The following is a 111,409-nucleotide window of genomic DNA, read 5'->3' on the forward strand; positions in this document are numbered from 1 at the left end:
ACCCTCTTACCTGGTGTCCCTGAGATGTCCTCCAGCTGCGGCCACCCTTGGGCCACCCTTGAGCCACCCTTGGGCCACCCTGGGCCACCTCTGGGACACCCCCAGATGTGCCACCCCAAAGCCATCCCCGGGCCGGCCCCCCCAGTGCCACCCCGGGCCGCCCCCCCCCCCGTGCCCCCGCCCCCGTGCCATCCCCCGGCGTGCCATCCTGCCTGTGCTGTGCCAGGCTCTGCCCGTGTCTCTGACCGCTCATGGCCGCTGCTGTCCCTGCCCTTGTCACCTGCCTGTCCCTGGCACCCACCCTGCAGCCTGCCTGGCCCTGCACCCTGCCTGGGGCACCCCCCGCATCCCTGTCACCACCCTCCCCTTGGCCGCCCACGCCATGTCTGCTCCTCCATCCGTCTGTCCTCCCGCCATCCGTCCGCCCGTCCATCCCTCGGTGCTTCCAGCCACCTGTTCTGTCCCCACCCGTCCCCACCCCTCCAGCCAGCCGTTCATCTGCTCAGCCAGCCACCCATCTGTCTGTCCATCACCCACCCATCTGTCCATCAGCCATCCACCCATCTGTCCATCAGCCATCCCTCTGCCCATCATCCACCCGTCTGTCTGTCACCCATCCATCTGTCCCCCTAAAACCGCAACTCCATCCATCCTTGCGCCCATTCGGCTGGCCGTCTGTCCCGCCACCCATCCAGCTGCCCATCACCTGCCCTGCCCGCAACCTGCCAGCCCTCCTGCCCTCACCTGCCTTTCCCTCCACCATCCGGCTGTCTGCCTGTCCTCCTCTCCGGCTGCCCTCCACCCATCCGGTTGTCTGTCTGTCCTCCTCTCTAGCTGTCTTCCACACATCCAGCTGTCCATCCGGCTGTCCGCCTCCTCAGCTGTCCTCCACCCAGCTGTCCATTGGCTGTCCTCCCTTCCAGCTGTCCTCCAGCTGTCTGTCCTCCTCTCCAGCTGTTCTCCATCCAGCTGGCTGGCTGGCTGGCCTCTCTAGCTGTCCTCCACCCAACTGTCCATCCATCTGTCCTCCTCTCCAGCTGTCCTCCACCCAGCTGTCTGTCCGGCTGTCCATTTCCCCAGCTGTCCTCCACCTGGCTGTCCAGCAGCTGTCTGTCCTCCTCTCTAGCTGTTCTCCTCTCCAACTGTCCTCCATCCACCTGTCCATCTGGCTGCCCTCTCTATCTGTTCTCCACCTGGCTGTCCAGCTGTCTATCCTCTCCAGGTGTCCTCCACCTGGCTGTCCATCCATCTGTCCTTCTCTCTAGCTGCCCTCCACCCGGCTGTCCGTCCAGCTGTCCTCCTCTCCAGCTGTCTGTCCGGCTGTCCTCTCCAGCTGTCCTCCACCCGTCTGGCTGGCTGGCTGTCCTCCTCTCCAACTGTCTGTCTGGCTGTCCTCTCCAGCTGTCCTCCACCCGTCTGGCTGGCTGGCTGTCCTCCTCTCCAGCTGTCCTCCACTCGGCTGTCCGTCCGTCTGTCCTCCCTTCTAGCTGTCCTCCACCTGGCTATCTGTCCGGCTGTTCTCCTCTCCAGCGGTCCTCTCCAGCTGTTCTCCACCCGGCTGTCTGTCCGGCTGTTCTCTCTAGCTGTCCTCCACCCGGCTGTCCAGCCATCTGTCCTCCTCTCTAGCTGTCCTCCCCCCAACTGTCCATCCAGCTGTCTTCCACCCAACTGTCTGTCCAGCTGTCCATCTCTCCAGCTGTCCTCCATCCCGCTGTCCGGCTGTCTGTCCTCTGCAGCTGCCCTTCACTTGGCCCTCCTTCCACCCATCCTTCATGGACCCCCACCACCCATCTCTGCCAGCCCCGGGCCTGGCCAGTGGCATCAGGACGTGTCCCTCTGCCCGCCCTGTCCCCAGGTGCCCCCAGGCGGGTGGGCGCCAGCACCCACTGGTGGGTGCATCCCTCTAGGACACCCTGCAGATCCTACGGGCTGGGCCGCACCCCCCTCCCCCGGCATGGCTGTCGGGGGAGTGCCCCTGTCGGGGTGCCCGCGGGCAGCGGCGGGGGGGGGGGAGCGGACGGCGGCCCCCTGAGTCAGCCCCGCGCCTCCCACGCCCCCACCCACGGGTGCCCGCCGCGCCTGCCGCGCCAGCTTGTGGTATTTCGCTCGCCGGGAGCCGCGCCGGAGACGGCGCCGCAAACGCGCCGCCGGTGCCAGCTTGTGCCGCCGCAGCCCGGCGCGGCCACGCGTGTGCCTCCCTCCCGCCCCAGGCGGGCAACGGCGGGGGGGGGGGGGCCGCTGCCAGGACCCGCCGGCGCGGCCCCACGCGGGGGGAGTTCGCCGCGGCCCCGGGTGGGAGCGGCGCGCTCGGCCCCATGGACAGCGCCGCGGTCCCGCGTGGGCGCGGGGCGAGCGCCGCGGCCCACCCTCCCTCACCCTCCCACGCCCCCCCGCTCGGCGCCCTCCCGGCGGCCCCGCGGCCCCCCACCCGCCGGCGGCCCCCCACCCGCCGGCAGCCCCCGCCGGGGTCCCGGGGGTCCGTGCGGGCGCCGCGGCCCGGCGCGAGCCGCGAGACCGTGGGAGCGGAGCAGGGAGGGGCGGGCGGCACGCGCCCCGTCCCGCGCTGGCGGCCCCCCCGCGGACGCCCCCCCCCCCGCGAGTCCCGCCTCCCCGGTGGGGGCACCCGCCGCCGAGCCCCCTCCCGGCGGGGCTCCCCTCTGTGGGTCCGGCAGCGCGTCCCCCCTCTCCCCGCCGCGCCGCCGGGGGTCCCCCGTGGACTGTCCCCCCCTCCCCGCGTGGAGAGGGGCGGGCCGGCCCGGGAAGGGTTAAGCGGCGGGGCCGGCGGCGGGGGGCGGAGCGCGGCCGCCCCGGGATAAGGCGCGGCGCGGGGCAGGGCTCAGCCCCACCGGAGCCGCGGGCAGAGCCGTGCCGAGCCCAGCCCGAGCCCACCCGTGCCCGCAGCCCACCCGTGCCATGCCCCGGGGCGGCGGCGGCTGCTGCTGCTGCTCCTCCCGGCGGCGCGGCGGGGGTGAAGGGGGCGAGCGAGCCCCCCCGGCACCGGCCATGAGCCCCCGGGCAGCGGGCAGCGCCTGAGCGGCGGCCCCGCCATGCGGTCCCCCACGGCTGGGGACCTGCCCCAAGGTAGGCGTGGGGACGGGCGGGGGGACCCACGGGTGTCGGGAGAGCCCCGGGGAGGGGGGGGGGAGGAGCCCCGGGGTGCCACCCTGGAGAGCACGGTCCCGCCTCGGGGTGCCCCGGGGGCTCTTGGGGTGCCCGCGGCAGCGCGGGCCGTGGGTGCCCCGGGGTGCGTGGGGAACCCGGGGCCGCCCGAGGGCGCCCGGCCCGGCGTGGGGGCACGGACCCGGGGCACCTCAGGGTGCGCCCCCGCCCCCCCCCCCCGCCGCCCGCGGGCTGCCCGGTGCAGCTCCGGCGGCACGCAGCCTGGCGTGGGGGTGCCGCGCGACCCACGGGGGACTCCGTGCAGCTCTAGGACTCGCTGCCCGCTGTGGGGGTGCCCCGGGACCCACGGGGAGCCCCGGCGTCAGCCCGGGGTGCGGGTGCCCCCCCCCGGCGCACCCTGTGCGGCACTGGGGTGCATAACCCGACGTGGGGGTGCCCCGCGACCCACGGGGTAGCCGGTGCCACCCCAGGACCCCCAGTCCGTGCAGTACCCACGAGCAGCGCGCCGGTTCCGTACCAGGACCTGGGGGGGGGGGTGGGTTGGCACAGGGGGGGGAAACGATGCCCAGGAACCGGTGACTTCAGCTCCCAACTGAGTCAGCCCGCGGCGAGGGGGAGTGACAGATGGGACGCGGGTGGGGGGCGCACGCCGGCACGGGGCGCCGGGGGAGGGGGGCGGCGCTGAGCAGCTGCGCCGGACGCCTCCGTGGGTGGGTGGGGGGTGTCCCCCCCCCCCACCGAGGCGCACCGGGGGAGGGGAGGGGAGCGGGTGTGTGGCCCCCCCGGTGCACCGGAGGTGCACCGGGGGGGGCACCCCCCCTTCCCCTCCCCTCCCCCGGTACCGGCGGCTGGAGCATCCACGCATCCCCGGGCGTGGGGCCAGGCGGCCGGGTTGAATTATGGATGAAGCTCTCGGGTTGCAGGCACGGGGGGGTGGGGTGGGAGGGGGGGGGATGGACACGGGTGGGGGTGGGGGGGGAAGCGGCGGCGCTGAACACCCGGAGCGGCGGCGGCGCGTGTCACCGGCGAGAGCGTCAGCCCGCGCGCCCACGCGCGCCCCGCCCCGCACGTGGCCGCGGCACGCGCGCACGTGGCACCGCCCCGTTGGCGGGGGGCGCGCCGGGGGGGGCCGGGGGGGAGGAGGCATACCCCCCTCCCCCGAGTGTGTGGGGGGCGTGGGGTGGCCTGGGACCCCGGGGGACCGTGGGGCCCGGGTGGGTCAAGGCACGGCCCCTGGGGTCCCAGAGGAGGACGGTGCAAGGAGGTGGTCGGTTTTTGGGGTGCCCAGCCCTGTGGGGTGGGCATGGTCCTATGGGCCAGCACGGCCCTGGGGGGGGTGTCTTTGGGGAGCACAGCCCTATGGGGCTGACACAGGCCTGGGAGGCAACGGGCCTGAAGGATGGGCATTGCCCCGCAGGGTGGGCACGGCCCCGGGGGGCTCCTGGGGCACTGTGGCCCTATGGGGTGGTCGCGGTCCCGGGGGGCTCTGAGGGGCGCCCAGCCCCGACGGGGTGGGCATGGCCTCGGGGTTCTCCTGGGGGACCGCAGCCGTAGGTGCGGGCACGGCCCCAGGGGGGTTCCTGGGCCGCCATGGCCGCGTGGGAGGCTCCGTGGGGTGCAGATCCCAGGGCGCCCCGTGCCCGGGGGGGGGAGGGGGGGGCTGCCTCGGGAGGACCCTGCAGGGGCGGTGGGTGCGCGGGGCCGGGCCGGGGCAGCGCCCCAGACGGTGCCCCGTGCTGATGCCCCGCTGTGCCCGCAGGCGGGCGCCTGGCGGCCCTGCTGCTGGCGGCGCTGGCGTGGGTGCCCGGCGGGGCGCCCGCCTGCCCCGCGCTCTGCACCTGCTACGTCTCGCCGCCCACCGTCAGCTGCCAGGCCAACAACTTCTCCTCGGTGCCCGCGGGGCTCCCGCCCGGCGCCCGCCGCCTCTTCCTGCAGAACAACGTCATCGGGGCGCTGCGGGCGGGCACCTTCGGGCCCAGCACCGTCACCCTCTGGCTCTACTCCAACAACATCTCCTCCATCCAGCCGGGCACCTTCCGCCACCTGCCCGCCCTGGAGGAGCTCGACCTGGGTGACAACCCCCACCTCCGCGTCCTGGCCCCCGACACCTTCCACGGCCTCCGGCGCCTCCAGGCCCTGCACCTCTACCGGTGCCAGCTGGCCAGCCTGCCCAGCGCCATCTTCCGCGGCCTCCACAGCCTCCAGTACCTCTACCTGCAGGAGAACGGGCTGCTCTACCTGCAGGTCCGCCACAGCCCCGGGGCTGCCCCAGCGCAGCTGTGGGGTGCCCGTGAGGCAGGGCTCTGGGGGTGCCCGAGGGGCAGGGGGGTGGCGGGTGATGCCCACGGGGCAGGGGATGGGGGAGGCGGTTGAAGCAGGGTGGTGGGTGATGCCTTCAGGGCATGGGCAGGGGACCAGGCTCTGCAGGAGACCCACAGGGCAAGGTGAGGGGTGACACCCATGGAGCAGGGACATGGGGCGGGGTGACGGGTGACATCCGTGGAGCCAGGGCGTGGGACAAGGCGATGCTCACGGAGCCAGCACGTGGGGCAGAGTGACAGGGGATGCTCATGGAGCGGGGACAGAGCGATGGCCACGGGGCAGTGTCATGGGTGACGCCAGCAGGGCCCGGACACAGGAGGGGGCTCTTGGTGATATGCACGGAACGAGGCGCTGGGCGATGCCCACGGAGCGGGGACACGGGGAAGGTTGATGGGGGATGCCTGCAGGACAAGGACACGGGGCAAGGCTCCGGGTGCAGCCCACAGAGCAGGGCTCTGCGGGACAGTCACAGGCAGCTCTCCGGGTGATGCCCACCATGCAGGGACGTGGGGCAGTGCTGGGGGCTCCCCGGTGCTGCTGCACACCCTGCGCTCACCCCTTCTCTCCTCCCTTCCACTGCAGGACGACCTCTTTGCTGACCTGGCCAACCTGAGCCACCTCTTCCTACACGGGAACCGGGTGCGGGCGCTATCGGAGGGCGTCTTCCGAGGGTTGCCCAGCCTGGACCGCCTGCTGCTGCACGCCAACCGCCTGGTCACCATCCACCGCCGCGCCTTCCGGGGCCTGGCCCGCCTCACCATCCTCTACCTGTTCAACAACAGCCTGGCGGCGCTGCCCGGGGACCCGCTGGCCGCCCTGCCCGCCCTCCAGTTCCTGCGCCTCAACGCCAACCCCTGGGCCTGCGACTGCCGCGCTCGCCCGCTCTGGGCTTGGTTCCGGCGCACCCGCGTCTCCAGCTCCCCCGTGCCCTGTGCCAGCCCCCCGCACCGCCGCGGCACCGACCTGCGCCACCTCCGCCCCCGCGACTTCGACGCCTGCCCCGAGGAGGAGGAGGAGGAGGAGGAGGATGAGGAGGAGGGAGATGGCGGCGGTGGGGTGGCGGTGATGGGCACCCCTGGACGGGCGCTGGGTCGCCCCGGCACCCTCCCGGCCGCGCCGCCCTCCGCTTTCTACCGCGACGGCCTGCCCCCCCACGACCTGCGGGGACCCCAGCCCCGGCCGCCCCCTCCTTCCCGCGACTCCCGCGGCCCCCCCGGGGATGCCCGCTGCCCCCAGGCGCCCTGCGCCCCCATGGCCGCCGCCGCCCCCCGCCAGCCCCACGTCCTCCTGCCCCTCCTGGGTCTGCTCCTGCCCCAGCTCTGAGCACCCCCCCCCCCCCGCGGCACCCCAGGGGGGTCCTGGCTCCTCGGGGTGCCTGTGCCCCCCTTCTTCCCAGGGGAGGCCCCTAGAACTGTGGGGGGTGGCCGGGGGAGGGGGCCACAGGATGCAGGGGTGTCCCCCTGATCCTGAGCGGGAAAAACCCCCAACAGGAACCAAAAGGTGGGAAATTATTTATTAAAAATGGTCTTATTTTGGGAGAGCAGGGCCTGGCTGCTGCGGGGGGGTGGGGGTGGGGGGGGCACTGCTTTTCCAGGTCACCGCCTGCTCCTCCTGAAATATTGATGGCACCGCCGCCACTGTGCCCGGGCAGCTGGAGAGCAGTGAGGCATGCACGGCTCGCTGCGGGGAGGGACCGGGAAGGATGGACAGACACCCCCCCCCCACGCATTGCCGCACCCTGAGCCGCAGGGTATGCGCGCACAAGCACCCGCCGCCGTGCACTGCACCCCCCTCGCTGTGCACTGCACACCCGCTGCCATGCAGCACCCGCCACCGCAATGCCCGGTGACATGACTGCCGTCGCCCTGGCTGGCAACACCCGTGCCACTGGCACCCCGCACCCTTCACAGGGTGCTGGCAGCGCAGGCGGCCGGCGGGTGTAACGGGAGCCACGGGGCACAGAGACACCGCCCACGCTGTCACCCGCACCCTGCACAGCCTGACCCACTTGCCGGCAGGCACCGATGCGCAGGCAGTGCCACACCGCTGGGCTGCGGACAGGCAGATGGACACGTGGATGCTGCCCAGCCGTGGCCTGGGTCCCTTTGGTGGGTGTCACCCCAGGGGTGCCCCTCTGCAGGTGTCCTTCACCCAGGGTCAGGGTGTTCCTGCAGGGAACATCTGCAGGAGAGCTGGTGCAGCTCTGTGGGTGTCCCTTGTCCTCTCCAACTGTCCCTGTGGGTGCATGGTTATGCCTGTGCGTGTCCTGATTGTCCCTCCCCCAGTGTCTCTGGATGTCCCCGTGTGGTCCTTGTCCTTGTCCAGGCGTGGGTGTCTGGGCTGCCCCTGTGCAGGTGTCCCTGGGGTATCCCTGCGTGGTCCCTGTCTGTGCGTCCCCGACCAGGGCTGGGGGGCTCGGGGGTGTCCCTGCACGGGTGTCCCTGTGTGCCTGTCCCTCTCCGGCTGCTCCAGGGCTGTGTGACTCTGGGGGGGGGGGGGTTCCCCCAGCTGTCCCCCCGGGTGTCCCCTGGCCGACAGGCAGACAGGGAGGGGCAGAGCCCCATCCCCACCCCGCGGAGGATTACAAGGGGCTCAGCCCGGCTCTGCCTAATCCCAGGATTACATGGGCTGGGCCTGGCCAGGAGACCGGGGGGGCACCCAGGGGTGCCCCCCTCAAGGACATTGCACGTGGCAGCTGGGGACAGCAAGGGGGGGCTCCCCAGCAGCATCCACCGGCAGCGCTGGGTTCAACGTGTACCCCCACACATAGCCACGGGGTGGCTTTGGGGGGGGCAAGGGAAGCAAACCAGCTGGCCCAAAGCCTCCAGTTTATTGGGGTGACGGGGGGCGGGGGGGTTCAGGCGGTGCCAGTGCCCTGCTGCATGCGCTTGAGGAGCTCCTCGTCCTGCAGCGACAGCTCCGTCAGCTTCTTGCCCATCCTCTCGTGGACCTCCAGGTACTTGGCCACGCAGCGGTCCAGGCACACACTCTCCCCCTTCGACAGCTCCGCGTCCTTGTAGTGGGGGGGGACGCACTTTCGGTGGCACGCCTGCGTCATCCTGCACGACACCGGCACCGTCAGCCCCTCGCCGGCCCTGCCACGCGCAACCCCGGGCACCCCCGAGCCCCAGCACCCCAACACCTCCTAACCCCCCGGGTCACCGCCGCCCCCAGAAGCCCCCGGTGTCCCCCACCCTCGGGCATCCCCGGCACCGCCCCTCACCCCCAGGGCCCCCCAGCGCCTCCGATACGCCCCAGTGCCTCCCCCATCCCCAGGCACTCCCAGCACCCTCAGTGCCCCCCGCCCCGGACCCCCCTCCAGGTGCCGCCGCTCTCCCCGGCCGGCCGCACCGGTTGTACATGTCGGCCATCATGTCAACCTCCAGCTCGGCCGCCAGCTGCTGGGCCCGTAGCGGGTCCATGGCGGCCCGGCCCGGACCCGCTCGGCTCCGCCCGGCTCGGCACGGTCTGGTTCGGTTCGGTTCGGTTCGGGCCGGGGATCCCGCGGCGCCTCCCGGCAGGAACCACGTGGGCGTCCCGCTTCCGCCCAGACGCAGACCCGCCCCGCCCCGCCTCCGGCTTCGGCCAATAGAAGCCAGGAGGGTGGGAGAAGAGGAGGGCGGCCCCAACGCTGATAGGGCGCCGCGGGAGGGGTGGGGGGGGCCAACAGTCAAGGAGAGGAGGGGAGGCGGTGGGCGGGGAAGGCGCGCGCTTTGCCAGCCCTTTGCCCCGCAGGAGGCGGGACCAGCGCCGCAGGGGGGCGGGGCCGGCACCGGGCACCGCCCCCGGGCCAGTCCTGGGGGGGCACCGCGGGCTCCGTGACCCCCCGTGTCCCCCCCCTCGTGTCCCCTGCCCGGCCTGCCCCCCTGTGTCCCATGTCGCCCTGTGTGTCTGTGTCCCCCATGTCTCCCCGTGACTCTGTGACCCCCCTGTTCCCCGTGTCCCCCACGTGTCTGTCGCCCCCATGCCCCCTCGTGTGCCTGTGCCCCCCCGAGTCCCCTGATGTCCCCCAAGTCTCCCCTGATGCCCCCCCGCGTGCCTGTGCCCCCCCGTGTCCCCTGATGCCCCCTCGTGTGCCTGTGCCCCCCGTGACCCCTGATGTCCCCCAAGTCTCCCCTGATGCCCCCCCGCGTCCCTGTGCCCCCAAGTCTCCCTGTCGCTGTCGGGGGGAGGTGTCCGCGTCCCCTTGTGCCCCCCCGGGGCCCCGCGGACTCCCGTGGGGTGTCCCTGGTGTCCGGGGGGAGCGTCGCCGTGTGCCCCTGCCCAGCGGGGTCCCCGTCCGCGCCCCCACGCTTGCCCCACGGGTGGGCGGTGAGTGAAGGCGGCACCTGCCCCCGCCGGGTAAAAATAGCCGCGGGGGGGGCGGGGCGGGGCGGCGGGAGCGGGGAGCGGCCGGGAGGGTGCGGGAGCCAGGGGGCCGGGAGGGGAGTAACGGGGGTCGGCACGGGGTGGGGGGACGACCGGGAGGGGGGCCGGGAGGTCGGGAGGGGGAATAACGGGGGTCGGGGGGGGGGTCGGGGGCGGCACGATGGGACAAGGGGGGCCGGGAGGGGACGTGGGAGAGTCGGAATGGGATACGGGGGGTCGGGAGTGGATAGAGGGGGCGGAATGGGATATGGGGGGGTCAGGAGGGGACACGGGGGGGGGTCGGGATGGGACATGGGGGGTCCGAGAAGGGATATGGGGGGTCAAGAGGGGACATGGGGGGGCCGGAATGGGATATGGGGGTCGGGAGGGGACGTGGGGGGGTTGGAATGGGATATGGGGGGGCGGGAGAGGACGGGGGGGGTTGGAATGGGATATGGGGGGGGCGGGAGGCGGAATAATGGGGGCCGGGAGGGGGTGGAGGTGCAGTGGACGGGATGGGGGGGGTGAGAGGCAGAAGGGGGGGGTCGGGATGGCGGTTGGGGGTGGGACGGAGGAATTGAGGGGGTCGGGATGGGACATGGGGGGGCCGGGATGGGAGAGGGGGGTGGGAGGGTGAATGGGGTGTCAGGAGGGGGGCATGGGAGGTCGGGAGGGGGTATGAGGGGGGCGGGAAGGATACACAGGGGCCTCAATAGGGGTAAGGGGGGGACTGGGATGGGAGGGCAGGAGAGGAATGGGGAGGGTTGGTGTAGGGCATGGGGGAGCTGGAGGACGTGGGGGGGCAGGCTGGGGTATTGGGGTGTCACGGCGGGGCATGGGGGAGCCTGGGTGGGGAATGTGGGCTGGGCAGGGGCAACAGGGGTGCCCAGGGTGGGGGAATGGGGGTCCCAGGGCTGGGGGGGGCATGGGGACAGGGTCAAGATGGGGGGTAGTGGGGCTGGGAGGGGCACAGGCAAGCTGTGGGGGGCACCAGGGGGCACCCCAGCGACAGCCCTCTGCCCCTGCAGCAGTGACCGCAGCAGCATGGAGCCCCAGGCAGACGCCGACACCCCCACCCCGGACACCCCCACCCCGGACACCCCCACCCCGGACAGCCCCACCCCCAGCACCCCCGGCCCAGGCACCCCCCCTCGCCCCCCCGCGGGGCCAGGGGATGGGGGGTCGGGGGAGGGCAGCAGGGAAGCGGGGGCTGACGGGGGCGATGGCCAGGGGACAGGGGCAGCAGGGGACGCGGGGGGGGACACCGAGGCGGCTCAGGATGTGGGGTGTGATGCCGGGGCAGAGGCAGCCGGGGGGGCCGGTGGGGGGGCCGGGGCCAAAGCACCGGAGGATGCCGGGAGCAATGCCAAGGCAGCGGCAGACAGGGGTGCCGAGGAGGGCGCCGGGGGGGGTGCCGAGGAGGGCGCCGAGGAGGGCGCCGGGGGGGGTGCCGAGGAGGGCGCCGAGGAGGGTGCCGGGGGGGGTGCCGAGGAGGGCGCCGAGGAGGGTGCCGGGGGGGGTGCCGAGGAGGGCGCCGAGGAGGGCGCCGGGGGGGGTGCCGAGGAGGGCGCCGAGGAGGGTGCCGGGGGGGGTGCTGTGAAGGGGCCCCAGGAGGAGGCCGGGACGGGGCCAGCAGCAGCAGTCAGCACCCAGGGCCAGCAGGTGAGAGGGGGCACGGGGGTGGCACAGCCGGGGCAGGTGTGGTAGGGCTGGGGACAGGGGTGACGGTGCCAGGGCAGGGTGACGGTGCCCAGTGCCCATGCTGGCAGTGCCAGGAGGAGGGTGACGGTGCCAGGGCAGGGTGACGGTGCCCAGTGCCCATGCTGGCAGTGCCAGGAGCAGGGTGACGGTGCCAGGGCAGGGTGACGGTGCCCAGTGCCCATGCTGGCAGTGCCAGGAGCAGGGTGACGGTGCCAGGGCAGGGTGACGGTGCCCAGTGCCCATGCTGGCAGTGCCAGGAGCAGGGTGACGGTGCCAGGGCAGGGTGACGGTGCCCAGGCTGGCAGTGCCACCCCGGCTGTGCCTGCAGGAGCCCACCTGGCTGCAGGACGAGGAGGACGAGCCGTGGCCCGAGTTCCCCTCCTGCTCATCCCCAGGAGGGGCCACCAGCCCCACGTCTCCCACGTCCCCCACATCCCCCATGTCCCCCACGTCCCCAGCATCCCCCACGTCTCCCACCTCCCCTGCAGGTAAGCGCAGCCTGCGGGTCACCGTTGCCCCACGCAGTGCCCGTCCCCCTCATGGGGTCCCCTGCAGGTGCCCCATGTCCCCTCCCCGGGGGGGGAGGGACACGACCTCCAGCCCCGTGCCCCTGATGGTGCCCTGGGGATGCCCTCCCCCATTTGGGACCCCACCAGTGCCCGGAGGGGACGTGGGTGCCCCCACCCCGGGGTGCCCCCTCCCACCCCGCTGACTCTTCCTCTCTCCCTTGCAGCTGGCACCACCGGGGGCTCAGGGGGCGGCGAGAGGTGAGTGGGGGGGGGGGGGGGCACGGCCCCACGGGTGCCCCGTGGCCGGCCCCAGGGCTGCCCCATAGCCCTGCCCCACCGCAGGCACCCCACAGCCCTGTGCCCCGACGGGCAGCACCCCACAGCCCCGGGCTGGTCCACCCATTTGTGCCCATGAGTGGCACCCACAGCGGTGCCCTGACCCCCACCCACGAGGCCACCCTGGTGCCCGCAGCGGTGCGCCGGCGGAGGGGCTGCAGGGCCGGGCACCCCCCGGGACAACGGGGCTAAGGCCAAGGCCGAGGCCAGAGAGGGCTGGGGGGCGGCCGCATGCGAGTGCCCGGGCACAGGGGCGCAGCGCCATCCTGGAGAAGTTTGGAGGGTGAGAGGGGCCTGGCCCCACGGGGGGGGGGGGGCACGGGGGGGCCATGGGGCAATGGGACAATGCGGGGGGCATGGGGCAGTGGGGGTATGGGGGGGCCATGGGGCCGTGGGGGGCCATGGGGCAATAGGGGACACGGAGGGACTGGGGGGCCTGGTCCCATGGGGGGCACGGGGAGGTGGGGGCCATGGGACAATGGGGGGGGCATGGGGCAACCAAGGACATGGAGGGACTGGGGGGCCTGGTCCCACAGAGGGCACGGAGGGATGGAGGCCATGGGGCAAGGGGGGGCACGGGCCATGAGGGTTATTGGGGGGACATGGGGCAATGTGGGGCTCTGGGGGGGTCGGGGCCACTGGCCAATGGGGAGCCCCTGGGGCAGATGCTATGGGGGAAATGGGCCAGTGGGGCAAGGATGGGCCAATGGGGGGTGCCCCCGGGGGCAGGGACTGGTCAACGGGGGGGGTCCTGTTGGGGCAGACAGTGGCCAACGGGGAGCCACCGGGAGGGGGAGGCCAAGGGGGGGGGCCACATGGGGCGCAGCGAAGGGCCAGGGCGGGGTTGTGGGGCGTGTGGGGTGCCCCACGGTACCCGGCATCGCCCGCAGGGCAGCCACGGGGCCGGCCCCACACCTGAAGCGGACAGGGGGCACCGCCGCGGTGAAGGCCATGCTGCTGGAGTGGTGCCGCGCCAGGACTCGCGGCTACCAGGTGAGAAGGTGGGGGCGGCTGCAGCGGGGCAGACAGCCGCCGTGGGGCAGCCGCCGTGGAGCAGCCTGACCCCCCTCCCTCCGCGGCAGCACGTGGACGTGCAGAACTTCTCGGGGAGCTGGGGCAGCGGCCTGGCCTTCTGCGCCCTCCTGCACAGCTTCTTCCCCGACGCCTTCGACTACGGCAGCCTGGAGCCTGGTGCCCGCCGGCACAACTTTGCCTTGGCCTTTGCCACCGCCGAGTGAGAGCCCCCCCCGGCCCTCCCTCCCCTGGGACCCTGTCCCCGGGCGGGCGGGCGGCCCCAGGTGACGGTGGTGTCCCCGCAGGGAGCGGGCAGGCTGCGCCCCGCTGCTGGAGGTAGAGGACATGGTGCGGCTGCCGGTGCCAGACGCCAAGTGCATCTACACCTACCTGCAGGAGCTGTACCGCTGCCTGGTGGCCAAGGGCCTGGTGAAGACCAGGAAGCGCTGAGGGGGGGTCCCCCACGGACCCCCCCCGTGCCATCCCCCCAGGCTTCATCCCCCAGCAGTAAAGGCTTGCGGTGCCAGGCTGCAGCGGCCTCGTCTCTCGGTGGAGGGGACACACACGATGCGTGGGCGCAGGGACGCTGGCACCGAGCAGGTGTCTGAGGGATTGGCGTGAGCTGGCAGCGGGGTGGGCGCAGCCCTGGCACTGTCCCACCGCCACTGCAGAGGGGACGGGCAGGCGTGGTGGCACCCCCCCAGGGCTGCACCTCCCTGCTGCCCCCCCCCCATCCCAGTGAGGCGTCACGGGGCCAAAGCAGGAGTGGGAGTTGGTTTATTTAACTCGGTTCAGGGTGGGGTGACCCCTGTAGGGTGCCAGGACCCCCATGCCCAGGCTCCAGCACCGTGGCGGGGGCGATGCCAGGGCCAGCCCTGGCTGGCACAGAGAGGCACGGGGGAAGCCGGGGTGCCCCTGGGACCCCCCAGGTGCCCCCAGGTGCAGGGGGCTCAGGGGCCAGGGGGGTCGGGCCGCCGCTCAGCGTGGCGTCGGGTGTGTTCCTCTGCCCGGCGCCAGAAAACCTGGGGCTGGTGCTGGAGCTCACAGGCCAGATCCTGCCGCAGCACCCGCTGGGGGTCTGGGCTGTCCAGCAGCAGCAGCAGGTCCTGCAGCACTGCAGGCACCAGGAGAAGGAGGGTGTCAGGGCAGGCACCCCCTTCTGCCGTGTGCCCCCCTGCCGAGATGCCCACCTTGGACAGCACGGGTGGTGGGCACCCAGTGCTGGGTGGAGGTGAGGGGCTGGCAGACGCGGCCGTCAGGGTCCACGCCGGGGTGGTAGATGCTGGTGCGGAGGGTGGCGCGGGGGGGGGCCAGCGGGTGGTGGGGGGAGAAGGTCAGCTCGAAGCGGAAGGCGCCTGCGTTGTATGGGGGGTTGTTCTGCCGTGGTAAGGGGGGGCACTTCAGACACTCCCTGCCGCAGCGTCCATTGTAGGGGGGGACACACCCCTGTCCCAGCCTTGATCCCCAGTGCCCCCCGTGGAGTCCGCCCCCCAGCCTGAGCCCCCCCAAGAGGGGAATCCCCACCCAGTGCCCCCACCCCAGGACCCCAAGGTCCCCACACCATGTCCCCAGCGGGACCCTCCCCCATGTTGCTCTGATAGGGGCACCCACTCAGTGCCCCCCAGGTGACTCCCCAGGGCCCCCCCCCGTGCCCCCAGGGGCCCATTTCCCCTCCAGGTCCCCTGTGCCCCCGTAGCCCCCAGGGCCCCCCCCTCGCCCCCGGGTCCCCCGCCCCCCGTGCCCAGGGGACCTCCCTACATCCCCAGCCCCCGGCTCCCCAGGGCCCCTTCCGCTCCCGGGGACCCCCCAGATCCCCCGCTCCCGGGGACCCGCCCGTGCCCCCCGCTCCCGGGACTCCTCCCAGCCTCCCTGTTCCCGGGACCCCCCCGCTCCTGGGACAGCCTCCCAGCCCCCCCGCTCCCAGGACCCGCCCGCTCCCGGGGACCCCCCCTAGACCCCCAGCGCCCCCCGCCCCACGCACGGGCAGCAGCAGCCCCCCCCCACCGCCGCAGGTCCCCCTCCAGCGGCCGCAGCTCGCGCGCCCCGTCCCACTGCCGCGCCTCCTCCAGCTCCTGCACAGGGGCGGGTCAGGGGGCGGGGCCGGGACACGCCCCACGGGCGGGGCCGCCTCCCAGCCACGCCCCGTGGCGGAGCCGTCCCCGCCGGGGAAACGAAACCGGAGTGCGGCCCCGGCAACCCCCCGCACCCCGGCAGCGGACACCCTCCGCACCGGTACCGCCGACCCCCGCCACGGCACCGCCCCCCCCCTCCCCGCACACCCCCACCGGCAACCCCCCGCACCCCAGTACCGGGACCCCTCGGCCGCCGCCCCCACCCGCACCTCGGGGCTGGCACCGCTCGGTGCTGACACCAGGACCCCCCCCCGGTACCGCCACTGCCCCGCGCTCCCGGTCCAGACCCCCGGTGCCGGTGCCGATACGGGCGTACGGCCCCGACCCCCCCACCAGAGCCCCCAGTGCCCCCGGTGCCCCCGCCCACCTTGGCGATCCTGGCGGCCATGGCCCCCAATGCCCGCTGCCGCTGGGCGGGGCTCTACCAGGCCACGCCCGGGGGTGGGGCAAGCTGCTCTAGCCCCGCCCCAAGGGCGGGGTTCGGGGGTGGGGCCAGACAGGCCTTGGGCGGCCTGGGGCCATAGAGATGGGGGGGGATGGGGGGATGAGGGGCCAGGCAGGCTTTGGGCGGCCTGGGGCCATGGAGATGGGGGGGGATGAGGGGCCAGACAGGCCTTGGGCGGCCTGGTGCCACAGAAGTTGGCAGTGAGTGGCCAGACGTGCCCCATGCAGCCCTGGGCAGGGCAGCTCTGCTAGGGTGGGAGGCCCAGAGCTGTCCCTGCGCCGGGGCTTGCTGAGAGGAGGGGCGAGGGCAGCCTGCCCCACAGGTGGCTGCCCAGAAGCAGTAGGTTGGGCCTTCCTACTTCTGGGGTGGGAGGGCTCCTTGGGGACTCCACACACCCAAATCTCAAGCCTGGCACCAGGCAGAGGAGATCATGGAGTTGATGTAAGAGGGGCTAGACTCTCCTGGAGCAGCCCAAGGGGCTGGAAAGGTGTGGGGCAGGCAGGCTCCCAGGTCATCCCCATGCTGTCGGGGCGGGGGTGTACCGAGGACCTCCCTTGGCCGGCGCTGGAGGGCCGAGGGACTGGGTGGTCCCTACCCCGCCTCAGGCAGCAGGGAAATGTGGAGGGAGGGACCTGGGGGGGGTCACCCCACCTGGGCCTCCCCGCAGGTCACCAGGGGATCAGAGGAACAAGGACCAGGCACGTGAGCTGGAGCCTGAGTGGTGAGACTGCCCCTTGTCACCACAGGGGCCATAGAGGGAGGGCGGTTGAGTGGCTAGAGCACCCCACCCCACCTCCCCAAGGGTCCCTGTCCCAGCGGGTTGGTCCTCCAGTGCCAGGAGCAGAGCGGGACGCCGGGCTGGAGGGGGCGGGGGGGCCCCATCCTGCCGCGGGCGCCAGCGCCCAGCCCGCCCCTCCCGGCTGCCCTGGGCCCCCCCGGCCGCCAGCCCGGCTGATTTACGGGAAGCCTCAGCAGCCGCCCGCCGCCCTCCTTAATCTTTAACCAGGCAGGGCCGGATCCGGCCAGATTCCCCCTGCACCCGGCTGGACACGCAGGCACCTGACCCGCCGGGCACCCAGGTGGGCCCGGGGTGCTGCCTCCTCCTGCCCCCAGCTCCCCGGGGGGGGGTGTCAGACCAGGGGCACCCCTGGGTGGGGGTGCACAGGGCAGGGGGGTACAGGTGATGTAGGGAATGGGGGTGCAGGGTGCCAGGGTGGGGTGGGAGGGTGTTGGGTGCCAAGGTGGGGTGCTGGGAGCTGGGGTGGGGCTGCTGGGTGCCTGTCAAGCCCTTGACCCGTGCTTGCCCACCAGAATGCCCACCATGACGCTCTGGCTGCCCCTGGTGTGGCTGGTGGCCGCAGCCACAGCCACTGTCACCCCGGTAAGTGTGGCCCAGGGACGTGGGCTTCCTGCACCCGGATGCCCCCATGCCCACCCTCACCTGAATCCCCCACCTGGGCACCCCTGTGCCCCCCCTCACCCAGGTCCCCGTGCCCAGGTGCCCACGGCAGAGGCCTCTTCCAGGTTCCTGCAGCTGCACAAACAGCACCTGATGCTGCTGGTGTCCCCCCATCCTGCCCCAGGCTCGCTGGGGGATGTGGGGTCACCTGTCCTGCCTGCGCCCACCACCCATGCCCACCCTGAGGAGCTGCGCAGTTTGGATGCCCCCCTCAAGGCTGCAGAGCCCCCCAGCCCCAACACGCCTGAGGGAGCACCCAAGGAGCCGGGCACCTTGACCAACAGGAGCACGGCAGCACCCACACGCAGCACCACCCAGGGCCCCCCTAGCACCCCGGGCACCAGCGCCCCACCGTGCCCTGGGGATGAGGAGCCAGCTGAGGTCTGTGGGGTGCCCACGGGGGAGCAGCAGGCAGCCGTGGCAGAGGCGCTGGGCACCTTCGCCCTCCGCTTCTACCAGCACATGGCGGAGGCTGCCCAGCCCGATGCCAACCTGCTCTTCTCTCCCATCAACATCGCCATGGGGCTCTCACACCTCCTGCTGGGTGAGAGGCTGCCTGCGGGCATCGGCACCAACACTGCTGTGGGCATTGCTGTGGGCTCTGCCATGGGCTCTGCTATTGGCATTGCTATTGGCACTGCTGTGGGCACTACCATGGGCTCGGCTGTGGGCACAACCATGGGCTCTGCTATCGGCACTGCTATCTGCACTACTATTGGCACTGACATGGGCTCTGCCACGGGCTCTGCTATCGGCACTGCTATTGGCACTGCTGTGGGCCCCACCATGGGTTCTGCTATCGGCACTGCCGTGGGTACTGCACTTGTCATCGCTACAGGCACCGCCGTGGGCACCGCCTGTGCCCCCAGGTTGTCCCAGCCTGGAGCAGCAGGTGCACCCATGGGCACCTCGCTGAGCTTCCCCTCTGCCCACAGGCACCCGCGGTGAGACCCGTGAGCGCCTGGGCGCCATCCTGGCATACCCACCGGAGCTGGCCTGCGTGCACGGCGCCCTGCAGCAGCTCGCCGACGCACCCGGCCTCTTCTCCGCCGTGCAGATCTTCCATGACCCAGGTGAGGCGGGTGCCCGGGCACTGGCAGGGCCACCGACACCAGGCAGGCACAGGGCTGACACCAGCCGTGCTGCCGGACAGAGCTGCGCCTCCAGCCACGCTTCCTCAATGAGTCGTGGCACTTCTACCGCGTCCGCCCACGGACACTGAGTGGCAACGAGAGCCTGGACCTGCTGCACATCAACGAGTGGGTGCGCAAGGCCAGCCGGGGGCTGCTGCCCAGCATCCTGCCCACACTGCCCCCCCAGCCCCGCCTGCTGCTGCTCAGCGCCGTCCACCTCCAGGGTACGGCCCCAGCGACAGGATCTGCCCCAGGGCTTGGCTTGGGGACCTGCCCCGGGATCTGCCTGGGATCTGGCATGGGGCCGAGCCCGAGGTCGCCCCGCGTGGCCCCCCGGGTCCCGCCTGTCCTCTGCAGCCCCGGTGCCATGTCCCCACAGCTGCCTGGCGCACGCCGCTGGAGGTCAAACAGACGGTGCCGCTGCCCTTCCTGCGCCCTGGGCGCCCCCCCCGCCTGGTGCCCACCATGACCAGCAAGAAGTACCCGGTGGCCTCCTTCATCGACCCCCACCTGCAGGTCCAGGTATCCCCCCCCACCAGCCCAGGCCTCGCTGCCTGGCACTGGGAGGATGGGCTGTGACATCACTCCCTTGGCACATGGCGGGAGTGGTATAACAGGGTGTGATGTCACTCAGGTGGCACTGGAAGGGATGCCAGTCTGTGATAGCACTCCCCTAGCACTGGGTGGGGGGAGGCTGTAATATCAGTCCCATGGCACCTGGGGATGATGCCAGGCTATGATGTCACTCCCCTGGCACTGAGGGGGGCGCAGGCTGTGACCTCAGTCCCCTGGGAATGGGAGGGATACCAGGCTGTGATGTCACTCTGGTGGCACCAGGAGGGATGCCAGGCTGTGAGGTCACTGCCGTGCCACTGGGGGGGTTGCCGGGCTCTGACATCACTGTGGCAGCACTGGGGTGGTGCTGGGCTCTGATGTCACTGCGGTGGCACTGAGCGCTGGGGACCATCCCGCAGGTGGGGCGGCTGGAGCTGAGCGAGGGCCTGAGCCTGGTGGTGCTGGTGCCACGGGGGCCCCCGGGGGCGCTGGGGACCCTGGAGCGGGCGCTGGACGCCCCCACCTTCCTGGGGCTGCTGCGGCGGGCGGCCCGCACCCCACTTCAGGCCACTGCCCTAGCCCTGCCCCGCCTGCGCCTCAACCTCGCCCTGGACGTGGTGGCCATGGTCCACGACATGGGTAAGGCCACCGACACCCTCCCCACCCGTGACATCACTGCTTGGGCTGGGTGGGCTTGGCATGCTGTCACTTCCTGCGCGGGAGGTGATGTGCAATGGCATCACTCCCTGCAGGACGTCACTGGCCCCTCCCCAGTCCCTATGCGGGTCCCTTTCCCCAGGGGCCCTAACATCCCCAGGGTCCCCCAGTACCCCTGTGTCCCTGGTGTCCCCCACGCCCCCAGGGTCTCCATATTACCCCTGCTGTCTCTGGTGTCCCCGATATCCCCCATCTCCCCGGTGTCCCCTGTGTCCCTTCATGTTCCCCAGTACCCCCCGCTGCCCCCTTGCCCCTGATGCCCCTGGTGTGCCCCTGGCATCCCCCACATCCCGCGTGTCACCGAAGCCCCCCAGTTTCCCCTGTGCACCCCTCGGTGTCCCCGTGCCCCCGGCATCCCCTGTGTCCCCGCGGGGCTGACGCTGAGGATGGATGCCGCAGACTACGGGCTGTTCCTGGACGCGGAGCTGTGCGGGCTGGCACGGGGCCCAGCGGTGGCGGTGGACGCAGCGAGGCACCGGGCGGTGCTGGTGCTGGACGAGGCCGGCGTGGAGGCGGCGGGCGCCATGGCCACCTCGGTGGCGCGCACGGTCCTGCTGCTGGATGCCCTGCGCCCCTTCCTCTTCGTCCTCTGGCACGATGCTGGCGCCGTCCCTCTCTTCATGGGCCGCCTCAGCGACCCCCAGCCCTGATCCCTGCCCGCACCCCGGCCCCTGCCTGCCTGCCTGCCGCCCCCCACTGTCCCCCCGCTTCCTCTTCTCCCTCCTTCCCTCCAGCCCTTCTTCCCTCTTTCCCTGGTCTCTCCCACCCTCCTGCCTCCCATCCCTCCTTCCCTTGGCCCTCCATCCCTCTTTCTTTTCCCTCCCTCCTTCCGTTGTCCCTCCCTCCTTCCTCTCCTCCTTCCCTTCTTACCCACCCTTCCAACCACCCTCCGGCCCCCATCCTTCCCCCTCTTTTCCCTCCCTCCATCCTCCCTCGTCCCTCCCTGCTTCCCTTTCTGCCTCCCCTCCCATCCCTCCCTCCAGTTCTCCCTCTCTCCCTTCCTCCTTCCCCACCTCCTCCCCATCTCCCCACCCCTTCCTCCCCCACCTGCCCCCCTTTCCCTCCCCCATCTCCCCACCTTTCACTCCCCACCCCACCCCACGGGGCAGGATGGGGTCCCTGACCCCCGCCCCCATGCCTCAGTTTCCCCATCAGCTTGAGGCCTGAGGCCCCAATAAATGCACTGACCACTGCACGGCTCCTGCATGCAGGGAGGGTACGGGACAGCCCAGGCGCTGGGGGGGCAAGTTGGGGACTATTGGGGACGCCCCTATCCACATCAGGGTGCCCACAGGGGCCCCGGCTGCATGCCAGGCGTCACCCCAGGGTGCTAGGGCTGAGCCAGGGGAGGTGGCAGCGCTGGGGGCAGGTGACACCCAGCACCTTCCTAAAAAAAAAAAAAGCCTTTATTGCCCTAGAAAAGCCCCTGCAGCCCCCGCGTGCTGGTGACGGGCACCGTGCCCCCCCAGGGGGGCACCGGCTGGCACCAGGTGCCCTCAGGGCACTGGGGGAGGCGCGAAGGTGGGGGGGCACCCACCGCCAGCACCCCAGCACAGGTGCCTGCCGGGGCAGGGGTGCTGCTGGGTGGGGGTGCCCCCGCCGTGCCCCTCAGTCCCAGCCGTTCTCCTTCACCATGTGTGACATCTCGATGATGAACTTCCCCTCCTTGTACTTCTGGCTGCTCTCGAAGGCCTGCTCCTGGGGGGAGGCAGCGTGAGACACCCCCCCCCGCCCCGATGGGGTGCCACGCCGCTGCCCAGGCCGTGGGGTTGGGGTGCCCAGGGGTCCTGGCTTCACCATGGCTTTGGGGTGCCCGGGCTGGTGCCCACATCAAAGGTTTGGGGAGCCCAGGGTGGTGCCCACATTACAGGTTTGGGGTGCCCAGACCAGGGATTTGGGGTGCCTGGGGCAGCGCCCACAGGGTGGGCTCAGGGTGCCCCGGGTGGTGCCCACAGTAGGGGTTAGGGTGCCCGAGGCAGCGCCCGCAGCGGGGTAGGGGTGCACTCACGTATTTCCAGCCCAGGGTGGTCTTGCAGCTCTGGCAGAAGATGTCGGCCACCGAGTGCAGCCCCGTCAGCAGCAGCCGCTGCTCCGCCGGGCCACAGCCCACGTTCACCCTGCACCCGCAGAGCGGGGAGGGGGGGGTCTGCCACCGGCATGGCGCAGCCCGGCACGGCGCAGCCCGGCACGGCACAGCCCGGCACCGCCAGGACAGCAGCCCTGGGTGATTCCCTGGTGCCCACAGCCCAGGACCCCCCCCCCATCCCCCCACCCTGGGCCCGTGGCCACCGTCCCCGGGGTGCCCGGTGGTACTCACACGGAGTTGAACAGGTAGGCACGGCCATGGCTGCCCTGGAAGGACTGTGGGGACACGGCACGAGTCACCGGCTCGGCCCCGCGTCCCCTGGGCCACCCGCGTCCCCCCGCCCCGCTGCATTGCCACCGTGCAACACACCGGCCCGGGGACACTGTGGGGGGATGCTCACCACCCTGGGGACACCACGGGGGGACACTTGCCACGCCAGGGGCACCACGGGGGAGATGCTGGCTGTCCCAGTGCCACCGTGGGAAGAAGCTCACAGCCTCTGGGACATCATGGGGGGGGACACGACACGCGGTCACTGTCCCAGGGCCACCTTGGGAGGAAGCTGACTGCCCTGGGGACACCACAGGGTGATGGTCGCTGACCCGGGGCCACCCCGGGGCGGACACACGGACGCTGGCTGTCCCAGCCGCCCCGTGGGGGACAGCCGGTGGGCTGGGGGGGTGGGCACCTTGGAGATGAGCTCCTCGTGCCTGGCCAGGTGGGCCCGGCAGTGGACGCAGCTGTAGGTGCGGTGGGAGCGGGGCAGGTAGCTGTGGAAGGTCCTGGGGGGCAGGTGGGCGGCGGGGGGCAGGCGGCGCCGGGGGGGGGGCATGGCGGGTGGCAGGGCCCCGGGAGGGCGCGGGGGGGCAGGGGGCACCGTGCACCCCCCGCAGAGCCGCTCGCAGGGGAAGCAGCGCAGCAGAGTGCCGAGAGCCGTCGTTCCTCCCGCGCAGAGGTCGGGGGGGCACCGCTGCCCCGGGCCCCCCCAGGTGAGAAGGAGGTGGAAAAGGGGGGCGGCCTGCAAAGGGTTAAAGGGGGCAGTGAGGGGGGGGCACTGCCTAGGCCCCCCTCCCCAATACCCCCAGCTCTCCGCCCCGCCCCCCCCTACCCCGCTGCCAGCTGAGACCGGGCCAGCTCATCACAGGAGTGAGGGGCAGCACGGGGGTGGCACCACCCCGTCCCTGCTGTCCCCAGGGAGACCCGGGGGGGGCCCCTCAGAGAAAGGGGGGGCAGAGGGGGCCCGAGGGTCTGGGGAGAGGATGAGGGGGGGTGTCCTCCTAAGCGGGATCTGGGGCTCCTCCTAAAAGGGTCTGGGAGTCCGGGGAGGGTCCCAGGGAGGGAAAATGGGGGTCCCGGGGGGGGCGCGGAGGTCCCGGGGGGACAACGGGGGTCCCGGGGGAGATATTGGGGGTCCCGGGGGGGACAATGGGGGTCCCGGGGGCGTGGCGGTCCCGGGGGGACAACGGGGGTCCCGGGGGGCGATGTTGGGGGTCCCGGGAAGAGAGGACGGGGCGCCGGTGGGGGGCACTGTTAGGAGTGCCGGCAGGCACGATGGGGTCCCGAGGCGGGGTACCGGGTGCCGGGGGGTGCCGGGGGGCTCCGGGAGCCGCTCACCGCCTGCCGCTGTCCCCGCTGCCGCCGCCGCTGCCGCTGTCCCCGGGGCGGGCGCCGGGCGGGGGCACCGGGCGGCCGCGGCGGGGGGCGGGGGCGGGGGGGGGGCCCTGCGTGCCCGGGGACTGCATCACGGCACCGTGACTCATCCCGCGCCGCCGCGACGTCACCGCCCGCACCCCGCTGCCGTGACGTCACCGCCCGGCACCCACGACGTCAGCCGTGCCGCCGGGGACGCGCTGCGGGCGCCGGCGCCCCTCGGCACCCCCGCCCCGCAGTCACCCCCGGGACGCACGCAAATGAGATGCAAGTCAGGCGGGGGGAGGGAGTGGGGGATGCAAATGAGATTCAAATGACCCCGACACCCCTGCCGACGGATCCGGTGGGGGGCCCGGTCTAATGAGATGCAAACGAGACGAAGGGATGCGGGGCGCGGTCCCAGGGCGGTATGCAGATGAGATGTAAATGAGCCCCGGGGAGCCGCGGCAGGCCCGCACTCCGCCCCCCGTACGTCACACGTCACCCCGGCGGCCCCGCGCGGCTGCCATGGCAACCGCCGCCGCAGCTCCCCCCGCCCAACGGGCCGGGCGCGCCTCTTGACCTCACTTCCGGCGCAGCCTCGCCGGCCCGGAAGCGCGGCGGCCCCGGTAAGTAGGTGGGTAAGGGCTGGGCGGGGGGGGAGGGGGGGAGTTACCGGCGGGTGCCATGGCAACGGCTTGAGGGCGGGGCGGAGTGGGGGCGCAAAGCGGGGGCGCAAAGCGGGGGCAGAGCCCGGCGGCCTCGGGGGACGGGCCCGGCCCCGCCGCACACCCGCCGCCCTCCCCGCAGCGGGCGGGCGAGGCCCGGTGGCGCGTCATGGCGGACGACGGCGGGGAGGAGAAGAAGCAGGTGGCCAAGTTCGAGCTGGAGCGGGAGACGGAGCTGCGCTTCGAGGTGGAGGCCTCGCAGATGGTACAGCTGGAGCTGCTCACTGGCATGGCCGAGGTCTTCGGCACCGAGCTCACCCGCAACAAGAAGTTCACCTTCGACGCCGGCGCTAAGGTGGCCGTCTTCACCTGGCACGGCTGCACCGTCCAGCTCAGTGGCCGCACTGAGGTGGCCTACATCTCCAAGGACACCCCCATGCTGCTCTACCTCAACACCCACACAGCCCTGGAGCAGATGCGGCGGCAGGCGGAGCGGGAGGACGAGAGGGGGCCCCGCGTCATGGTGGTGGGACCCACCGACGTGGGTAAGTCGACCGTGTGCCGCTTGCTGCTGAACTACGCCGTGCGCCTGGGGCGCCGGCCCACCTTCGTGGAGCTGGACGTGGGCCAGGGCTCTGTCTCCATCCCCGGCACCATGGGCGCTCTCTACATTGAGCGGCCGGCCGACGTGGAGGAGGGCTTCTCCCTCCAGGCCCCGCTCGTCTACCACTTCGGCTCCACCACGCCCGGCACCAACATCAAGCTCTACAACAAGGTGAGCGCAGGGAGCCCCTGGTGGAGGGGGGGGTCTCACCCCGGGGACGGGCCCAGTTTAGAGCTGGGCTCCAGAGCTCCTGGCCTGCCTGGGATCGTCCCACTGCTTTTGCCACCGTAGAAGACCGGGGCGCATCCCTGCCCCGAGCGCTGTGCCCAATTCAGGGCACTGCAGCTCAACAGAGACGTAGGGAGGGCCCAGGCAGTGAGGGGAGAGGCATATGGGAGACGGTGGAGGGGCTGGAGGAGCCCCCTGAGGAGGGGAGAAGCTCTTCAGCCTGGAGAGGAGGAGCGGAGGGACCGTGACCGAGGGCCTTCGCAGGCTGTGAGTCGTGGCTGGCTGCAGAGGGCGAAGCCAGAGCCACAGGTCACACCGAGCAAGCTCAGCCTGCAGGGCTCCCTAGCTGAGAGGGGAGCAGAGCGCAGCCGCGGGCACAGTCTGATCACTCTCATGTGGAGCCAGTGTTAGCCAGAGCACAGTGGCTGTCACCGCATGGCATCCCTCCCCTGCAGGGATCCCCCGCTTCCTGCTGCCCACAGCCTGGCTCTCTGTTTATGGAAACCCAGGTGGAAAGAAGCCCAAGAAAAACCTGAAGATGCCCAAAAAGCTGACCTGAATCCCTAGGGTCCTCCCACCGCTGCTGTTTGGTGACAGAGACCCCTGCTCGGCTGAAGGCCGCTGCAGCCCTTCTCTGCCCTTGCCCTGGCAGCCCTCGGGACAGAAAAGCGACTCTCCTGCTGCAGCTGAGCACCCTTAAGTGCTTGTAACACATTTTAGGAATGGCTTCGGCCTCCTGCACGGCAAATCGCCCCTTTGCAGCTATCGCTTGAGGGTGGGGAGGGGAGGAAAGGGTTTCATCCCGGGTGGCTGCCCAGGAACCAGGTATCACTCCTGTGCTTTAGCAGTAAGCAGCTGAGCACATTAGGGACAGTGCAGAGGATTGCTGTGTCCCTGAGGAGTCGGGCAGGGCCTGGCATGCTGGCCTCCTGCCCTTCCGATGCTGTTTGGTGGCTGCCCGTTTTCGCCCCCCTGAGCTTCTCGCCCAGTCACAGCTAGTGTGGTGCCGCTGCAGGAATCGAGGCTTTGGGGGTATTGAAGGAGGTGGGGATGGCATTAGAGAGACCCAGCTGAGGTTTGGAGATGCGGGTGCCCCAAAAAGGCCGCTCCGTCCTGATACTTCTGCCCCATCTCCCCTGCAGATCACATCCCGCCTGGCTGACGTCTTCAACCAGCGCTGCGAAGTGAACCGCCGCGCCTCGGTGAGTGGCTGTGTCATCAACACCTGCGGCTGGGTGAAGGGCTCAGGTTACCAGGCGCTGGTGCACGCCGCCTCTGCCTTCGAGGTGGACGTGGTGGTGGTGCTGGACCAGGAGCGGCTCTACAACGAGTTGAAGAGGGACCTGCCCCACTTTGTGCGCACCGTCCTGCTCCCCAAGTCCGGCGGGGTGGTGGAGCGCTCCAAGGACTTCCGGCGGGAGTGCCGAGATGACCGCATCCGCGAGTATTTCTACGGCTTCCGGGGCTGCTTCTACCCTCACGCCTTCGATGTCAAGTTCTCCGACGTCAAGATCTACAAGGTGGGGGCTCCCACCATCCCGGACTCCTGCCTGCCCCTGGGCATGTCGCAGGAGGACAACCAGCTGAAGCTGGTGCCGGTGACACCGGGGCGGGACATGGTGCACCACCTGCTGAGCGTCAGCACCGCCGACAGCCCCGACGACAACATCTCCGAGACCAGCGTGGCCGGCTTCATCGTCGTCACTGGCATTGACCTGGAGCGCCAGGTCTTCACCGTCCTCTCTCCTGCCCCTCGGCCCCTGCCCAAGAACTTCCTCCTCATCATGGACATCCGCTTCATGGACCTCAAATAGAGGAGGAGCTGGAGCCAGGCATCCTCGGCAGCAGCGGCAGGCAGCTGCCCGCGCCCCCTCCCTCCTCTTCCTCGGCGGCGGGCAGCTGCCTTGCCCTGCGCCCGCTGGCCTTGCCCCCTCTCGCCCGCCAGCCTGGCGGGACCCTCCTCGGTTTTATGCCTTTTATAACGTTTGTTATTAAATCTCGAAGCTTTTCGCTGGTTGGTGCGTGTCTGCCCGGCCGTGGGGGGGGGGGGGGGGGGGGCCGAGGCTGGGCGGGGCCACCTGCTAGGGAGGGGGCGGCAGAAGCCAGGCCCCGGGCGAAGGGCTCGGCCCCAGAGCAGGGCTGTGCCGGGGGAGCGTGGGGGCCCGGTCCCGCGGCCCCCCCCCCCCGTCCTTCCGCAGTGCGCAGCGCCGATTCGCGTGTGCGTTTCCTCCGCCCCCCCATCGCGGGGTGGCACGCTCCGCGCACGCGTCCTTCCACACCGAGGAGCCGCCTGTGCACACGCCCCTCAGTGACGCATGCGCGCCCCCGGCCTCCCCGCCTCCCTCCTGAGGCGCATGCGCGTCGGCCTTTCCGGGCGGTTCCCCGTGCGGCGGCCAATGAGGAGCGGCGGCGGGGGCGCGCGCGGCCGGCGGGCGGTGCGCAGGCGCGGCCGTGACGTCGTGCCGAGCCGCCGAGCGCGGCGACGGTTGGTGCTCGGGAGCGTTGGTCGCGCGCTCGCGGCCTCCCGCCCGCCGCCGGTGAGTCACGTGGGCCGCGAGCCCTCCCCGGTCCTCTCGCCCCTCGCCCGGCCCGCCGCCCACCTCCTCCTCCTCCTCCCGCAGGCACCGGCTCCGCCACGCAGGCCCGGCCGCCCCCCCACCCCCCTCCGCCGGCCGGTCTCCCGGGGCCCCCGGCCGCCTGCTCGCCGCCGGCCTAGCCAGCCCCCGCGGCTCCCTCCCGTGTGCCGCCGCCCCCGTGCGCGGCTCGGGCCGTGCCCCGGTTTCCCCCGCGCCGTGCTCGCCCGGGGACCCCGGCGGCCAGCCTCCTGCTCGGGCCCCCCCCCCCCCCCGCCCGCCTCCGGCGCCCCGGTGGGGCTGCGGTCGCGGGGACCGGCCCCTTCCCGGCCCGCCCCGCGGAGGGAGGGCTCAGCCGCCGAGCACCCCCGCTGGCCTATCCCTCCGGCCGCCCCTCGGGCGTCCCCGGTGAGGGTGCCCGCCCCCACCCTCCCCGCCGCAGCGCCGTTCCGCACGGCCGCCCCTGCCTGACGGCCCCGGTTACCGCCTGGACAGGAGCGCCGCTTCCTCTGCCCCCAGCTGGCGCGTCCTGCTGGGCCCCGCCTGCCCCGGTCCCTGCTCCTCTCCTGAAGCCCCGCGTCCCTGCGCCCGTTCCTTCGAGGAAGCCTGTCCTGGGAGGGTGGGGGTTGCCCTAGGCCGGGGGGAGCTGGGGGCGAGTGTCCGGGCGGCGGGAGTCGGGGTGCGGGGCTGGGAGGGGAGAAGGGCCCCGAGGATTATGGCCGCTCCCACACAGGCGTGGGGCACGAGCATGCCTAAACGGGGCTCATCTCCACGGTGGTCTGCATCAGGCGCGCCCCCCGAGACAGGCAGAGGGTGCAGCCGTGCTCCTTCGGCCTCGGCATGCGTTGCTTTTGCTTTGCAGCGCTGTGCCTCTCGTGCCCCAGCTGGCAGCATGCAGCTCCCTCCTGCCTGGGCAGGTGGAACAGTGGTGGCCTGCAGCAGGGAACTTTCATCTGGACACATTTGCTCTCCTGTACCTGGGACTGTCCCCCGTGCCGCTGAGAAAATCTTAATAATTTTGTTTTTTGAAAGCCTGCTGTCTGAATGCATGCGCTTTGACTCTCATGAACTGCCGAGGACCAGAAGTTAAACCCCTGCTTTCCAGCCACAGAGTCCTGTCCCACGCCTCCAAAGTGTAATTCCTCCTCAATGCGTGTTTCCGCGTTGTGTTCCCCGGTTTTGGCAGTGTCATGGGTTGCATTGGCAGCTGTTCAGCTGACCTCTCCTCAGAAGTCCCGAATTCTAAATAATAAACCCAAATTATTGCACCTCTGTTTTTGGTCACATCTCCTCAAGATGAGATGAAAACCCTGGCATTCCACCCCCCTTCATCTCCCTGATTCGGGAGTTGATCAGCTGCTCTTGCATTCCTTTTGCGGCCTCCCTGGGAAGCAGTTTCCCCAAGATCTGCTGGCTTTTTCTCTGGCACGGATCTGAATTTGGGTGTTTAGCGAGGCAGGCTTTTCTGTACTGATGTTGGGGGGTGGGGGTATAAAATACGACTAGAGCCTTGTCTGGATCAAAACAAGGAGAGTTGATCTTAGAGCGTCTTAGTGGGCTTAATCTAATTATCACCTTCGCTACCTCCAGTTGAAGCAGCGGTTGTTCTTTAGCAGAGTGCTTTATTCCTGTTGGTTTCTGAGGTACGAGCCCCGACTGGAGCTGGAGAAGGTGGTAATTAGGTGGAGCTGATGGGGTCCAATGGAAGACCTTTTAACTCCTGTTTTAGAGGCTCATTTGGGGACATTTATGTCTGTTGCTGTGTCCGTTGTTTCCATCACCGACTGTTGCATCTCATAACGCAATGGCAAGAGGGTGGACTTGTTCCTCCCTCGCTGCGGTCCATAGAGTGAGACACTGCTCCGATGGATGAGATGTTGTTCTTCCCTGCTTTGTCTATAAAATGGGGCTAATCCCATGTACACCAGTGAGACGGGCAGAGGAAGGAGGACAGGAGTGGTGTGAGCCAGGCCAGGAGATAAGCACTGCGTGGATGCCAGCCTTCTCGCTGTTATCTGCAATAAAATATTTGTTTATTTTCTGTATCTTATTCTCCTTGAAAAACCTGTACATCTAACTGTGGAGAGAAGTGCAGTTATGTGGGATGTGGGCCATTTCACCTGAAGCCAGGAGGAGGGCCATGGAAGCCTAACTCTGGCCAGGTTTACAAACTTCTCTGCAGAGCAGAAGTGTCTGATACACGTTGCTGTGCATCCTCCTTTTGAATTAAAAGCAGGAAAGTGTCACCAAATTATCTCCTTGAGGTAGGGTCTCCTCGTTATGTAGAGCGCTGAGTGCAGTAAGGCCTGAATTCTGTGTTACTGTGGTGCGGGTAATAAGAAAATCGTCTCCTATGGGGAGGCCCTGTGGCTTCATGTTGCGGCAGGAGCCTCGGCTTTTACCTTTCCCCATGACATCCAGCTGTCTGATGCTGATGGCTTTGCCTTTTAGTTTGTAGTCTGCATCTCAGCAGTTGATGTCCAGTCCTGTTGTCTGGGCTGAAAAAATCCTCCTTTGACTTCTCGCTGTCCGGGTTCTGTCCAGGACCCCCAGCAGCAGAGGGTTGCTGGCTGGAGCTTGTTTCTGATCTCATCGGTACCTCTCCATGCTGGAGGACGGTGAGGGTGGCAGAGAGAAGTGGTGTTCTCGTGTTGGTGGTCTGCAGCACGAGACGCTTGGTCTGGTTCAGTTGTGTTGCTGGCTGGCAGGTTGAAGAACACTTTTGCTCTCTCTGCTGATTTAGAGTCTTAAATCTCAGCAGTAGATGATGTGCAATGTCAAAACTAGCAGAGAGAGCCTGTGGAGGGAGAAAAGGGGTGTTCTTGATCTCTGGCTGGTCTTCTTGCTTGGGCTCAGTGGTGAGAGGTCAGGGGTGCTGAGGCTGAGGACAGCAGCAAGCTTTGGAACAGGCTTCTCCATGTAACTCCGGGGTGTAGTTAATCAAAACAAAGTGGGAACAGGTAAAGCACATCCTGTCTTGTGCGATCCTGGATCTGCCCTGTCTGGGAGTTGCCTCACATGGAAGGAATTGTTTGTCTGTTTGACCTGCACCATGGAAACTCAGCTGGTTTGGGGTAGGTAGGTAGGTAGCTGTGGTTCGCAGTGAAGTGACGCACGTTTAGGAACCACTAACTGAGAGTGAACTCTCTCCTCCCTGTGCCATTATGCTCCTGTCCCTGGGCGGTGGTGAAAGGCGGCATGTTTAAGGGAAGCTTGTAATGTTGATGTGTGTGTTTCCTCCTTCCAGGGGTTGAGGAGTTGCAGTGGTTATCGACAGTGATTGAAATAAGGAAGGGAGTGCTGTGAGCTTGGTTACACGTGTTTTTCCCAACCCAGCAAAGGTGGGGAGAGCCCAGTGAAGCGTGTTTTCATGTCCTGCCTGATGCTTCAGAAAGATTGAGCCACAAAGCACCCAGCTCTTCAGGCTGTGTCTGGGTAGATTGCTAGAGAAGGCAGTGAGAAGAGGGCTTGTAGCAGACCGTGGAAAGCATGGTAGGAAGGAAAGGAGGAGGACAGGGCTTCAAGAAGCAAGTGCTGGAAGAAGAGGAAATTGGAGTGAGACTTTACAGGGCCTTAACAGAAGAAAAGGAGACTTAGGCTGAAAGAAATGGAAGGTGGCAACAGTCGTACTTGCAAATGTCCTGAGGGGAGGAATTGAAGATTAAAGGAAGTCCCCAGAAATGGAGATGAGGGAACATAGAAGCAGCCTCTCGTGTGAGTGGAGGGAAACGCTTAAGACTGGGGAAGTGTGCTCTGGAGGTGGCTGAGGAGAGCAGAGCTGGGAAAATACTCTGAAAAGGGGGTGCTAGGATTGGAAAAACAGGTGGAATTCCCAAGGGAGAGGGGAAGGGGAGACGCCGGTGACACACGTGCTCAGTAGAGTTTGATTTGGGGAGGAAGGAGTAGGGCTGAGTTGAGGGCAGGTCCAGAGAAGCTGGAAAGGAGGAGTTGCTGGGCTGGAATTGGCAGAGGGAAAGGAATTGGAGGCAGGAGTGGAGCCCGTATGTGCCTCAGGTAAGCGAGACGAGCTGGGGACTCTTTCGAGCAGGGAAGTCTGTGAGTGGCCTTTGTGGATGGGGACAAAGTGGCCAGAGAGACAAAGGGTTTGGAAAGAAGGTAGAGGGAAAGGAGGGGTTGATAGACTGGAGGTAGACAGGTTGCAGGGCTGCAGAAGGGGAAGGCTAGGGAATAATCGGTGTGATATTTGGGAGAATTGGTGTGAACGTGGCCTGAATCACCATAATCTGTAGGAAGTCTGGGTGGATTTTGCTTGTTTCTCCTGGATGCCAGGGTAAACAACATGGATAGTCAGGGTGAGGTAAGCCATGTAGTTTAGCCCAAAGAAAAGAGAAAAAGATACCTTGAAGTTCGCACAGCAGAGATCCTGGCACACCGTGCCATGCTGCACCCTCAGTGGCTTCAGCAACCTGGATGTTCCCAACCGTGGGAGGATGGGACTGGTTCCCTTGTGGTCAGGACATGCAGGCATCCTGGCCTTGGCTTCCCTCTCTCAGCTCAGGTGCTCGGCGGGCAGCAGGCTGTGCTTCCACAGCACGGGTCTGCCTGGGCCTTTCTGTGAGGGTGGCCTCTGCAGCAGGGCTGGGGCCGACGGGCTCTGGAGAGGCTCAGCATGCCATGGGGCTTGAGGAGGGAGTCTCTGAGCTGCGTGGTGGCTCTGGGATTCAGGCAGGATGGGCTCAGCAGCCTTTCACAGGTTTGATGAGTTGTGGAGTTATTCTTGGGCAAAGGCGGCAAGGAGCTGGGGATTATATTTGCATTGCATCTCGCTTGGGTGTCACTAATGACAGCACTTGGGATTTCTCCCCCACGCGTAGTGCTTGTTCAGGTAGACTGTCCCATGAGCAATTATCTCGACTCGTACGTTCTTTATTTGATGAGGAGCTCGCTCCTGCGCTGCCTGATGTTCATTTCCGTACTGCGCTGAGGTGGCACGCAGACCTTTGCAAAGGCACAGTGTGCCACATCACCCCACGTGAAGGGCTGGAGCACTTAAATTCGTGCTCCCGTCTTCAAGTGGAACAGCTGAGGTGGAACCGAGCAGGACCTGCTTGGGGTGGTTGCTTGGACTCCAACCTTTGAGGGAAGGACCTTGCCCTGATCGAGGAGGACACTGATTGTGCTGTGCGAGGACAGGGGTGAAGATGATCTCTGGAGGAGGAACATCACAGGAAAAAAACTCCTTCATTTGGCAGTATCTGTTTGAGTTTGAGGTGTGGCTTTGTTTTCATGGCGGAGCCTTTCAAAGGGCTGGAGTGTTCTGTTACAGCAGAGGAGCATGTTAGCAGATTGCTTCTGCTAAAGTAATTAGCAGTGATGTCATCTTTAAACTTCCGAATAACCTATCCCTAGAACTGCTGTCCGCCTGTATTGCAGCAGCTAGCTCAGATGACAAGCACTTCCCTCCTTGGGTGATGGCACAGCAGGGCTCATCTTTGTGGGGTGTCAGGCTTTTCCCCGAATCCTGTGTGTTGGGGCTTGTGCTCAAAGCTCGGTATCATATTTGGTGGGGGGGTAGAGCGAGGCTGGGGAGTTGCTGCTCTCCAGGGAGCTCTGCGCCTGCTGGGGAAAACAACTGTTTTCTCTGTTGTTACTCTTAAAACTCGCCACGGTCGAGAGCTGCTACCAGGTGAAACCAGAGCTTTCCCCAGCCGGCTCACAAGCATCAGTCCAGCATTTCCTCTTGGTCGCAAGGGCAAAAAAACTTGGTTTGAGAAGGTTGAGCTTCGTTTCTGCATAGGAAGAGCTGCTCTGCAGTGGGAGCGGTTTCTTCATTAGTCAGCCAAAGTGACTGACGCCTTGTTTTGTGACTGAACCGATTTAATTGTAATACATTCTTGTCATTAAATGTGCCTTTAATTTTGTGCTGCAGTTCTCTCAACCTTCACAAGTGTTTAGTCAGCACTAGATATTTTCCTGTCCACCCTGAAGAAAAAAAACTTTGAGAGGCAGAAGAGGAGAAAACTGGAAAGAGAAAGCAAACAAGTCATTAGGGCTCTGTACTTGGACCTGCAGTGCAAGGGAGGCCTCGCGACAAAACAAGGAGGCAGCAAAGTGGAGAACGGGTGACAAATCGAGGAGCGGTTGCTGTGACAGTAATAATCGGTGCAATATAATCAGAGTCTAGCTCATCCCTGAGCTGCGATGGGCTCTTGGGTGTGTGGAGTTTGGGACAGGTTGGTGCCTCCTGCTTCCATTTCCAGAAAGGTTTGGTTTTCCACATTTTCTGTGGCGTGCCCTCCTGCATCCTCATGATCAGCCAAGGGTGGCATGTTCCCAAGGGCACCCTAAAAATATTAGGGCTACCTAGTGAGAACCCAGCTCTCCTTCATCCAGAGCTACGAGTACCTCCTCCCGTCAAGGCACTAGTGTTTTCCACAGGCCTCTCCCGTCTCCTACCCTCCGGGGGAAGGGGACAAGATTCCTGGTTGTCTTTTCCTCCTGCGGTCTCCACCCTCATATTAAGTCTCCAAGCCTCTGATCAGGCCCCTCACCTAAGGGGAGCAGGCATTCTCTAGCATTTGGACTCGAGCTATAACTGCAGAAGGGCGTTGGGCAAGAGGTTGTAGGGTCCCTCATCTTATTCAGGGCTCAGCTTGGATTTCTCAGGTGTTTTTAGATGGGTTAGGTGACTTGGCTTTCTCTGCAGCAAATGCCGCAGGGCCTTGGGGTGGGAAGGGAGATAGGAGGCTGTGGCTGGGCTCCCTTGGCTAATCACAGACTGCATGGGGTGGTCATTACTCCAGTTTTGCAGATGTGGAAAGGGACGCTGATGTTAGGTGATAGAACTGGGACTACAGCGTCAATCTGTGTCAGAGCTGGGCTTGGAGATCGGCATCTTACTTGCCGATCGGGACTTGCCAACAGGATTTTAAATCTATCAGGCACTGTTTCCATCTTCCACTAAATGCCTGCTCCCTGACCTGGGAAGCTCGGTGTTACTTCAAGTGAGTGTTTTTACATGACTGTGTCTCTTCTCTTGCCTTGTTAATTTTTTTAATTTTTTTTTCCTAGGTGTGGTGTGGCGTACCAGGTGCCAAGTTTTAATGATTTTACGTAGTTTTTTTAAAAGACGAAAGGATTAATGAAGAAGAATTTTAGTGAAGGAAGGGGAGGAAAAAAATGGAACAGTTTGGAACAAACTGAGATCTTCCCCCGCACAGCTTGGGCCATGGCTGAGACAGACCTATTCAGCACCGTTTTCACCATCAGTTGTCTTCTGGGGTTGTAAAAGCGCTCCCTGAAAGCTCCCCTCCAGATCTCTCCATTACCCTACCCTGTGCCACTTGGAAATGGTTGCCACAGAAAAGATTTAATGAAATTCCTGTCAATTCCCAACCACCGAGTGCATACTAAGCCCGTGGAAAGGCCTGGGGGCTCAGGAGAAAGGAACAAGTAGGAAGAGGACAAAAACACACAATCTGCTGAACCTTCCCCTCCCACCCCCCTTGCAAAGAAAGGATTTACAGCTCAACCTTGCGCCAGCTGTTCTTCGGCTTTAACAGTCAAGAGAGAAATAAATAAAATTAAACGTCCACCGCCAGCCAGCCAGTCCCGGATCCTGGTGAAATCAGGGAGAGTGTTTCTGTGACCCCCTTCAGCGAGAGGGAGGAGGCAGGGGCAGTGGCACAGCAGTGCTGTGAGGAAGCTGGGCAGATTGCTTGCGAGACAACCCCCTCCTCCCGTGCAGCAACCGGAGGGGGCTGCAGCATATCAGAGGGCAGGCTAAAAAGGAGAAGTGGCTTCCTCAAGACTCCTGGAGTGGCTTTTTTGCAAGAAGTTTACCAATATCTTGCTCTTTCCCAGGGTGCTTGCTGAGTGGGAAGGTGCGCTCAGCTCCTCACCTCGCACATCGTGCTCATCCCCTTGCCTGAACCTGGAAGGCTTCCTTTTCCCTTGGATCCTGGTTGCCAGTGTCAGCCGTGTGGGGACCTCCTTTCTGCAGGCTGTTGCCCGACAGAGGGAAGCTTGTAAGGGCTCTCGGCATTCCCGCCCTAGCGGCTGTTTCAAATCCAAATCCAGTTCTCGGTTCTGAATTTTTAATGTTTTTAAACCTCCTTCCCTGTGCCCACAAACTCTTGCAGGGCAGAGCATAGCGAGGACTCCTCTCCTGGGCCTCGCACTCCAGAGACCGCCGTGGACTTCTCCGGACTGTCCACTCCGGTCAGAGCTCGCCCTGGGAGCAAGCGCAGAGACTGGGTAGCAGTTTGCCCCCGTCCCTCTCCCCTCCCCTTCTCGTCTTGCTCTGACTCCCGCTGGGCCTGGGCTATGCTGCGGGGCGGATCCCCCACCACAGCTCCAACATGCCAGCAGCATCTGGAAAGAGATTCAAACCCAGCAAATACGTCCCGGTCTCAGCTGCTGCCATCTTCCTAGTGGGAGCCACCACCCTCTTCTTTGCCTTCACGTGAGTCCCAGCTACTCAACCAAAGAGTGGGGAGGGCGAAGGGAGACCTGGGGACCCAGCCCCCTCTGTGCGGTGCCGTGAGGTTGGGGGGGCAGAGACTGCAGGGGGGTTATCTGGGAGAGGAGCTGTGACTTCTTGCCAGACTAAAGGGGGGCATATAGTGCTCCGGGTGCTAAAGGATGGACGATGGAGCAGCACTGCAGTCCATCGGAGCAGTTCAGCCTCAGCCAGACCCATTTCACTCAGTTTTCCTCTGAGGTGAGCGAGAGGAAGCGGGGCATGGTGGATGCCAGCGAGGCACCTTGCCACTGCTCGGCTCCAGTTCCTGGCAGCCACTCCTCTCTTGTCTTTGGGTCTTTGCACAACTCGCTTGTCTCGCTGGCAACTCTCTCACAGGTCAGCCAAGCTGGGAATTAGTTTGTGACCTGTAGGTGGAAAATGGCAGAGCTAATTTTCTCCTTTGGAGTTACGTGAAGTGGTTTCGTGGACTGGGGCAGGCTCCGTGTTATTTTTAGAGTTTTGTAACTGATTTGTGAGCCACAAAGGAAAGTTCAAGGAGAAGTACTCTGACCCCTGCATGGATCTCTCACTGCTGTTGATGTCAGCCTTGCCCTGAGGAAACAAGGGTTTGGTATCTCTGGAGACGACCTGAAGGAGGTGGCCTGCCAGCAGGTCACTGGGGCCTGAGGCAGACGCCTGTGTTGGCCTTGGAGCCGGTGGGGAAAAGCCAGGGTGTAAAATGGTACCAGTTGCTGGAGAGTGCCAGACTGTACCAGAGGGATCTCCCTGGGCTCGGAGAGGGGTAGGGCTGCTGCTCACGTTAACATTTTCCCTTCCTGGGTGACAAACAGCTTATTAACACTCGCTCAGGGCCGAGCTGAGCCAGTTCTGGGTCAGTGGCAGGTGGGGAGGCAGGACCTCAGGGTGCTGAGGCAGCTGCTGAGCTGCTGTGCCGGCGCTGAGCCCCTGGCAGGGAGCTGCCTGTGTCGAGGCAGCGTGTGCTGGGCAGGAATGCTGGAGCACGGCAGCCAGGACTGGCTGCCAAATCCTGCAGTGTGTTCCTGGGACTGGGGTCTGAGAGGGGATGTGTTTTGGGGGGACAGCAGAGAGATCTGTAGATAAGACAGGTGTTTCTTTGTGCTCATACGTTGGAGGCCTTGATGGTGTCTCCATGCAAAGGGTTTGGGATTGTTCTGGCAATCTGGAGATGTGCCAGCTGCTGGCCTGGGGGGTGCAGGCAGCCACTGTCCCAGGCAGGGGAGAGGAAGGCAGTGGGTGACTGCTGCCTGCATCCCCTCAAGCAGGGTGCCTGTTGAGCGGCTCCCTCCAGCCAGCCGGCTGCCCTCAGCTCTGCTTTGCCTCTTGAGCATCCCTCCTTTCCTCCTCCTGCCCACCAGTTACTCCTCCTCCTGCCCCAGCACAGCAGAGGGGCAGAGCACGTGCTGGTCTGAAGGTGGGCGGCCCACAGCCTCAGCGGTGTGCTCTGTCCTTCCAGCTCTCTCCAGGGAGGCAGGAGATGAGCCCAGTTCCCTTTTTCCTCCCTGCATAATTGACTGTTCCTCTTTGCTGCCAGCTGCCCCTGGCAGGGTCCTGCCTGGGCAGAGAGGGAGGTGCACCCCCTGCTCCCAGGGAGCCTCTCCCGCTCCCTGGGGTGGCTTGCTCTTGCAGGGCACCTTTCATTGTGCCCTGGTGAGAGCTTTCCCCGCTGAGGGGTTTTACCGCTGGTGCTGGGCTAGCGGGGTCGTGGGGATGAGCCAGAGCTGTGGGAGGCAGCTCCTCGTTGGAGGCAGAAGGGCCAGACGTGAGGGCTGCTGCCGCTCCCTGGGATGGAGCCATCGGTGGCTGGAAGGTCACCGCAGCTTTAACGCCTGGCAACAACCGGGCAATAAAAGAGTAATTTGACGACTAAAGGACAGAGCCAGTTTGATTCACTCCTTCCAGCGATGGGAGGCAGCTGGTGGTGTCGCTCAGCAGCGAGCAGCAGTCCCCCCACCGAGACACAACGTTTATCAGGCCGGCCTTGCTGACAGCTCTGAGGCTCAAAGTTTTGCTGCTTCAGGCTGTCAAACACTTGCAGCATGTTGCTGACCCTGTGCTACTGCTTCAGGGGGATGAAGGAGAAAAGGAGGGAGTGGGCAATGTCCTCTGAGCAGCTGGGCATGACACGCCATGATTTGGGGGGACAGGCGTGCCTCTGCTTCGTCATGGGGGGCTGCATGCTGCACTTTGGGGGGGGAATAGCAGGGCAGCCCTACCCCCCAAACCCAGTCCCTGCTGCTGCGGCCAAGCCTGCAGTACCTGGCTGTGAGCTATTGCAGCAGCTGGTAGGAGCCGCTTATCAGCGAGCGGCATGGTGCGAGGCATTGCTGGGAGCAGGTGCGGGTGCCGTGGAGCAGGTTTGTTCAGGAACACCTGGGCAGGGTCGCTTTAATTGTAGGTCAGTGGATGTTATTTAACCTACTTTAAAACATCAAATTAAATCACAAGCAGAGCGGCAAAGCACAGTGCACTTTCACACGGGTTGTTTGGTGGGGAGGGAATGGCGTTACTCCCTGGTGTTACAGTTCTCTTGGGGCAGTTTCCATCTGGCTGCTGGGATGGGGTGGAAGGGACATACAGACCCACAGCGAGGTTTGCCTCCTGCGTGATTACTGCTGTAGGATTGCTTCCTGTGGATCACTTTGCCCCCCTTCCCCACCTGGCGAAAGACAGGCAACACAGCTGTAAGCCTGCTGCCTGGCCACGCTCGATGCCGGCCACCGCCTGACACGGCATCAGGGTCCCCCTCTGCAGCACTTGCCGTCTCTGGCGTGCTTGCCACAGACCTGCTCAGGAGGGTTACGCTGTCAGCATCAGACCTGAAGCTGGCACTTTGGGAGGTGCAATGGAAGTTGTGAAGTTGGGGGGGCTCTGGGACACCTCCCATGGGGCCTCCTCCCAGGCAGAGAACAGCCAGGGCTCAGCACAGCTCTCTTGAAAGGCTCTGATTGTGTTATTTCTAATGTATCCACCAGACACCTTTTGGTCCATCCACACTGGCTCAGGATTTGTATCTCTGGGCCAAGAACTCTACTTAATTGATTAATTTCATGAGGAGATGCTGCAGAACATGTGGTAGTTGAAATGAGCTGAGGCTGATTGTGCTGGAGGGAGTGGGCAGCAGGAAGAGGGGATGTTCCCGTCCTCCCTCTGGAAGGAGTGGGGGTCTCTGACTTGCTGGGATCTCAAAGAGGTGCTACTTTAGGACCGAAATTCCCCCTTGGGGTCAGTTTGTCCATTTCTGCATCTCCCCCCTGGCCTATACTGGTCCCTGCTCCTCGTGCAGTTGGTGTTCAGCCTCTCCTTCCCCTTCGGAGGCAGGGAGCGCCTCCGAGCTGCCCTTAGCAGGGGCTCTCTGGATAGCGTGCTATCAGTTGGCCTCTTCCTTCCATTCGCCTCAACTCTTGCTCATGGCCACGGCTCAGCGTGGCTTTTGGGGCTGTATAAAAGCCTGCAAAGTATGAAGTGTTTCTTGCAATTAGGTGAATCTGTCCGCAAAACCTCTGACCCTGACTTTTCCTCCCATCCTTGCAGCTGGGAAGTCTGCGAGGGAACTGTGCCTGTTTGGGAAAGGAGCTCTCGCCTCTTCCAGCGTTAGTGGAGGAGAGAGGAAGGAGAGGCGTGAGGATGGGGATGCTGGGGTAGGATGCGGCAGTCCCTGGAGCCGGCGGTGCCTCTGGTACAGGGTGGCATGCACGCTCCTAGTTGAACCCAAACTTGTGTGACGGTCACGGCGAGCGGGGGTTGTGTTTGCAGCAAGGCCATCGAGAGAGCTGGAGAGAGAGGCCGCGAGTCCAGCCCTCCTGCGGCAGGTTGGCGAGGTGAGCCTAGCCCTGGCACAGCGCCGGCCCCTCCTCACTCGGTGGCGGGTCAGAGTCCAGGGGTACAGGCAGGGTGGGGAAGGTGTCCTCGGGGACGGCTTTCTTCCAGGAGAGGGCAGGGGACAAGGGGCCGCAGGGTGGCTTTGAGCCTGCGGAGGGGAGGAGAAGCCAGGCTGGGGAGTGACAGGCTTCTCCTGGTATGACTAGTGGCAAAAAGCCCGTCTTGGATCCAGATGTGACTCAGTTTGCCTGAGGTTCCCCGATTTCTCTTATGTGCTGCCAGAGACAAGTCTCGACAGCTCTTCTAGCAATGGGTGTGCTTCGCTTCCCAATCTGGAGAGGGAACTTGACAAGTTCCTTGGGACCCGTGTGGCCACGGTGGTGAGCACCTCCCTCCTCCTCCTCTGCGGAGCTGGAGCCCACACCCTCCGGCTGCTCCTGGTGTCAAGGCAAGGTCTGCAGCCCCGTGTTCTCCGTCTGGGGGAGCAAAAGGCAGGAACATGTCAGTGCTCCTGATAACAAGGTTTCCCCTTGGGGATCGGCAGCCACCCTTGCTCCCTGCACTGCAGAGGACAGTGTTCCCTCCCATGGGGTGGGGTTGATCTCAGGGAGGTGACTCCCCTGTGTTGGGGCCCACGAGCATGGATGCCAGTGGGTAGTTTGGCTCGAGTAACGTATGGTCTGTGTATTGTGAGGATTCCTGCTTCCCTCCCATGGTGTGGTGGGGTCTGTGGGTGTGGAGAGAGCTGGGAGGGTGGTAGGCAGTAGGCTGCCATGCTTGGGAGCTTTGGGGAGGGGAGGAGACCCATAGCATTGCGCTTGCAACCTGGGAGTGCTCAACCTGAGGCTATCCTTATAAGCTGCGGATCCTTGTGGTCCCTGGGGAGGGTCTTCTGCTTGCTTCTGGCCTGTGAAGTCCCACCCCGGGGTGGCTTTGCATCCCTGGCTGGTTGTTCAACATGTAAAGTTCACTCTGTGCAGAGCAGCCCCTGGCAGCTTGCCTGCCCGGTTGCACGCAGCTGGCAAGACCTGATAAGGACAGGGGTTGTAAGCTGGCCCTGAGGCACCACACCAGCTTCTCCGATTGATTCTCTTTTCTGAAGGCTGAAGATCAATCTTTCATCCACCTGCAGCATCTGGCTGGCAGGTTGGCTCTCACAGTAATCAGGGTCCTGCCCTTAGGGCTCACGGCCACTGAAAATGGAGACTGGAGGCTGGGTTTGGAAGACATGCTGCAGTGACCCCTCCACTCCGTCTGCAGCAGAACACGCAGCCCCCAGAGCAGAGCTGGAGAGATGGGAGGGATCGATGTCCCCAGGCAGGTCTCCTCCATTTGATCCATTGGCATTGGTTGCCCTTCTAAACCTGTGGCTGCATCCTTCTCAGTGCCACGGTGTCTGGAGTCTGCTGGTGCTCCCTTAGCTAAAGGGTCAGTCTTTCTCATACCTGGGGACCCGCTGTCCTGTCCCCTGGGAGCCATGCTTCTCCTTCCTGGGAAGGGCTCAGTGCCCAGACAACGCAGGAGCTGATGGGAGAGGTATTCCCTTCCCCCTGGAAGGCCAGTCCTTCCATCTCTGCCTGCCCCAGAGCTTTTCCTCTGTGCCAGCCCTTGCTGAGGCAGCTCAGTCCTTCCTCTGCCTTGCCAGGGTCTGTCTTTCGAGGATCTGGGCTGCATGTTTGGCTCAGCCTTGCTGTTGGCATTTCCCTTGTGCAGGGATGGCTGGCATGCAGTGGGTCTCCCTGGCTCCCCTCCATCCCTTTCAAGCAAAGATTTGGGCTGGGATTTCCCTTCCTAGAGAGATGAGCTCCTTGCTCAGGGTTTCTGGAAGGGCTTTTCCTACCTTTAAGGATCATCTGAGCCCCCCTGTCCCTCTTCCTCCAGCAGTCTCTCCTCTGCTGCTCTTAGCTCTGCAGCTCAGCAGAGAGCAGAGCTGGGGAGGCTCTTCTGGAGTTGGGGGGCTCAGCTCAGTGATTTGGAGTACTTGGCTCTGCCCGCCCTTGAGGCGAAGCGACATCGCAAATGGCCACCTTCCCCTTGGCACTGTGTCTGGTGCCCAGGGCAGGAGAGGAGAGAAACACCCCTCCAAAGGGGCTGCTGCCTTACGAGGGCAGAGAGCAGCCCTGTCGGGTACCTCAAAGACCAGGACAGCAGTGGTGATGAAGAGAGTTGGGGGCTAATGAAGCCACTTACCTCCTTGAAACCGCACCGCCAGCAAGGCCCCTGGCCCTGGAAGCTGTGGGGAATGGGCTGTTTGCCCCTTGCCCAGCTCTCCTTCAGCTGCTGGGTGAGTACCTGGGGGCTGTCAGCTCCATGCTGGCTCCCTGCCTTGCCAGCCTGCCCCGCGGCAAATACCAGTTTCCCTTCTGCGAGACTGGGAGGCTTTCTCGCCTTCATTTTCTGCAAACCACTTAAACCACTTGAGCATTTCTTGCCGGTGCTGTTTGGTGGGTGGCTGGGGGCAGCCCTGGCAGCAGCTTGGTGCTGGGGGTGGGTGGGATGAGCCCTCTCCCTGGGCACAGCCCGCCTGTCAGAGGGGAAGGGGAAGCTGAGCTAGGTGTGAGCTCCTTGCTCCTGGCGTGGCTTCCAGTCCCGTGGCAGCTCCCAGCGATGCCCGTCATACTGGGCTATCTGGGCTCGACTTGGCTAGTATTCTTCCCTTGCTCAGGTCTTGGCCTCGCGATGTCGTGTACATCCTGTACCTCTCTGGAGTCGCTCTCCGAGGGTTTTGGGACACAGATTGGAGAGGGCTCCTCCTCGCCAGCCCGTCCGTCCCAGCTGCGCTGGCGCCGCCCGCTCTGCAGAGAATCTGCCTGGCCAGCTTCCAAAGGAGACAGCAGGGCCGGCGCTCTTGGGAGGCAGAGCCGGCATGGCCAGTGCCATGCGGGTTGTAAAGGAGCTGCTCCCCACCCTGGAGGAGAGCTCTTGGTGAAATGCTGGGAGATGCTGTCCCAGATATGTGGAGGTGGGGAGGCATCGCCCAAGGTGCCCAGGAGGGCGAGGCTCCCACCCCAGCGAGGTGCTCGGGGGCTCCTGAGTAGCGTGGAGGAACAGGGTGGGGGTGTGGAAGAAGTTTTGGAGAAGACAGCTTGCAGGTGCAGCTCTGGTCTGGTGTGCAGGGCCAGGGTCTGGAGGTGCTGCTGAGGGTGAAGGCGCCAGGCCCCACTTCAGGTGAGGAGGAGGAAGAGTGTGCTGGCTGGCAGAGCAAGGCTTGGCTCCCCGTGCGCTCCTGCTAGCCAGATGTCTTGTAAAGTCAAGGGGGTTTGCCCTCCCACTCTCTTCTTGCCCTAATCGCTGTGCCTGGATGGGGACTGCCTTGCCCTTGGCCAGCGGAGGGCAGGTCCCGCTGCCACTTCCCACCCTCTCTGGGTGCTGGGAAGGGCCAGGGCATGGAGCTGTGCCTGGGTACGCCCTGCCCGCCTCTCCCTCCTCTGCTGCCAGGTGGGTGCCAAGGCAGGTGTGCCCGCTCCTCCAGCCCGGACCCGTCTTATCTCCTGGCCGCCACTTGCTTGGAGGCAGCCCTCTGCCTGGCACCATCCCCTGTCCCCTCACACACTGCCCTGTGTGGGAGGCTGCCCTGGACTGGGCTGAACTGGAGGCAGAGCCCTGGACCAAGGGCTCATTCCCAGCTGGAGCCTCACTGGGGCTCCCAGGGCTGCTGTGACAAGGACAGGGGCTGCCTCGCTGGCGATGGGACCTGGCGATGGGACCTGTCGCCCGGCTGAGTCACAGTGGGTGGTGGCGGAGGAGGGGACGGACCAGTGCCTGCCCCTTCACCTCTACCTGCTCGGGGGCTGTGGGGGATTACAGTGTGGGCACCATATGTCACTCTGCCCGTCGAGCCCTGCGCTCTGCCCCTCTCTGCTCCTGCTGCCTAAATCCATCTGCACTTATCGCTGCGGGAGGAAGAGAGGGACAGATGCTGTCCTAGATCTGCGGGATTAAACTCCCAGCAGCAAAGCAGATTAGGGTATTACGCTGGCGCCTCTGAGGGGGAAGCCCGCTGTCCTGAGCCCAGCCCGCCCGGGGCAGAGGAGAACAGTGGTGATTCCCTTGCTGTGCTGCCACGGGGCCCCTCGGCCAGGCCCACAGAGGAGCTGGGTGCTGGCTGGGGCAGGCTGGCACAGTGATGGGGTCCCCATGTGCCACCGGAGTTGTCTCCAGGCTGGGCTCCAGCTCCAGGATGTGAGGAGCAGGAGCAGCTCTGGAGGCACTGGAGCTGCTGCTCATTTTGCATCCCCTTGCAGGGTCCCCTCTGCCCACCATGCTGACTGGTGTAACACATGGAGGACGACGTTCAGGTTCCTAGTGGCCGGATTCCTCCCAGGCATCCCTTGTGCCATCGACCTGGCTCACCCCATTCTCACCACCGCCTGCGGTCGCTCCCAGTGGCAGCAGGGTCCTGCGCTGGCAGCGCCTGTGGGGCTGTGGGCGCAAGAGGGGTGTTTTTTGCTCTCTGATGATTTACCGGAGTGATTCCCACACCAGCCCCCCGCGGGTGCTCCCCCAGGGCTGGGGGTTAGGCTGGTCTGTGGAGGGTGCCCGAACACACCCTCGGTCAAGCTGGCCTGGGTGCAGCTCCAGTTTAGGTATGGAGGGCCCTGAGTGGGAGTAAAAGGAAGAGTTGATGGCAGGGAACCTCCCCAGCTGCCTGCCTGGGCAGGAGCCTGGAAATACAGCCCAAGAGCAGGGAACGTGGACTTCCCAGCCAGGCCACCACCGAGCATGGCAGGAATGGCTTACAGGGACAGCTGTGGGGCTCGGAAGGGGTGGTTAGCAGCCGCGCAGCCCTCGCTTCCTCTGAGGGCACCGTTGGAGCTCAGTGATGCCTGCCTGGGGCTGTGTGGGTTGTGGGGGGCAATGCAAGGGGCAGTGGGAAGCGCCAGAGGAGTGACCCGTGGGACAGGGCCTGGGTGTCTCACTGCTTTTGTGCCTGCAGGTGCCCAGGGCTCAGTCTGTACGTCTCCCCAGTCATTCCTGTCTACAATGCCGTTGTCTTCCTCTTCGTGCTGGCCAACTTCAGTATGGCCACCTTCATGGACCCAGGCATATTCCCACGAGGTGAGTCTGGGTCTGCTTGGGGAAGTGTCTCGGATAGAGCTACCTCCTTCTGCCCTTCCTCTGAGGTAAAGAGAATTACCTGATCCCAGAAGGCTTGAGGAAAGCCCTCCTTGCCCTGCCTGGTTGGGATCAGGTGGTGGCACACACCACAGGGACGGTAGCTCTGGGTTCAACACCCAGCCTGTAGGACCAGGTGGTGGAAGCAGGATAAATCCTGGCACCCTGTATCAGGTACCTGGGGCTCAGGTGGGTGTTGTGGTTTTGGGGCGGGGCCTGGGAGTGCCCCCCATCCTCTACCTGTATTTGGGGGTCCTTGCCCGGTCCCTGTGCCAGGTGAGATGGGCCTGGTGACAGAGGAGGGAGATGTTAGGCATCTCCAGCTCAGGAGGGCAGGAGGCTGGCTGGGCCCTGGTGTCGCCTTCTCCCACGCTCTGACACATGGCTATGCTGGGGTTTCCCCATCAGCTGAGGAGGACGAGGACAAAGAGGACGACTTCCGAGCTCCGCTTTACAAGACAGTGGAGATCAAGGGCATTCAGGTGCGCATGAAATGGTGTGCGACCTGCCGCTTCTACCGGCCACCACGCTGCTCCCACTGCAGCGTCTGTGACAACTGTGTGGAGGTGAGGAACTGCTGGGTCTTGATGCCTCTTCATTTCCACATAGAGTTTAATACACAGTGCAGGCAGGAAGGCCTGGCAGCCAAGTCCCTCACCGTGTCTTCTCCCTACCGACAGGAGTTTGACCATCACTGCCCCTGGGTCAACAACTGCATCGGGCGGCGCAATTACCGTTACTTCTTCCTCTTCTTGCTGTCGCTCACCACGCACATCATGGGAGTGTTTGGCTTCGGCCTTCTGTATGTCCTCTACCAGGTGGAGGAGCTCTCCGGCGTCCGCATGGCAGTCACGTATCCTCTGTGAGGCTGCAGGAGCGGGGCCGAGGAGGGAGGGCGTTGGTGGGGCTGGGGACAGTGTGCTGTGGAGCAGGGCTGCGGCTTTTCCTTAGCTGGCTGCTGATAGCATGGTGGTGATGTGTGTGGCCGGCTTATTCTTCATTCCCGTCGCTGGCCTTACGGGGTTCCATGTGGTGCTTGTGGCAAGGGGCCGTACTACCAACGAACAGGTATGCCTGCAGGGCTGATGTGGGGCTGCTGGCCCCTGCCAGGCCACATTTGGATATGTTTTGGGGCTCCCCGGGACCAGACAGACATGGACAGGCTGGATCGAGGCCAGGGAAGGCCACTGAGCTGGTCGGGGCCTAGAACACAAGATGTCTGTGAGGGGAGGCTGAGCACACCTCGTCTGTGCAGCCTGGAAATGGGGGATCTTTACTGCTGCTGTTAGGGGTGGCAGTAGAGAGGATGGAGCTGGGCAGGCTCTTCTCAGGAGAGCAAGAGGCGACAGGCATAACTTGAAATAAGGTAACTTCCAGTTAGATGCTAAGGAAAGACTTTTCCCTGTTGAGGGTAGTTGGATGCTGAGACAGGGACCTGGAAAAGGGGGAGTATCTCCAAGTATCTCCGACCTTGGAGATTGTCATGAGTGAGCTAGACAAACCCAGAGCAACCTGACCCAGCTGGCTGGACCAGAGACCCCCTGAGGTCCCTGCCCACCCCAGTACACTGCTATGATGCTCCTCATCCCACAGGTGACGGGCAAGTTCCGCGGTGGCGTCAACCCCTTCACCAATGGTTGCTGTAAAAACGTCAGCCGGGTCCTCTGCAGCTCCCCGGCCCCCAGGTGAGCCTGGCACAGCATGGTGCCCCCTCAGCCCTGCAATACCTGGGCAAACTGCCCCATCCCAAGCGCCAGGCCTTGACCTTCCTCCTGCCCCTCTCCCTAGGTACCTCGGGCGCCCAAAGGCTGAGCAGACGGTGCTGGTGAGACCCCCCTTCTTGCGGCCCGAGGTGTCAGACGGTCAGATCACTGTCAAGATCATGGACAACGGTATCCAGACAGAGCTGAAGAGGACGAAGGTGAGGAAGGTGGGGATTAGCGCTCCCTGCGTTGGGGCCCTCCATGGAGCCCAGGGGTGCAAGCCTGCATCTGTGAGTAAAGAACCGAGTGAGCCTTGTCACGTTCCCCATCCCCCCCGTGTCGTCTTGTTTTGTGTCCCCACGGGACGGAAACCATGTCCCTCCCATGCGGCAGTGACCACATGAGGCTTTGCACCCTCCATTGCCCTTCCCCATCCTGTCCTTCCCCCTCTCAGCATCCTTTGGAGGTCCCCCCTCCTCAGAACTTCCCAGCACGCACCGCCTTCAAGCGCTCAGTATGTTGGATGGCCCAGGAGGCAGCGAGAGCCCCATTAACGCCACTGCCCGTTCCCTGCCTGCCGAGGGGAGGGCTGAGGCCTTGGCACCCCTCTGATCCTCCCTCTGCGCTTTGTCTCTGCAGTCCAAAGGAAGCCTGGAGGTGACGGAGAGCCAGTCTGCTGATGCCGAACCGCCACCCCCACCTAAGCCAGACCTCAGCCGCTACACGGGCCTGAGGACACACTTAACCCTGGCCACCAATGAGGGTAAGGAAGGCACGCAGGGTCCCAGGCAGCCGCTGGGAGGGGAGCCCAGGGCTGTGCCAGGCAGACCAGAAGCCAGGGCCGTAGGCGGAACAGGCTGCAGGGCAGACCCGAAGCACATCAGCACCACCACATTGTGGGGCAGGACATGCCCACGTTTCCGGGCTGGTGTATGCGGCCCCTTGCACTTGGAGAAGCCTACGGGATGCTTACAGCCAGCTCTGCTCCATCGGAGAGGAGCAGGAGGCCAAGCCGAGACAGCATGGTGCTTGCCCAGAGCCCCTGTGAGCTGCGGTGGCCTACAACAGGCAGGCTTGCAGGCTGCCATGCTGCAGGCAGGCGCAGGAGCATCGCCGGGATGAAGGAGGCGAAGGAGTGGCAGGCCTGGTTTGGCAGCAGAGAGCACGTTTGAGGCAGCCTGCGTGACTTGCTTTCCCCGTTTCCCCGAGAGCCGGCAAAGCAGTGCTCGGAGCTGCCTGCGTGGGCTTGGCAAGAGAGGTGGGATGTGAAGGGCAGAGCTTGGAAGCAGCTGCTTCCCGCAGCAGGCTGGAGGCCTCTGCAGCTCTCCCCGTGCCCCCAGCTGGGGCACAGCACTGCCCAGCCCCGCTGCCTGGAGAAGGGCTGTGGCGTGTGTGTCAGTGTGGGGACCAGCCAGCAGGTCCATGGAGTGCCCGGGCACCCACTGACCCCTCCATGCAGCATGCACCCTGCTGACCCTGGGGCTGCTAAAGAAGTCTCCCAGCCGGGGCCGCTGCAGGGGCATGGAAGTGCCAGCCCCAAACACATTGCCACGGGGACACGTTTTCCATCCCGCTCCGTTTCATCCGCCCCTGGTGCGCCTCTCCTTGAGCCCATCCCTCTCTCCACCTCCGCCTCCCTGGTCTGTCTGCCCCAGGCTCAGAGCTGGTTCTTGGGAAGGGAGGGCAGGGCTCTGCATGGTGTTCCTTCCCCTCCACAGCCCTGGGGAGCCGCCACGTGTCTGAGCGTCTTTCTCTCTTCCCCTGCCTGCAGACAGCAGCTTGCTAGGCAAGGACAGCCCCCCGACTCCCACCATGTACAAGTACCGGCCCGGCTACAGCAGCAGCAGCAGCTCAGCGGCCTTGCCCCACTCCACCAGCGCCAAGGTAAGGCCGTGCCCACTGCTGCTTTCCTGAGGCCGGGCAAGGGGGGAACCCAGCCTTGAGGGGATGCCACCATGTTCCTGGCTGGGGGGAAGAGTTTGGGGTGGGTGTTGGGAGCTTTGCAGGTTCCCCATTTTTCTATGGGTGACTGATGTGTGTCTGCCCCTTAGCTGAGCCGAGTGAACAGCCTGAAGGAGCCCAACTCCATCTGTGAGAGCAGCCGCAAGCCTAGCTACCGCTCGGAGCCAAGCCTGGAGCCCGAGAGCTTCCGCTCGCCCACCTTCGGCAAGAGCTTTCACTTTGACCCTCTCTCCAGCGGCTCCCGCTCCTCCAGCCTCAAGTCGGCCCAGGGCACAGGCTTTGAGATGGGCCACCTCCAGTCCATCCGCTCGGAAGGCACCACCTCCACCTCCTACAAGAGCCTGGTGAACCAGACGCGCAATGGCAGCCTGTCGTACGACAGCCTGCTCACGCCCTCCGACAGCCCTGACTTCGAGTCGGTGCAGGCGGGCCCAGAGCCTGACCCGCCGGTGGGTTACACCTCACCCTTCCTCTCGGCCCGCATCGCCCAGCAGAGAGAGACCGACCTGCATGGCCGCTTTGCCAGCGCCGTATCCCCCAAGCACGCGCCGCCCCGCGAGCCCTCGCCCGTGCGCTATGACAATCTCTCCCGCCACATCGTGGCCTCCATTCAGGAGCGGGAGAAGCTGCTGCAGCAGCCACCGGCCCCGGGCAGGGAGGAGGACGTGGGGCTGGCGGACTCGGGCATCCAGTCAACGCCAGGCTCCAGCAATGCGCCCCGCACCAGCTCTTCCTCGGACGATTCAAAGCGCTCGCCCCTGGGCAAGAACCCGCTCACCCGCCCAGCCCCACCACGCTTCGGCAAGCCTGAGCCCCCCCAGGCGCTCCGGGTGCGCTCCCTGGGCTCACCCGACCAGCCTGCTGCCCCCCACCTGGGCAAATCTGTGTCTTACAGCAGCCAAAAACCAGCGTCTCAGGCCAGCGTCCCCGAGATGGAGGAGGTGGCCTTGCAACCCTTACTGGCACCAAAGTAAGTACCAGCACCGGCCACCTCGTGCAGAGGGGGGCCCTCACCCTGGAGGGAGCCAGCAGCCCATTGAACCTCCCCTCCCTGCTTGCTGCCCCCTCCAGCACTCTGTCCTCTGCACCAGCATCTGGGGGCAGCGAAACGCCCCTTGCTGGGGAGCGATGCTGCACCTAGCCTGGAGAAGGGTGAGAGAGAGATCCTCCTCCTTCTCCCAGAACAGAGCTGATGCCCCCCGCCCATGCCTCCCCGGGACACCCCATGGGCCTCTTGGGGAGCTGGAGTGGTGTGTGGGTGCTGGAGGTCCCCGGGGAGGAGCAGGGCTGTGGCTGTGCTGGATGCGGGACCCCTCCTGGGGGTGACAGCAGCCCCACAGCCCTGTCCTTCCCCCCACCCCATGCCCTCCCCCGGTGCCCTGCTCCTTCTCCCTCCTCACGCCCTGTGTCCGTCCTTCCTTCCCTCCCCAGGGACGAGGTGCAGATGAGAACAGCCTACAGCAAGTCCAATGGGCAGCCCAAGAGCCTGGGCTCAGCCCCCCCGGGTCCGGGGCAGGTGCCCCTCAGCAGCCCCACCCGTGGAGGAGTCAAGAAGGTCTCTGGCGTGGGGGGGACCACCTATGAGATCTCAGTATGAGGGGCAGAGCCGCTCGCCCCCTCACCACCTCCCCGGCTGGCAGCCTCTGGCCCCAGAGGGGCGTTCTGTGGCCGGACGCTCTGCGGACTCCAAGGAGAGCCGGACCGGGAGGAGACGGGCCAGCGGCCCCTACTGCTTTTCTCTTTCTCCACCCCTCCCCGGGACTTGGGGGGCTGACACACACCCGAGCGGGGCTGCTCTTCCTCCGCCTGCCGAGGACTGCTGCCGCCAGCCGCCCCAGCCGGGCGCGGGGGGTTTGGGGGCCGCATCCTGCAGCCTCCTGCCCCGGCACCATCTCGGCTGGGCCAGCCACTTGTGGGCCTTGTGCAATCAATCGCTCGCCTAGCGTGGTAGGAATGGATTGTTTTTAAACCAGAATACTTTTTTTTATTATTATTGTTACGGATTCTATTTTTTTTTCTCTTTCTGAGTTACCAGGTGTGTGTATATATAAATATCTATATATATAAATATAAATATTAAAAAAAAAAAGCAGAAATTATATATCTTACCCAGAGAGAGGAAGAAACTACCCCTTCCCTGCCCAGGGTGTGGGCCCCCACCTTGTCCTGGTCCCCAAAGGAGGGATGTGGGGCTGGGGCCACCTCCTGCATTCGTGGAATGAGCTGCGGCAGGCACCTGGTGTTGCCCTCCCACCCAAAGCGGGGCCAGCAGGGCCATGGGATGGCGGGTGCCCCACTGGGGTGCCCTGTCCCCCCACCAAGCCCCGTGGAAGGCCAAGGTGCTTTCAGCCGAGGACGCTCTGCTCCATGGTTCCTCGCTTGTGAAGCCTCCAGCCCTCCTTCCTGGGGCTGCTACCACCCAGGGAGGAGGAAGGGCCAAGGGGTAGCCACCCTCCCCACACACCTCCCCAAACCCCCGCAAGCTGGCACATGCAGGTGCTGGCTGGTGCGGAGAAACACTCACGGGCTCCAGCCTTTCCCCACTGGCAGTTTTTGCTCTTTTTATGTTTCCCCAGGGTTTGTGTTGGTTGGGGGGGCGGTGTTTGTTGTTTTTGTTGCTTTTTTATTTTTCTTTTTTTTTTTTTTAATGGGTCTGATAGGTTTTCTCACTGTCACGTGGTTGTTTTATTTCCATTTGGGGAAGAGGAAGGCCAGCGGGGTGCATCCCCATAAAGCAATATTTTCTCATCACATGCCAAAAAAAAAAAAAAAAAAAAAAAAATGCAGCCAAGGAGCTCAGTGCTCCCTGTCCCCCCCACCCCTGCCTGGGCAAACCACCCCATGCTGGGGCCCACAAAACTTCAGGCACTACTTGACTTTCTCTACGGCAATATCTCTCCCGTGGCCTCTGCACAGCCACACCATTGGTTTTTTTATTATTATTAGCCATTTTAAAAATGAGGAATAAAAGGATATTTAATGAGCCACCCTGGCAGGCATCTGTGTGTTTTGTTTAGCGTCCAGGGACAGAGGAGCCCCTGAAGGGCTCTGGTCCTTCAGAGTCTTGGCCTTCCCTCGCTCCTCTTGAGAGGGAGAGCAAAGGGGGCCCAAGCAGAGCTGAGCCTGGCCCCGTTTCGGGGAGGAATCTCCTCAGGGTGCTTTTGGGCAAACTCTGCTCCTAAAGAAGGTACCTTTTTTTTTTTCAGGGTGTGAGGAAAGCGGTTCTGGAGAAGGTGTCGCAGGGGCTGGTGAGGCTCAGGATCCTGCACAAGGTGCTGGGACCAAAGGAGGATCTTGGCATTGTGCCGTTGACTGCTGCTGGAGCTCCTGGGGCCTGCGACAGCAGCCCTGGGCACTCTGCCAGCAGCCACCTCTGTGCGGGGACACAGTGCCTCTCCAGGGTCACTCCCGTCCTTGCCAGGCCTGGGAGGTGCAGGGCAGAGGAGCACAGAGCCCCTCAACCCAGCCCAGCAGCCAAAGCCAAGGTAGGAGCCCACCTCAACCCTTCTTGGGGTGGGAGCTTGGCCACGATCCTCCATCCTAGGCCACAGCGTGTCGGGACAGTGCTGATCCTACACGCCCCACCAGACTGCCCCAGTCTTGGCTCCTCACCTCGCCGTGACAGCCGAGGGTTGTAGCAGCCACTGCCACCAGCCCCTCCTCAGAGCAGAGACTTTAATTAAAAGGTGACTAAAAAAAAGAGAGACCCCCGATGCACCAGGTTGTTTTGGTAAAAAAGGCCAAGGTCGGCAATCCCAGTGCCAGCAGAGTCCGTGTCCCCTGGTCCTGGCTGGCTGCACAACGCAAGTGGGGGGCTGCAGGGGTGTCCTCTCTGCCAGAGGTGGGGGTGGGGGGAACAGGCCAGCCCGAGCCCCCCTGCTGAGCGCTGCAGGAGGAACGAGTCCCTCCCAGGTCAGTCAGGGCCATTCCGGTCGGCTGGGGGATCCCCGGGGTGGCGCCGGTGCGGCCTCACCGCAAGCTGCTGCTGCTGCTGGCCTGGGAGCTGCCCACCCCCGGGTGCTCTGGACTGTGCCGGTTCTGTGGAGGAAGGACAAGACATGTAACCCTTGAGACCTCCTGCTCAACAGCAGCACCCCCGGGGACAGCCGCTCACTGGCTCCGGGCGCTGCTGCTGCCTGGGCCAAGCTCGTTGCCTGACAGCCTCTGGGGTGGGCACGGGCTGGGAGTCAGGCCCCGGCTTTCCCCACCCACCTTCTTTTTCTTCTTCTCTTTCTTTTTCCTCTTCCGTTCTGGATCCTCCTCTTTTTTCTTCTTTTTCTTCTTGTGGTCAGAGTCCGAGGGGGTTTCTGGAGACACAAGAGAGTCAGATGAGCTGGGCATCCCCCAGGGCGGGACAGAAGAGGGGGTGGCTGTGGCAGCGTGGCGCAGCCCCTTACCTGGGGGGACAGGATCCTGGGTGCGGCTCTGCTTGTGCTTGTGCTTGTTCTTCTTCTTGGGCGGCTGGATGTGCATCAGCCGGCACTGCTCGGGCAGCTGGGGAGGGGAGATGGGGCTGGTCAGGCCGGGCCAGGCACCCCCAGCCCCACCACCTCCAGCCCCAGCCCTCAGCCCCCGGGGCTCACCGGGCCAGCATGGAGGCGGAAGCCCGTCAGCATGGTGCCGGTGAGGGGGGTGAAGGAGCTGCCACAGATGGGGGGCTTCTCGATGAGGGAGCGCAGGCTGCTGTTGTCGTGAGAGCCAGGCAGGTCGATCATGCCGGGCAGGTCGGGGAGGAAGTTGCTGAGCTTCTCCTTCACCTTCTTGCCGCAGAACTTGTTGTAGGCGTGCTCCAGGTTGTAGTGCGTGATCAGGTTGGTGCTGCCCGTCAGCTCCGTGGTGCCTGCGCCAGCCGCCCGCCGCGGGGAGGGGATGGGGTCCTGCTGCCGCCCAGCCGGGCCCCCCGCCCCGCTCGCCTTCCTCGCCCCGCTCCCCCCCGCCGCGGCCCCCCCGGCCCCGCTCCGCTCCCCTGCCCAGGGCCCGGGACCACCTGGCCCTGCTCCCCGCCCCGGCGACCGCCCCCCCCGTCTCGATCGCCCTCCCCAGCCCAGCACTGGGACCCCCCGGCCTCGTCGTTCCCCCCCGCCGCCTAAGGCCCCATTTCCCCACTCGACAGCGAGCCGCTTGCTCCCTCCCCCTGCGCGCTCATTGGCCTGCCGCGCTGTCAGTTCGCACCTCCCCGCCCCCCGCCCTCTCTCCTCATTGGCCCGTCGAGCCGCCAGTTACTGCCGCGTCCCCGCTCCGCCGCGCCGATTGGCCGAGCGCGGCGGCCGCCCCCCCGCCCCGCGGCCCCGCCCCGCACCTGGCAGCTCCCGCAGCAGGTAGAAGGGGCCGGCGGCGGCCTTGCGGGCCGCGTCCTCGCCCGGCGGCGGCGCGGCGGCGGCGGCGGCGGGGGGCGGCGCGGCCCCGGCGCCCGGCGCCTTGGTGGGCCCGAAGCCCAGGGCGGCAGCGGCGGCGGCGGCGGGCGGCGGCTCGGCCCCGCCGAACAGCGCCGAGAAGTTCTCCATCTTCCCGGCGTGCCCCGCGCGGGGCCGGCCCGCCACCCCGCCCCGCCGCGATTGGCCGAGCGCCGCCCGCGCCCCGCCCGCTGCCCCGGTTGCTACGGGAGACTCGGCCCCAGCCTTCCGATTGGCCGCTTCTCTCTTCCCCCCTCATTGGTCCGCCGGGGCACGGGAAGTGCTTGACAGCGCCGCTCGCTACTGGCCAGGGGGGAAGAAGTTCCGCCTCCCGCGGGCGAGCGGCCCAGTCGGAGCGGAGCGGACGGACGGACGGCGGCCGGGAGAGCGGAGGGGAAGATGGCGGTGGTGGCGCCGCTGCTGGCGCTGCTGTACTCGGTGCCGGGGCTGTGCCGCTGGCTGGCGCGGCCCTACTACCCGCTCTCCGCCCTGCTGGCCACCGCCTTCCTGCTCGTCCGCAAGGTCCCGCCGCTCTGCCAAGGGCTGCCCTCGCAGCGGGAGGACGGCAACCCCTGCGACTTCGACTGGGTGAGGCGGCCCGGTCTGGGCCCCGCGCCCCGGGACGGGCCCTCCTCCGGGCCTGCACCCCCAGCCCACCCGCGGGAGCGGGGAGGCTCAGTAGCCGCTGGCATGGCTCCGCCGGCGCCGTCCCGCTGCTGAGGGGCTCCCCGGGCACCGGCGACGGTGGGGGGTGCCGTGCCTGTCGTTGCAGGGGCAGCCGCCGCCCTTGCCGCCTCTCCCTCGGCACGCGGGAGGGAGGGAAAGGAGCTCCGGGAGGAGACGGGGAACCGGCAGGGACTCGGGGCTAGCAGGGCCTGGCACGGCTGCTGTTTTCCCTGTGCCAGGCTGGGCCAGGAGCAGCCTGGCTGCGGGAGGGCAGTATGGCTGCAGCCAGTGCTGGCTGGGTGCCATGAGTGCCTCCTGCTCAAAACGTCTCTCCTGTCCTCCCAGCGGGAGGTGGAGATCCTCATGTTCCTCAGCGCCATCGTGATGATGAAGAACCGACGCTCTAGTGAGTTGGGGCCTGTGCTTGGGGGGTGGCTGTGGGGGGCTGTGGGGCTGCTCGGGGGGCCTCCCCCAGGGAGCTGGGTGGGTTGGGATCCGGAGGGTCAGATCTGGCCCTCCCACCAGATCCGCCCTGGTCTTCTGGGGGGATCTGGCCCCATCTTCTATCCTTCTCTTCCTCCCCCAGTCACCGTGGAGCAGCACATCGGGAACATCTTCATGTTCAGCAAAGTGGCGAATGCCATCCTCTTCTTCCGCCTCGACATCCGCATGGGCCTGCTCTACCTCACGCTCTGCATAGGTGAGACCTGCTGGGGGGGAACGCATAGCGCTGGGGGTAGCAGCGGTGCCCCCCTGCCCTCAGCACCCACTGTCCCCCCGTTCTCCACGCCAGCCAGCTGGAAGGGCCAGAGGTCCCTCTTGCTGTGGGGCTGAGGCCTTGGATGCTGGACGAGGCTGCAGCTGTAAGGAGTCTCGGTGGGCGAGGGGGGGGGGCTCAGGAACCACCTTGGGGGGGAAGCCTGCCTGTCCCAGGGCTCTCTCTGCTCTGGTTTCCCCCTGGGCTGCTCTGGGGAAGGAGGAGCCTCCTCCCAAACCCAGCCTGGGCCTTCCAGGTGCTGGGGGGGGGGGGGGGGGGGGGGCGGCTCAGGGGCGCTGTCATTGCAGTGTTTCTGATGACCTGCAAGCCCCCCCTCTACATGGGCCCCGAGTACATCAAGTATTTCAGCGACAAGACCATAGATGTGAGTATCCTCTCCCTCGGGAGGTGCCGGGGGGCTCTGCCCCCCGCCCCCCGCTGAGCCCCCCGCCCTCGCGGCAGGAGGAGCTGGACCGGGACAAGCGGGTGACCTGGATCGTCGAGTTCTTCGCCAACTGGTCCAGCGAGTGCCAGTCCTTCGCGCCTATCTTCGCTGACCTCTCTCTCAAGTGAGCGGTGCCTGCCGGAGGCCTCAGCGAGTCGCAGGGCCAGGGCTCATGCCCAGCCTCTGCAGTCACCCACGGCACTTGCAGCCATTTGTCCCCGTCCTCCCCAGGTACAACTGCTCGGGGCTGCACTTTGGGAAGGTGGACGTTGGCCGGTACACGGACGTCAGCACCAGGTCTGGGGCGAGAGGACCTGGGCAGCAGGGCCTGGGCTGGGGCAGAGCCCCTGGGAGCCCCCCAGCCCCCCTCCAGCTGCCTGAGGGTCACCCGCGGCCTCTCCCCTTCCCACCACAGGTACAAGGTCAGCACCTCGCCCCTTACCAAGCAGCTGCCCACCCTCATCCTCTTCCAGGGCGGGACAGAGACCATGCGCCGGCCCCAGATCGACAAGAAGGGCCGGGCTGTGTCCTGGACCTTCTCCGAGGTGGGTGAGATGTTCCGCCCCCTGTGTGCCCCCCCCCCCCCCCCCCCCGGGGCAGGATGCGGCTCAGCAGCCAGCCCGTGCCCCGGGAAGGGGCGGGCGGGGCTGCAGGGGCCCCCAGGGGTGCTGATGCTGCTTCTCCGTTGCAGGAGAATGTGATCCGGGAGTTCAACCTGAACGAGCTCTACCAGAAGGCCAAGAAGCAGTCGAAGCCGCGGGAGGAGGGGCCCGAGGAGCCCCCCGGAGCGCAGGCAGCCGCTGGACATCCTGAGGGGGAGACCAAGAAGGAGAAGTAGAAGCTGCCTGGTGCTGTTGCCCATCACTGCCTTGGCCTGGTGGCACCGGCCCCGGGGGCCCTGCCGGGGCTGCTCTGGCTGAGGGGAGCCGGGGAGTCCCCGGGTCGGGCAGTAGGACAGACCCCGCCCTCGGTTATCGCCCGTCCTTATCGCTGACAATAAACGGCCCGGGTCTGGGTCCGTGCCCGTGTCCGCACTCTGTCCGTGCCCGGGGGCGAGGCCGCCTGGACCGTCGGGGGCGGGGCTTGCCGCCGGGGCCGAAGGCGCTGCGTTCCGATTAGCTGGCGCCGCGGCGCTGGCTGCACGGCAGGGAGGGGGAGCGGCGGGCGCGCGGGCGGAACCACCGAGCCTGCCCGGGTGGGGGGGGGTGTTACAGCGGCCCGGGCTGGCCCGCCGCCGCTAGCCCGGGAAGAGCGAGGTGGTCCCGCGAAGGCGTTCGGTGACGGGGAGGGGGGGCGGCCCGGTCCCCCAGCCCGCGGGGGCCGGAGGTCCGTTCATCCCGGACACCCTTCCTTCACCGCCCCCCCCCCCCCCAGGAGGTTCGGCTGAGTGGCGGAGGCCGGTACGGCGCCCCGCGGTCCCGGCACGTGGTCGGCGCGGCGCAGCAGGTAGGAGGCGGCGCGGCGGCGCCGTTCCCCGGGAGCGGGGCCCGGGCCCGGGCCCTCTTCCCGCCCAGTACCGGCCCCGGCCCTTGCCCTCTCCCCGCGGCGGCATCCCCGGGGCCCCCACTCCCCACCGCAGGGTGCCAGTTGGGGATCCGCCCCTCCTGACCCCCTCCTAAAGCGGGACCCCCGTGGGCACACCCCTCTCCCCCAGTCGCGGGATCTCTGGGTTCCCACCCCGAGGCAGGACCCCCGGCCCCCCCCCCCCCCCCGCTCCCCACAGCGCGACCCCGCGGTAGCCTCTCCTCCGCCGTTGCCAGGTCCCCGGCGGCTCTCCCCAGGATGGCTCCCCGCCGGAGGAAGCGCGGGGCCCAGCAATCGCCGGCAGCCGAGCCACCGGAGGAGGCGGGCGCCCCGCAGAAGCGGGCCCGCGCCGAGGGCGAGGGCAGCCCGGGGGGGACCGGCCCCCGCGTCGTTATCGAGCACTGGTGAGCGGGCCCGGGTGCCAACGGGGGGGGGGGGGGGTGTCCCTGGGGTTCCCCCCCGGAGGCCCTGACACCCCCCCCCCCCCGTGTCCCCCCAGCAAGAGCTGACGGGTGTTCGGTCGCGAGGCGGCAGCGGTGAGTGCGGCCCTGCGGGGGGCCATGGCCCACCTCCCCGTGGATATCAACCCCCAGCAGCCACGCAGGAACAGCTTCGAGGTGTCCCTGGTGAAGGAGGACGGCAGCAGTGAGTGCTGGGGGATGGGGGGGCGGCGGGGGGGCTCCCGGGCACCCCTAACCTGCCCCCCCTTGCCCTCCCCAGGCGTGGAGCTGTGGAGCGGCATCAGGAAGGGGCCACCCCGCAAGCTGAAGTTCCCCCAGCCTGAGGCCGTGGTGGAAGCCCTGAAGAGCAACTTGGCATAGAGGTGGCAGGCAGGTGAGCAGGGATGGGGATGGGGACGGGCATGGGACAGGGACCGCATGCTGACTGCCCTCTCCCCACAGCAAGCTGGGACCGGCACCCACCCACGGCGCGAGCGTCCATGAAGAGGCGAGATGAAGTGGGGGGCACCCGCCAACCCCAGTCCCGTCTCCGATGCCACAGCTCCGCCGCGAGCAGCCACCGCCAGCTCCCCCTGCATCCCACCTTGTCCCCCTGCTATTCTCCAATAAAGTTCGGCAGCCCCGCAGCGCAGCTCTGCTAGCTCCAATACTTTATTTCAATACCGCACAGCCTATTTGCCTGGGGTGAGGGCAGCCCTGCCTGCATTGCCCTGAGTGCAGGCAGCAGTGGGAGGGGGCAGAGCTGGCCCCCCTAGGTGAGGATATCCACCTCCTCATCCGACTCGGACGAGGGGCAGGGCCAGATGCAGACGGTGCCGGGTGGCAGGCATGGCTCCACCGTCCCCACATCCACCTCCTCCTCCTCGGGGTCACCTGAGGGGTCCCCCAGCGGAACTGCCTGCCCACAGCCCTGCTGGGGTGCGGGGGGCACCAGGCCCTGCTTCCTCCAGGCTGCCCGGGGGGGCCGCCGGGGGGAGGAGCGCCTGCCAGCTCGCCCCAGTGCACCTGCACCCAGGGGGGGCTGTGATTCCATTGCCCCTATGTCACCTGCTGCCAGAGCGCCGGGTGCGGAGGGGGGCTGCTTCTCCTGTACCACCTCCCAGCACCCCCCACTCTCCACCTTCCGCAGTTTCACCCGCCCCACAGGGCCGGGGCTGGGGCGCGGAGTCCCCAGAGAGCATGGCCGCCCCTGCGAGGAGACATCGCTGCTCCCAGGGGGGACGCTAGCACTGCCGGGCTCAGCCCTGCCACCCTCTGCCGGGGGGGAACCGCACTGGAGGGGGCGCAGGCAGGAGCGGTTGAGCTGCCGCTGGGGTCCTGGCCTCACTAAGCGTCCCCCCTGGAGCTGCAGCGACTCGAGCTCTGTGACGCGGAGGCAGCGGGCAGCTGCCAGCACCTCCTGCACCTCCTCCCGCGTGGCCTCCAGCTCGGCAGTGTAGAGGAAGCGCACCAGCTTGCGCAGCGCCCCAATCTTCAGCCCCGTCAGCTCCAGCACCACCCTGTGACCCCGGGGGGGCAGCTCCTGGCCCAGCCGCTCCATGAAGAAGGGGCTGCAGACGGAGAGGACACAGCAGTGGGCCACCACCGCCTCGCCTGCAAAGCAACAGCAGCCATCACCACCCTGCAGCTCCCCTTGCTCTCCCTGATCCTCCCTGGGGTTGTAGGCACCCTGCCCGCAGGTCCCCTGAGGGCGCCAGCACCTCCGTGGGCCACCCTGCCTGCTTACCTTCAGCCTGCAGGACCGCATCACAGAAGACATCCGCTCGCTGCTGCTGCTGGTGGAGGTGCTGGAAGGCTGTGCGGAGCAGGCGGGTGCTGCGGTAGAGCAGCCTTGGGGTGGCCGACGGAGAGCTCATGGGCACCCTGCGGAGACAGCGCAGCGCTGGGGACACGGGGATCAGCACCCGGCTCCCCCCCTTCGGGCTGGTCCAAACGGTTTGGGACGGGGACATTGTGGGGCCTGTGCAGGAGCACGGGTGCAGCCACGCAATCGTCCGCGCAGTGGCACGGCCACCGAAGAGGCCCTGCGCACCGGCCCACGCAGCCGTGCAACACCTCTGCAAAGCCCCGCATGCCCGTGGGGCAGCCGGCGGGTCTGTCCAGCCTCGGCGCGACGCCCCAAGTGCCCCTGCCAAGCCCCGGGGCTCCGTTCGGCCACCAGAGGGCGCGAGCCACGGCGATTCTGGGGGGGGAAAACGGGCGGGTTTGGAGCCCGCCGCCTGCCCCTCGGCCTGTCTCCGGTCAGAGGCGCGGCCGCAGGGCCCCGGGCCTCGGCCCCCGCCTCGGGCGGGCAGGGCCGGGCCGGGCCCGCCGCGTACCTGCCGGCGGGGGGTGGAGGCTGCCGCCGAGGTCCCGGGGGCCGAGGACGAGGAGAGGACGAGGACCGGCACCGGCACCGGGCGGCCGCGCCACCTCCCCACAGCATGCGCGCGCCTCGCGGCCGCAGCCTCGCGTGGCCCGGCGGCTGGCCCCGCCCAGCAGCGGCCCCGCCATTGGCCCACTGCCAGCCACTCGCACCCGGCCAGCCAATGGCGGCGCGGCAGGGGCTGTGGCGGGAAGGGCGCGAGGGCGGGGCTGCCGCCGGGGGCTCCGGGGGCCGGGGCCGGGGGCGCCGCTATGGCGGGGGCGGCCCGAGCCCTCCCGGCGGCACCGCAGCGGGGAAGAGGTCCCGCTGCCGTGGCCGGAGGGAGCCGGGGGGGGGGGGCTGTGTGTGTCCTTGCGGCATGAGGCTGCGGGTGGCAGAGGGGCCCGGGCGCCGTGGGGGTGCGGGCTGGGCGCCGGGGCAACGCCCCCTCGCAGAGCTGCGGCGCCGGGGCCTTCCCGGTGCGCCCCTGGTCGTTTCCCTCAGCCCTCCTCCAGCCGTGCTGCCTCTGCACTGGCCAGAAGGCTGGAGGCAAAAGCTCACGGGCTACTGCAAAAATGGCGTTCCACCTGGGGTTTTGCCGACCGCAGCCCCTGGGCTCTGGAGTGCGCGGGGTGGCAGGCTGCGGGAGGGAAGCCCTGCTGCCGGCTGGCCTGAGGCCTCCTCGCCACCGCCCCGCGGGGCAAGGGTGCAAGGAGGCAAGCAGGGGGACATACCGCCCTGGCCTGGCCTGCGCCCTCGCTTCTGCTGGTTTGAGCAAGCCACGGTTCGAGGAAAGAGTTCTGTGCTGCTCGCGGTCACCCTCGCTATGGCGCTGAAGCACGCAAGGTGAATGACTGGGGAGCGTGCTGTCTGCAGAGCAGCTCTTCCTGACAGGGCGGCACTGGGGTTCATTAGTTCAGAGCCCTGCGCCGGGCCTTGTTTTGGATTTTCAAAATCTATTGTGGCCTTGCATGTGAGAAGGGGTGTTTTCACGGCTCGCTGACGCCTCTCGGGAGGAGCGGGGCACGCACACAGACAGCGAGGCTTCTGAAGGGAAAGATTGATGGGGGGGTTTTTTGGAAGCCACCCTTCATGCAAACGATGCTGCCTACTTAGTCTGAAAGTATTTTGTCATTTTATAAAGCATCCATTGTAAAAACATCTGCGTCAGTCACTCCGCACACATGAACAACAATTATAATAATCCCAGCCCGATTGCCCGGAGATATTAGCTGTTCTTACAAACAACCAAAGTGGGCGGAAATTTCAAGAGCTGCAGAAGAATAGGAGTCTAAATGACACCGTAGATTTTAAACCTACAAAGTTTTCAAACGCGGTATCATCCCCCGATATTTTCTGTGGCTTTGCAGATGGATTTTCATCTGGTTTGACGTGTGAGGGTGGCTTTTTTCCTCTGTTTTTGCTGCATGCAAAATGGATGCAAACCAAGAAAGAAAGTCCCTGATGATGGGTCTGGGCCAGTGGCTGCTGAGGTTAGTGGCAGTCTTTCCACTGACCTCGGGTGGCTTGGACCCTGGCCGTAAATACCAAGGGATACAGCAAAACAAGTAATTTCATATCAAAGTGCTATCATATGCTTATAAAAATAGAAGAAAAATAGAGATGTTTCCTCCCCCTGTCCCTTGAAATCTTTTGGAATTACAAGGACTGGAGCTGTCACTTGGAAAGCTTCAATTCACCAGGAGTGGATGGATCCAGATGCCGATCAAGGGGCCTGACTGCTGATTTCAGAGCCTGTCTCCTGCTGCCTCATGTTTTTAAATCCGTCCCCAGCCTGGTAATCTGCCTGCAGATCCACGTTGGCCCCCATGTCCTTGGTCCCATCCCTGGAAGATGCCCCATGGGAAGTACCCTCAGGGAAGACCTCCGCAACCCTACAGAAGAGACGTGATCAGCCCTAGGACATGGTGAGCCGTCTGGACTTCCCCACCGCTGTGTAATATTTTGTGTCATGCCCCAACCATGCTGAGACAGCAGAGTAGGGAGAGGGGGAGTTTATTGAGTGGGCATCTGAAGCGAAGCTGAGAGCTCAGCCAAGGCTGAGGTGCAAGCAGATGCTCTGACGGGGAGCCTGCAAGTAGGGGGGGGGCATCAGCAGTGGAAATATTGCTTTCCTGCCAGGTGGGCTAACCAGGGCAGAGACATCAAGGGAAGGACGCAGAGATATCAAGGGAAAGACACAGAGCCAGGGTGAAGAGAAATTAACAAAATCCCAAGGTACTGGTATCAGAGGACTTCCGCTCGCCATCAGCAGGTCAGGCAACATCCTGAGTACTGGAGAAGTCCAAATCTTCGGTGTTGGCTCAGCGACAGGACTCGCTCCCCTCATCCAAGCTCACCTCGTGCCTGTACAGCCCTGGTGCAAAGGGAGACGGAAGGGCTGCCCTCGCTTTGCCTGCTTCACCAAGAGCGCCAGTCATCAGGAGGGGAGAAATGCCCAGCACCTCCTCTCCTCCCTTTCATAGGACTTGAGAAATCCCCTCCCAGGCTAGGAGCAGAGACTGAGGTGGTTCACCTGGCCACCTTGCTCCAGCTGTGGAGGAACGAGCAGCATTTGCTTGTCCACCCCAGGGAGGATACCGAGGCATGGCTGGGCTCTTCCCTCCCCTTTGTGCCCCTCTGTGCCCCTCTGTGTCCCTCTTCCCACTCCTGAGGCCGTCCCAGAGGCAGGGGTGATAAAAGGGCGAGCAACCCGTATCCATCCCTGTCCTGGGACACACTTGAGGCTCCCGGCGGCTCCTCTGTCCGCAGGAGGAGCAGAGCATGGGTCGCTGCGGCCACCTCCTTGGATGGGGGTGAACACGCACCCTGCACCCCTGGCAGCGAGCACAGGGGGTTTGGAGGCCCCATAGGCTCTTGAGCTGGCAGATGACAGGAGACACGAAGCCCCCCAGCTCCAGAGCATTAGTTATGCTCACACTGTGCAAAACAGCTCCCACGTGTCCTCCCGTGAAAGGGTGGGATGCTGCATGAGCCTTCCTGGCCTACGGAAAGTGTTTTTGAGGTGGAACGTGGCACAGATACTCCTCTGCCTCGTGGGTCCACCACGGACAATGGGATCCTGATGTCCTGCAGAGGCGGCCCTACAGCCTGGACCAGAGCCATCCCGTGGGCAGCCCGGTGTGTCCCATGACTGTGAGCAGGACCAGAGGCCCAGCGGCGGCTGTGGGAAAGGGTGGCAGTCACATTCCCTGTGACCAGGGCAGAGCACACGGCAGGCTCGGGCTGGTGGAAAAGTCTGCAGGCCTGCCGGCGGGACAGGCCACCTCTGAGCCAGGCTCAGCACTGCTGGAGGGTGCTCTGTCCCAGCAGAACCACTTCTGGGCTGCGACACTCAACCCCAGGCCCAGCACAGGCGACGGGCCCTCTGCTTTTAGGCGGTTTTAGTGTTTCACAGAGGCGACAGCAGTAATCCCTGTCACGCAAAGCCCACTCCTCCACTGCACCCCCAGCGGCTGCGGTGCTGCCTCTCCCTCCTTGCCAATAGCCTTGTCTGCCCTTATAATTTACTGATACATGATCTGGCAATACCAGCAAACACTCCCATTGCAGATACACAAAAGAGGCCTTTTACGAGTGTAACTTTTACTAGTACCCAAAGCCAAATAACCTACACTGGAAAAAGCACTGACATCCTTTTGTCCCATTGACCCCTCTCTTTAAACACCGATGTCTGTATTTGCTGCCCGAATTTGCTGGCTAAAAATATGCGACTGTAGCTCTCGCTGCCACGCCAGCAAAACGTGTAAGACTGTGCGTCTTTCTCTCCACCTTCAGGTGTTCAGAAGCTGGTTCCCTGAGGCACAGCCCTTGCTTTGCTGAGGCCAGGACTCAGGCGCCTGTCCTTGGCAGGTGGCTGGGTGCAGCCCTGGGTGACTCAGTGGATCCGGAATGTCAAGCAGGGTTTATCTCTGGTGGGATTCACCAGGGAGGAGAAGGGAAGGTGGCTCAGTCTGGCGGTAGCCTAAACATGCGCTGGTTATCCAGGCTCCCTCTCCAGCTGAGAGGAAGAGAGGCCTCCCCACAGGACAAGTCATGTCTTCCCAGTGTCTCCCAAGCCCTCAAATCAGCAGATTCTGGGGTGGTTTCTTCAAGAGAAAGGAAATTCTCGTCTTGGGTCTCACTTACAGCCATGATTGTTTTCCAGCAATGTCCCCTTTTGCTTTCGTTGCTACACTGCAGTGTGGGAGCTGCCTCTGTTTCCCCGCTCTTGGGAGGTACCTCATACTTTGCTGCAGCTGCCACCGAAGGGGAAGGTGAAGGCAGGGGTCCATGGCTGGGAAAAGAGCTGGAGGTGGAGAGAGGAAGAAGAAGAGACTGTAAGTAGTGACAGGTCATTGCGGGGCTGAGAGGGAAGGAGATTTCTATGCACGCTTCAGTTTGCAGATTTGAGCAAAAGATGCAACAGGAATTTGACAGTCCAAGGGCGCGATGGGATGCAGCCGAGTCAGACGTCAAAGGTTAATAGCGGGCCAGTTTGCAGGCATGGGAGAGCCCGGGCACAGCGGGAAGCAGGTGGGAGGCAGGTACCACGCTTTCCTCTGACTCAGTGCCACGCCGAACATGTATTGCTGCCAGACTCTGCTCCATGAAGATGTCAGGGTGGACTGTGGACTTGCTTTATGGCCTGGCATCTTCAAATTAGGGCTGAAAAGCTCCGGCAGCCCCAGCTTCCCTCCTCCCCTTTAACACTGGCATCCGACACATGAGTTGTTTCACCCGCCTGTGGCCACACTTCCCCTCGTGCAGGGGGAAGACAACAACCTGTTGGGATTCCCATAGGTGAGGGGCTGTGGAAGTGCCTTGTTATTCTGATTTAGAACAATGCAGGCCATCTCTCCGAACCGCCTGCGCTGGACCCCTTCCTCCTGCCCTCCACCACCGAGGCGCACTAATCTGTCCTGTAAACAAGTCATCTTGCTCTGTTCCGGTGGTAGCTGCATTTTCTGCGTGTCTCATCTGGATAAGGCATCAGCAGCGCCGTAGGATGAAAGGGGATGTGCAAGATGTTATTACACATAATTACTGTAAAAGAGGGCAAATTTTCCCATCCTAGTAACCCATCTCTTCTTCCCAGGAAGCAATGGAGTGGAATCCTCTGCCACAGTAGTTATATTCAAACAAGAGCATGATCTGCTGCTGAAGCCAGAGGATCAGAGTTCAGCTTGCCTTCAAAAGTAAGCACGCATTACTGAGTGTCCTGGCAGCCGTCACGGCATGGCTGAACCAGGAGTTCAAGTTGACAATGGGCTGATAGACCCTGTCCAGCTCCATCCTGCAGCCCTCGGGACAAGAGGCACTCACCCGGCTTCAAAGAGATCTGACTCCAGCTCCAACTTGGAGCCAGCAGAGGCGTGTTCACAGCAGCGTGTTTAATCTTTGAAGAAACTAAAGACTTTAAAGGCTGTTAAACTTCTGGGCTGATTGATACAGCAACAATGCGGCTGTGTACCAGGCACAGCAGAAGGCTGCCTGGGGCTTTTCTGCATTGGCGGCCGCTTACCTGTTGTCTATGTCAGGGCAACCGTCTGCCGTGCGCTCTCCCCCACCATGCGTTGTGGGGTGCTACCTGCATCTCCCACGCTTTTATGCACAGGTGAAGCCTTAGCACAACTTGTGCACCCTGCTCTTGGCCACCCACCTTCCTCCGGGTCGGGCAGGGGCACCAGATAACTCAGGTGGTGATTGGGGAGGGTAAGGAGGGGCACCGGAGGCCACGCTTGGAAGCCACTTGTGGACTGCAATAATTTGCGAGCTGATATGAAATAGCTCCGTCTGGTGATTCCCCCATACCAGCGCCCGAGGTTTCGTGCTGGTTTCAACCCTGCTTTGCCAGGGGCAGAGGGTTTGTGCGAGCATGCCTGGCCCATGCGTGTGTGTCCCCTGCAGCCTGTTGTCCAAACAACCCAGGCAGGGCCCCTTAAGGACGTGTCGCGGCAACAGGTGCTGGGATGGAGGAGCAAGGTGTTCCTGATGCTTTTTCCCTGAGGGATAGCTGTCCCTCTGGAGGCATCAGAAATCCCTGGGACAGGCAGGCGAGGACTCTTCTTCCCAGAATGAATTGCAAGAGCACCTCTTCTCCCTCCTTGTCGCCAGGACTCAGGGGATGCACCCACCTTCCTCCTTGTGTGGGTGAAGGCAAGGGGGAGGGCAGCCGAGGATTATTTGCGATCTGGGAGCAGTTCTCACTCAAGGCACAGGGCTGAGAGGGGCCCCAACTTGCTCATTTGGGGTGACAACGAGGATAAAGGGACATGGGGAGAAGGTCTCAGTTCCCTGCTGTGGGATGGAGAAATATCCCTCCTGCCTGGGAGGGCCAGAGGCCAGCTCTCCCTGCTCTTCACAGCCAGCAGGTTGGATAATCTGTTTTACAAATTGAACATCAGGGCGGGTTTGGGGGTCCCATGCCCCAGTAATTGCCCTTCACATGCACCAAATCCCATTTCTTCTCATTACACCTTTTTGTGCCACCCTTAGCAAACCCCACCCCGGCCGGGGGGTTGCCTTCTTCAAGCACTCACACGCTGCTGTTGCATCTCCCCCACCTCCTCCTCGCCTCACTGAGCAATGCCTGTTTACCCCAGGAATCACCTGCCCCCATCCAAAACCCTCCTCAACTCTTCTCCTCTTGTCATTATCTTACTGATAGTTTGGCAGTCAGGAGCAGGCAGGGTTTTCCCCGGCACCGGAATCCCACCAGCTCAGGGCCAGAGTCAAGGCAGAAAACTGTCACCATAGAGAGACCTGGATCCGGACTTCTCCTGGGTGAGCGGCACAGAACGTGGGATGGGGCAGGCTCTGCATTGCTCTGCATCACTTCCTCGCCCCCCTAGGCAAGGGGAGATCCCCCACCACCAAGGCAATGGGCGCAGGTATAGGAGCACTCGCAGCAGCCTCCCACCTGAGCTCAGCTCTGGTCCTGTAGCCGTGGAGCAGCAGCGGCAGGCGCTGGAACGTGACGCTGCTCCCTCGCAGTGCTACTCATTCTGGCGTTACATTTCTCCAGCTGGATTAATGTCAATTATTAAACCTCATGTTTAAATTTCCTGTCCTGGGTCTATGTACCCCTCCAGGTCCCCTTCTACTATTTATCCACACCAGCGGGGATGGCAGCACTGTTTAATTTGGTGCCGTGGAAGTCAGGCAGAACAGGATTGCCTCGGCTGGCTTGCGCTGGCATTTCTTTCCCTGTCTGCTGCGAAAGGCACCATTAACACGGTGCCGCGCCAAGCCCCCACGCCTTCCCTACCTTTCCTGGTTTCAGCTAGGATAGAGTAAATTTCCTTTCTAGTAGCTGGTATAGTGTTATGTTTTGGGTTCCGTATGAGAAGAATGTTGATAACACACGGATGTTTCCAGTTGTTGCCAGGTAATGTTTATACCAAGTCAAGGATTTTTTAGCTCCTCATGCCCAGCCAGCAAGAAGGCTGGAGGGGCACAAGAAGTTGGGAGGGGACACAGCCAGGGCAGCTGACCCAAACTGGCTGAAGGGATATTCCATACCATGTGATGCCATGCCCAGTATATAAACTGGGGGGAGTTGGCCTGCAGGGGGGATCGCTGCTCAGGAACTAACTGGGCATCAGTCAGCGAGTGGTGAGCAATTGCATTGTGCAGCACTTGGTTTGTATATTCCAATCCTTTTATTATTATTGTCATTTTATTACTATTATTATAACTATTATTATTTTTTTCATTTCCGTCCATTAAACTGTCTTTATCTCACCCCACAAGTTTTACTTTTTTTTCCCCAATTCTCTCCCCCATCCCACTGGGTGGGGGGGAGTGAGTGAGTGGCTGCATGGTGCTTAGTTGCTGGCTGGGGTTAAACCACGACACCCACCGCACACCTCCCCCCCCGCCCCGGCTTATCTTATCTGCACTTTCAGGAGGCTCACGCCAGCCCTCCCCTGTGTTCGCAGTCCTTCAGCTGTCCGTGCAGCCGTGGCTACATGAGGACTCTCCCAAAATCAGCCACGTTCTCTTCAACAGGGCCTTCAGGTACCCCCCAGCTAGGCTGACTGGCAGTGTGATTGTCCCCAGCCACCAGCTGTGTCCCTCCACCTGCAGTCTCAGGTGAAGGAGCCCATGGGACGTGGTGGGGGCACCAGGACAGAATCCACCAGGGATGAGCTCTGGGCTTCAAGGGCCGGCTGCAGGGCTCCTGGTGCTCCCCCAGGACGGGTGTTGGTGGGCTCCAACCAGCACCGGCTCCCTAGAGCCAGAGGGGCGAGGTGACCCCCCGGGTGGGTCCTGCCCCAGAGTCCTGATTCTGGGTAAATTTCACCCTGGAGGGGGTCACACATCTCCCCTCATTCCAGGGGGACAGGCCGGGGGGGGGGGGGGCTGTGCTGTCCCCAGAGACCCCCTCACCCCACCACCTCCAGCGGCAGACCCTGCTCTCTGGGGAGCAGCTCATCCCCTCCCAGGACAGGATTCCCACACGGCAGATCCTCTCCCCCGCCTGCCTGAGGGTGGACCCCTGCTTGGGGAACATGCACCCCCTGGGGCAGCCCCCACGGGGACAGACCCTGCCAGTGACAGACCCCACAGAGGACAGATCCCACTGGGACAGAGCCCACAGGGGACAGAGCCCACTGGGACAGACTCCACAGGACAGACCTGATGGGGACAGCCCCTACAGGGGACAGACCCCACTGGAACTGACACCACGGGGACAGCCCCCACGGGGGAACAGATCCCACAGGACAGACCCCATGGGGACAGACCACACCAGTGACAGATCCCACAGGGGACAGATCCCGCTGGGACAGACTCCACAGGACAGACTTGACGGGGACAGCCCCCACTGGGGACAGACCCCACGGGGGACACATCCCATTGGGACAGATTCCACTGGGACAGAGCCCACAGGAGATGGACCCTACTGGGACAGATCCCACGGGATAGACCCCACAGGGGACAGATCCCACTGGGACAGATCCCACCGGACAGACCCCATGGGGGAGAGACCCCACAGGACAGATGCCACGGGGACAGACCCCACGGGACGCATCCCACCAGTGACAGACCCCACAGGGCACAGACCCCACGGGGCACAGACCCCACCAGCACGGCCCCTCGTCCGCGGCTCCCCCTCCCGCCCCCGCCCTCAGCGTCGGGCGCCATTGGCGGGCCGGGCGCCGCCGAGCTCTGCCCGCCATTGGCGCCGGTCGCGCTGACGCCAGGGGGCGGAGCCCCGGCCCCGCCCCGCCCCGCCCCCGCCCCGCCGGAGCAACTTCCATTTTAGGTGCGGGAGCGGCGCGGGGCACACAGCGCGGCCAGGCCCGGCCCGGCCCGACCCGACCCTCGCGGACCGCTCCGCTTCCACCCGCACCGCTCAGCCCGGCGGCGGCCCGGGCCGCCGCCCGCAGGTGACGCCCCTTACCGGGCGCCTCGCCTCGCCTCGCCGCCGCCGCGGCTCCCCGCGGAGCGGGCCGGGCGGCCGTGCCGCCGCGGGGCGGGACCGCCGCCTCGCCCCCCCTCCCCCCCACCCCACCCTCCGCCGAGGATCCCGGCCACGGTGAGTCCCGCTCTCGGCGTCCCCGACGCCGCCTGCCCGGGGGAGGGGAGGGGAGCCGGTGCGGTCCGGCGCCTGCCGGGCGCCGCACGCCCCCGCGGCGGGAGGCGGGGGGGGAGCCGGGGCCCGAGGCCCGGCTGTGCTGTCCCGCTGGGGCCGGTTGGTGCTGGGCCCCCGCCGGCCCGTCGCTGCCCGGGAACCGGGTGCCAGGCGGGGCCGCGCCCCGCCGGGACCGGCCGGGGTGGCGGGGCCCGGGCCTTGGGGGGGGGGGGGCGCCGGCGGGGCCCGGGCCTCCGGGAGCCCGTGGGGGGCTACACAAAAGCGGCTGGGCCGGACGGCCGCCCCGCTACCCGCACTGTGCCGGCCCGCCGCCTCCGCCGCTCTCCCTGCCCGGAACAAAGGCAGCCCGTGTGCCAGCTTCCCGCGGCCGGCACCGGCAGGGCCCCCTCCCCGCTCCCCTCACTCCCTTTGTGCGGGGAGGGGGGACGGCGCTCGGCCCTTCCGCGGGGTCTCTGCCGCGCCGCGGCCCGGGTCTCCGGCTCTGCCTCCCGGTGGCAGCCGTGGGGCAGCCCCGTCCCGGCCACCCGGTCTCGGCCCTGCCCGGCTGAGGACGGGCTTTTACCCCCCCCCCCCCCCCCCCCCGGTGTCTAATTTGCCTGCGCCTTTGTTCTGGCTGGGAAGGGCCGGTGTGCCCGGGGCCGGTCAAGTGTGCGGGTGGAGCAGGCAGCTCCCCCTCCTCCCGCGGCAGGTCCCTGTCACGGAACAAGCTCTGAGCTCAAAAACAACCCGACAGACCCGTCCACCGGAGTCGCAGCTAACAAGTGACACGGGAACGCTCCCGGGGGAGGCACGATCCTGCCGTGTCAGGCCGCGGGCTCCGGGCTCATCTGGGTGCTGGTTCTTTAGCTCCCGTTGGCCGTACTGTCATTTAGCAGCAGCTTGGCTGCCCAGCGCCTTTCGTGTGAGGGGTCGGGGACCTTCTGTGGTGTTGCCTTCACCTGCAACGTGGGTGCTGTGGATCCTCCCTGGAGCACTGGAGAGAGGAGGCTTAGCTTGGGGTAAATGCGTGGAAGTTTGGGTGGCCGGCCCTTTGTTGTGAGGGCTTCTGGCATCTGCGAGGCACGGCGGGCTGGTCTCGCAGAAGGGAAGCGGGGCACCTCTGTTATGCCCCTGGGCTTTGAGTGAGGGAGCCTGGACAACAAAGCTTCCTCTGATTGTTAGAGAGAGGTGCCTCCCTCTCCAGCAAGGGCTTGGTGCCCAGGCTCTTCCATGGAGCTCGTGACAATGGGGGTAACGGGGTGTTATCTGGGATGCCTGGGCTGTCCTTCCCCCAGCTGGGAACCCATGGTAGGGCTGAAAGTTCCTGTCCCAGGGCTGTGGCACCCAGCCTTGTGCAGGCTTCTGCTCAGCTGCTGGTGAGCTGGGTGGGGAGGATTGTCTGGGCGCGTGTGGGACTGCCTGGGCGTGTGGAGTGTTGTGGTGGTATCTAACTACAGCTAACTGCAGCTCCGCCTGATGTCCCCCCTGTGCTGTGCGGATGCTTTTGGACTCTGCTGCTCAGTTCTTGGTGTGGAATTGAGAACACGATTGTCCTTGGCTTTGCAGGGACAGGGGAAGTGCAGCACTTCCAGGACCTAGGCCTGCTGGGAATCCTGTAGTCAGTGGTCGCAGCTTGTGTTTGAAGCTTCTATTTCTGTGCCTTGCTCTTTCTTCTCTGAGAAGTTCTCCTGGATGTGGTGAGGTGGGGGTGAGCGACTGGCTGGCAATTCACAGGCTCCTGTCTCCGATGCCCGCAGCACATGCTCCTGTGCGTGATGGATCTGCAGAGCCTGCTGGGGCTCCTGCCAGAGGAGTGAGGCAGAGTCCCCCAGCTCCATGGAAAGCCCTGTGCTAGAAAGAGCCTGAGTCAGGGAATCGTTAGCCTTCCCCATGGTTACCTTGCCTGTTCCATCCTGCTCCCAGCATCTTCTTGAGGCAGGTTCTCTTACCTGTTGGTGTTTACTTGTGCACTTTAAAGAAAAAAAAAAAGGCATTTTTTAAAAAGCTTTTCTCCTACTTGACTGAACTTGGCTGGGACTCTGTTGCATGCAAACAACTGTCCTTCACGATGTGCAGCATTTGCTGGAATCTTGCGTGGAGCCTTCCTGGAAGGGGTGGGAGGATGAAAGCGCTTGCTTAGTGGAGTGTGCTGGGCTGCCACAGAGGGGTGAGCCTCCTCCCTTCCGACTCGGAGGTCAGGCCCCGATCTTTGTGGTTGAGGAACCCTTGAGGTCATTCCTTCCCTAAAGATGGGCTGGGAGTCAGATGAATGGTCCGGCCCAGATCACGCAGCCAGCGTCTCTGTCCCTGGATTGCCTCTCATCTCTTCCCTCCTCCAGCCTCTGGCATGGAGATAAGACCTTGGTCCATTGTATCTACACTAGCGGTGGCTTTAGGACATCCAGAAAATAATAGCATAGCTTGGACCATGCCTGGAAGGCTGTTGGCTTCTCAAAATAGCTTACCAGTGTCTGTGACCTTAGGGGAGAGCACTGGTTAAATCTCTTGGTTTCTATTCCTAAGAACCCCTTGTAACTGTCTCTTAATTTACTGTTGGCAAGGATGGAGCCCTTTCCCAAGACTGTGGTGGTACTGTCTCCAGGGAGGTACAGAGCTCTCCTCCTGGCTCTAAAAATCCAGGTCTCTGCAATGTGGTTGTTTTCCCCCATCCCTGCCTTGCTGACAGTGAGAAGCAGAACTGTGGAGCTGGTTTGGGTCCATAAAAGGAAACAGGTGTTGCCTGGATGCAGTGACAAAACCTAAACCTGTTGGGTGATTCAGGCGGCTCCTCTGTGTGTGACACAGGGCTTGGCCGGCAGAGGAGGTTGTCCTCTGGCACGGAGTGCAGGAATGTGTCTCGGCGTGAGGCTGTTGGAAAGGGGCTGGATTTATGGGCTCTGGACCAAAGTCCTTGAGTTCCCTGAGATGGCCACAACCTTCTCTTTGCTTCTTACCAAATGAGGAGGCTGTTTGGTGTGGGGGGAAAATGTTTCTTGGAGCCAGTTCTTGTACTGGAAACTCCCAGAAGCAGGCTGATGAGTCTGTCTGGCTCCTGCCTGTCTTGTGCTTGTTGCTAATCTGCCTTCCTTCCCACCCGGGAAGGCTGCTGGTGTTGCATTGCCTACTGCTGGTTCAGCACAGGCATGCCTGTCCCCAAGCTTGCCCTGTTCAGTGGCTGCTGCACACAGGGGCTGACCTGTGGATTAATTTGCTGTCATGTTCCCGTGTGACGTCAGCCTTTTGAGTGGGCTTTGGGGTGGCAGTGGGTGCTGTGTGATCCTCCTGTAGTACTGCTCCCTGTCCCTGTTTTCCTGTGGAGGAATTGGGCGTTTTCCCCACAAGGGGTACGGCTTCCTCATTGTGGCCCATATGAAAACCGCATAGTGTGGAGGGGTGAGATGTGGTAGCTGCTGGGTGTGGGGGCAAACCGGTGACTAAGGAGCACAAGCTGTGAGGTATGGTGCCAGGCCTTTGCTTTCATCCGCTTTGTCCAGCCCAGAGCAGCAAGCAGCTGTAAGTCGGAGGTTAGCAGTGGGATCCCTGGGGTGCGCAGGCCTTGGATTGAGGTGGGAATGAACAGTCTCGGCTGCCCTGCAGGCAGCCTCCATGCCAGCTTCCTCTGCCTCCAGGAAGGTGAGCTTCCCGGCAGTGACAGAGGAGCAGTGGATGCCTGGGGGCTTGTCACTGTGTCCCTACCCTTGTGCTGCAGGTCCACGGTGACTTTGTGCTGCAGAGCTCTTACTGCAAAAATGCTTGTGCCAGCATGGGCCTGGGGACCTGATCCAGGCTGAGCACTTCACCCATACGTTTAATTTTAACAGTTAATTGCCCAGATGTTTGTGCTGATGGGAGAGCAGGATTTCTTTTGTGAAACCATAGCCCTGGCCTTTTGGTGTGGCAGAAGGTGGGGGTGGCTCTGAGGCTGTAGAGGTGCTGCTGGGGTGTTGGTAGGCATACAGGCATCCCAGCTGGCTGCAATGCTTAGAAAAACAGTCGTCTTGGGGTGCTCGACCAGACCAGGAGTGACTGGCTTTCCAACAGAAGCAGGGAAGGGTCTGGGCAAGTTGGGGTAGGGGGGTGAGCCCTGGGAACAACTCTCCTATAGCCTGGCTGGGGTGGTGGTGCAGTCCCGGGAGCGCTTTTTAAACATCTGTGGCTCCAGGGTTGGTATGAGGGCATCCTTTTCTGGCCTGGCCCTGGGTGGGCTGGCTTTGGTGGCAGCAGCATGCTGGGTTCACATGGGTGAGGGCTGGAGCTGTTGTTGTGCCTCCATCCCAGCCCTGACTGCTCCTGTTCCTCTGGGCGTTGGCCCCAATTACAGCAAATGCTGCTCAAAGTTCATCAGCTGCCTGCTGCTGGCCCCTCCTGGGTGCGAGAAACCTGGAAGCAGTGTGAGCCTTACCTGCCTCTGCTGCTTCCTTGAGAGCTGGCAGTGCAGAGGAGGGCCACTTGTGGCATGTGGGGGTGGAAAGCAGCCGGGACATAGGGGGGGAGCAGGCAGCAAGAGGAGTTGCTCTCCCCTCTCACCTCACGAGGCTTTTGCAACTGCAGAAGCACGTCCTTGAGTTGCTCTCCTCTCTCATTTCATACAGCTTTTGCAGTTGCAGAAGCATCTCCTGGGTAGGAGAGTGATAACTTGGGGCGAGGGGGTGGGCTGCCTCTTGGGAGCCAGGTGGACCGGTGTGGGAGTTGGATAGCCTCAGAGTAGATGATTTGGAGAACTGATTCCCACCCTGGCCAGGAGGAGGAAGCCATCTTGCTGTCCTCAGCTGACGTGTTTTCCTCTCGCCTCTGTCTTGCATGGTGCTTGGGCTGGTCTTTTCTGAGAAGAGCTCCCAGACCCCTCAGCTGCTTCCCCACTGGTGCTCCCAGCTCCTCTCCTGGCCCAGTAGGAAAGGGGAGATGGTGGTGCTGGGCAGCTTGTGCATGTGGGTAGCTGCAGTGGGTGGGAGTGTGTTGAACTGCAAAGACGGGTTTTTCCGACCTGGAAGGGTGGGTCACCAGTCGTGTTTGCATGCTGCTGGCAGGCCCCTTGCCCAGTGGAGTAACACATTCTTGCGAGCGTGTTGCTGCATGCAGTGCTGCTTGCCATGCCTGGCTCTGGCTGTGGGCAGGCTGACTCGCTCTGGGGGGAGAGAGATGTCATCCTGCCTCCTGCTAACCGGGGTCTCATGGGGGAAGAGGGGGACAGCCAGCCTGGGGGTGCTTCTGGGAGAAATCCTCTCTGATGTGGGGAGGGTGCCTGTTCCAGGCTGGCTTTGTAGCCCTCCTTCCTCTCTGCTTCTCCACCCCCCCCCCCCCACCTCCCCCTCTACTTTTACCTGCAGGAGGGAGCACCCAGGGCCCTGCAGCTCTCCTCCAGAGCACGCTGGTGTGGCAAATGGAGAAACCTGCTCTCCCTTGATCTCTGCCCAGTGTCTGTCTCCAGCAGCTGGCTTGGGTGGAAAACCACTTCCCTTCTCTATTCTCCAGGGCGGGTGCATGGACCCAGGGAACAAAGCTGCAGCAGCAGTCTTATGCCATGAGGGGGGCTCATGGTTTGGCTTCCCAGGGATGTCTGCATCCTACCTTTGGGAGACTTGGGAACACCACAAAATATTGGGTGGCCCTGTTTGTGTGTGCCCACTGACTGGTGGAGTTCTGCAGACAAGCAGATGAGGTGTGCGAGGGAGGGCTGGAGAGCGGCAGTGTGTGCTCACTTGTGGTCTTAGCGAGCAGCTGTTGTGCTGGAGTGATGGTGTCAGTGCCTCCTCAGCTCTGCAGATAACACCGCCCATCTCTAGGGTGCGGTGGGCACAGCCATGTCCTCATGGGGTTGGAAAACAGCATCTTCCACCCTCTGCTTGTAGGATACTCCCAGCCCTGGACAGAAATGTAATACCACCATGGACAAGGAGCCCTCGTATGTCTTCCCCAGAGGCAGGATGCTTCCAGCAAGCTGGCCGGGTATCTGGTCTCCTGGGTGGACCATGCTAGCCTCCTGGCTGGCATAGCTGGCTGAGGCTGGGCTGGTGGTGGTGGTGGCTGTGCCTCGTGTTCCCAGCCTGGTTCCAGGGCATCTGCATGCGGGCTGGGGGTGGTGGGGAGTGGCCCTTGGCAGGACGTGGTGTTTAGAAGCTTACAGGAAAGGGAAGTCACGATGTCATGTCCCGTCTGACCAGGAAACGCAGGTTTCCTTCCCTTCGGCTCGCGCAGGAACCTGGGAAGCGCTTCTCAGCAAGCACGTTGGGGGAGCACTGGCAAACAGATCTGGCACTGGCAAACAATTCGGGCAGGGGATTGGGGTGGGATGAAGTCCTGCCACCTCTCTGAGCATGGCCTGGCCTGCTGTCTTGTTTGTCCCTTGCTGCTGTGTATGAGCGCTGGCTCATGCCAGCCTGTCTGTACACCTTGCCGAGCCATGGGCACTAAGGGGACTTAGAGCACTGTGGGGGACTTGCCATCACCTTGCCACAGCCCATCGCCAGGGCAGCAGCCCCCTTCCCTACCCCCAGCCGTGATTCAGTCCCTGGCTCTTCCTGATGCTTCCCTGGTGGCTTTCCTTCACCCATTCATTACTCCTCTTGGCAGGGCCCTCGAAGTTGTCTCCGAGTGCAGACACACACATGCAATTAGAGAGCAGGGCACCTGATGAGGTCATGCTGAATGGAGCTGGGGTTTTCAGCCTGGCCCCTGGGTGATTCGTGCTGTGACTCAGCCTGCTGGCTGCCCTACCTGCTTGGGGAGTCTGGGGTGGCTGGGGCGAGGGGTGGGCGGGGGGGGGTCCGGCTTCTTCTGGGCAGCTCCCTCGGGCAGCCCCTGCAAGGGCAGTTTAGCTTAATCTCGGCAATTCCCTCCTTGCTGCTTGTGCACTGAACACTACTTTGCTGCCTGCCTGTTTGCTCAGCCTGGGGAGGGGTGTGTGGCTTGTCTGGCAGAGGGAAGGGCACCCTGTCTGCCTCTGGGGTGCCCTGGTCTCCCATGGGCTGGGAGGGAGTGGGGGCAAGGAGACCCTGTGTGGGGTTGCTGGGATGGGTGGGCGGCCCTGGGCTCATGCCCTTCTCCATATTCCCGATTGTGGTTCCTTGGTGACTTGAATGCTCCTTGCGGGGAGGGTGGATAACGCAGGCTGGCCTCCTGGGTTGGGTGCTCTCCCCCGCTCTCCAGATGAGCCCAGTGGTGCAGTTACCATACTGCTGGTGGCGTGATTCCCACTATGCTTCCAGTCCCTTGTGCCTTTGCACTGGTTGGAGCAGAGTAACTGCAGCGGAGTTGAGGCTGGGCCCTGGGGCCCAGCCTCCCTGGCTGCAGGTGTCAGGAGAGGAAATGATCTCAAGTGGCTTCCCTGGGAAGGGGGCTGCGGCCAGGGCTCTGTGCTGGGGAAGGGGGCCCAAATCCATGTGTCTGGGTGCTGGGCTGGCACTGAGTTGTCTTGCTGCTCTGCATCCCAGGCTCTGCTGGCAGGGGCTCTTCATGGTGGCAGCTAGCTGTGCATGCTTATGCCCATGGCCTGATGGAGGGAGGCTGCCCTTACTGGGAATGCTGGCCACCAGGCTGTGGCCCTTCTGCTTGGGGGCAGCCAGCAGCAGATGTGAGCCCTTGAAGAGCTAAATCTGCCCCTGGGCCAGGGTGCTGGAGCAGCTTCACCCCATCTGCCATGCCCTTATCCCTCTGCTTGGGCTTGGGGTGGCGGGGGGGAGGCAGCTCCTCTGGTGCTGCAGCCTCGGATTTAATTGAGGGGGACTTTGCTCCCTGGGCTCTGCTAGCACAGCCCTTATCTCTGCAGAGCTGTGCTGGTGTTTGTTTTTGCTGTGGGAGAGAGGCAGCTGAATGGGAAAGTTCAGCCCGGTGGTGGGTGGGGGGAGAGACGGGTGAAGGGCAGGGACGCTGGCGTGGCTGGAGCCAGGGGGCAGCCCTGACCTTCAGCACAATGCCGGGGCTCCAGCCGAGCCCTGCAGGCATGGGGACATCGCATGTCCCCATCAGGGTGGCTGCCGTTCCTTGGGTGCAGCAAGGAGCAGGGGAGCTGCCTTGCTATCCTGCGGCTCACCTGCTGCTCCTGGGGGTGGCAGAGCCGGGGGGCTGCTCCCTTCTTCCCCCCCCGCGGGGCCCAGGAGCCGCCTGGGTGAAGCAGGAGCCTGCTGGCTGCCGGAGCGCGGCCTGCCCCGAGAATGCTCTGGCCCGGTTCCCAGAATCCGGCGCTGGGTGTTTGTTTGCTGCTGCGCCCCTGAGGTCTGGTGCTACTGTGACAGGAAGCGGGAACGCCGGGGGGAGGGAGGCCGGCCGGCTGGGGATGTGCCTGTGAAATCCCTTTGTCCCTGCCGAGTGCTCAGCTGCAAATTCCCACAGAGAAGAGAGAGCTGCCTTTGTGCTGCTGAAGGGCTCCCAACATGTGAATCTCCTGGGCCCGGGGGCTGGGGGTGCGAACTGTGGGGCTGGCCCTTGCTTGGTGCGGAGTGGTGGCAGGGACCCTTGCTTTGCGGCCGTCCCCAGGGTGGTGGGACGGACACGCGTAGCTCCCTCCAGCAGGACCGGGGCTGTTGGGGCATCCTAGGGCAGCTGGATGCAGCGGGATGTTGCTGGCAAGAAGGCTCCAGCTCTGTGGCCGTCCCACTTAGGGATTGTGGGTGGATGGTGTCTCTGCCTGGAGCCCAGCGACTTGCCTGCCTTACTGCTGGGAGGGATGCTCGTCCCCTGCTCTCTGAAAGCGCTGAGGGAAGCTCGGTCTCCTTTCCACTTGCTGTGGTGCCGGCTGCTCCCTCCAGCCAGCGGAGCAGCCAGCGCTATCGTGGCCAGTGTAGAGGGTCAGCAGCTCTCCCGGCCTGCCTGGAGGGAAGGAACTCCTCCTGTGCTGTCCCAGCTGTGCTCAGGAGAGGGGCCAGTGGTCCCCCTTGCGTGCCCAGGAGGACAGCTGCCCCGCAGCCGGATTGCTGGCATACCAGCAGAACAAGCCTTGCTCTCTGTGGCTGACCCCATGCTGCTCCTTTCTCCTGCTGGCCCCGCTCGGCTGCCTCTCTCCTTTCATCCCGCCAGGGTGGCAAACAGCACCGAGCCGGTGACCTCAGCCAGGCCAGGGCCAGGCCCCTTCCCCAAGGGATTGCCCACCGTGTTTCGCAACCCCCAGCTGTGTCCAGACCCGTCTGCTATTCTGCATTCTTGAGCCCCCTGCCCTTGCTGGGGGGGAAGGACACACATGCCTGCTTCCTCCCCTCCGGCCGGCAGCGCGGCCCCACCCTGCCCCTTATCTCTCTCTCCTTATCGTCCTCTGCTGGCTGCGGGCCCGCTCCCTTATAAGGTGTGGTGCCGCGTCCCTGCTTGCGTCTCCACAGGTAACTCCCTTTTCTGGAGGGAGGCTTTCCCAATGGAGCTACGTGGCCTTGGTCCCCGCTGCTGGGGGCGGCAGGCGAGGTAGACCAGGTGGCGATCCTGCTGCTGGTCCAACCAGTTGGACACGACGGGCGGAGGCGAGTGGCAACCTTCCCGCTGCCGCCCGAGGCGGCTGCTCTTGGTGGTTCACCCGCCTGGCTCTTGCCGGGGCTAGGTGCCTTGGGCATGGCTCCCCTGAGGAAGGTGGGGCTGGGCTGGGGCAGGTAGGTCCCCAAGGCGGTGTCTGACCTGCCTGTGGGAGCAGCTCTTTCCTGCCTGGGGAGGGCCAGCTGGGCACCCACCTGCCTGTCCAAAGTCCGTTGTGCCTGTGCTCTGTAACCTGCCTCGGGGGAGAGCCCTTTGCAGCGGGGCCAGGGGCTGAGAAGGCAGCTGAAACCCTCTTGCAGGAGATGGGAGAGCCTCTCCCCTAGAGTGGGGTCTGGCAGGGCTTGGGCAGAGCAGGCTGGGAAGCGTGGGCAAGGTGGCTTGCACAACCTGGAAGCGAGGACGCATCTGCCCAGGCAGGTGGGTCCCTCCCTGGTGCGGTGGGAGCTGGCAGCGTGGGGTGTGGGCATGTTCCTGCCTCTAGGGTGGTGGGAGAGAAACAGCTGTGCCAAAACTTCCCATCACACACACGGGGATGTGGGAGCTACTGCCCACCATCAACTGTCCTGCTTCCCCAGTGGCCTGAGGGCTGTTGTGTTCTCCTGAACTGAATGCAGAAGCAGACAAGATGGGGATGAGCTTGGGCCCGTGGGGTCTCTGCCCAGTACCTTGCTGGTTTGCTGTGCCTTGGCTAGTGTTAGTGCTTGCTGCCTTGGGCAGGCTGAGGTCTAAGGACTGATGTGTAAGCCTGGACCCTGTGCTCAGGGGGGGTGGAAAGATGCCAGAGATGCTGGCTCATTTATTTTTTAGCTAATTGAGACTGACCAGAAGCCTGTGGTGAATTAGCAGGGCTGTGAACCTGTGCAGAGCAAGCAAGTGTAATGCACTGCAAGTGCTCGGACAATTGCAGGCTTGAATTATTGATGGGGTCTGTTTTTCCTGAGTGCATCATGATAGGCAACTGGAACCAGGAGAATTTGTTGGTTCCTCTCTCGACGATGGGGGGGGGGGGGGTGTCTGGTGCTGAGAGCTGTTGATGTTTGCTTTTGAAGGGTGGGCAGCCAGCTGGCTCTCCTCAGAGTCCCTCAAATTGATAGGGCAAAGCGAATTATTTGAGCGATGTTGTTGGCTTTCTTGTATAGTTGGTGCTGGGGACTGTGTTGGAGCAGGAGCGAGTTCCTCAGGCATTGCATCCCTTGTCAGTCTGGCAGGTGGGTCTGGCCTGGGAGCCTGGAGCTGCTGGTGTCCCCACAGGGGCTCAGCCAGCCTGGGTGATGGGCTGTGTCCTTCCTGGCTCTGATCATGGCTGGTGGTGATGAGCTGGAGGAGAAGGGCCGCTTTGCTCATGCCTCACAGCAGCGAGGGGGGCTGTGAGGGGTGTCCAGCTGTGGTGACAAACCTTGCCACTTGCTTAAGAAGTGCCTGGGGGACACAAGCAGTAAAGCTGTGGGGAGGGCTGGGACTTGGCAGTCAGAGCTGATGTGACTGTCCCCCCCCCCTCCCTGGTGGCAGAGAGCTGTTGGGAGTGAGCACCTGGTGTGTGAGCTCCTGGCAGGGAGCTGGGGCAGGGCTGATGTGCCGGAGGTGGTTTCTGGCTTTGTAGGTGCTTGGGTTGAACTTTGCCCAAAATCCTCCATGCTGAGGGAGTGGCCTTAGCTTCAGGGAACCCAGGACCATTGGGTGGTAGCTCTCTGGGGTCTCGGGGTGCAGAGCAGGGGGCTGGAGCAGGTCCTTGGAAAGACCCAAGAAGAGGGCTGTGTGGTCGAGATCCCCTGCACTGCTGTGGGTGCTGCCTGTCAAGCCTCTTGCCTGTGTCTTATCTGCTAGATCTTGTCCATTCTCCCTGGCCTGTGGTGCACAATTCCCCATCTGCTGGCTCGGTCTGGGCCCCCGGGGTTAATCTTTCTGTGGTTGACAGGGAAGCACTCCTTGTGGGGAGCCTTCAAGGCTTCATCTCTGTCCTCTGGCAGAGGAGAGTGCAGGTGACCTCTAGGTGGGTATGGCTGTGGTTTGGCCCTGGAAATTATTTTTCCAGGCAAAGTATTTGTTCTGGGGGAAGGCAGTCCTGCAGAGAAACAGGGGCAAGGAGTTTTGGAAAAATGTGCCATGTCAAAGCTGCCCCCAGTGGAAGAGCTCTGGAGGGCTTGGTCAGGGTTTAGGGTGTCCTTTTGGCTACTACCAAGTCTTTAGTCCAACCAGGAACATTACGGTGGGTACCTGCCAAGGGAAGCTCTGTGCATACAAATTAGCTTGTGGATGCCTCCCTGCCAGCAAGGAGGCTCTTCTCTGAAGGCACTGCATGTTGGATGTCTCTGGTGGACCTGCTCTGGCTTCAGGACCTCTGGGTGCAGTGGCACAGGAATGTGCTGGTGCCAGGAAGTTGAGAGATAAGGCCAGAGGGATTGGGGTGTAAAGCTTTCTGCGAAGCTGCCTTGGTCCCTGAGGATCCCCTCTTACTGCTAGCCACAGGGAAAGTGCTCTGGTTCTCCTTTTGCCCTGGGGCAGAAGTTGCTCTAGGGTGTATTTTGTCTTTAGACTTTTTGTGTTGCCCTGTACTGAGCCAGCCAAAATATTTTTGGCTTGCTGGGGTTTTTAAGTAACGGGTGTGTCAGCAAGTGCCTCATGATGAAAAGGCTTTAATGCAGCTATCCTCAAAGATGGTCAGGGTCTGGCTTTGGAAAAATGCTCTGTAGTTGTATCTTCAGAGGCTGGGGAGGAGGGGGGAATGGGCACAAAGCGATCCCTGGAATTTCACCCTTGTGGGATCCTGTGTACTTGGCTTCGAGCTGTCACAAGCAGCTTGCTGGCTGGTGTGATCAGGCTGTGGAGCTGAGGGTCTCATCTTCCCTCCCCTCCCTGTCTTGCTTTGAAGGTGACTGGCACCCAGAGCTGGCATCAGGAGGTGGTGAGGTGCTGTGCAGTGCCCAGGAAGCCCCTGTCCCTGAAATGCTGGTGTGTGAGCCACTGTGGGAGGGATCTGGGGCAGATTCTCCACAGCTGGGAGGGCATAAGGCTGAGTGGCTGTTTGGGGTTTGTGTGTTAGCCAGCTGTAAGGGAAGGGCTGTGCTCCAACCTGGGATGACGCTAGCATGTGTCTGTGGGGAGAGCTGGGGACAGTGCTTGCTAACCTCTCTGGACCTGGCACTGCCTCCTGGTAATTATGTCTTTAATCCTGGATCGATGAAGACTAGATGGCTGGAATGAGAGCATAGGGAGGTGGTGTGTCCTAATGGCAAAGGCCCCAGGAGGAGAGCTGGGATAGCCCACTCAGGCAGCGGGTACCCTGTTCTGCTGGCACCTCTTGCCCATGATGGAGCCATGCCTGCTGTTCAGGGCAGGAGTGACAACCATGCATGCAGATCAGGCTCCAGATGCTCAAGAGTCACTACACCACTGTTTAACATCACCTGATTCTGTGGCGAGACCCTCGGGTGGCTACTCCTGAACATCAGCTGGTCACTGTCAATGGGTCTGCAGAGCCATGGGCTCCAACCAGGCTGGGACTGCAGCTCAGCCCCTCCTCTGGCTGCCCTGGTGTGACGGGCTCCCTAAAAGCCCCTTGGCAGCTTCCTCTCCCTGAGGCTTTCTGCTTTGACCTGGTGGCCCAAAAGGGAAGGGGGGGGAGGGGCTGTCGTGTTCCCCCCACCTCCTCCTTCATGGGCTGGAGGGGCATTTGTGAGTGCAAGGGGACAAGGAGAGCTGGTGGGTGAGGGATCTGTCCTGTTCCTTCCCACTGCTGTTGTGTTTACTCCCTGTGGAAGGGACGGGAAGGAAACAGCCTCACAGCTGCTCTGGCCCCTTATCTGAGGCCCTTGAAGGCCCTGCAAGTTTCATTGTTAGCTTCCATGTTCTCTGGGCGGCATTCCCAGGGGATGTGCAGAGGTGGGGACCCGGGGCTGGTGAGGCGTTGCTGGCTGTGCGGGGCCTGCCCGGCAGCCACGTAGGGCTGGAGGAATCTGCTGGGGTTGCTGTCTCTCCTCTACGTAACCCTGCTGGTCTGTGTTTGCTGCTTGGAACTGAGGCTGCTTGCAAGCAAGTGAGCTGGTTCACAAGAGCAGGGTCTCAGCTAAATCCCTCCTTGAAGCCAGCATGTTGACTCCATCCTTGCGCACTCCAAAAGTCTGCCTCTTCTGTGTAGAAATAGTCGAGGGCAGGCTGGGGAGCTGTTACACAGCAGCACAGCTACTTGGGCAAGGCCATGTCATGGAGGATCCCTTCTCTGTAGGGGGGCTGTTCCTCTCTTTAAAAGGGCTTAGTGAAATACCGCTCTAGAAACAAATTGTGACAAGCCAGTGGGGCTTCTGGCTGGGGTTTTGGATGCTCCAGTGGTGTAGGGTATCTGGGTGGTAGGACCATCCTCTGACCTGCTGGAGAGGTCTGGGATGTGGCAAAGAGATGTGCCTCCTTTCTTGGGGGAGAGGTCCTAGGTCAGTGGTGCAGGCTGCTTTTCCCCAGCACCTGGCTGGCTGCAGCAGCCTCCCTGCAGTAGGACTCTGTGGAGCTGGGCCCTGCAGACCTGCTCCATGTCAGTGTGGACTGACAGTGGCCTTCAGTGAGTCACAGAAGGTGGAGGATCTGTGTCCCTGCTTGAAGTGGGTGGGTGCCCACCGAAGATGGGGAGTGTTTGACTCAAGGGTGAGAGTTGGAATGTGTCAGCACCATTCTGGGAGGCACCAAGTCTCTCCTTCAGAGGATCTCTTTTGCAAATCTGTGGGCAGGTGGGACCTCAGAGCAGCAAGGGTCAGAGCTGTTCCTGTATTTCCAAACAAGGCTTGGGGAGTCGGTCTATTGAAAAAAGCCTTAGGGCATACCTGTTGCAAGGTGGGAGGAGTGGAAAGCTGCATGCATGAGCCAGGAGTCATGTCTGGAAGCCTCTGAAAGCTTGCTTGGACTCCTGAGCCAAGAGTGGTGGGCTGTGTTCCTCCTGGGGTGTGGACTGGCCATCGAGCATCCCGGCCCACGTTGGGCTGGGGTAGGGTGCTGAGAGCTGGAGCGAGTGTGTGCATGCCATGGCTTCATCTCTTGCTGGGCACCACATGGGCATGAGTAGAAGAACTGGATTTTTTTTTATTGATGAAGGCAGATTACAGGGTGGTGATGACCAGATGTTAAATGTGCTGCAGGTGGCTTCCAAAGTGCTTGGAAAAAATCCACCCTACTTCGCTGGGTTCAGTCTCTGTGCCAGAGTGTCTGATAAGCACCAGGGCTGCCTGTGTCCGAGGGAAGCTTTGGGGGGACAGAGTCACAGGGAGGAGTGGACTTGGGAGTGGAGGAGGCATTTCAGGAAGCATTTGATCTGGATACACTTGAGATAGTGTGGGAAATTAATAAAAAAAAAAAAGCCCTGCTCTGAGCTCCTCTGAACCAGCATCTGCTGCAGGCTGGGACTGGAGGGGTAGAGCTGCCAGGGAGTGTGGGGCTGTCTGTGGGAGGTGGATGGGACAGGGCTCTGTGGAGGGGTGATGCTGCCCATGCTGTCAGTCCCAGGTCGCTGTTACAGCCACACCAGGGTGGTGGCAGTGGGGGAGTGGGCAGACCTGATGCTGGAGACCGTGGGAAAGCAGTTTCTGTGCTGCTGCTTGGCTTGAACGAGTCCCCACATGCCTGCCATGACAGTACGGGTTTGGGAAAACCTTTGACGGGCTTGCTGGGACTAGGCTGGGCTGGGAGGGGAGGCGGAGAGCTGAGTCCTTGCCACTCCTCTCTGCCTGTGCCATTCCCCTGTCAGTGGGGAACAGTCGGACATGCTGGGGTCTCCATAGAGCTGGGGGCTGCTGTGGGAACAGTGCTGCATTTGCCACCCCACCAGCCTTCTCCAGACACTGCTCCATCTCTTGGAGAAGAGGAGGTGGGAGAGAGGAGCCCGTTTCTCCAGTCTGTGGCCTGCCCTGCCCTCTGTTTTAAGTTTACTTGTGTGATTTTTTTGACCTACTGTCCTGCTGTCCCTGCAGCTCTCTTCCCTCCTGCTTCCTCACTGTGGTGGCTGGGCTATTTCTCCCATGACTCTCTGCGTCTAGACGTGGCTGTCCCGTGCCTTTGCCAATCAAACCTGAACTTCCTCCTCTAACAGGTCTGTATGGAAGAATATTGCCTTTCTCTATCAAAATATGTTAATTGTGGTGTGCTTGATCAATGTTCTCCTTTGGGAGGGGATGTTGGAAGGGTCCAAGCCAATGCCTGTCCCTAGATCTGTGGACTGAGGACCTCCTGGGGTTGCTGCAGCTTTGAGAGCCCTGGTGAGAACCTGGAGGGTGGTGAGTTTTGGCAGCAGTCAAAGGGCTCATCCCCCTTTAGGGGACATGCCCTCCCCTCCTGCTATTGCCCGCAGGCAGCTTTTCCTTGTAGGGGAAGTTTTCCTGCAGCCTGAGGGGGGCCCTTGTGGGAAGAGGGAACCTCAGCACACAGCAGCTCTTCCAAACCTGGCTGAACCCCAGCTGTTTGGTGTGATGGGGGAGGACCTTCTGCCCCCAAAGTGCCACTTCTCCAAGCTTAAATGCTGGGGCAGGGAAGCATCTGAGTCATGCCTGGGGCTGTGCTGCTCTTGAGACCCTCTTGCCAGCTCTCTGGTGGTGGGTGGGAATGGGCGTTAATGCCATAAGATTTTTTTCTTGTTCTGAGAATCTGTCTTAATGAAATCAGTCTCTTCTGACCGCTCTTCTCTCCTCCTTTCCTCCTCCAAATCTTGTGCAGTGAAGAGAGGGGCTCCTGCCCTTCTGGGTCAGTTTTCTTCCCCTCACATTGACACCGAGCCGCCTCTGCTTGTGCCTCCCTGTGCCCTCCGCCCCTGCCCTGCCCGTCCTGGGCACCCATCACCCATGGACGACTCAGAAGTGGAGTCGACCGCCAGCATCCTTGCCTCTGTCAAGGAGCAGGAGGCACAGTTCGAGAAGTTGACCCGGGCGCTTGAGGAGGAACGGCGCCATGTCTCAGCCCAGCTGGAACGAGTCCGGGTCTCCCCACAGGACGCCAGCCCGGGCTTGGCCAACGGCACGCTCACCCGGCGGCACCAGGTAAAAAACCCCCTTGGCAGAGGCGGGTGCGGAGGCTCCCAGAGCCCCCGTCTGTGTCAGTCCTGCCTTGGTGGGGGCAGCCGTGGGCCTGGCTCTCTTCCTTTGGCTCTCCTTGGATAAGTGAGGTGGAGCAGGGCTAGGCCGGTCTTGTAACACTGATGATGCTGAAAGTGATCTGGGGATGTGCAAACCTACTTTGGCAGTCAGAGTCTTCTGGGGAGAAGGAGCCAGCCTGGAGGGTCTTGCTACCAGGTCGGCTCTGGTTTGGTTTTGTGAAGGTTGGAGGCTGTCTGTATTCAGTACCTGGGCACCTTTGCTCCCCATCCCACTCACTTTCTTGGAAAGTGGCCAAAGTGAAGGGGTTGGTGTATAGCTGTGGGGGAGTGCGTGTGTCTCCCTCGTGTGACAATGGGCAAGTCCCTGGAGTCTCGGTCTATCACCCAAACAGCCAAACCAGGGCTGGGAGAAATCCCTTTTCTCTACAGGGCTGGAAATGTGGTTTTGTCTGTCTTGGCTTGAGGTCTCTCTCCTGTTCTCACTTTCCCAGGCTCTGTTTTGGAGAGGGGTGCTCAGAGGGCTGGTGTGTGGTGGTGTGCAGGAGGCAGGTGCCTTTCTGGCTGTGAAAGGTGGTGGTGGTGGTACTAGGAGAGATGTGTAGGTCAGGGAGAAGGAAGGGGTGGGCAGAGGGAGGAGCACAAGAGTCAAATGGTAGTGTTCTGCAGTCAGCTGCCGAGCATCCACACTGTTCCCTTGCGGTTCTGGGGGGCCTCTGGGATGTCAGTTGCAGCTCCTGTGTCAGAAGATGTGGAAGGTCTCCAGGGCTGTGCTGGGGAGCAGGGAGGGGTCTTGGCCGTTCCATCAAGAGTGTGTGGACACTGTGGGAGAGCTGGGATGTCTGGAGTGGGGCTGAATGGTGTGTCCTCCAACTCTTCCCCAGGCTGGAATGGGGGGTGGTTTGCTGCATGTCATACAGACCCCCAAGGAGTGTGCTGCTCTCCTGGGAGTGACACATGGGGTGTGCATTGGGTGCCTCTGTCAGATGCAGGAGATGGCCTGCTTGGGGCCTGGCAGGGAAGGTGGGGATGGCTATATGGGATCCCAGCAGTGGGAGATCAGTCTAGTAACGGGCCTGCTGTGATGCTGTGTCTTTCAGAACGGCCGTTTCTTGGGCGATGCTGACCTGGAAAGGCAGAAATACCCAGATCTGAAGCTCAACGGGCCACAGGTAAGGGCAGCTGAGCCCTCTGGCTGTGGGCAGCCTGCTTGCCCGGTGGGGTGTGCTGCAGGGGGCAAGGCTCCAGTGTCCCCACCATAGCTGGGAGAGGGGGGAATTTGTGTTTCTAATGTGGCCTCCCTGGCTTGAAGGAGCTTTGGGTGTGGGGTTGTTGATACCCCTTCCCATGCAAGAGGATGTCAGGGCCCCCTGAGAGGTGAGATCTCTGGGCTAGCTGACTCCAGGGAGGCTCCTGTTGGCGGTGGGGGGGCTGACTGCCTGTCCCTTGCTCCCTTCAGGACCACAGCCACCTCTTGTACAGCACAATCCCCAGAATGCAGGACCCGGGCCAGATCGTGGAGGAGACCTACACCATGGAGGAGGACCCAGAAGGGGCCATGTCAGTTGTGTCTGTGGAGACATCAGATGATGGGACAACCCGGCGTACAGAGACCACGGTACAGGCCTGGGGAGAGCATGGAGGGACAGGGCTCTGGCCAGGGACCATGCTGGCTGGGGTGCTACAGCAGTGATGTCTGCCAGCTTGCTGTGCTGTGAGCTGAAATGGGGTGTGAAATCTGCTTGGAGTAACGTGCTAGGCTGGAAGGATAATCTAGGGATGTGGAGGTGTGGTGGATTTCCTCATGAGAGTGTGTCCTGCATCCATTCCTCTAGGTGAAGAAAGTGGTGAAGACAGTGACCACCCGGACAGTGCAGCAGGTGCCAGTGGGGCCTGATGGGTTACCTTTGGAAACCTCCCCCGTCACCAGCAACTATGTCCAGACCATGGACAGGAACTTCCGCAAGAATGGCAACGGGGGCCCTGGCGGCTACCTGAGCCAGCCAGGCACAGCCACCCTTCCTCGAAACTACCACTACCCCGATGGCTACGGCCGCCCCTATGAGGATGGCTACCCAGGCAGCGATCACAGCTACGGCAGCCTGTCCCGTGTCACCCGCATTGATGAGCGTTACCGCCCCTCCATGGACACCTACCGGGCCCCCAGCCGTCAGGACATCTATGGCCCCCAGCCTCAAGTGCGTGTTGGGGGCAGCAACATGGACCTCAACCATTTCCACCCTGAGCCGTACGGCCTGGAGGATGACCAACGCAGTGTGGGCTTTGAAGATGTGGACTACGGGCTTATGTCGGACTACGGCACAGCCAGGCGGGCAGGGACCCCGTCTGATCCTCGGCGACGGCTCAGGTATGTGGCAGGAGGCACTGGGGTGGGGGATGCTATGGGGGTCCCTTTGACTTCATCCTCTTTGGAGGAAGGAGAACAGCAGAGACAATACCATGAGCTGAGTCACATGTGGCTTGTGCAGGAGAAAACTTGCATCAGGTTCTAATTGTCTGCTTAATTGGTGGTTAAAACTCAGTGCTAATTGAGCCAGTCTTCCTGCAGCGAGGAGTTCCACTGGGTGGTTGGCTGTAGCTCCAGGCCCTTCCCTCTCTGTGCCACCCATTCTGCTAGTGAGATGGCAGGCTCATCTGCGGTGCCCCAGCCTGGCTTATCCTGCTGGGAACCATGCCTGATGTGGGCTGTGTGGCACGGCCCCGCATCAGAAGTAGCAGCAGCCCGGTGATCATGCTCTGGCTGAGCTGAGAGCGGCCCCCCGGGAGCAGTGCTGAGCCTAGTGCTGGGGTGAGTGAGGCTCAGCCCTGAGTGCCCCGGGGAGCATTCCTGCAGCCTGGCCCCAGTCCTTTTGCAGGGTGGGAGAAGCTGCTCAACCTGTTCGGCAGTAGCAGCTTCTCCCGCTCGTTTGTCTGTGGGTGATCTGCGGCTCCTCCAGCCTGACTGCTGAGCCACTGCCCCACCAGGCTGTGGCTGCCCTTGGGCAGCCAGAGCAGGGTCTTGGTGGCCCTTTAACTCCCCTGCCAGGCATGTGGCCAGGGATCCTGGGATGTTACATGCCTGAGGCTGGGACTCCTGTAGACTGGTGTCTTGTGCCAGTTGTCTCTTGCACAAACACTGCTGCTGCCTGCTTAAGCCTCTCAGCCTGCTCTGCTTGCTGCCTGGGTTGTCATGTGGGGTTTTGGGGAGGTGCTAGAGGGTGGCTCAGAGGGTGGTGAGGTAGGAATAGAGTGAGGGGCTGAGCCTGGGTCCCAGAGATGGGGAGGGGCTTGTGTCAGCAAGCTAGGATGGATATACATCTCCTGAGTGCCCCGGGGTGGGGGAAGATGCTTAAGGCTGAGCACAGGCTGCTTAAGCTCCTAGGGCATAAAACAGAGGCAGGAGGGAGAGACCCAAGGGAAGGGAGGCTGTTGTCAGCCCCTGCTGGAGATCTGCCCATCTCGAGGCATGTACTGTAAATCCATGGTAGCCCCTGGCTGCTGAAGGGACTAAAGGAGGAGCTTTGTCTGTCCTTTTGGCTTGTACCAGCACAAGTATTTCTGTTACTGTGCTGAACCAGTCAGGGTGGTTGTTCACCCAGATTGATTTCCCTGACCTGCCTCACCTTGTGAAGTTTGTGCTGGCTAGAGGAGGGCGGGCAAGGCTGCTGGCCCTGCTGCCTGCACAGACTCAAGCAGCCTGTGAGAAGCCAGTGTTGGCAGTTTTGAGCACATGGCTGTTACGGTGAGCAGCTTGGGCAGAAAGGATTAAGCAGGCATGTCTGACCTGTGGCTGCTTCACTCCAGCCTGGGGCTGCGGAGGGAGTGAATGCCAGCCAAGACAGAAACCTCTGGCTTGCAAACCTTCCCTGGGTTCATATCCTACTCAGCATGTGGGGGCAGGAGCCCTCCCTGGATGGCCTGAACTGCTTGGGCTTTGAGACCCTGAGTCTGCTCTGATGGGCTGGATGGTGTCCATGCTCCTCCTGCCCCTCCAGATCTTGGAGAACAGGAGTTACAGGAACCAGGTGTGGAGACAGGTGCAAGAGCTGCAGCTAAGTGGGAGACTGGGGGACTTGGGTCGCAACAGAGGGAGAAGGTTCTACTTCAAGCATGGCCAAGGAGCAGCCCTGGTGGAGATGTCACCTTGTCCTGCAGGGATGACACATGTTATGGAAGGTGGGTTGATGTGGCCTGTGAGCAGGTTCTCCCTCCCCAGCAAGATGGATAAAGATCACAGCAATCTGTGGAATCCAGGTGCTGTTGAGCTTGGCTTGTCCCCTGCCTTCTCAGTTACCATCTGCACTCAGCCACCTGGCTTGCATGAATGGGAGCAGGCAAGATCAGCATCCCCCCACCTCAGATGTCTGTCTTGAGCAGGGGCCTGGCTGTTAATTACTTCTTCAGGGAGACAGCTTGCCAGGCATGCAGGAGATGAAGGAGCATGTTGAACTGAGAGATGCAGCGAGTGCTGGCTACCATCAGCCACAAAGTGTGCAAGTCCCCTCTCCTGTCGCTCTTCTCAAAGCTCCTTCTCAGCAGGGGAAGAGGGAAGGGGGGTTCAGTGGCAGTGCAGGTTGTGATCCCTCCCTGCCCCACCAGCCCCATCTCACCTGGAAGGGCAGGGTGGGATCCAGCACTGAATGACCCTCACAGCTGGGCAGAAGCTCCCTTTTGGGGTGTGTGGGTCTTGGCATGGGAGCAAGGTCAGCTGCTGGCTGTGTTGACAAGCTTTGGGTGGTTTGTTTGCAGTGCTGGCACTTGCCTGTGTCTTGCTCCTGCCTTGTCCTGCTGTGGGGGATGGTGGTGGTGGTTGGCATGGTGCACTGAGCACCGTGTCCCGCAGCAGCGGGGAGCGACTCCCCAGAGCAGCCGGACTCCTTGGCATCTCTTAGTAGCCAGGCCATGTGGCAAGCAGCGCATTTCCCTGTTGGGACATGCTGAAAGCCAGCTTCACAGCCCACTGCCACCACCCGTGGTGGTGCCCTGTGGGCAGCTCTGCAGAAGCAGCTGGGGGGATGTGGCTGTGGAAGTGGCTGCCACCTGGAGCCGGTGGTTTTGGTGAGTCCTGTACCAGAGGCTGTAGGGGAAGTGGTGGTGTAGGGGGCAAAACCTGCTGCCATCCTTCATTGCAACTTTCCCTGCCTGCTCAGGGGCAGGGGAGTGCCTGCACCTGATTTGGGAGCTCATAAGGTGGCTGAGCAGTCCCTGTAGCAGATGTGAGCCAGAGGATGCTACCTCATCTTGGACCTTGGTTGTGTGTTCTTAGTGCCCTGGCACGGTGGGGGTGACAGCAGTAGTCAGGCCCCTCCATTTAAGTGCCAAGTCCCCTCCTATCCCCTTCAGTTGGAAATCACTGGATTCTTCTGCTTGGGTGGGGGGAAGGATTATATTGCCAGTGACTACAAAAATAGGGTGAGAATCTGGGATTTTGTGTTAAATGTCACCTTGGCTCATGGGTGACTAGTTGTACTTTCTTTCAGCTTCCACGTGCTTGGGGGGGCTCATTCCCAGTGCTGCTAGGTCTGTGGGTGAGCCACTCTTCACCAGGAGAGGGGGTGTGGGACCACAGCTCTTCCCTGTGTCTGAGCTTGGAGCAGTGAGGTTGATCCCTGGAGCCTGGCTGTCTCTTGATGCCTGACTAAGCCTGTCCCCTGGGCAGCAGTGCAACTTGTGTGTATCGCTGGGCATCTGCAGGCAGAAGAGTTTGAGCCTCATCTTGGGTAAAAATCTTTGCTCTATCCTTGATGCTCTGAAACAATGGCAGTGGCTTGGTCTGGCAGCAGCTCATGTGTCCTGGACTACTACAGGAGAGCCGTGGTGATGGGGGTGCAGTGTTGGATACAGCCAGACAGTGCAACAGAGAACTGGGTGCCCTGAAGCTGGACTCTGGGTGCTTGCTGTACCCATGCAGTGCTGGTGTAATGGGCCTGGGGAACTCCTGGGTGACTTGTTCTCCCAGCAGTCTGTTGTGGTATTAACTTGCCCTCTAGTGGCTGCGGGCCCAAATGTTTTTTTTGTGCCTCTGGGGCTGGCTCCTGCCTCCGTGGAGGTTATGCAGAGGTTATCCAGCCTCTGACCCAAAGCTAAACCCAGTGGGTGAGTGGGAAGGGACTGGAATACTTGTTGAGACTGCCTTCTGGTGAACAGCCGCCTACTTCTGGAGCAGGCCTGGGGATGCATGGGGGGTGGCCTTCTGCAGCTATGGACTCCAGCTGGACCCTGTGTGGGGAGCAGGAAAGAGCCCCCACACCGCTCTGCCGCCTGGCTCCCAGCCCTTGATGGGAGTCTGGCCGGTGCACTCCAGCAGGGTAGTGGTGAGTAGACACTGTGTGCTCTTCAGCCTGTCTTCTGGTGAGTTGGAGGGGGTGCAGCATCCCCCCCAGGTTTAGGGCTCGCACTGACACCTGCTGTCTTCTCTCCTAGGAGCTATGAAGACATGCTGGTGGATGAAGTGGCCCCCGACCGGTACTACTGGGCCCCTCTGGCTCAGCACGAACGGGGTAGCTTGGCTAGTCTGGACAGCCTGCGGAAGGGAGGTCCGGCCCCAGGTAACTGGCGCCAGCCAGAGCTGCCGGAGGTAATAGCCATGCTGAGCTTCCGTCTGGATGCCGTCAAGTCCAACGCGGCTGCCTACCTGCAGCACCTCTGCTACCGTAACGACAAGGTGAAGACAGAGGTGCGCAAGCTGAAGGGCATTCCTGTGCTGGTGGGGTTGTTAGACCACCCCAAGAAAGAGGTTCACTATGGTGCCTGTGGAGCCCTCAAGAACATCTCTTTCGGCAAGGACCAAGACAATAAGATTGCCATCAAGAACTGTGATGGGGTACCTGCTCTGGTGCGCCTGTTGCGGAAAGCCCATGACATGGACCTCACAGAGGTCATCACAGGTAATGGCTCCAGGGAGGAGAGGAGGGGCTAATCTGTTGGGTGAGGGATGCACAGTGAGTTTTTAAGCCCACATGGTTTGACTGATCACCTACTGCTTGTGGCATTGCAGGAACACTGTGGAACCTGTCCTCGCACGACTCCATCAAGATGGCCATTGTGGATCATGCACTACATGCTCTGACTGATGAGGTTGTCATTCCCCGCTCAGGCTGGGAGCGGGAACCCAATGAGGACACAAAACCCCGCCATATCGAGTGGGAGTCGGTGCTCACCAACACCGCTGGCTGCCTTAGGTATGGGAGAGGGGCTGCCAGCTGCTGGCAGAGAGCTGGTGTGGGTTGGGGCTGCCGTAATGCTCCTTCCTGGCTGTTCCTGGTAGCTTTCTGGGACTAGACCTGCCAAAGGAGGTCTGCGGAGGAGCTGCTTTCCTAGGACAGCTACTGGTGATGCAGTCCTTGATTTTGGAGGAGTTTCTCTCAGTGGAGGGGAGCTACAGGAACTTTTCTCTGGTTTGAGCTCTGCTGGGTGTGGGCTGCTCCTTGCCTGCCCTCAACTGTCTCTCCCATGATGGTTCTCTCCTGCCTGCCAGGAATGTGAGCTCAGAGCGGAGTGAGGCCCGTCGGAAGCTGCGGGAATGTGATGGGCTGGTGGATGCCCTGATCTACATAGTCCAGTCTGAGATCGGCCAGAAGGACTCAGACAGCAAGGTACCACAGTGGGGATGTTGTCCAGGCACATGTAGAGTTCTGCCCTTGTCAGCTAGCTCTAGCAGTGCTCTGCTGTTCATGGTGGCTGAAAGTGGGTTTATCCCAAGATGGGTGAAGAATGGATGGGGGGAATCTTCACCAGGGAGGGATTTGGTCTGATGGGACTGGCTTGGGAAAACCCAGTCCAGGCTCATGCCTTTCCATGATCTCTGCTTGGGAAGAGAGAGCCTGTGTGGGGTGTGACCTGTGTACTGCTTGACCAGGAGGTGTCTAGTGCTCAGCCAGCAGTTTGCAGTAGGAATGTTGGCCCCCCAACAGGGGTCTAGCAGTGTCGCTCATCCTCATGCTGGTATCTACTGACTCAGGGCTCCCTGATCTGCCTTGATGAGGTGTTGACTTCAATTTTCCTTGAGCCTTTCCTTGGACCTTCTGTGCTTATGGCAGAGAGATTTTTTTTGGCTCAGCAGAGTATGAGCTCATGCCTGCAGAATTGGCCATGCCTGCTTTGGGATGGGGGTATGCTCCAGCTCCATCTGAGATGGAGCTACATATCCCCTGGTCCCGGTTCAGACCCCCTTGACCTGGCTCTGAGTTGCAAGCTGTGATGGGGCACTCGGTCAGAGATGTGGGATGGGCATGTGCTGCTCCAAGTCAAACTAATTGGCTTTCTCTCTAGCTGGTGGAGAACTGTGTGTGTCTGCTGAGAAACTTGTCCTACCAAGTCCACCGTGAGATCCCCCATGCTGAGCGTTACCAGGAGACACCTCTGGCCCCGGCCAACAATGCTGGGCCCCATGCTGCGAGCTGCTTTGGTGCCAAGAAGGGCAAAGGTTCGTTGGGTGGCAGCAGCATGGAGGGAGGTGGGATGAAGACAGATCTACTACAGTGAAGCTTGAGGGTGGTCTGGGGTCTCTGTGCTCCTACTCTGGCATCTCTTGTGTGAAGGCTAAACTGCAGCTTTCTCTGGAGACGCACTGGTCTGTGCCTCCCCTGGCTTTGGGAGCTACTGCTTTGCTTACCCAAAGCATTTGACGCAAGCTGATGGTGGGTTTCTGTGGTGGTGGGTTGGTGATGGATAGATGTCCACTAACTCCACACCTTCCCTTTTTTCCTGTGTTGCCCCTTCCCCTTCTCTTTGCTTTCTTGCCAAATGATCTGCCCCATGATGCTGTTGGCACTTCTCTCCTCCTGCCTCCCCTCTCTCCTGTCCTTCTCTCCGCTTCGCCAATAGACGAATGGTTCTCCAGAGGTGAGTGCGCTCTTGGTTTTAATTTTTCTGTGGTTTGACTGGGTGCTTTCTCTAGCTCTCTTTGTCCTGCCCCCAGCTGGGCATGTATTGCCTGCAGTGTGGCTAATGCCCTTGATGTCCCCTCCTGGGACATGCTGGTAGCTTAGCTTCGGCTCATCTCTGGGCTTGTTCTTGTAGCAAGTGGCAAAGAGCTGTTGGGCTGAGATGGGTGTGGAGATGAGGTGTCTTATGCCTCTCTGCTTGCCCTTTGAAAGGTAAAAAGCTCCCAGAAGACCCTGGTGCCGATACAGTGGATTTTCCCAAAAGAACAACTCCAGCCAAAGGTAGGTTCCTCAGTGTGTTTATGCAAGGCTTGGGTGTGCAGGGCTGCTTTTCCACAAGCAGTCTAGTAGAGGAGTGAGCAGAGTTGACTTCCATTGAAGTGAGCCTTTCAAATGGGCAGAGGCTTGGTTTGGAGGAGGTATGTTTCTGGTTGCTCAAGTGCCTGTTAAAACACTCTGCCACAGACAGTTGTGAGGATGCTTGTTGTGCTTAGGGGAGGTCAGTGCTGCCTCAAGATGGGCTTCCTAGGGCTGCAGGGGGAACTATTGCCCTGGGGACTGAGGGACAGCATGGTGACACAGCCCTAGGAAGGGTAGCCTTCTATGGTGGTCTCAGACTTCTGAGCACAATTGCCCTCTTGCCTGCTTTTCTTTCCTGGGCATGAAGAACAGGCAGGATTTAAAGCCAAAAAAACCCTGCCTTAAAGTGTTCTCCAGCATGAGCATGAGGAAGGGTCATTCCAAGAAGCCTCTGGGGACCAGCGTCTTGCTGCCTTGAGGGCTATGAATCGCAGCCCCTCTCTGGCTGGCCAAGCAGTGGGCATTAGCCTAGGGTTTGAGTTAAGCTCCTTCTGCCCCAAAACACCCTGTAGTTCCTGGGAGGACCCTGGCACTCCCAGGGGCATGAAGAGTTGAGCTAGAAGAATCACAGGGGAACTTAGGACAGACCTGACCTTGTGAGCAGCTCAGATATGTGGTGGTGGCTCCTCAGGTGGATGTGGGCTGTGGGAAGAGTCAGCACCTGTCTCTGGTGGAAGCCTGAGAAGCCACCTGCTCTGCCTTGAGGGGCTGGGGACATCCCTTACCACAGCTGAGGACAGAGAACAAGATGGAAAACCCAGCCTCACAACTGCAAACTGCAGTCTCACTGCTGCTTTACAAGTCACTTCTGGGCATATGTTTCCATGGAAAAGAGTTAATGCTTGAAGGCCTGATCCCTGCCCTGCTTGCGAGGGTGCTGGAGACCTGGTGCTTTCAGTCTTTGAGGATGAGCTGAACCCAAGCTACTTCAATGTAGCGTTGGTGGCCACTTGCTTGGGGTGTTTTCCCCTTCCTCCTGCTGAGACCATGGGCTGAGCCTTTTGCTACCACAGTGCCTGGCTGCCAAGTTTGCTGCCCCACCATGTGCCCTTACCTGGGTTGGGTACTTCTCAGGCAGGTGTTGTACTGAAACTGAGGTCTCCTTGCTGATGACAGCAGTGCTGCAGCTCAGCCTAAACTGCTCCTGAGCTGCAGCGGTGCATTGGGGACTGTGGCAGCAGCCATGGCATCCCTGATCAGGGCTGGTGCTGGGGGCTGGGGTTTCTGGTGGTGTGGGGCAGCCTGACCCACTCTGTACCAAGGATGCAGCCTCCAGGGAGCAGTGAGCCTGGGTAAAAGCTTCCAGCCTCATCTGCTCAGCAGTGCTCCTTTGAATTAGTCAAATGCTAGCAGAGCCCTTAAGTCCTTCCTACCTGTGTTCTTCTGGCAGGCTACGAGCTCCTCTTCCAGCCAGAAGTGGTCCGGATATACATCTCACTTCTAAAGGAAAGCAAGACTCCAGCCATCCTAGAGGCTTCGGCAGGAGCTATTCAGAACCTGTGCGCTGGCAGTTGGACAGTGAGTGCCTTGTGGAGCTGGCCGTGTCCACATTCATCTGTGTTGCAGGGAAGTGGGCCTTGGGGAGCAGGGAGCATCACCTTTGGGGTACCAGCAGAGCTGTAGATGGCCAAGGCTCTGCTGTTTCAGGCTGTTCACTTTGTGCATGGCTCACTACCCAAGAAGATACTGTTCAGCAGCCCAGTTCAGGTGTGGAACAGGTATCTCCTGTGCTCTTGAAGGGCTCTGTGCTGCCTGCCAGCTGTGTCTTCCCAAAGGCTGCCTGTCTGTGTCCCTGCCTGCAGCTGGCTCCCTGCCAGTCCTTCCCTTCTGTACGCTGGGGGCAGGGGATGAAGGTTTGGGGCTGCTCTACAGCCACTTTACCTGCATTCTCTTGGTGTTTATGGAAAGACTGTCAGGGAAATCTTGCTTTCCTGGCCTGCGGCGGGGGGGCTTCAGGACAGGAATGGGACCTTTGCAGTCTGTCTCACTGTGGGTGAAGCCAGTACCTTCTATTCCCAAGATGAGGGTGGGTGGCAAGGCTCCCAGTGGTGTCGCCAGGAGTAGGGAGAGACTGTGGTGCTCTGCCTCTCGTCTGCAGTATGGCCGGTATATCCGCTCAGCGCTGCGCCAGGAGAAGGGACTCTCTGCCATTGCTGACCTCCTGACCCACGACAGCGAGCGAGTGGTGAAAGCAGCATCCGGAGCCCTGCGCAACCTGGCTGTCGACTTGCGTAACAAAGAGCTGATAGGTGAGGGCTGTGGAGGAGAGGATGTCATACTCTCCATAGCCATCTGGGTTAGGCAGGAACTTCCTCCTGATCTTGGCAGCTGAGGAAGTGTGTGGGCATGGTATCAGCCCCATGTCTGTTGTCTACTCCTCTCCCAGAGTAGCATGTGCTCAGCCCTGCTGGGGGACATCAAAATTGGTCACCTGTCCCTGATCCTTCTACAGTGATTTTTGCATTGCAGTCCTCTTCCTCGATTGCTCATGCCCAGCTCTTTCCCCTTCCCAGGTAAACATGCCATCCCCAACCTAGTGAAGAACCTGCCTGGAGGCCAGCAGACCCCAGCCAAAAATCTCTCTGAGGACACAGTGGTGTCAATCCTCAACACCATCAATGAAGTAATTGTAGACAACCTTGAGGCTGCCAAGAAGCTGCGGGAAACACAGGGGATTGAGAAGTTGGTGCTGATCAACAAATCTGGGTAGGCTCTGCTTGAAGGATAAAACAAGGGGCAGAGAGGGGCTTTTCCAGGAGCTTCCTTGAGGCCGTGGCTATTTCCAAACATCTCTTCCTTCACCTCTTTCTAGGAACCGCTCAGAGAGAGAAGTCCGAGCAGCTGCCCTTGTCTTGCAGACAGTCTGGGGATATAAAGAGCTGCGGAAGCCCCTTGAGAAGGAAGGCTGGAAGAAGTCAGATTTCCAGGTATGGGGTTGGGGGAACGGAGATGTCCTGTCGTGGCTGGGGTATGAGGTAGGGTCCTCCAGCAGGGAGAAAAGTGTTCCTGGAGCTCAGCAGTACTGAATTTCAGCTCTGACCTTGCTGGTGGGATTGGAGGCTGTTGAAGGTGTCGCCTCTGCCATTTCTTAGTGGATGGCCAGCAGGAAGTCTCTGCTAAGGAAGAAACTCTGTAAAGTGTTAAGCCCTGTGTCCCACACATAAGTGTGCAGATCTGCAGGCAGGAAAGTTTGCAGCACTAAAAGCTGCTGTGGCAGTGCTGAAGAACGAGGTTCTCCAGGGTTCAGTTTCTTTCCCAAAAGCTGGAACTGTCCTTGCTTCTTAAGGGCTGGGTGCTGCCCTGATCCAGTTCAGGCTGGCCACCTCTGCTCTCTAGTGTGGGTGCAGCCATGGGCTCTGGAGCACCCTCTGGTTGCTTCAGGCCCCTTGCTCAAGGGCTGTGGGGGAGGGCTCCTGGTCTTAGGGGCTGGAGGGGTGGGATGTGCTGATGGGGAAGGAATATCTGGGCCAAGGTGTGAGTGGTCACTGTCTGATGCTCCAGGTGAACCTGAGCAATGCCTCTCGGACCCAGGGAGGCAACTCATTTGATGACAGCACCTTGCCTCTCATTGACAGGAACCAGAAAACAGGTAGGTGCCTTCCCTTTAGCACCTGTCCCCACTGTCATCCTTCCACCTTGTGGGTACCCAGAACAGTTGGCCTTTGTCCCCTCCCTGCTCTTCAGCCCTAGCTTTCTTGGCAGCCACAGCTGCTCACATGAGGCCATCAATTTGGGCTTTAGATAGCTTCTCAGGGCTAGAAATGATGCATGCAGTTAACTTGGGTCCTGTAGCATCCTTGGGTCAACAGTGCTGCAGCTGGATCTGGGCTCCTCTAGCTGGGGTAGGCAGTGGTTCCTCTGCTGCTCGTGGCTGCAGGGGCTGTGTCTGATCTGTTCTCCCATGCTTTTAGACAAGAAATCCTCCCGGGAGGAGATCCAGATGAGCAACATGGGACCAGGTAGGAGAGGGACTAGAGTGGGGGCATCTTGCCTCCTTGGTATGCTGAGAGGGGGGCAGAGCTCCTATCTTCTTTGGGGATGGTGCTGCCTCCTGTGGAGGTGACATGACTGACTGTCCCCTCTCCTGCTTCAGACAACTATTCCACACTCAATGAGAGGGACCACAGCAGGACACTGGACCGATCTGGTGACCTTGGAGATATGGAACCGGTGAAGGTAGTACCATTGATGGTGAGCAGCTCTTCCTAAGGACGGAAGAGTGAGTGGGACTGGGGTGCAGGAGATGACACATCACTGTCCTGGCTGGCAGGAGGAGGGAAGAACTGGGCTCCCACAACTAACACCCCCACACACACTCCATCACCCCTACTAACCCCCGTGTGTCTGCAGCAGGAGAAGGGGCAGGAATCACAGCCTGAGGTAGAGGAAGCGGAGGAGGATGCTGTGTTTTCCTCTGTGTCGGTATGTCCCGCAGTGTCCTGCCCAATCTGAACAGCGGTGACAGATCCTGCTATGCTGTTAGAGGTGCTTTAACCATCCAAATTCTGCTGTGATTGCTGCTGCCTGCAATCGGTGCCTGATCCACTGGGGCCATGATCATGCCTCCACTGCTTGCTTGCTTTCTGGGCGTGCTAACATATCTCCTTCTCTCTCCACAGCAGAAGATCTAGCTGATGTCCCTGCCTCCACTCAGTTTGGGTTGATAATATATTATATATATAAATATATATATAACTCTTTGTGGTGGAATGGACTGACTTTTACCTTGTCTTATATTTGGATTTTTTGCTGGACTGTTTGTGCCAACTAGCCAGCCAAATGACTGGGCCTGGTCCCCCAGGGGCAGCCCAGACCACTCTGCCTCCTCTAGACCGCTGCACCTCCCCGTTCTGGGACATCTCCACCGATAACTCTTTCTCCCTGTCCTCCACCACCTCCTTCCTCCAGAGAGTAAAACCCTCCTGCCTGACTCTGCCAGATCAACTGGCATGGATGCTGCAAAAGGACTCTGGATCTCTGCCTTGACCAGGAACTGCCTTCTCTCCCACATCTTCCCTCTGCTTGGAGACATCTGCAGGGACAGAGACTGGGACCTCACTCACCGCCTTTTTTGTTTTGTTTTGGGGTTTTTGTTTTATTGCCTATAGGATATATTTTTTTGTGGGATCACTCTCAACCAGGGCCATGGGGACCATGGGAGCATCCCTCTCTGGTGGTGGTGGGACCGGGATCAGGGGAAGGAAAAACAGCAATAACTTCTCTTGCTTTGCTCTAGCTGAGGCTTCAGGGGCATGGGAAGGGGGATCTGGCTCTTGATCCTGCTGAGGGGTCTGGATGGGGCTGCTGGCCCCTACTCAGTGACTGTGTGAGGAGGGATCCTTATGTGGGGAAGATGGTCAGTGTGGGGGGCTTGGACTGGGTCTCTCTTCAGGGGAGGCGATGGGTCCCTGTGGAAGGAGGAGACGCAGCAAGGCTTTTGGGGAGAGGCAGGTTTCTTGGGGCACACTGTGTGCCAGATGTGAGGAGCAGGCGCTGGCAGGGCTGTTTGTAGGTAGAGCCAGGATTCCCCCCTCGCCCCTGTGCACCAGATGCCTGCGGCGGTGCCCCTCTGACTTTCTCTTGACATGTGCCTTTCTTTTGCCACTGTGAAATAGCTCTTTGAATTGTACTGTCTGGCTTCTTAGCTGGGGAAGGGGTGTTTCCTGGGCTGCCGGCAGGGCTGAGCTCTTCCCTTCCCCTCCAGGAGCCTTAACTGTCTGCAGTGGCGCTGGAAGCCTGTTTTTTGGGGGGGATCCCAGCCCCCCTGCTCTCACTGATAGGGTGCAGGGCTCTCATCTGCATCCTGTCCTGGGGAGATTGGGCTACCACAGGAGCTGGGACAATACAAATCCTCCTCCTCCTCCTCTCTGCTGTGGTGGTGGGGGGGTACATCTAAGTGCTGTGATCTTTTGGGGAGCCCTTGGGCTCCCTGTGCAACTGGAAGCCTCTGTAGGAGGCTGCAAACTGGAGCAGTAGCTCTCCCCAGCCTGGGGCTCCCCACGAAGTGTGGGCTCACATGGGGAGCAGGGAGGCTGCAGCAGGCAGAACTGGTGCTTTGCTCCTGCCTCCTCTGCCCAAAAGCACCTCCCAGCTCTGGCTGAGCCCTTCCTGGCTCCAGCCCCACCTCAGCTCAGTTTGGTTTTGTTCTGGGGTCTAACTCTTCTCTTTCCCTTTAAATATGTAAAACACTAATTCCTTTTTTAATTTTTAATTCCACATGAACCAAAAAAAAAAGCTTCCCTCTTCTCTTTTCCTCTGCCCTGGCTCTCCTAGGCCACCCCTGGCCCTGGCAGGCAGTGAGGCTAGGGAGGAGGGGAGCAGCCAGCTGTTCCTTGTCTGATTCCTGTGCACACTCTTGTAACGCTTTTAAAACAAAATGATTTTTTATATAAATAAAGTTTTTAAAGTGTGTCTGTGTGCCTTTCACCTAAGGCTGCCACCTTGGTGTTTTTAGCTTTGCTGTTGGGACCAAGTGTCTTTTTCAGGGGCAGGGCTGTGCTCGAGCGTTGCTTGCTTGGCTGTGTGTGGCTCTGAAAGATGCCACTTTGACAAACCTTTTCTTGGCCTGGAGTGACATTTCCTCCTCTTTCTAGCAAAAGAATGGAGGAAAAATAAAAAGTACCAAAACTTTGTACTGAGCTCCTAGTGACTTCTGTAGAGTGCTTGGGGCTGCTCAGGAGGTAGCTGAGAGCTCTCCCTAGAGCATTGGGGCTTCCTCCTGGGAAGCCTTTCCCTGAATTTTCCCTCTCTGGTAGCTGGTATTCTTTGCGCAAGTGAAGAAATACTATAATTTCTCCAGTGCATCCTTAAAAACCTTGGCTGGGGCAGCCTTATGGAGCAAGAGCTGCCCCTGTAGAGCATGGCTAGGCTGCAAACATGCTCGTACCTTCCTGGGGAATACCAAAGCCACGTTGAAACACTATGTTAACTCACTTTGCTTTCACCTGTGTGTGCATGTGAAAATAAATACAGAAAGAAATTCTGTAAATTTGTAGGAATACCTTTTTGGAAGCAGTTTTCTGCTTTCTGCTTCAAACCAGCTTTTTACTAAAGCTGTGTTGCTGTTGGAAAGACTCTTTTGCCCTGTGGTAGTGGGATGTGGGTTTGTGGTGATGCAGGGCTGGGGTGGTGCTGATTTCCTATATGGTGCAGCATAGCTGGAGCTTGAACTTGAACTGCTGCCCCAGGGAGGCCAGGGCTGGTTATGGGGGAAATGCACCTGTGGGCAGTGGGGAGCACTGAGGGATGCAGCTGGCTATGGGGGGCTCCAACCCTCTTGCCTTGCCTTGCACCTTTGTCCCCAAAGCCACCAGTGAGCAGAGCAAAGGTAGGGCCAAGTGTTTTATTGCTTCAGGTTGAGGGGACAATGCCCAGGATGTGTGGCTTGGCAGGGGCAATGCCAGGAATGTCTTGAGGGGAGGGTAACAAGGAATGATTGCCTGGGATGTCTTGGTTTGGCAGAGACAAGGCTGGGGACATTTGGCTCAGCAGGACCAATGCAAGGGATGTTGATGGGTGGGACAATACGAGGCATGTTTGGCTCAGCAGGGATGATGCCAGGGATGCCTGGCCTGGCAGGGAATATGCCAGGGATGTTGGTGGCGATGATACCAGGGACATCCAGCCAGGTAAGAAGGGTGGCTGTATGCTGGGGGGGTGGGGGGTCAGAGGAAGAGCTTGTCGTGGCAGGCCCGGCAATACATCTTGTCGCCGTGCTCGCGGAAGGTGCCTTTCTGCAGCTGGCCCAGGCAGTAGGCGCAGATAAAGTGCTCGGGGTGGTACTTGCGCCCTGCAGCTGTGATGCAGCGTCCGGTCACAGGGCGGCTGCAGCCGTGGCAGATGTTGCCCTGCTGCTGGTGGAAGTGCAGCTCGCAGTAGGGACGTCCCTGCAGCTCGAAGAAGGAGCCGCTGGCGAAGCTGCTCAGGCACTCCTGGAGGGAAGGAGGCAGGGAAGTCTGGCACCACCTCAGGGACACACTCAGCCCGGCGTCCCCGCTGGCCCACCACCCACTCACCGTGCACACGAAGCACTCGGGGTGCCAGACGCCCTGCAGAGCTGACAGGTAATTGTCCGTTACGGGGCGGTCGCAGCCCTGGCATTTCGGGGCAAACATGGCCAGGAAGTCCCGGTGGCAGTACGGCTTCCCGCTCCGCTCGTGGAAACCTGTGGGGAGGGCGTCAGGATGGGCACCCCCCTGGGGGGAGGCTTGCAGTGGGGCATGGCCATGGGGGATGCCCAGGATAGGAGGTAAGGCAGGCAATAGAAAGACGGTAGGGCTACTGGATGGGGCGATGGGTGCAAGGGCTGGGCTATGGGTGGGATACCTGGAGTGGGGGCAATGGGGACAGGAGCCCCCACACCCATCCCCTGGGACGTACCGTCATCTCCGAACACCTTCCCACAGTGGGCACAGAAGAAGTGTTCGGGGTGCCAGGTCTGGTCCAGGGCCGTGAGGACTTTCTGCAGGAAGCAGCAAGGTGAGGCACCTGGTGGCGGTGTGGGGTGGCATGGGAGGCTGGGGCGGCTTACCTCGCGGATGGGGCCGGCACAGTAGGCACAGCGGGGCGAGAAGGCCTGGTGATAGTCCTCCTCGCAGTACGCCTGCCCGCCCCGCTCAAAGAAGGGCCGGCTGCCCAACTCCTGCCCACAGCGGGCGCAGGTGAAGTGCTCAGGGTGCCAGGTTTTGCCCAGTGCTGTGAGCACCTGCAAGGAGGCAGGGGCAGTGAGACCAGCCCCAGGGGATGCTGTGAGCAGAGGGGAGAGGGGCACCAGGCTGGAGATGGGGGGGCTCACCTTGCCAGCGACGGGCTTGCGGCAGGTGGCACAGATGCTGGCGGGGGCGGCTGTGATGCCCAGCTCCTGCAGGTCCCGGGTGAGGCTGCCCAGCATGTTGTCCAATGAGGGCTTGGGCTCCACTGGCACCCCAGCTCCCTGCCCCACAGCCGCTAGCTGCCAGGAAGGAGGGTGGTGAGGGCCAGATGAGGGCCGGGTGAGGGCCAGGCCCCCAACCTCCTTTCCCCCAGGGCCAAGGCTCACCTTACTCTGCATGTGGCCCAGGTCGGCCAGGAGCTCGTCCAGCTGCCGGGCGGCTGCCGTGGGTGGGGGCGAGGTGATCAATGGCTGTGGGACTGGTATGGGACTGCTGGGCACGGCAGAGAGTGAGGGATGCTGTGGCTTCTGCCTCAAGGCTGGAGGGTGCCCAGGATTGAGAACCTTCCCCCCCACGAGATGTTGCTCTTTCTCCCCCCATGAGATGTTGCCCTTTCCCCGCAGGCCACAGCAGGGGATAGGGGGCCTCCCTGGGGACATGCTGGCACGGGGTGGCCGCATGCAGCATGGAAGGGGCTGCTGGAAGCCCAGCCCTCACCCCAGCAGTGCTGCAGGGATGCAGGATACAACCCCCCCCACCCCAGCTTGCAGAGGGACTGTTTTTCAGGGAGACATGCAGGAGGCCAGGTGACCCCAGAGGATGTGTCCTACTGATGGAAAGGATAGCCCCAGATGGCTTTGCCCTCCCATGGCCATGTTTTACCTGTACACTGTCTTCAAAGCCTCTCCTGGAGGCTGAGCCCGAGGCGGCAGCTGCACCTAGAAGGACAAACCCTCGCACCTGAGCCTGCAGGATGCTCCCCTGCCACCCTTCACTGCCAGCCTGGCAACCACCACCCCTGTCATGAGCTGAACAGGGTCTCGGCTGCCAGCCCCACCATGTTGGGGCGTTACCTTCAGGGCCGCTGAGGCAAGTGGCTCACGGCCACATGGGGCTGGGGGCCCTGCTGTGGCTGGATCCTGCTTGCAGGAGCTCGGCATCTGCAGCAGGCAGTCCTTGGAGGCTGGGCGCGAGCTCTGCTCCAGTTCTGCCAGCAAGGCATCTGCACGGAGAGACCTGGGTTGGGCACCCTAGCCACTGGCTGTCATCCCTGCCTGTGCATCCCCCCAAGCAGTCTTGTGCCACTCCTGAAATCTCAGGAGCAAAAGTAGCATTATGGTAGCTTCTGCCAGCCAGATGCCCGGGCACTGAGGGGCTGTGGTGGCCCTGAGCATCCTCACCCAGATAGATCACCATCCCCAACAGAGGATGTGCCAGCCCCACTGCACAGCCTTCCTGAAGCGTGGAGGACTGCTGGCATCACGGGTCTTGCTTCCCCCACACACCATCTCTGGCTTACAAAGAAACATCCATCAGCTCTTAAATTCATGCCAGCACAAGCCCTGGCACGGGAGAGCTAAACTTTTGTGCTTTCTGCGTGCCCAGAGCAGCGCTTCCTACAGGGAGGGCAAAGCGCTTTCTCTTTCCACTTTTACTTCACCACGTTGGCCACCCTTGAAATCTCACTGCCCTCACGTTGGGAAACAGGAAGGGATGTCCCCCATCACACGGCTGCTTCCCTGATCCCGTGTCCCCCACCCAGGGCCAGGGATGATTCCCAGCAGCCTTGGACACCGGGCTGCTCAGCCCCATTGCGTGCAGCCAGGATTGCATTGCTGCCGCAGCCCATTTCCTGTCTTCAAACGCTCTCCATTTTCGACAAGGTGCTCGCTTGGCTACCTGGGCTCCATTCGTCCCCTGAGATGGGGGGAGGCACAGCAGGGAGTGTGGCTCCATTGCTGCCCCCTCTGCAGCATCCCCACCTGACCCCGAGGTAGAGGAAGGACAAGTCTCCCCTGAGCCGCTGAAGGAACGACTCCACACCATGCCTGGGCACAGGACTGGCTCTGGAGGGGCCCAGCTTACCTAAATCCTCCATTCTGCCTCAGCGTGGGGTCCCGGTGGCTGGGGTCTGGCACTGGGGCAGCGCCTTCAGGGTAGTGAGCTTGCAGGCTGGGCTGCGCAGGCTTTCAGTTCCGCTCTCCAGCCTTGCCTCCACCCACCCCAGGGCTGGGGTTTGTTGCTCAGAGTTTTTCCTTTGTGGGTTGTGCACTATCCACCACGTGAGATGGGTAGCAGGCAGAAAATGGTGGCAGAGGTTGGGGCTGGAGAGGGAAGAAATTGGCCAGCAGCTTGTCCGGGGAGCTCCTGACTCATAAAAACATACAAGCTCCTTGGGCTTCTCAGCTGAAAGCCAGAGTGCATGTGTCCTGCAGACCCAGGCCCTTTCCAGAAGCCACCACCCGCATGTGATGAGGGACGGCATTCCTGCACTGGGTGGAAATGCATTTGTGACACTGTGATGGAAGCAGGCACAGGACCTGTAGTGCTGGCATGCTCCAACACAGCCTTGCCTTTTGGGGGGATGCTTTTGGAGCCTCATCTCAGATTTCCAGGTAAGGGCAAATCCCTTTGCGCCACTTAGAGCCAGCATGAGCGTAAGGACTTGGCTCACTGCAGCAATGCAGATGGTGGTGGCACTGCCAAAGCTGGTGGTTGTGCCACAGTCTCCCTGTGTTAATGCTTTGGGCCGCTTAAAAGTTTCCCAGAGGTGCCATGTGTGCGGCTGCTGGGCACAGCTCAGCCCTGTCAGGCATGAGCACGTCACCACCAGCCAGGCACAACACCCAGCAGCAGACCTGAGCAGTGATCTGTGCTGGTAATTTGAGCGATTTACCCATCATTGGGACTTTTCTGCTTCTCCCAAGCCAGACAGCTTCAGTCTCTGGGCACCCCATGCAGCCATTTCAGGCGATAAGCCCACGAGCACCTGAATGTGTGTCTTGAGGCAGGAGCAATGCAGGTGTTTCTGGCAGACATACAGGTTGAGGTGGCTGTCTGCCTGCCCCCCAGATGCAGGCACAGGTCCGTCACTGTTTGGGACCATTTGGGAAGACAGAGCCACAGGTACTGCCATTATCCCTGGTGCCTCCACCAATGCCCAACTCTTATGAGGGTGATCTAGTGATGTTTATGGCTTGGCTTTTTAGCAGAGAAATCTTTTGGCACTGCTGAGAGCAGCCAGTGGACGTTGGAACAGCTCCAAGGGACTGGTTAGTAATATCTGGAGTGGGGGGATGAAGTGGAGGCTGCTGCAGCAGAGAGAGGTAAAGAACTGGCATATTCATTGCACCAGCAGACAGGGAAATGGCAGGAGATGGCAGTGCAATGATGCCCACAATCAAAACATGCCCCAGATCTGAGGTGTAGACATCTGGGATGACATAGCAGGGGACCTCTTTTGTTATCTGCTCACAGTAGGGACATCCAGCAGGGCACCATCTCAGGAAAAGCCATGTGGGACACTGAACTGTGAATCCATGATATGTTTCAGGACAAGCAATACTGAGAGCTACCCAACAAAGGACAAGATGAGGTACTGCTCGTATCACTCCCCTATGGCTACTCTGAGGCAGGATCGTTGCATCAGATGCTTCCCCTTCTGCAAATAACAGAACCTTCCTGTCTGCGGATGGTTTTGGGTTATTTTTAGACTTCTCAGTGATTTACTCTCCCCCACCAGCGATAATGTGAGCCCTAGTGTAAACAACTATCTGGAGCTGTAACTTCATATTATAAAATTTGCCATTATAAAACACATGCCCAACAGATGCAAATGGCTAAGCTGTGTCCTGATCTGAGCTGTATTTCCATGCAATGATTTAGCCAACCTATTTTAACCACAACTAAGCGACACCATGCCTTGCCTACAAAGGAGGAATCAATCGTGACAGCGACTTGAGAATAACTTCCCACATCGAGATGCTCTAGTTTGAAATAAAATTGATTTTATTTAAGAATAAATGCAAAGTCATTTCACTGCAGAGAGTATGGGTTAACTGCAGCAGAACAGTTAGTTTGGAAAGTGATGTCCATCAGTTTTCCAGCTAGACAAGTCTTTGGGGAGAGAAAGAATATTTTCAGCCACTTACAATACAAACAGCAGTAGCAGACATTACTTAAATTCTTGCTGAGATTTCCTTCCCGAGAAGAGAGAGAAAATTTTCAATTGGAAGAAAACTAACAGATTGACATTGGACTGACAAAAAGCAAGAGCCAGCCACCCTGTCTCTGTGCTGAAAATGAGCCTCAAACTACTCAGGTAACGACCTCCAGAAGTGGTTTGTACACTGCCTTTAAAAAACGCCACTGCTGAAAAAGCATGCTGTCACAGCTTCTACAGGAGGCTGAATTGACAGCCCCTTGCCTTGGTCTGGAAGGGACAGAAGGAATCCTGTGCAAGTATGTCAAACTTTTCTGGTTCTTTAAATTTCACATTAGGATGTACTCTTCCTCCCCACAGCCCGGTGTCTTCACCAAGAGGAATCAGACCATATGCGGTCCTCCACAATTAGATGGTTTATTACAGCACTTTTAGGAATTGAGGAATGCAGATTTGGACACACTCTTGTTTTCTAGTCATACATAATAAAGCTTAGGACTTGAAACTCAAAAGCAGGAGGAAAAAAAAAGGGAAACTGAGTCATCTCACTGACGGGTATCAGTTTACCAGTGAAATGTCTCCGGCTCTTTGAATTCCCTTTTATTTTTGCTGTTTGTAGAGAGGGGATGAAGAGCACCTCATCCTGCTACTGTAGTGGGCACCCTTACCAGAAGGGCACTGAGCACCCTTGAAACAAACAGTGGACGTGAAAGCCAGCTTATGTAGAGGAGCTTTCTTCTTCCCAGCCCTGCTGCTGGGGGGGCTGAGGGGCAGTACACCGACCTCAGGAAGCACAGCATAGCCTGCCTTTCTTTGGCTTTTTGTAAAGTAGCTTCCACCTGTTCCCCAGCCAAGCAGACCACCATCCATCCACACCCCGAGGCAGCAGCTCTCACCACTGTATCCCCTGCATTAAAGGCTGCTTGCACCTGATGCCTGGCCAGGTCCGTGCCCTCAGGAACGATGGCCTGGAAGGCCTGATGCTAGTCCTGTGGAAAATGTTTTGCTAGTGAAGAAACTTTCTTCCAGATCTCAGCTTGCCCTCTGGCCATGTAGACTTGATAGTCCATGACACGAAGGGCTGCAGCTGCCAACTGGTAACCCTCTGCCCAGATGAATCTAGGTGTCACAGTTCTAGGTTTTGGGGTGCAGTACCATACTCCCAGTCTGCCTTCTCCCTTATCATTGCTGCCTTAACTAACATGCTCTCCTGTGCAGGTTGAGAGACAAAACCGACTGCATCCTCAGGGAGCATGTATTTTCTCTCAATTTCCTTTGACACAGGAGGAACAGTGTGGGGCGTCTGCCATACTTTCTTTAGCAGCTTGTCCCATAGGCTGTAAGGGCATGGCAACTCTATTGTAGGAGGGCTTTTGATCCAGATACCTATCAATGAGACACCCTGTTGACTCCTGGAATGGAATTAAATTAAATCCAACCAGTTGGGCCAATCTTTTCAAGAACTGGGGGAAAGATGGATTTTTTTCTGAACATGGAAGTATTACCCTCTTGTGCTTCTGTTCTAAAATGGTAGGTAAGATCAGCCAAATCATCCTCTCCAGACGAATCACAGCAACAAGCTTCGTCCCTGAAAGCAACACCTGGCTTCCAGCTGGCTGAGTCACAACCCACTGTTGGCGTCATGGGTTGAGGAGGGGACAGTCTTTCACAGGGGCATGATAGCAGCTGTTCTGAGACCGTTGGCAGAGGGGGCATTCGACTTGCAGTAACTGCTTCATCCAGTGAAAGATACAGCTCTCGAGATGTGGAGGACATCCTCGGTTCCAAAAGCATTCCGGTTGCACTGGACCTCACCAAAGCATCTGGAGGTGGCTCTCTGCGTCTTGAGGCAGCCTCAGCGATTAGGAGGATGGATCTGCTCAGGTCTGATTGTATACCCAGTCACTAAGATTCCCCCAGACTGCAGTTCCAGTCCAGACACCGGGTAGAGAGGATGGAGTGGAGACTGGAACATGAAACTGCTTAAAGGTGGTGGCTTTGGTGTCCATGAGCCTGAAGCTTTTGGGTTCCATTTGGTTCTCACATGACAGTGCTGCTTCTGCAGGGAGCATGTGTCGTCAGGTACCATGAAAGTTCTGCTTTGGGGAGGTAACTCAGTTTCTGGAGATGACAACAGCGTGTCCTTCAGCAGAGCCGCTCTCCCATGCTCTGCTGGAAGGCACAGCGGGATTGCCAGCTGTAGTGCTGGGAGGGAGCACTGGCCACTGGCAGGGGAGGTGAGCTCATGCCAGCGCTGAGCGGACCTCTCCTTCGCTGCCCCGCAGCTCACCCGCTCAGGGTGCAGGTTGGTGCCACCGCTGGGCCGGGCCCACAGCAGGGCCCGGAGCTGCGGGCAGCGCAGGGGTCCATGCCGGCACAGGCCCCTCGGCCCTGCGGGTCGTGGCCCTGCTCCCAGGCAGAGGGCGCAACGGTCGCGCTCGTCTGGCACTAAGATCCTGCGGCCGCAAGGGGGCAGCGGTTAGGCCCTTGGGCAGGCCGGTCCCCCGCCATCGCCCCGGCGGAACTCGCAGCTCCCAGCGTGCCCCGCGGCCGCTTCCGGCCAGGCCGCGCCCGTCCCGCCGCCTGCGGGAACTACATCTCCCGGCAGAAAACGCGCATGCGCGGGGCCGGACGGAAGCGGGAGGGGCTGCCGCCACAGACCACGCCCCCTTTGCGCCGGCCGCCATTTTGTCACCGACTTTCACCCGCCGCCCGACGGGGCTTTTTTTTTTTTTTTTTTTTTTTTTCTTAAAGGAGAAGCGACAGCCAAAAGCAGGCCCCGCCACCAGGCCTCGCCGGAACCGCGAGAGGCGCCGCAGCCCCGCGGCAGGGAGCGAGCCGCGCGGGGCGGGGGGCGAGCGGCTTCCCCTGCCAGGCCTCGCCCGCAGGGCGAGGAGACCCGGGGGCAGCCGGAGGGGCGCAGGCAGCGGCGGCGGTAGGGAGCCCGGCAGTGCCGAGGGCTGGGCGGCGGCCGCGCGGCGGACGGGCGAGCCGGGCGGCGAGCCGGCGGAGCGGCAGCCGAAG

At 62.4% G+C, this 111,409-nt stretch overlaps 14 protein-coding genes across 35 annotated transcripts; 8 read left to right on the plus strand and 6 right to left on the minus strand.

Moving 5' to 3' along the window:
• The first annotated feature begins 2,820 nt into the window (after positions 1-2,820).
• Positions 2,821-6,980, plus strand: RTN4RL2 (reticulon 4 receptor like 2). Its single transcript, XM_075048606.1, has 3 exons — positions 2,821-3,081; positions 4,880-5,364; positions 6,025-6,980. Exons 1-3 carry the CDS (start codon positions 3,048-3,050, stop codon positions 6,763-6,765), a joined length of 1,260 nt encoding a protein of 419 aa, XP_074904707.1. The 5' UTR covers positions 2,821-3,047; the 3' UTR covers positions 6,766-6,980.
• A 1,273-nt stretch (positions 6,981-8,253) lies between these two features.
• Positions 8,254-9,011, minus strand: TIMM10 (translocase of inner mitochondrial membrane 10). Its single transcript, XM_075048607.1, has 2 exons — positions 8,794-9,011; positions 8,254-8,501 (listed from the first exon to the last, which is right to left on the minus strand). Exons 1-2 carry the CDS (start codon positions 8,862-8,864, stop codon positions 8,300-8,302), a joined length of 273 nt encoding a protein of 90 aa, XP_074904708.1. The 5' UTR covers positions 8,865-9,011; the 3' UTR covers positions 8,254-8,299.
• Positions 9,012-9,431: 420 nt separating this feature from the next.
• Positions 9,432-13,878, plus strand: SMTNL1 (smoothelin like 1). 3 transcript variants are annotated; one of them, XM_075048604.1, is made up of 8 exons: positions 9,432-9,783; positions 10,818-11,451; positions 11,819-11,978; positions 12,224-12,257; positions 12,472-12,618; positions 13,226-13,328; positions 13,418-13,569; positions 13,655-13,878. In XM_075048604.1, the coding sequence occupies exons 2-8, from the start codon at positions 10,834-10,836 to the stop codon at positions 13,797-13,799; spliced, it is 1,359 nt and encodes a 452-aa protein (XP_074904705.1). In that variant the 5' UTR covers positions 9,432-9,783; positions 10,818-10,833; the 3' UTR covers positions 13,800-13,878. The 3 variants fall into 3 exon arrangements, with proteins under 3 accessions (XP_074904705.1, XP_074904706.1, XP_074904704.1); XM_075048605.1 differs by having other exon boundaries at positions 9,432-9,753; XM_075048603.1 differs by lacking the exons at positions 9,432-9,783; positions 12,472-12,618 and having other exon boundaries at positions 10,754-11,451.
• Positions 13,879-14,109: 231 nt separating this feature from the next.
• Positions 14,110-15,881, minus strand: LOC142040550 (ubiquitin-conjugating enzyme E2 L5-like). The gene is given in 5 exon segments (XM_075048608.1): positions 14,110-14,463; positions 14,540-14,726; positions 15,331-15,348; positions 15,350-15,421; positions 15,849-15,881. Coding segments are annotated over 5 exon segments (462 nt in total). The 5' UTR covers positions 15,870-15,881; the 3' UTR covers positions 14,110-14,299.
• A 930-nt stretch (positions 15,882-16,811) lies between these two features.
• Positions 16,812-20,976, plus strand: SERPING1 (serpin family G member 1). Of its 2 annotated transcripts, XM_075048610.1 has the most exons (8): positions 16,814-17,005; positions 17,238-17,307; positions 17,425-17,929; positions 18,321-18,458; positions 18,539-18,742; positions 18,898-19,040; positions 19,493-19,712; positions 20,190-20,973. In XM_075048610.1, exons 2-8 carry the CDS (start codon positions 17,239-17,241, stop codon positions 20,438-20,440), a joined length of 1,530 nt encoding a protein of 509 aa, XP_074904711.1. In that variant the 5' UTR covers positions 16,814-17,005; position 17,238; the 3' UTR covers positions 20,441-20,973. The 2 variants fall into 2 exon arrangements, with proteins under 2 accessions (XP_074904712.1, XP_074904711.1); XM_075048611.1 differs by lacking the exon at positions 18,539-18,742 and having other exon boundaries at positions 16,812-17,005; positions 20,190-20,976.
• A 197-nt stretch (positions 20,977-21,173) lies between these two features.
• On the minus strand, positions 21,174-23,620 carry YPEL4 (yippee like 4). Its single transcript, XM_075048613.1, has 5 exons — positions 23,491-23,620; positions 22,565-22,894; positions 22,108-22,151; positions 21,799-21,907; positions 21,174-21,488 (listed from the first exon to the last, which is right to left on the minus strand). The coding sequence occupies exons 2-5, from the start codon at positions 22,706-22,708 to the stop codon at positions 21,399-21,401; spliced, it is 387 nt and encodes a 128-aa protein (XP_074904714.1). The 5' UTR covers positions 22,709-22,894; positions 23,491-23,620; the 3' UTR covers positions 21,174-21,398.
• Positions 23,621-24,033: 413 nt separating this feature from the next.
• On the plus strand, positions 24,034-27,014 carry CLP1 (cleavage factor polyribonucleotide kinase subunit 1). Its single transcript, XM_075048612.1, is given in 4 exon segments — positions 24,034-24,079; positions 24,082-24,134; positions 24,316-24,948; positions 26,148-27,014. Coding segments are annotated over 4 exon segments (1,404 nt in total). The 3' UTR covers positions 26,820-27,014.
• A 432-nt stretch (positions 27,015-27,446) lies between these two features.
• ZDHHC5 (zDHHC palmitoyltransferase 5) lies at positions 27,447-51,631 on the plus strand. 6 transcript variants are annotated; one of them, XM_075048614.1, is made up of 13 exons: positions 27,447-27,542; positions 34,611-35,566; positions 35,681-36,003; positions 44,801-44,922; positions 45,388-45,545; positions 45,660-45,832; positions 45,945-46,047; positions 46,573-46,664; positions 46,768-46,972; positions 47,322-47,445; positions 48,454-48,566; positions 48,734-49,614; positions 50,076-51,631. In XM_075048614.1, the coding sequence occupies exons 3-13, from the start codon at positions 35,900-35,902 to the stop codon at positions 50,239-50,241; spliced, it is 2,241 nt and encodes a 746-aa protein (XP_074904715.1). In that variant the 5' UTR covers positions 27,447-27,542; positions 34,611-35,566; positions 35,681-35,899; the 3' UTR covers positions 50,242-51,631. The 6 variants fall into 6 exon arrangements, with proteins under 6 accessions (XP_074904715.1, XP_074904717.1, XP_074904716.1 ...); XM_075048615.1 differs by having other exon boundaries at positions 27,491-27,542; positions 34,611-34,629; positions 35,403-36,003; XM_075048616.1 differs by having other exon boundaries at positions 34,611-36,003; positions 46,768-46,900.
• A 673-nt stretch (positions 51,632-52,304) lies between these two features.
• MED19 (mediator complex subunit 19) lies at positions 52,305-54,197 on the minus strand. The gene is made up of 5 exons (XM_075048623.1): positions 53,944-54,197; positions 53,228-53,484; positions 53,042-53,138; positions 52,857-52,951; positions 52,305-52,682 (listed from the first exon to the last, which is right to left on the minus strand). Exons 1-5 carry the CDS (start codon positions 54,146-54,148, stop codon positions 52,614-52,616), a joined length of 723 nt encoding a protein of 240 aa, XP_074904724.1. The 5' UTR covers positions 54,149-54,197; the 3' UTR covers positions 52,305-52,613.
• Positions 54,198-54,351: 154 nt separating this feature from the next.
• On the plus strand, positions 54,352-56,986 carry TMX2 (thioredoxin related transmembrane protein 2). The gene is made up of 8 exons (XM_075048621.1): positions 54,352-54,625; positions 55,049-55,109; positions 55,290-55,403; positions 55,769-55,845; positions 55,923-56,029; positions 56,137-56,202; positions 56,321-56,450; positions 56,597-56,986. The coding sequence occupies exons 1-8, from the start codon at positions 54,437-54,439 to the stop codon at positions 56,741-56,743; spliced, it is 891 nt and encodes a 296-aa protein (XP_074904722.1). The 5' UTR covers positions 54,352-54,436; the 3' UTR covers positions 56,744-56,986.
• Positions 56,987-57,175: 189 nt separating this feature from the next.
• On the plus strand, positions 57,176-58,521 carry SELENOH (selenoprotein H). The gene is made up of 5 exons (XM_075048624.1): positions 57,176-57,351; positions 57,666-57,833; positions 57,929-58,074; positions 58,150-58,263; positions 58,332-58,521. Exons 2-4 carry the CDS (start codon positions 57,688-57,690, stop codon positions 58,248-58,250), a joined length of 393 nt encoding a protein of 130 aa, XP_074904725.1. The 5' UTR covers positions 57,176-57,351; positions 57,666-57,687; the 3' UTR covers positions 58,251-58,263; positions 58,332-58,521.
• An 8-nt stretch (positions 58,522-58,529) lies between these two features.
• On the minus strand, positions 58,530-60,321 carry BTBD18 (BTB domain containing 18). Its single transcript, XM_075048620.1, has 3 exons — positions 60,209-60,321; positions 59,617-59,753; positions 58,530-59,483 (listed from the first exon to the last, which is right to left on the minus strand). The coding sequence occupies exons 1-3, from the start codon at positions 60,313-60,315 to the stop codon at positions 58,642-58,644; spliced, it is 1,086 nt and encodes a 361-aa protein (XP_074904721.1). The 5' UTR covers positions 60,316-60,321; the 3' UTR covers positions 58,530-58,641.
• Positions 60,322-69,519: 9,198 nt separating this feature from the next.
• On the plus strand, positions 69,520-102,554 carry CTNND1 (catenin delta 1). 13 transcript variants are annotated; one of them, XM_075048628.1, is made up of 20 exons: positions 69,640-69,778; positions 85,216-85,334; positions 85,955-86,274; positions 87,428-87,499; positions 87,787-87,945; positions 88,163-88,695; positions 92,751-93,214; positions 93,325-93,508; positions 93,805-93,922; positions 94,599-94,752; positions 95,154-95,171; positions 95,426-95,494; positions 96,963-97,090; positions 97,671-97,821; positions 98,086-98,278; positions 98,385-98,499; positions 99,074-99,161; positions 99,484-99,531; positions 99,666-99,763; positions 100,192-102,554. In XM_075048628.1, the coding sequence occupies exons 3-20, from the start codon at positions 86,080-86,082 to the stop codon at positions 100,201-100,203; spliced, it is 2,799 nt and encodes a 932-aa protein (XP_074904729.1). In that variant the 5' UTR covers positions 69,640-69,778; positions 85,216-85,334; positions 85,955-86,079; the 3' UTR covers positions 100,204-102,554. The 13 variants fall into 13 exon arrangements, with proteins under 13 accessions (XP_074904740.1, XP_074904729.1, XP_074904730.1 ...); XM_075048629.1 differs by having other exon boundaries at positions 100,195-102,554; XM_075048631.1 differs by having other exon boundaries at positions 99,666-99,748.
• A 283-nt stretch (positions 102,555-102,837) lies between these two features.
• Positions 102,838-106,399, minus strand: LPXN (leupaxin). 2 transcript variants are annotated; one of them, XM_075047179.1, is made up of 9 exons: positions 106,309-106,399; positions 105,297-105,445; positions 105,106-105,161; positions 104,610-104,715; positions 104,367-104,522; positions 104,103-104,276; positions 103,952-104,033; positions 103,588-103,736; positions 102,838-103,503 (listed from the first exon to the last, which is right to left on the minus strand). In XM_075047179.1, exons 1-9 carry the CDS (start codon positions 106,319-106,321, stop codon positions 103,237-103,239), a joined length of 1,152 nt encoding a protein of 383 aa, XP_074903280.1. In that variant the 5' UTR covers positions 106,322-106,399; the 3' UTR covers positions 102,838-103,236. The 2 variants fall into 2 exon arrangements, with proteins under 2 accessions (XP_074903280.1, XP_074903279.1); XM_075047178.1 differs by having other exon boundaries at positions 104,367-104,715.
• Positions 106,400-111,409: the final 5,010 nt, after the last annotated feature.

The sequence above is a fragment of the Buteo buteo genome, chromosome 16 (assembly GCF_964188355.1).
Source record: "Buteo buteo chromosome 16, bButBut1.hap1.1, whole genome shotgun sequence".
Lineage (NCBI taxonomy): Eukaryota > Metazoa > Chordata > Aves > Accipitriformes > Accipitridae > Buteo > Buteo buteo.

Coding starts and splice junctions, on each gene's coding strand:
- TIMM10 (XM_075048607.1), bottom strand. CDS start 8,864: ATGGACCCGCTACGGGCCCAGCAGCTGGCGGCCGAGCTGGAGGTTGAC. Junction 8,502..8,793: donor ATGGCCGACATGTACAACCG/GTGCGGCCGGCC, acceptor GGTGTCGTGCAG/GATGACGCAGGCGTGCCACC.
- ZDHHC5 (XM_075048614.1), top strand. CDS start 35,900: ATGCCAGCAGCATCTGGAAAGAGATTCAAACCCAGCAAATACGTCCCG. Junction 46,665..46,767: donor TGCAGCTCCCCGGCCCCCAG/GTGAGCCTGGCA, acceptor CCCTCTCCCTAG/GTACCTCGGGCGCCCAAAGG. Junction 47,446..48,453: donor AACCCTGGCCACCAATGAGG/GTAAGGAAGGCA, acceptor CCCTGCCTGCAG/ACAGCAGCTTGCTAGGCAAG.
- BTBD18 (XM_075048620.1), bottom strand. CDS start 60,315: ATGCTGTGGGGAGGTGGCGCGGCCGCCCGGTGCCGGTGCCGGTCCTCG. Junction 59,754..60,208: donor CCTCCACCCCCCGCCGGCAG/GTACGCGGCGGG, acceptor CTGTCTCCGCAG/GGTGCCCATGAGCTCTCCGT. Junction 59,484..59,616: donor TGCGGTCCTGCAGGCTGAAG/GTAAGCAGGCAG, acceptor GTTGCTTTGCAG/GCGAGGCGGTGGTGGCCCAC.
- RTN4RL2 (XM_075048606.1), top strand. CDS start 3,048: ATGCGGTCCCCCACGGCTGGGGACCTGCCCCAAG. Junction 3,082..4,879: donor GGCTGGGGACCTGCCCCAAG/GTAGGCGTGGGG, acceptor CTGTGCCCGCAG/GCGGGCGCCTGGCGGCCCTG. Junction 5,365..6,024: donor ACGGGCTGCTCTACCTGCAG/GTCCGCCACAGC, acceptor CTTCCACTGCAG/GACGACCTCTTTGCTGACCT.
- SERPING1 (XM_075048610.1), top strand. CDS start 17,239: ATGCCCACCATGACGCTCTGGCTGCCCCTGGTGTGGCTGGTGGCCGCA. Junction 19,041..19,492: donor ACCCCCACCTGCAGGTCCAG/GTATCCCCCCCC, acceptor ACCATCCCGCAG/GTGGGGCGGCTGGAGCTGAG. Junction 19,713..20,189: donor GGCCATGGTCCACGACATGG/GTAAGGCCACCG, acceptor TGGATGCCGCAG/ACTACGGGCTGTTCCTGGAC.
- LPXN (XM_075047178.1), bottom strand. Junction 105,162..105,296: donor TTGCCTCAGCGGCCCTGAAG/GTAACGCCCCAA, acceptor TTGTCCTTCTAG/GTGCAGCTGCCGCCTCGGGC. Junction 103,504..103,587: donor CCGAGTGCTTCGTGTGCACG/GTGAGTGGGTGG, acceptor CCTTCCCTCCAG/GAGTGCCTGAGCAGCTTCGC.
- SMTNL1 (XM_075048604.1), top strand. CDS start 10,834: ATGGAGCCCCAGGCAGACGCCGACACCCCCACCCCGGACACCCCCACC. Junction 12,258..12,471: donor GGCTCAGGGGGCGGCGAGAG/GTGAGTGGGGGG, acceptor TGGTGCCCGCAG/CGGTGCGCCGGCGGAGGGGC. Junction 13,329..13,417: donor CCAGGACTCGCGGCTACCAG/GTGAGAAGGTGG, acceptor CCTCCGCGGCAG/CACGTGGACGTGCAGAACTT.
- YPEL4 (XM_075048613.1), bottom strand. CDS start 22,708: ATGCCCCCCCCCCGGCGCCGCCTGCCCCCCGCCGCCCACCTGCCCCCC. Junction 22,152..22,564: donor ACGAGGAGCTCATCTCCAAG/GTGCCCACCCCC, acceptor GTGTCCCCACAG/TCCTTCCAGGGCAGCCATGG. Junction 21,908..22,107: donor GCCTACCTGTTCAACTCCGT/GTGAGTACCACC, acceptor CTGCGGGTGCAG/GGTGAACGTGGGCTGTGGCC.
- CTNND1 (XM_075048627.1), top strand. CDS start 86,080: ATGGACGACTCAGAAGTGGAGTCGACCGCCAGCATCCTTGCCTCTGTC. Junction 87,946..88,162: donor CCCGGCGTACAGAGACCACG/GTACAGGCCTGG, acceptor CCATTCCTCTAG/GTGAAGAAAGTGGTGAAGAC. Junction 98,279..98,384: donor GTGCTGATCAACAAATCTGG/GTAGGCTCTGCT, acceptor ACCTCTTTCTAG/GAACCGCTCAGAGAGAGAAG.
- TMX2 (XM_075048621.1), top strand. CDS start 54,437: ATGGCGGTGGTGGCGCCGCTGCTGGCGCTGCTGTACTCGGTGCCGGGG. Junction 55,110..55,289: donor GATGAAGAACCGACGCTCTA/GTGAGTTGGGGC, acceptor TTCCTCCCCCAG/TCACCGTGGAGCAGCACATC. Junction 56,451..56,596: donor TGTCCTGGACCTTCTCCGAG/GTGGGTGAGATG, acceptor TCTCCGTTGCAG/GAGAATGTGATCCGGGAGTT.
- MED19 (XM_075048623.1), bottom strand. CDS start 54,148: ATGGAGAACTTCTCGGCGCTGTTCGGCGGGGCCGAGCCGCCGCCCGCC. Junction 52,952..53,041: donor CCAGGATCCTGTCCCCCCAG/GTAAGGGGCTGC, acceptor TTGTGTCTCCAG/AAACCCCCTCGGACTCTGAC. Junction 52,683..52,856: donor AAGAGAAGAAGAAAAAGAAG/GTGGGTGGGGAA, acceptor CTTCCTCCACAG/AACCGGCACAGTCCAGAGCA.